At 44.7% G+C, this 129623-nt stretch overlaps 1 protein-coding gene and 1 long non-coding RNA gene across 2 annotated transcripts in view; one reads left to right on the plus strand and one right to left on the minus strand.

Annotated features, from left to right (window-relative positions):
- The window catches only part of LOC147224826 (uncharacterized), a 30138-nt gene extending 25209 nt beyond the window's left edge, over window positions 1–4929 (plus strand). The window contains exon 3 of the long non-coding RNA XR_015107397.1: window positions 4392–4929. This is a non-coding gene — a long non-coding RNA (uncharacterized LOC147224826). The remainder of the gene's footprint in view (window positions 1–4391) is intronic.
- A 10893-nt stretch (window positions 4930–15822) lies between these two features.
- LOC147224827 (neural-cadherin) lies at window positions 15823–120473 on the minus strand. The gene is made up of 33 exons (XM_086163585.1): window positions 119190–120473; window positions 87109–87306; window positions 83169–83394; window positions 81813–82017; window positions 79255–79366; window positions 77108–77357; window positions 73098–73240; window positions 70125–70297; window positions 65537–65705; window positions 64832–65002; window positions 64126–64298; window positions 60846–61013; window positions 58726–58975; window positions 54774–54901; window positions 54229–54415; window positions 52556–52699; window positions 51035–51318; window positions 49165–50773; window positions 48377–48470; window positions 47630–47814; window positions 46483–46712; window positions 45786–46063; window positions 43855–44069; window positions 43184–43311; window positions 42566–42693; window positions 40195–40318; window positions 37938–38121; window positions 37604–37770; window positions 34713–34977; window positions 33419–33602; window positions 28260–28510; window positions 20572–20726; window positions 15823–16912 (listed from the first exon to the last, which is right to left on the minus strand). The coding sequence occupies exons 1-33, from the start codon at window positions 120193–120195 to the stop codon at window positions 16343–16345; spliced, it is 8754 nt and encodes a 2917-aa protein (XP_086019711.1). The 5' UTR covers window positions 120196–120473; the 3' UTR covers window positions 15823–16342.
- Window positions 120474–129623: the final 9150 nt, after the last annotated feature.

The following is a 129623-nucleotide window of genomic DNA, read 5'->3' on the forward strand; positions in this document are numbered from 1 at the left end:
CAAACCCTTTAAAAAAAAAAAGCTGAAAAATACCAATAATAATCAAATGAATCATTCTGTTTTACTATCTATTTACAGGCCCGTTTTCTGGGTATTATATGTTTCCTCTGTCCCAGGGCTATGGTTTGGATCTTCACAGCTGACTTCATAAGCACTCTATTATTATCAAATTCAAATGATGAATAAATGCCAATTTTGATAAAAATCTATCATGGGGTTAAGAGTCCTTTCCTTTTTTCTTTCTTTCATTGGAAGAACATTAGTCCCTCCGGGTTGCTGTCATTTCCAGCAGGCTGTACAGAACGTACCTCCGAGGAGGTTCCAGGGAGTTTGTTCATCCGGTGTCCACGGCAACCATCATGTGGCAGGAGAGCACATGGATGCGATTCAGAGTTAGACGGATGGTGGGAAGCGAAATGAGACATTTTGTTAAATAAGGATTTTGAACGCCTGTCATTTCTATTGGTCTTAAACCCCACCCCCCCGGAAGGCCCTCGATGTCGTGTCATTTTTCAGCTCCGCTTAGCGAGTTGATATATCGTCCGATTTTTTTTTTCACCCTCTTTTTAATTATCCAGCAGTCTTTACACACCGGCCCGTGTCGTACTATTTCTTTTTTTTTTTCCCAATAGGAATCGGAATCGAAATCGGATTCTCTTTAATCGCCAAATGGACAATGTACGCAGGAATTTGCCACGGCATGACAGCAGCCTTTAGAAGAAAATTTAGGATGAGAGAATAAGTTGTCAGAAAAAGAGAGGTTAACTTAGCAATAACTAAAACACACAGGAGTTGTTGGTTATATTCACAATGCTGAGGGATGGGGGGGTGGGAGGATTATGAGGAGGATGATAACCAGAGGGAAAAACTCTTCAAATGTCTGGTTTTGGTCCTGATGGACGTGAACCTGTGGAGGATTTGGAGGATTGTGAACAGTTAATGATCTGGGTGTGACTATCCCTGCTGTCCACTTGTGCAGAACACTCAATGGTGGTCTTGTAGATTTGGGTGCAAACTTTGTGGGACACTTTCATCTTGCTGAGCGGCCTGAGGAAGAAAATCCTCCGGTGTGTGATATGTGAGTCCTCAATGTATATTAGAGTTGGTTAATAACGCTATTATTAACCACAATGACTCTATTCAGCCACTGGGATGACAACGCGTGTTTGAAGGCGGCTTCAGGTTGATGTTTAAGTTAGCAAAAGAACAAATCATTCAAATTTGACATTTATCTTTTAGAGTGTTTTTTTTTTTTTTTTTAAGCGGCAATCATTTCCTCCCATCAATGTAAATGTTATCTCGCGTAAACACGTTCTGCAGCGTGTTTTTAAAAACACCATAGTGCCAAAGCTGATCCCCTCCCGCCCCCATGAGCCCACAGAACACCCTCCACCAGGCAGACACTGTCTGTCTCTCTACTGTGTCATAACCCCTTTTCTTCTCCCTCATTACGTTTCTAAGGGTGGACAAAATACACGGTGCTCACACACCATTGCCTTATCATGTTAGAATTGATGGGGACACCGGGGCCAGCGTCCACTGGCCTCCCCTCAGGCTGACTCTTTACCCCCCGTCGCCGCTGTGCAACCACCGGAACAAGGGGTCAGGAAAAAAAAAAACAACTCAGATCCCGACTCTTGCCAAACTTGAGCGTTTCTTTTTTTTTCTGAGGACTTTGGGCATTTTCAACGCGGGCCGTTTTGCGATCAATGCAGTTGTTTCCTGAAAAGCTTCGAGACAAAAACTAAAATGTCAGCGCCGGGTCTTTTCTTTCTAATTGGACACAGTGAGAAGGGCTTTAAAACAATGCTTTTTTTTTTTTGGTTTCCTTTTTTTTTTTTTTTATTCTCCGGACTCTTGAAAAAAAACCTGCTTGAAAGACCCGTTTGAAGCCTTGAACATTTGTTGTTAATAGGGCAGAACGGCGGGGTGTATTTGATGACCGCAGCAGCTACAGTATGACATCCACAGCCCAACGACGGCTACCAGCTCTGCAAACAACCACCACACCCTCGATCCATTTTTATTGTATTTGAGCAGCAGTGTTATATTTCCTGGCCTCCCCTTAGCACCACACACACAGGGCACTCCAAACAAAAAATCCATACTATCGACCCACCAGTGTCACCACAATTACTCTTCCCAAACAGCCATTGAGGACAAATTACATCTGCACTGCCTTTTCACCCGGTCACTATGGCCGAGGAGTTGCCCCCCCCCCCCCCTCCCATCCTCCCTGCCTCCTCCTCCTCCTCCTCCCGCCTCCCCATCGCCGTCCCCGGGTTCGCCCCCCTGCGCCAGAGTCTGGATGGAGATATGGAGGGAAGGGTCACGACTGGGGGAGGGGGGGGGGGGGGGGCGCTTTGTGAAATATCGCTCGGGCTTATCGCCACTCTGGCAATTTCAAGGCAAGGCGGTTATTCTGCTCGAGCAACCCGGCGCCGAGACGAATCGACCGTCGTTTGCATGTTGGGCGTTAGAATCGGCGATATCCAACTATCGTTCTCCCGCCGGTGGCCGAGCTTGAGCTGACAGAGCTGCTGCTTTCTTGGGGGGGTGGGGTGGGGGTGGGGATTCGGCGCAGGGCCCGGGGCCTCAGGCGGCAAGGGGTAATCTCGCTCTGAGGTGTGAGGAAATCCACTCGCCATGTTTACATGAATACAGAATCCCAACGCCACAACACCCACTCCCCCCTCCCCCACCCCCCCCCACTCCCATATTGATTTTCCTGTCTGTACACACTGCCAAAATCATTTATACGCTATTGGCACTCACGCGAGCAACAACCAGCGTTTAATGCTCTTAGCTATTAAGTTTCTTTGCGAGTAATCTCAGAGAACCCCCCCCCCTCCCCTTCGACGGCAGACAGGCTGATTGAATTTTCCCAATGTACTGACGGCCCGGGAGGACATTTAAATAACTTCCAGTGCAGGTGGCAAATACCTGGGCGTTTGATTCCTTTCCAGGGCGGCTTGCGGGTCCCCCACCCCCCCACCCCATAGGAAACGGCATCATCACTCACCGCCCACACACACACACACACACACACACACATAAAAAACCTTTCATTTTTAACAATGAGAGAATCCAAAGGTTCCTATTCTCACTGTAATGGCATCGATGCCATTTGCCGAGTATCTCCCCTCTCAGGAGACTCTTCCCGGCGAGGCACATCAGCAAGCTTTTGCGCAATTGTTTCCAGAGGCAGTTATCGGGGGTTTTACTTGAAAAATATCGAGCGCGCTCGCACTCGTAAGGTCAGTATTGATATTAAATGTTTATCATAAACATGTTTCGAGATTGGAAATTCAGCTTTAGCTTCATTATTTGTCGCAGAAGTGCAGGGGAGACGCCCAGAGTACGCCGGGATCAGAAATATGGGATAAGAATGATATTAGAAAAATGAAACAATATGTGTATAAATGTGTGGGTGAAACTATATGTGAATTAATGACTGAAAAGGGATTAATTCAAAGGATATATGCACAGAGAAGGCCCTTGTCTAGCAGGACAACACATATGCGATGGCTCATTTTAACAAAAGCGCAATAAAGCTGCAGTGCCTTGTATATCAGATTTTAGAATATAAATGGCATTCATAAATTTATCTTTCAAATTGTCATTAGGAAATAGCAATACGAAAGGCATTAATATAAAGAAAAAATGTCGTAAAGGGGGAATCCATCTTGGTCTCGGTAGGAGAACCGTGCAAAGCCGTACATCTGCAAAAAACTCATATTTCGGGACTCCAGCGGGGAAGATATTGAGCAGGCGTCACTTTCAGAACATCTATGTCTCGTACAATGAAACTCAAACTCGCAATTGCACCTGCTCTTTCTCCCTTTTCCTTCCTTTTTTTTTAATCTCCATTTAACCTTTTTTTTACACGGCAATAAAAAAAATAACACAGTCTCCAAATCCGCTCTTCAGATCCGGCGTTAATGCACAAATCTGCATTAGAACACTAAAGCCCCACCTATCAAGACAGTGCGCGGATGCATATGTGTGTGTGTGCGCGCATGTGTGTGTGAATCATTCATGCATCTGCGAGAGTGTACTTGTGTGATATATGGCGATCAGTCGCAGGAGGGGTTTTTACTGTGTGATTATTTCTGCTGTGACACTAACGAGCTTCGGCTGCAGATCCGCTGCAGACCAATTACACCGGCGAAGGGGCCGCGCGCTTATTACAGTCAAATAACCGGCAGGTTTTACCCTCCGTGTTCCTCCCTGCCACTACACTCATGAACATTTGTGGTTTTCGCTGCTTTTTATTTTTTTTTTCTCCGCGCATTACCAAGATGGACAACGGGGCTATTGTCTAAAGCGCCGGCGTCTGTATCGGGGACTGCCGGCTTTGTTGATTTATCATTCCTGCATTGTCTTGCTAGCGCAGGATCGTGTCACCGGGGTGCAACAATATGCCACGTCTGAGCGTGCCAGATTGCGGCCGAGGGATCTCTGCCGAGGGAGGAACGAGAGGATGAGAGCACGATCGGAGGATCAGAAATTCGCCGTCCGATGGTCGTTCCCGACCGTGCAGTCGGCTCCTCGCACTAAAAGGCGAGGGATGCGGTCGCGGTGATCTTCTGATACCGTACGTGTAGTTGCACGTGACACGCTCTAATCACCTTAATCATTTCCTCTAATTACCTGCAAAGAGCTAATGAATTCCTCAGGAATCCTATCGCGTCGCGAACGTGTTCACATTCCACGTCCGTTTTGCACGGCTGCCATTAATTTGCTCATAAACAAATACAATTAACATAAAATCTTTCATTACGGGCTCGTATATCAGGTTCGGTCCCTGGCGAGGCCGGGAAAACGAGCACGCACACACACATACGCGCACAAAAAAAGGCATTATTTTGTAAGATTTCCTCCCTCGCTTTGGAAACGTAGTGACATTAACCCTGGTTTAGACCTACAAAATCCATTACAGAATCATGGTTTGTGGGCATGCTTGCGTGTGCATGCATATTTGTGCTGTTTTTGTTTGTATGTGTTGCAGAAGTTAATTTTTTATACGTTTTCCAACCAAGGTCGTCTGCAGACGGGGGGGACAATGGACTCCGTCCTGGGTGGACCGATGATGAATGTGTACATTTCATGACAACAAAAGCATAATGACCTTATTCGATAATGAATGGATTCATCATTAAAAATCTCTGGCCTGCGGCAAAGTCTTTTTTGCATATTCTGATGTCACCTCCTCTCTTAGCATCACATGCACACAGAGCCTCTGGTGGGCAATATGTGTGTGTGTGTGTGTGTGTGTGTGTGTGTGTGTGTGTGTGTTTGCCCGCACGTGTGTGTGTGTGTGTGTGTGTGTGTGTGTGTTGTACTTGAAAAAAAAAACAGTTTTCCTTCTTCTCAACCATGTGAAACCAAGGTTTCATATCTGCATGTTCTAAAAAACTTGATAAGTAATGCAATATTGTTGTCACATTAAACACAAGACACAATACTGTTTTAAGTTCAATAGTCACAAAGAGACGCACACACACACACACATACATACACACACACACACACACACACACACACACACACACACACACACACACACACACACGTAAATGCAAGAAACTATGTCATTAACTACTTACAAAATTCAGTTAGTACATTTCATATATTATGGGTTTGTTTTATATGCGTGTGTTTTTGTGTCTGTGCGTGTGTGTTTATGGGCGTCTTCCTGAATGTGTATTTTTGTCGGCCTGTGTGTTCACATGTTCTTACTATGTATCAATAATTGCATAACAAAAAAAAGATTGTGGGAAGTGGCAAGGAGTCATATGTAATGGGATGTAATGTAACATAGATGTAATACAATGTGTAATAAGGCTTTAGACACTACTGTTATAAGTGTTTTTGCCTTTATATTGCTATTTTTGACCAAAGGGCAAAGGTTGCCTGGTACAGGGAAAGTCAAACCCAAAGAACCTGATGTTCTTTAGTAACAATCCCCTCCTTGCTCATTACTTCCACTTCGCACAAAGAGACAATTTAATGGGTGCACAAAAACAGCGCTGATTGATTGACAGTGGTCAATTATCGGTGACTCTCGGCGCCGTATTGATCCCCGCCCAGGACGAGATTAGTATCTTTCTCCAGCTTGCCGTCTTGCAGGTCATGCAACATGCTCTAACCCTGCCACGGATACAAATGGCACATACATCTCCTGAACCGCTCCAAATGTCACCTGTCAGACCGGAACACCGAGAACAGGGGTCAGAGAGTGGTTTTCTGAGTAAACACACACATACACACACACACACTCATGCAACCACCGGGGCCATGGGGGCCGGGAGGAGGAGGGCGGGGGTGATCGTGAGCTGTAGATGTCTCTTGTAATAAAATGTCAATTATGTCATTTTGTGTTTGCGTCTCCTCCTCTTGTCCGGGGGCGGGTTGGAGACGGGGGGTAATAGACTCAGGTCCGGTTGGAAAACTGCTGAATCTTTCCGGTGTAAACACTTTTCCATCTCCGACCGAAGGAGGCTGGCCGTCCTGGACTTAGAAGCTCCGCCGTGAATGTGCCGCAGCAGCAGCAGCAGCAGCAGCAGCAGCAGCAGCAGCAGCAGTAGCAGCAGGGGGAAAGAAGCATCTGGGTGCCAAGTTGAGAATTCAGAGCCTCCCTTCTGCCTGCAGTCAGGTGAGATGACAGGGTGGGGGATGGGGGTGGGGGGGTGGGAGGGGGCAAAGCTGCTTGGTGGCTCTGACAGCCCGTCACGGGAAGATCACTGCCACATGCCTGTCTGTCCACGACGCTGACGGCTGACCCGTCTAACACGGCCCGGCCCGCTGGTCATGCCACCCCCCTGTCTGCCGCCGGACGTCTCTGACAGCTGACAAGGCACTTGGGACGCGGGAGGCCGGGGCCAGACCCCATCCCCCCCACCCCACCCCACCCCACCCCTCCACCGCTACCTGGATAGACATCCGGATTCACCGAGGAGATGCCGCACGCTCCGACTCCCAGCGATAACGTACATAATTTTTAGAAAAACACAAAAGGGATCCCCGCCTCTCAATTAGTGAGTGTTCGCCTTGTTGTCAGAGACACCGCGGAGTTAAAGTTAATATCCCAGCTTTTGACACAACTTTGTCTTACATTTTGTTCGTGCCCCCTTCCGCCTCCCCCCCGCCTATAAATGCGGAGACAAAGGAGGGCCGGTGGCTGCTAAAACATATGGGGCTCGTCATTTATCACGTCTGCTGGTGGAGGAATGAGAGCCCATCAGTGGCCTGGCATTGATCCGTGCACGGAGGCCCAGCCATTGTTCCAAGCAGCACCTGGTGGAGTTCAGTCTGCAGAAATTGGAGGAGGAAGGAGAGACCCCAGCGGGTGAGGGAGGGGATTAGCGTGGAAAAAAAAAAAGGGGGACATCGCTCCTTCCCGATTTGTTTTTTTTTTTTTTTTTCCTTTTCTTTTTTTAGATTTAAAGTGAGGGAACACGCATTATCGAGAATGCACACATGACTTAACGGATGAAAACGCAATTATTCACTTCATGAGCTTCCAGTCAAGTATGAGGACTCGCGGAGCCTCATGCATGAGCAGATGGGGGCAAAACATGAACAAAAGCAACGGCACGCTCCTTTCAATCATCATCGATTATTAATGACAACACAGAAATTACATGGCAAATTCTCCAAATGAGGAAAAAAAAACAACGATTCAACGCTCAAGCATCGCACTGAATTATAAATGTTATAACCCTCATTTGCAAACTATTACTCCCTCATTTCTTTACCGTGCTTCGTGTCTCCTCAAACGGAATGGAGTTTCATCTCGGCTAAATCGTATTTTGTTGACGGCGACGCGCTCATCTGTTTTAACCGCTGGCTGCCATCTTTGCGTGCTAAATACATGTTTAAAATTCAGTCCGGCGTTCTGAGGAAGACTGCCCTCATCACTTGTTTGCTATTTTATTTACAGAATATATAACATTATTTTGGATACCACATCTTTACATATTAACACGCATTTTTTTTTCTAGTTTCATATCACATAGCTGTGATCCCACATTCATGTCATGTGACTATTAATCAAAAGTGCTGTATTTGACACGGCATAATCTCAATGAAGAAGTAGAAAAATACATCACAAAAAAGAAAAAAAAAAAAAAGAACGATTGGGAAATACGCGAAACAGCAGCGCGGCCTCATGTAAGGATGAAGCAGTGACAATTTATCGTCCGGAAAAGAAGCCGTGATATTTCCACCTGGCTCTGTTAAGAACACATTTGCTTACTCAGCATTGTTTGTCTGCAGTAATTCATCACGCAAGCTTTGAGCTATTGATGGATCCGGCATCCGTTAGCAGGCCGCTGTCAATGATTCACTCACTAAGCCCATCTGTCAGGCGCGCCTCTGCCTTTCCCCCTCTTCCTCGCCGCCACCGTTCAGCCCGGCCCTCCTCTTCCCCGGTGATGGATGGATCGAGTCCTTGACGAGGCCCGGGAAAGGCTGCGTTAGACACAGAAAACACCCCGCGGTTTTAGCCACTATTATATAACCCTCACGGGTGACACGGTTGGTTGTTACCTGAAAGTCACCTGTGTGTGGCGGGAAGCACTTTTGGGTGTGAAGGGGAAAGCGGAGGGAAGGTGATTGGTAACTGTTTGAGTATTCGCAGCTCGGGCGAAGACGCTGATCAATGAATCGGCCGCATGCAGGATCCATCAAGAAGGCGCCGCCGGGAGATACCGATGCAGTCGATGATAAAGTGCGGAGGCTCCTGCGGGCCGGCTCGGGAACGGGAGTGTTCGGGGGTCCGGGGAGGAGAGCCGAGGGCCCCGGTCGGACGTCAGCACACGTCAGCGATGACGGGAGCCGCGGCTCAGGCGTGGCGAAGGGTGCCATCTGTGGGTAGAGCGGGAGAAGAGCATGATGGGATGGCTTGACATTAAAAACAACACAACTAAAACACATCAGGGAGGAAGAGAGCTTTCAGACACAGACTCACAGATTTTACATTTTGGGTAAATATCCCCGTCTTTTTATTAATGATATTTAACGGCAGACTTATCTTTTCGCTTTCTTTGCACTTAAATCATATTCATTTCACAATGACATGCGAACGTGTCATTACAGTATATGGGAGACTTGAGAACGGCGAAGAGAGCATTATGTTAAGAGTAATAAAAATAGTAATTCAATAAGATTGATTTCATAACAGCATTCTAAAATACAACCAATTTGATGGCTAATGAAGATGAAATTCATACAATTCTCTCATGAAATCCCCAAATAAAATCCCAAAATGTACATATATATATGTATATATAGTATTTTTTTAGAGAGAGAGAGAGATGACAAAAATGATGAATGCATCATTAAAGGTGCATTCTTGACAAAATCAATGGAGGAAACCCAAAGTGCTGCAGATGCGGATGAGAAAACAAGTGTCGCTCATTTTCAACGCACCACCACATTCATCATCTCAGCCTCGCTGCTGTTCTTTTAAATGTCTATTGAAGTTAGTCCACGGGATTGTCTGATCTCAGCTGTTTTCATCTCGCTTTTACGTCACATTAATTGCAGTTTCCCTCCCTGGCCTCCCCGGGGGGACCTCCTGCTGCAGCGGGCCCCTCCACCGCTTTCTAAAAATACATTTGAAATTTGCTCTGCTAAATACCTCTTAATTGACCATTGGTCAAAACTCTCATTCCAGCTGGGTTGCCGCCCAACTGCAAGTCTCCCTCTTAAGGAATAGGGGCGGCGGGCGTGCTTTCTTCCGAGCACTCCAAGTATTTCAAGCAAAGGCGTGAATAGACGGTTAGCTGAATCGACCTGACACATCGGCTTGAAAAGAATTACAATTCTGTCCGACTCCCAAAACCTCAGCAGTTATCCAAACGTGTTGTTTTTGAGTGGAATGTCCGTTTCTAAGCAGTGGATGACAAAAAGTACAGTCCCCTAAACTGTTTTGGCTCGTCCGGCCGTCTTTGAACCTCGCAGGGCCTGGTACCCGCTGTCCAACTGCAAACTTTCTGAGCGTCTCCCTGGCTCTCGTCTCTGGACAGCTGCACGGCTAATTCCTTCCAGTCTCCCGGCCAGTTCCCTGTGATCCAATCACATCCACAGACAAGGATTCTTTGTCTAAATCAACTCGTGGCTCTGAAGGCTCAGAGTTCTTTGGCTTTTTCCTTTTGATTTATGATCGCCGCTCCTCTAATCTCCGCAAGCATTTCTTTCTTCTTTTTTTTTTTTTTTTTTACAAATTTGTTCCATTTTGCATTCATTTATTTATTTATCTTCCGTCTCCGAGCAGTCAGTGGTTTGGCTGATCCGGTCACCCCTCCGTCCCCCGCGCACAAAGTACAGCCCATAACCCTCTGCACTTTTTGGATTTTTTTTTTAAAAACAAAACAAAACAATTCACATTAATTTAATATCTGTCATCCATGTGAGCATTTCCACTGACCGATGTGCGCAGCGTGTGGAAAAAAAACGATTATGATAACCGATTAGTGATAATTTCTGGCATTCCTTTTGGCTTTTGTCCCTTTTCCCTTGAAATCATGTGTCACGGTATCAGCAGGTACTGTACATCTAAGGGCAGGGTTGACAAAATAAATATAGATTAATTGATAAATAAATAATGACATCATCCATGTATTTATTTTTACAGGGGCCCAATTGAATTCGCATCACTGCAACTGGCCGTCAGTATGTCACTCTCCTATAACCAGACATATAACCGTTCACCCTCTCATTCACACCATATAGAAACATAAAACCGTTCATATGTCGTATCGATACAAACATCCATTCGGCCTCCCATGAACACGTCAGATAGAGATATACGACCATTTTACGCTCTCATTCACACATCCGGGCATTTTTTGGCAGGGTCTCCAGTGACCCTGCGGAGAACATAAGTGAAAATACACAAATACATATACATACACCAAATACTGCCACTAGGTATAACACACAGTGTGTAATTCTCTGAATAAGCATCTTTTTTTTGTACCTGCCTCTCCGTCTCCCTGCGCCATTATTGGCTGCAAGACATCTAAGAGCTGCGGAAATGACATTTAATATTCTCCTCAAAAAATATTCTCCCATAAAACCTCTATAGCAGCTGCACTGCTTGCTTGACCTATTGATTATTTCAACGGCGCCGTCACAGACGCGCAGCAGAGTTGACCGAAAAGGGAAAAATCTACCTTTTGTCGAGGCCTCGCGTCACCTCCGAGAAGGTGAAGCAGCCTCTCATTTTACAGCCGCCTGTGCTGATTATAGGTAATAACCATAAAACGTGAACTTAAAAAAAAATCATAAAACAGGAAGTCGTCCATTGGTCAAGGTATTCACTTTATTACAAAAGATGGCCTGTCATTATAAAACCGTTATGAAACCACAGGAAGCACCTTGTGCTGAGTGTGTGTGAGACACGAATGTGAAAGCGGTTTGATGTCAAATGGATCGGTCTTAATCTAGGTGCAATCAACTTTTTTTTTCTTTTTTTTTTTTTTTTTAATTGCTCAGTCGTGATTCTTCTGCTAAAATGACCGAAGCTGCGACCGCACGTTTTGGATCTTTAGATCTTTCTGGCTGTGAATGGCAGGGGAACGCTCCCTCTGGCATTCCTAAATAATTCTCCTCTGAGAATTAGCTCGGTGAGGCAGGTGAAAAAAATGTACCCACCATGTTAACTCTGGAAGGTCAGAGAGGGCGAGGAGGGGGGGGGGTAGTTACCCGGCGGCTCGGACTGAGTAGAAAGGATGAAAATGAAATGATGAAATGAGTATTTAAATATAATTCAGCACCTGATATAGCAGAGTCTGAGTAAGTCGGAACGATGAGTTTGCACACTAAATACGGGGTGTTATTTCGTGCGACACGGTTTTAAGATTCAAGAAATCAGTAAATCTGTGCAAAACAATGGCAGCGTGTTGTCCTTCGGCACAGTTGTGACAATAAGTGAGCATCCAAGTTTAACACGCTCGGTGAACACAGGTTTCTCTCGTATAAGAATAAAAGACCCTGTGAGACGTGGGGCCGACCACCGCGAGATCACTGCGGCTTTCTGTCACTCTCCGAACGCGGCAGTGACCTGCCCCCCCCCCCACACACACACACACACACATCAAACTCGACTGCTCGCGTCCCGTCCGCACGCCAGCTTGTCGTGTAGGCTGTGTCGCTCTGTCACAAGACATGTCCCACATTTGCAGTTGCTGTCACAGGCCGGCAGGACGGGAGTGTCTGTCAGGAGAGCTGACACGCACGCCACTTTACTGGGCGACTGACAGAGGGCCGCGCCACACTGTCACTTCTCCCAGATCTATTGCCTGAGGATAAACACGGACAAACACACACACACACGCTGGCACATGTTAATAACACAAGAGTAAACAGAGGCGGAATTCTGTGAGTGACTGAATGACAGTCTGGCTGGACGAGCGGCTGCAGCTCTGTGTCAGCCCTCATTCTTACAATCTCCAGCTGTCACATCAAACACTCGGCTCCTGCGTTGCTCCTTCCCATGATGCAGTAACCCCACCCCCACCAAACACACACACACACACACCCCTGCCATCTTCTCTGAGGCCTCATCAGAAATGTATCCTGTGGTGCAAGTCAGTATCATCCTACCATTACTGCCCCGAATGAATGGGATGTTGCCTTTTTCTGTTTGAAGTACTTTCACCCTCCGTTGTACTTCAATTTTTCACAGCACTGATACTTCTAATTTTTGGAATTTTACACACGGCAATGTCCAGTGGGATCCGACATACCTCTGACGCCTTCCGGATTTTTTTTCTTTAGGATTTACGTAATTGAAAATTCTGCATATGAACTGCAAAAGAGAGTATCGGTACTTTATAACTCAACAATCGAATATAATCAAATAAACCCCTGAGAGGAGTCAAGGACAAGGTGACCCCTGCGTTGGGACTGAAGAGCATGGATATCTCTGTGCCGGATTTAATCTCCTGGTGTCTCTCGATGACTGGTGCTTTTTAATTGCCATGGAATTTGATTTATAAAAAAAAGAAATGAGGCAAACTGGTTATTATGAAATTATACTGGCCAAGTCCCTTCTATGTATTGTAGGATTTCCAAAATGAAAGCAGGCATGTTGATATATGGACGATATCAGTTGCATAAATTACAATTGACTATTGAATTATTATTAATTGATTATCCTTAAAATAGACTATCATGGAACTATATTGTATCCTATTGTTTGCTTTGATGCTGAAAACATTTCAGATGATTTCTCAACAAATAATTCACAACGAAAAAGAACAAAGAGCAATTTTTCTCCAACTGGTTTTGATGTTTATTTACCCTTTCCTATCTTGTCAAACATCATACTAGCATTCAATAGAGCACAATTACACTACTATTACTACGGCCAAAACTTCAACTACTACGACTCTGAAACATACTAATCATACTAATGCTATTGATAATATTAAGAATACTAATCATACTAATATAGTAATAATAGGAATAATGACAGCGACAATAGTTCTTCTACTACTAACACTATCCCTACTACTGCTACTACAAATAATAAACATAATTATAATAATAATAATGTCAATAATAATCATTATCATAATAATAATGGCAACAACAACATCAACATCAACATCAACATCAACATCAACATCAACATCAACAACATTAATTATACTGATAATGATAATAATTAATGATAAATAAATTAGCATTATTATTTGTTGTGGTAGTTCTAGTGGTAGTAGTGGTTGAATTACTGTTATAACTATTATAAATGAACTAACAGCTGTAGTCCATCTGTTTCTTGTGTGCAGCCGATATATTGCTGCTGAACGAGTCCTTGCCGTGCACTTTATGTTTCTAAAAGTCATGAAAGTTCTCCGGCGTCGTGTTTCATGTTTGAGCTTCATTGCGCAGAATGATGCCGTCGAAGGTTTCTCTGATATGTTCACCCTGCTTCCGCTGGTCCCGGCCCCTGGCAGGAATATTCCTCAACAGACACATTGATTTTATTATATTGTTTTTCTTGGAAAAAACATTTCAGATACAATTAATGTGACTTTTTTCAGCAGTGTGGAATGTCTTCTGGACTCATTTGCAGCTGTCTCCTCCTCATCCTGTTTTTTTTTTTTTTTTTTTTGCTTCTTTTTTTTTTTTTTTAGACTTCTAGTGTCCTCCAAAGGCTGAATGCTAAACTGCATCCACGGGAGCAGATTACTGATGACAAAATGTTTTCATCTCCTCCCATCCTTTTTTTAGTAGCTCAAGGCTCCCTCATTGGCCGTGATCACACCGGGGGGCTGTCACGTCTGTTTCTGCTGAGTTGCTCCGTGGCAGCAGGTCACAGAAGACTCCTTGCCGGGGTGCACGGCACTGGGGATAACAGGAAGTGAAATGCCCTCACACTTAACCCATCAATGGATGCTAACTGCAGGATCCCTGGAATTCAGTTGAGACAGAAGGCCGCCCCACATTGAGCCAGGATCTGTGCCGCTAAAAGGCGGTGTTTCCTCGCCAAGTGTTTGCTCATTGGGAAATGGTTTCTGTCAATCATTTTATAGAGTGTCTTTCAGACCTGCTCTACTTGGAAAGTGTCATGAGACAAACTATGTTGTGATTTGGCGCCATATTAATAAGATCTGACTTGGCTTCCCTTGAATACTGGGACGTATATGGAGAAAAAAATGGTGCAGATATACGTTCAGTGTCACACTCACCCTCACAAACACACACACACACACACACACACAGGGCTGTCTCAGAAAATTAGAATATTGTGATAAAGTTCTTCTTCTGTAATACAATTAAAAAGATAAAAAATAGTTATTCATGATATCCTAATATTTTGAGATAGGATTTTTGAGTTTTCTTAAGATGTAAGCCATAACCAGCAATATTAAAATAATAAAAGACTTGCAATGTTTTAGTTGATTTGTAATGAATCCAGAATGTATGACATTTTTGTTTATGTAATTGCATCACAGAAGATAAAGAACTTTATCACAATATTCATGTATACAACTTCACTCAATATTAATCCTGACAATTAAAAACAGCATCTTCTTAAATGGTAACAATAGGGAGTGAAGCACGAACATCGAGCTGGAATCGAGCTTAACATCTTTTAAAATCTAAATGAATAGAATCATCTTTGCTCTGCTCTCCCAAGCATTTCCCCGTAGATCAACATCTTCATCATCAGCCGGTGGAAAAAAACAAACAAAACTCAGGCAGTAGTTCTACTAGTCTGCAGATAGATGGCAGCGTTCGCTCGTTTAAACGCACCCGGTGATGAACGCATGGCTGAGACGCATATCACGTCGGGATGCAGGGGCACAGGCGTCAAAACACGTCATCCCGTCCCTTTCGAAAGAAATTATCATTTAAAAAATAGACACGCCTTTTCTGCCTTAGCCCTATTCAGAGCATCGCCAGCCACCGCCACCCTCCCGCCCAGATGCTACAGCTGTTTAACTTGAGTAATGCAGGACAATCATGAGGTGGTGCAGGTCAGCATGTTGGGACGCCCCCAAGACACCCCCTTTTTTTTTTTTAAGATCCTGCAAGGAGCGTCTCCAGACCTGAACAGCAGGCTACAGTCTCTGGACACGAAGGATGGATTTCGAGATCTGACCCCCTCCACCCAAATTGGACCGTCCGGTTACGCAACGTGAACAGGCGTTTACTCTCCTTGGGTGCGTGGAAGGAGGATCTTCATCTCCCTCGTCTTTTTGGTTCCGATGTGGGTTTTGATTGGGAATGAGAAAAAAAAAAAAAAATCCAATCAAAGAAAATAAATAAAGAAAAGGCAGGCGAACAAGATCAAGCTGGTAATATTATCAAAGATATTCATTTATTTAAAAGGAAGGCAGATAATACAAATCAAACCAAATGTTTTTTTTCTTTTTTTCATCACATTAACATTTTCATGAGTCATTAACAGCAGAAACGATTCCCCTCGTAGGGAGAAAAAAAAGAAAATCCATTGGCCGCTGTGTTTGGCCCACGATCCTCTCATGGGTTTAATGACATAAATAGTTTTGACATTGGGAGCTTCCGAGTGTGTGTGTGTGTGTGTGTGTGTTTGTGTGTGCGTGTGTGTGGAGTAAATACTGTACAGTGCAAAGCGAAGTAAACAATATACATCACATCTGATCATTTCATATCAAAGGACTCCGATGTTCAAAGATTGATCGATACATTAACAGTGGACTTCACATAGACCCCCGACCCGGCCCCCTGCCCCCGAGCCTCGGGGTATTTCACATTTAATTGCCTCCCCGCGGATTTCCGACTGCCGCCCTCGGATTAGTTTTTTTGTTTCTTTTTGCCTCCGTCCGTGGACTTCCTCTCAGCTGCTCTTGCCTCCGTGTATCTGCCCCCTGCCCTCCTTCCCTCTGTCCCTCTGAGCCTCAGGGGTCTTGGGGTCCCCCCTCCAATCGCCCACCACGGCCCGGAGGGTTCTGAACCTGTCAGCCTGCGTGCCCTGGTGGCCGCGGGCCCTCGCCTCCGCCCCCGGGGGTGAGCTGAGGGAGCCGAGGGAGCGTACCGCCGCCAGACCCCGCTCCCTCTTGGAGAGGCGGCGCGGCGTGGTGGTCGTGCCGAGCACTTCCGGGTGCTCCGAGTCTCTGATCACCTCGCACAGGTAACGGGCCAAGTCCTGGCTAGAGAAGGAGAGGGTTCTCTGGGAACGGCGGAAGGTCAGCGGCGAAGGGAGGGTCTGCGACTCCGAGGGGGGGATGGCCAGACGTAGGGCTATGACGGCGCTGCCGTTCTCGTGGGACAGCCCCTTGGTGTTGGCGTCCTCCTGTGGGAGCTTGGCGTGCGGGTAGGAGGTGATGCTCTGGGGGTAGCTGTAGCGGAGCGACTGCGCCGGGCTGGGCTGGAGGGAGCGCTGCAGCTCCACCATATTGAAGGCGTTCTACCATGAAAAAAACCCAATCAGGTGGAGAAAAACAAGAAAAAGAGAAATCAGGGAGAGAAATACAGTGGGGGTCGATGCCTCTTCCCCTCCTTCCCTCCCTCCTCCTCCTCCTCCCACGTGTAATCTTTTTAGGAATTTAAAAGCAAATGAAAAACAACGCCCCCTCATGATGCCCATTCGTGCTGGGAGCAGTGGAGAACAGCTAGCGTCTCTGCCAGCGAATGAACGGTTTTCCTCGGGCTGAGAAGAAGATCCAGCTCTTGGAGGAGGGACGCCCCCGTTGTTTCTTAGCTGACGGCGCGGCCCCTGCCTCCATCCACAGCCACCGCTCTGCACTTGCTCCATTTCACTGACTTTACTGACTCAGTTTTTGGGAATCCATGGTTGAAAAAAACACCTGTTGTCTTCTAGTATTTGCCGGTTCACTTTCTGCCCCGCTCCCCAAACCTCCTCTGACCCTCCTCTGAACATATACAGCAGGGGTGTCAATCTCATTTTCAGCGAGTGGCCACATCAGCATCATGGTTGACCTCAAAGGGCCACAAAATTTGTTGCTCTGTTACAAAGCTCGCTTTCATCGCTGCAGTGTTTTTGGATGCCGCTTTTGGTGAGCACATTCTGCTGCCATCGTACTTTGGCTTCCAATTCTTGAACAATTTGTTGTTTGGAAGGCTAACTTTGGCATTCTTAGCTCTGTGTTTGGACGTAGATTGTACTCCTTGAAGACCGACACAAAAGACACACCGTTTTTTTTCCTCCTTGAAGCACAAACATGTATTCGCCTTCCTAGTTTTCTTGAAACAGCCTTCCTATCTGCATCAACTTTTCTCTTCCTGGACATTTTGGATCATTTGTTTTTCTCAGTTCCACTTGTTGAAAATCTGATGCGGTACATAACGATCTAATGGCGGGATGCCGTCACTTCACGGGTAACATGATCGGCATGATTTGTGGGAAATGTAGTTTATGTTCAGGGCACGCATTTGACTTATTTATTTTAAGACAATCAAACCTTTTCAGAGGTTCTCACCGGCCATATAAAATGACGTGGCGGGCCACATCTGGCCCACGGACCTTGAGTTTGACACATGTGATATACAGGAAGTAAGCGGCCCCCACATACAAAGCACCATGCACCATACAAAGTGCTATAAACTGGATAATTCACCCATTCACGCACATTCATAGAAACTGGATGGGCATCAATGCCTTGCCAAAGGACACTTTGGGAGCTCTACCAACCAAGCTGCCCCCACGGTATAAATACAGTAAGTATACACACACACGTTTACACACACACACACACACACAGGGTTTGCATTGGGATTTGTTACGCTGGTGGGCTCTGTGATTTCAGGGGTGTGTTTATGTGCGTAGGATATTCGATGCAATTCCAAAAGTAAATAAAAAGCCAGTTAGTGAGACAAACCGCAAGACTAAATGAATTGAAAAATACAGATTCTGATTACAAATTCTTGCCGTCGTGGCGGGCCGGTGTTAAAAAGGAATGTAGTCGGCTGAGGCGCTGAAAGAAAACAATGTGAGGGAAAGGAAAAAAAAAACTAACAGGAGCAGCCAGCTGTGAATTATTGAATGTAGAGTTTCATCTGTCATCTTGTGAAAACGTAAACGCTGCGTGTGTTTAAAAAGCGTAGAGGACAAGACAATATCTTTGAACATACTATTGAATTACAGACACGTTTGTCTGTTGTTCCAGGTGAGGTATTCATCATTTTAGCAAACGGAAAACGATAAAAAAAGTATGAAACTCATATTCGGGTTGAATTACATTGTATGTCATCGGGAAAATATAAATTCATCCCCGTCCATGATTTATACCAGTACTATGATTAATTCATTGATTTGATCATTCATATTGCTAATCCTTCACTCAGGGTCACAGGGAGCTGCAGCCTATCTCAGCTTATATCTAAATATATACATACAACCATTCATGGGCTGTGCAATGGCCATTGAATTCACCTCACAGCAAGAAGGACCCCGGTCTGATTCCCACAGGGGTTGCTTCTCAAACATGTGTTTGCATGTCCGGGTTCTCTGGTTTCCTCCCGCAATCGAAAAAGAAGGTTAAGTGCAGAATGTAAATCGTAAAACCGCCCAGGCATATGAATGAGAGAGTGAATGGTTGGATGTCTCTAGATATGGCCTTGGATCGACTGGCGGTATTTGTGTGATCGCCCAATGGCGGCTGGGATGGGTTTCATGTTTCTGCGACCCTGAGTGCAGGATAAGTGGTAGAAAGTGGATGGATGGATGGACAACCATTCACTCTCACTCAAGGGTCACAGAGCCATAAAAGCCTTTCTCATCCACACATCATATAGAGATATACAACCATTCACAGTCTGGGCAATTTGGGGTCTCCAATGAACCTACTATTGTATTTGGGCTGTGGAGAAAACTGGAGAAAACCCACGAGACATGGGGAGAACGTGCAAATTCTACACAGAAATGTAACTTCCTGGAATCGAACAAGAAACCGTCTTGCTATGAGGTGGAAGCGCCAACCGCTTCCCCACCGTGCCACCTTGACTGGATCTTAGTGTTATAAAATCAATGTTGGAGCTTTAAATCCAAGTTAGATTCTGGGTTTTTCAGTCCAAGCCCTTTCGGGGACTTTCTAAACCCGGTTCCCCGGGGCAGCAGAGCCGAGTCCCTGCTCAAATGCTCAATATTGCTTGGAGGCAGATAAAAAAACGAACATGTTTCGACTGATGGTATGCACGGGTAAAAGCCTGATAAGTCTTCAACACATTAGCAAGCTGCTACGCTAACAACCTGTTTCTTGAATCGCATCGCACCTGCACCTAGTTCTCACCCAGGCCTTACAGCTGTCTCCATGGCGGCGCAGAAATGAAAGAGGACGAGGTGCAAATAATAATAATGATTATTCATAATTTATCAATTTCTTGTGGGGAAATTTGTTTTCTGCAATTAACCCATCATGGATGAACCACGAGCAGTAGGCTGCCATCAATCAGCACCAGGAAAGCAGTTAGGGGTTCAGTGTCTTGCTCAACAACACCGGGAATCAAGCAAGGAATGTTCAATTCCAAAGACAATTGCTCTACCTCCTGAACCACGTCGCCCCCCGACGTGTCATTGGAGTCATTTTGTCGACTATGACCTGTGACAGCGATAGCAAAAATAAAAGAGACGATGCTGTCGCGGTGCTGGGAGGGAGACAGCAGCACTGACAGAATACAAAGATGGATTGACTTGGTTGTTGTTGCCATGTACACAATTCTTAAATTAACTTGAGGCTGCATCGGTTTTGGGGTCATGGCAAGCAGAAGGCATGCCCCCGGGGGCCGCTCTTGTTGTCTGATATCACAAACAGGGCACGCTGGGAACTGATCAAACCTCTTTTATATATATATAACATATATATGTCAGTCTCACACTGGTGTCTCTGTGAGTTCATCTGTGTGTGTTTGCCAGCTGACTGAATGTTTGTGTAAAGCCAGTCAAGAACTCTTGACTTTTTCTGCCCCTTTCATTAAGCCACAGTGCAAAAAAGGGGAGAGGAACCTGCAAATTCTTCAATTTGGCACATTGAACACCAGTGTGTGTATATGTGTGTGTGTGGGTGGTGTGTGTGTGTTGTGTTGTTTTTCTTTTTGCATCTCACATACCTGATCCTGCTCCCCTCCGCCCTCCTCGTCGTAGTTGAGCACATTTTCTCGGATGTCCTCCCACTCGCCGTGGTGCGCCGACACGTGGTACACGCCTTCTTTTAAGCCCTTGTGCCTCCTCCAGCAGGAGTACAGAAACAAGCCCAGCATCAACACTGGGGGGGGGGGGGGGGGTGCCAAAGAGCAGGTTAACTCAACAGGAGCCCCCTTGCACAGTTAAAATGAGATTATTTACAACACACACACACAGGCTGCTTTCGTCGGCTGTAGATGAAATATACAACAGGAGCCGAAAAACAACTCTCAAAACACAAAGTCTAGTGAAATCCCCTTCTGGAGCTGGATAAATATGTTATCATGCCGTTATACAGCCGTTATAACACCCCGCTTGCTTTTGTATTAACAGGTAATTCATTCAGATAACATCTAGCGGTGCACAGAGAGGCCCGCCGGTTGCGGTGGATGTGTCGTCAGGAGCGGAGCCTCCGCCCTTCCACCTCTCTGCTTTGATGCCGCCCGTCTTATCAAGCGCCGCGGTTCCTTGGAAACCCATTAGCTGAACCTCGTACTCCTCCCAGCTTAAACTCAAAGCCTCGGCGGCCGGGCGGAGCGCGAGGAGCCGGGTGGGAAAAGGTCCTGAAGCGCGCACATCAATCACAGCTATTGTGCGCTAAATTATACAACACGTCGGGACTGACCTTTCAAGTCAATTAATCTCCACCAATATTTTTTTCTCTGCCACCTATTACCCTTTCCCCCCCCCCCGTTCCTCATAATCTGTTTTTTTCACATTTACTACTTTGATGCTCCTTTTTAAACCTCTCTCTTTTTTCCTTTTTCCTCTGCCATTTTATTTGGTTTCCCCTCCAACAATTATTAGGCGTTATTTCAACCGGAGCACCGGCTAAATATGGGTTTCGGTGGAAACTGTCAGGAGGAAAAATGCCAGGTAGTTTTTTAAAGTATTCCGATGGAAGATTAACGTAGAGGGAGTCCCCGCGGGGGTCGCGGAAACCGCCAGGAATTTGTAAACAAAGACGCTGTAAAAAAAACAAGATCAAATGTCTTACAAAAGGAAAATGCCGTCCTCATTAAAATCAGCATTTATTCCCTGCCTGGAACTTCTTCTCAACCTTAGATGCTTTCTATGTTGCTCACATCGATAAAAAAAAAACCTCCCAACCCTGCGTCTAGGCTTGCCCATGTGTTTGGCGCTCCCGGCAGAACCTCGCTGGTAACGCCGGAATCGTAATGATGGCCGGCGCCTGCGAGAACCGAGCCCGGGCCGAGAAATACTCCCTTGACCACGAGCGAAGCCGTCAAAGACGTGCACACAAATACCGTCGGGCACGTGTAGTTGCGTGCAGCCGCATTCCAGTGCAATCAATACCGCACAAGGTGGACAACAAACATGGCAGCTGTTCATCAATCCATAAAGCCGCGGCCTCTGCGGCCCCCCAACCGTTAGCAGCGTATTATGATGTTAGCCCGGACCGCTCCGTGCATTATGGATGAGCGCGGAGAAAAAACAACCGCAACGGCTTCATCAAAACACTTAATCCTTTTTTTCACCGGCGCCCCGACCCGAGGCTAATGAGAAGAAACAAGCGTCAGGACGGGATGAAACATCAGATGGACGATTAGGGAAAAAACGACAGAGGAAGAAGAAGGAAATGAGACAGGTGAGAGATGAGGGAGGCTTCGGAAAATGATTTATTAGCGGGGAAGAGGAGGACCCCACATGAGGTGGCGTGGGTTTTCCACTCCCCCCAAAAATGCAATATCAGTCCCGACGGCGAACTAATGAGGCCTCGTCAGAGATCACGTTGACAGCAGCCGGCGATCTCGTACGCCGGTCCGTCCACTACGACCGGTGTGAAGCTCAATAATGGATGACCGATTTTAACTTTTAATGCGCGTCGAGCCAGAATGGGGGGGTTCCCTTTAATTTAGCACCAAGCTAGCAGCCGGCGTTTTAATGCGCATGTTGATGCAAGTGGTTCCTATGGGTACGAAGGAGGTGGGTGGGGGTCATCATCGAACATTTTATTACCAGCTGTTCACTACACCCTTTTTTTGATCCCAGCAATAAGATTATGACTTATGAGGTAAAAGCTATACACACACACACACACACATATATATATATATATACACACACAAAAAAAAAGAGATTTGAGAATGTGATAAATGTTAGAAAATCTAGCTTTCTGTTCAAAAATATTGCCTAGCAGCCGGCGATCATCGTTTGGGTGAAAAGCTTGTACTTGGCGTGCAAACGCATCTCCGGCCCTCCATCCTCCAGCTCTCCTTTGCGCCCGGTTGTCGTCGTTGAATTCATGATCAAATATTGAAGACCGGCTCCGGAGCCGGGACAATAAGCGATGTCCCCCCACACTGGCCCAACGGCGGGGAGGGGGGTGTCCGATCACACATAGAGGCGGAGGGGTTGCTGTATTGAATTGCTGGAGCGTTTTATAAGCCTCTCTCTGACAGAGAGACTCATAAAGTGTGTTGTGGCCCTTCAGAGGCCACTGAGTGTGAGTTGCTTGCCCGCGTCGGTTCTCCTATCTCTACACGGACCGGCGGAGCTCCGCTTCCCGCAGCCGAGCTCTCTGAAATTAACTTGACTGAGAATGGTAGCGACAGTTTGTCTTGTTTTTTAAGCGTCGTGCATTGGGTTGGGGGGGGGGGAGGGGTCATGCATATTTAAAAAGGTTGGTAGCAGATGTGCTCTGCAGCTAGTTTGCGATTTTGATCGCGCTCGATATGGTGGGGTTTATGACGCCATCAAGCATGCGGTTTCATTAGAGTGTTCACGGGGATGGATCTCCCTCGGCCGGCTCGGCCCCCGGAGCTCGAATAATTAGTCAATAAATCCATTAGCTGCTAAACAGCACTATTAGTTTTACGCTATTTATAGATGATTATCTCAATGAACTTGAGTTGCTGAACGCCACTTTCTTTTATCCTGTCCAGTTTTCTTTTTTTTTTTGGCATTTTTGTCACTTTACATGGCATTACGATGCACAACCTCAGATGCAGAATTTCTAAAAAGTATGTTTGAATTCTCACTGTCTAATTAAGAATTACAACATATATATATATGCATTTAATATTGTTTTTTTGCATCCACTGGGCGACACAGGTGGTGCAATGGTTAATGCTTCTTCCTCCTGGGCAGGACCCTGGTTGGATTCCCACAGGGGGCCTTTCTTTGCAGAGTGTATATCTTCTCCAAGTGTTTGCGTGAGTTTCCTCTGGGTTCTCTGGTTTTCCTTCCACAGTCCAAAAACACGCAGAAGGTTCATTGGAATATTGGAAAATTGCCCGGACAAGTGCAGTAAATGACAGAGTGAATGGTTGTGTGTCTCTATATGTGATTGACTGGCGACCTCTCGACCGATGATGGCTGGGGCGGGTTACAGCACCCTTGCAAATGTGAGTGCAGGATAAGCGGAAAAAAATGGATGGATGGACATTCATTCATTTATTCATGGTATCGATATTCTGTAGTCAAGGTCATGGGGTTGCTGGAGCCAATCCCTGCTGTCATTGGGCGAAAGGTGGGGTTCGCTCTGGACCTGTCAATCACAGGGTCACATATAGAGACACATAACTATTCACCCTCTCCTTCAAAAATTCAAGCAATTCAGGGTCTCCAAAGAACCTACTGCATGTTTTTGAGCTGTGGGAGGAAACCGGAGAACCTGGAGGAAAGTCACGCATGTGGAGAACATGCAAACTCTCAGGATATAACCAGGGACCTTCTTGCTGTGAGGCAGAGGCTAACCATAACACTGCTATTATTGTATAATATCTAGTTAAAAAAAAGTGACTTTAAGTCAGATGCTTTCCTGAGAGGATACAGCTCAGGTTGTTGCCATTTTTATTCTTCAACAGCTCATTCTAACGTGCAGATGCTGAGTTCGTGAGAACCTGTGCGGACGACAGGAACAACCAAACACAACCATCCTGTCTCCAGTCATGGAAAGGTCAAGACTCAAATCTGCCAGATTTCGGTCGCTAAATGATTGATCGCCGCAAGTTACTTCCATAACTTTTCAAATATAAAAATCACTTTAAGTTAAACAGAGCTGAAGTTCTTAAATGTCCTGACGCTGTGAGAGAAATTACATGGCAGTTACTTTGTGCCTCTGATCGCTCAGTGGAGTCCACACCATTTGGAGATTTTAGTGCCACTTATGAATCAATTCAGCGAAAAAAAACTCCAATTCATGAGTTTTCGTCGCATTATTATAAACCCGGAAGAATAACAGAGGAAGCTCCGGAGCGAACAATATAAAAGTAAGATGACTGGTAAAGAGACTTCCTCTATGCCCCGATGCGACACACCATTTAATACCGTCTCCGCCATCATAGGTAAAGTGCCGACACGACTGAGTCATGACTCTGTAAGACGGCCAAGACGACCAGTAACGCAGCGTTCGCGCGCTAGATATGTAATAAGCGGGTAATATTGATTTCTTTTTTTCAGCATTTGCTAGGGATGGCTCGGAGCCAGGGCGGCAAACGTTGCATGATGAGGGGTGAAGAAGAGGCCGCTCCATACCGGGTTCGAGTGATAACACACGAGAGGAAGGAAGACTTTCTTACCTTGATGGATTTTTATTACTACCTCGCCTTTCATAAATGTTAATCAGATTTTTTTTCTCCTCCTCATAGCCTTATGTTAGAGACGGACCCAGCGATTTATTGAAGATGAAGTGAGCAGACAAAATAAAGGATTGCAGATGGAGGCTTGCTCGATCTCCAGAGAGCATAAAGCACGCTTGCCCCGACCCAAACACGCAGCCGCCCCCACTCTCAACTTTTCACTTGTGCTCGGATACTGTTGCTAACATGATTTTCATGGCTGACGTGCCATCCAAAGCCTGCTTTACTCTCGATGCGTTTCAGTCTCAGATTCTGTCTGCGACAAGTGTTGCGCTGATCCATCCATTGTGCAGACAGTGTTTACGGCACGGATAAGTGTCACTGTCACCTTGCTGGCCTTTTCTCTTTTTTCAAAATTCTCATGAAGACTCTATTTTGATTTATCTACTCTCCTCCAAGGGACCTGTCGTGAGGATATTTATTTTTTCACGTAGCATTTTGAAATATATCACATAAGCCATCAGGGTTGTTTTGCAGACAGAAGGGGCTAAAGCGCGGAGTTCGGCGGCTCGAGTGAAGCCTCTACTCTAATCCTACTGTGCATAAAATGACACGATTATTCATTTGCATGTGCTGTAACATCATTATTACATGTGATGCGGTTGGGAATGAGGGACCAGTTTCCATTAGCATCTCCTGAAAGAAAGCACACTTCAACACGCCATCGTCAATGCCGTCTCTGCAGTCTACACTGACTGACACTAAAATGATGTCGAATTGGAAAATTACAGTGTCGCCTTCCCAGGCACAAATAAGCCGGCGCACGCAGATTGATGGGAAAACGCTGTGCAGGAGGTAGGTAACTAATTGTAGCTATTTTGTGACTGGAGAATTTGAATATCCAAAGGTTAGCATGGTAGAAAACTTGGGTCAATCCCTTGTAAGCAGCGGCAGGTGGATGCCACATGGCCTGCTTAAATGTGACGTCAGACCATCGGACCCACGACATGAATGAAATAGTCCGGTCTTCAGGATAAACACTGGGCAGCCACTGGTATCCCAGTGCAGGGATAGCCTTTTTTGATGCAATGATAGGGTTTAAAAAACAAAACGAACAAAAAAATAAAACCAAAATGTGTGGAATGAAGAGTTAAAGCTCTGCAAGTGAAAGAACCTGCTCATGAATAAATTATGATGTGATGAGTAAATTTTCTCTCCCGGACGGTAATACATGCATTATTCACAGGTTAACATGCCTACACGTACTAAAGTGTACTTTATTGACATCACATGAGAAAATGGTTGGACACCAAACCAATGCTTCAATGAGTGGTACATTGCTGAGCTGCTCATCAGCCTTAATCCCTCAATTTTGTTTTCTTTTATTTTCATCCATCCATCCATCCATCCATCCATCCATCCATCCATCCATCCATCCATCCATCCATCCATCCATCCATCGTTTGCTGCTTATCCTGCACTCAGGGTCACGGGGGATGTCATCGGACGGTGAGGTACACCTTGGACTGGTCGCCAGTCTATTGCAGGGCCACATATATCGACAAACAACTATTGGCTCACTCACTCACTCATTTGGACCAATTTTCACAATTTTTTTCCAATTAACCTGCTGCATGTTTTTGGACTGTGGGAGAAAACCAGATGAACCTAGAGGACACACATGCAGACACGGGGAAAACATGCAAACTCCACACAGAAAGGTCCCCTTGTCAGAATCCAACCAGAGTCCTTCCTGCCGTGAGGCCGAAGTGCTAACCACTGCACCACTGCGCTTAATTTAATTTAATTTAATTTAATTTAATTCGATTTAATTTAATTTAATTTATTTTATTTTATTTTATTTTATTTTATTTTATTTCATTTTATTTTATTTTATTTTATTTTATTTTATTTTATTTTATTTTATTTTATTTTTATTTCATTTTATTCTATTTTTAATTTTTTTAATAAATCCCAGCACTTGTATATTTCAAACTCATTCATTCATTCATTCTATGCCGCTTATTCTGCACTCAGGGTTGTGGAAGTGCTGGCTACATTGATAGACACACAACCATTCACCCTCTGGTTCACTTGTTTAAGCAATTTAAGATCTCCAATGAACCTACAGCAGGTTTTTTGGATTGTGGAACCGCAGAACCGAGGATATCCGAGCACACATGGAAAACATGGAAACTTCACGCGGAAAGGCTCCCCTGTTTGAATCGGACCGGGGACCGTCTCGCCATGAGGCAGAAGCGTGATCCACTGTCAATGGTATGAAATTCCATCTCAAATGTAAAGAGCAGTGAATCAGAAAGCACAAGCTGAAGCCCATGAGTCACTCAGTAGTCATCGGTGAATTGACGTTGCCCGAGAACGACCAATAAGGTGGACTCATCCCGCCTCAGCGTGAAAATTACCTCCCTTAAGTGCAAAATGTGGCACAATAATGAAGGAAAGACAAAAAGATAATCATACCAGGGGAAAGAAATTGATGGATGGGAGAAATAAAAGAAGTAGAACAGATAAAAAGTAAGGCTGAGTGTAAAATTGACTTCTGAAGTCAGAGCGTAACATCGGAGGGGGCGTGGGGGTGCGGAGGAGATGAGAAATATAGAAAAACACATAAAGAAACCGTCCAACTCTCGGGGGAGTCTAACTGCTTCCCTGCAAATCACAAATTAAGATGTACAGTGTTTCCTATCCCCGGTTCACATGCCGATGCAGATATTTGGTTCATATCTCCCACACCCTCTAATGGGAAAATCAGGTCTTGGCACGGACGCAGATCAATACCGCGGGCAGATATTGTGTGTGTATGTGTGTGTGTGATCAAGTGTATGTCTGGGAAACAACCAGGAACATGAGATGAATAAAACAGTGCACTTTGCAAATAAATCCAGATATAATACAAAAGTTACATCAGGACGTGATGAGGACAATGAAAAATACAAGACGGATGAAGTACATGAAATATGACGGAGGAAGACGAGGACATGATGAGACTTGACGAAGTGTGACGCCGACGGGTCACCAAAGGTAGAAGAGGACGTAGTCGACATAGCTACCTAAGAAGGCCATGACACAGATGCTGATGGCGAACATGGAGCTGAGGCTGAGGGTGTTGTTGTCCTCGTTGTGGAACATGGCGAGAGTGACCTCGCAGTGCCGGCCCCGGTAGCCCTCGCTGCAGTGGCACGAGTAACGGGACGGGGAGTGAGGCACGCAGGTGCCGTGGCGGCAGGGCCGGCTCGCGCACAGCGTGTAGACGCATGCTTTGCCCGCGGGGCTTTCCTTGCTCATGTGACCTGCGGGGCACCTGTGGAGATGAGGGGAAAGGTGACGGGAGGCAGTAGGCAGCTGTCTGGTAAAAGAAAAACACTCTTTGACTTCTATTTTTATGAAATATGAGCTTATCCTGTAAAAAAAAGAAAGAAATCCCTCCGGAGCCACGCTCAGGTCTGCTTCGAATCTACGCTCATCGAAGGAAGGTGGGCTGCCGGGGGATTTTCGTGGATCAATACCTGAGCTGAATGGACTGTAAATGGCTGAAAAAGGGAAAGAAAAAAAGACCCACAGAGCTGAGACTTCAGTTCCCCCTATATTCATTCATTCATTCATTAATTCGTTCATTGATCTGAATCTGAATCTGAATCTGGAGCCATCCAGCTGTAATGGGGCGAGAGGCCCGGTTCATCCTGGATCAGTCCATTACAGGACAACATGTACAGACATATAACTATTCACAGGCTAATTCACATGTATTATATACATACAACCATTCATTCATTCATTGACACATCATAAGGAGAAATACCACCATTCATTCACTCATTCAAACATCTGGGGAGTTAAACTACTGCCCTTTTTCGTCATTTTGCGACAAACCTGGGGGGTTATGTCACATCGACATCGGCAGAGTTTGAATTTTCCACAAATTTCTCTTGTAGATGACCAGCTGGGCTCCTGTTCTGACGCTGCAACCGAAAATAGACGGTTCTTCACATCAGCCACCCCTTTCTTGGATTTATTTCGGCAAACCTGGAGCGTCATGTCCAAATCAACACCTGTATCTACGCAAATGAGAAATCATGTCCCTCCACTGACACACTTCTGTGTGTGTGTCTAAAAAATAAGCTCCAGGTTTGTCAAAAAATGCCAAAAAAGGGATTCCAATGCGTCAGTTTTTTGACGCTAAGGGAAGGGTCACATTTTATGAGAGTGAGGATGTGTTGTTTCGAGCGGTGGGAGGAAACCGAAGCCCCTTGTGTCAGAATCGAACCAGGGACCTTCTAGCTGTGAGGCGTTAACATCCCTCCCCTCTGTTGATTTGTACAAAACAGCTCCTGCTTGTCATTCACCCGCTCACCTCGCTTCTCTCTTGCCTCCTGCCAGAACATGGAGGAGTCTGCGGAGAGCAGATCAAAAGGTTGATGGTTCAGATCCCTTGTTTCTACAGTCTGCGTGCCGAAGGGCAAGACACTGAAGCCCCGTGGTCTGGCTATTGGCGATAAACTCCCTTTATTTTTCTTAGGCTGACATTCTAGACACAAGCTGCAAAAGAAAAAGCTAAAAAAACCAAACAATGGACGTGCGTTGCAACTGTATTGGTCTTATTGTGTTTAATTTATGTGTGTGTGTGTGTGTGTGTGTGTGTGTGTGTGTGTGTGTGTGCGCGCACACGCATTTAGTTCCCGTTAATCACTGCTTCTCCTTGTATCCCTGCCTCGCTGCAGGGCTTCTAAGTATTACAAAAACGGCGAAATTACACCAGAATTACAAATTACTGCATCGTCCATTTTTAGACGTGATTTATATCTTTTTTTTCCCCACTAAATCTGAATATTCTTTGTGCGCGATTGAACTCTAGAACATTTGACCACCGTTTTCCTTTTTGCTAGTTTTCAGCCGTTCTCTCTATGTCTAATATTCATTCTACTCATTCTTTCCTCACTTTCACATTATGCGGCCCTGATTATTCACCACGTCTACGCATATTTATTTAGTTTAATTTATTTTTGAAGCTGTTTTGTTCCACTCCAAATGTGGTATAATAATAAATCACAGACATAATGAATGCATTCTACAGTAGGGGGTGGAGATGGAGGGCAGGGATTGGTCGGACGCGTTGATTAGTACTTTATGGATCCGGGGAGTCGCCATTGGTGGGATTGACTATTAAAGGATAAACAGCTCATTTGCAAAACAAGCATTGTTTTGACGCTCTCTTAAATATGCAGGGAGTTATCAGAGAAAACTTGCAAAACTCAGATGAAATAAGGACTGTCGCCATTTTGAAGGATTAAATGAACAGATTTCAAATTCACGGTCGTCTAGATAGATTCGTTTTTGGATTTCGTCTCAGGCACAGAGATTTCATTCCATGAACTGTATTTATGCATTACTCTACTGTTATAGCATTAAAACTCATCTACAAACTTGAAATCTACTATTTACATATTCAATCCAAAACCCCGCCCACACTCAACCCAAGTTGGGCTCTGCAAAACACCAAGAGGACTTCCGTGCATTAATGTGAACCGCCGCTGGATCAAAGTCTGATAGGGAGAGCTGTTGTTTATCCTTGCGAGGGTGAATTTGTTTCATGATTTGGGTCCGATAATGAGGAAGCGCGGTTTAATGATAGCGCGATAGAGCTACGTTGGTACTTTGATGTTCACAGTTCACCAGGGAAAGCCGGACTGTGTCTCTCCGTCTCCCTCTCTCCTATACACTGCCAGGCAGCTATTTATTCACCTATATAACCCGGTAATTGCATTCCACGTAGTAACAGAGCTTCACAGAAGCAAACAGTTTGGGTGAGTTCGCTGTCGTCGGTAAGTCTTAACAATCAGCATCTTATCCACTCTGAGCTTACCGCCCGCTGTCACCTGCTGAACATTATCCGAGAGAACGTGTTCGATTGGACGAGCGGCAGGATGCAGAACGTGCTCCGCGTGGAAAATGACAGATCTCTTTATTAATTTTCTTGTTATAGTAATTTTTCAATATCTGTACAATCAGGCCAGTTCCGAGATATAATTTAAATCCGTATTCAATACATAATGGAGATATGGATGACATCAGGCCACAAACTCACACCGTCCAGTCATTACTGACCGCTTTGACTGAATCATAAAACCTGACACATGTAGCCGTGACCAATGTCATCAGTGTCATTAATAAATGTCATCCCGGATGTCATAAAAGAATATAATGGTACTTTCCGGGACAAACCACTCTCCTCTAAAAAGCCATTCTGTGTTAATCAATCTATTTTCCAATTTGCAGCTGCTCTCACGCAGACACGTTTCCCTCCCACAGGGAAAAATAACACACACACATGCACTGCTGGAAGCACGGCAGAATTAATCAGTCGTTTGTTTCACTTGTGTACAAAAAAAAACAACCAATCTCCCACCCCTGTAAACGGCACAGAGCCACAGGTTAAACACAGACACGTGTCTCCCATCAGAGTGGTTTAAAGGACTGGAAATCTATTGCTGCTCTCTATTCATTGGCTACACAGGTGATGATCACCTGCATCACGAGAGCAGATCCAGAATGTAAACGTGACTGAGAAAGGGCAGTCTTGGTGTCCGTCTCTCTCCAACAAACATACACAAAATCATAATCCTCATCGTGATCTTCCTAGGAAAAGAGCTCCATTTTCCAAGCCGAGCCTAAACTCGCAAACCGGCTGATGGATTCCTAAAGAATCAAAACATCTGTGAATTTACTAATAATTTCGGTGTCTGAGTGTGATGCATGGGATCTGTAACCTGGACAACCCCCCACCCCTTGAATCCTGCCATACTTCCCCTCGGGAGAGTGACACAGAACGTCCGTACATGCAGATGCATCTCACTGTCGCTGAATGATGAGTAGATCTGAGGACGGATCTGCAACAATATCCGTCTGGAGAGGCTTGCAGAGCTGAGGCTGCAGAGATGGACCCCCCCCCAACCCCCCACCCTTTGTCATAGATGGACAGCACGATATCGCCATTCATCAACCGTCAGGTTGTCGTCCTTCATCTCGCCTGCCGGAAATACATGAAGATATTCCCTTTTTTCGTTGCGTGTGGTACACCGGGCTCAGGCGCCTTCCCCTTCACCCAGAGCCAACTAGAGCCTTTTACCCAGCGAACAGAATGCTTTACCTTATTCGAATCGCCTTTTTATGCAACCCCTCCTGTATAACGTGTGTCCATTTCCCCTGATTCTACCCCCATTATCACTCAGGGACATACCGAACACGGGCACTTGGACTGCATTGGCTGTGTCGAAGGCTGTTTTTTTTTTAAAAGGTGTCCACTTTGCTCTAAGGTGAATGTTTCATGTAGCAACTCAAGTAAAGGCTTCTATAGAAATGTGAGTTTTGCAGGGGTTTTCAATAAAGTGCTGTTAATGTTTCCCTATTTTATCAAGCCCCTTCTGTGCAGCCCTCAATTACGGTGTCATAATTATGTTGTGCAGACATTGGCCTCTATCTGCTATCAACCAATATTGCAAGGTACCTGCCACTCGGGGTTATTATCCTTAGGCCAACCGCACTTTGTTTTTTTGCCCTGAAAGCGGCTTTTGTGGGGTCTTCTTACGAAGAAGAAAAAAAGGGAAAAAAAGAAACCTTTGATGTGAGATCGCACGCTGGTGAATTGAGCAGACACAAAACTGAAGCAGCGTTCAGTCAACATTTCCAATAAAACACTTTAAAATTTTTTGTTTTTGGCCTGTATCTCATCGCTCCACAGGCGTTACGACCAGGAATCCGTTGGTCGTCACAAGAGGCTCAATTTGGACGTAAACAGAATAAATAAACAAGGATTCTTAACCTTATTAGCATTGTCCATGGGCTACAGTGCAACACTGGAAGAAATTATAGCTTGTCCGGAATTCACACACACACACACACACACACAGATACACACACCTAGTTATGCAAAAAGGCGGGAAATGACCAAATAAGCAGGTCAACTTTTGAATTGCTTTGCCTCTTTGGGCAGGAAATGAACGGGCGAGGGCAGGACTACGCTGGAGGCCAACCGAAGGCCTTCGCCCTCCTTTTCTGCCAATGCTGACTTTAGAAGCAAACCCCAGCTTTTTATTTCAGCTGCTCGCCCGAGACATCGTCTGTTATGAATGTGCATGTCTGTAGCTGGCTTGCATGTAGAACCAGCACTCTAAAATACTGTATTAAAATTCTGATTCTGTCTTTTTAACAGCACCTGCACTCGTGATGTCTCCACAGGTCCACGCAGACGAGGGGCGGCGAGCACTGCTGTTTGCGGCAGGCGTCCGTGGAGCAGCCGACGGAGACGCCTTGCGACGAGACCACCTGGGCCTCCTCCGAAGGCTGCTCTCGACTCAGAGGCACGGGACGGCCGTCCAGCCTCAGATCACGCATGCAACCTGGAGCGAGGGAGCGGTTGGAGATAAGCAAACAAACAACAAGCGCACATTTTAATAGCACGCCGAGACAAACTGTTTTGAATCCACCCCCCCAAGATGCAAACTCACTCCCCCCTAGTACAACTGCTTGCTGACACACCTGCATAGCAAGGCATATTTGCCGTGTGATGTGTATAAAACTGCCTCAGGCTGAGCTGTCACCTCAGCTTATTTACGTGATTTTATTATTTTTTTTCTCTAGCTCTGCGTCCGCTTGCCCTTTCAGAAGTATAAAGTGTAAAGTCAATAAAAGTTAATGAAAGATCAGTGTTTTAGATTTAACACTCCCTCATCTCCTTCAAACTTCAGGATGTAACATCATACCTTTGAGGATTAAAAAAAAAGGACAAAATTCATCCCAGAATATCTGTTAGATAACTTTAATGTCTTCTCACATTTACAATTAACTTGCTTATCTAAATATCAATGGCCAGATCTTTCATGAATTAATTTATTCATTCATTTAATTTATTTAATTTCATTTATTGAATTTAATGTCGGGGGGGGGGGGGGGGTGAGCCTATTCCAGTCACATTGCATACAGGACTTCGAAATCCACCTGTCCGAAAATGCAAAAATATAAATAAATATAAAATATAAAACATAATATAAAATAATATAAAATATAAAAATAAAATATAACAGAACATATAAAAACTAAAATATATTATTATATGTAATTACATACATTTACATTTCACATTCCAAAAGCCCCCAAGCCAAACTTCAGGAAGTCCCAAATTACATGCAGGTATTTAACATTCATCCATTCATTTATTATCTTTATAGCTTATCCTGCAGTTGGGATGGATGAAGGCTGGGAGTTCAGCCTGGACCTGTCGCAGGGCCACATAAGAAGACATACAAACATTCTCTCGTTTACTCATCTTGGCAATTTTAGGGTCTTCAATGGACCTGCAGCCTGTTTTTGGACTGGGCAACTCAGAGGAAGCCCATACAGACACGAGGAGAACACGCAACCTCCCATCGTGGTTGAAATCAAACTACACACCTTCTTGCGCCTTCCGTTTAACGGCAAGCATTTATTCATACAGTCATCTGGACACTTACCTAGGAAGCTGCGGTTGTGTCCTGAGGGGAAAGAGTTTCCGAGCATCACCAGAGTAGGGTCCACGATGATCTCCTGACTCCGCCCGGGAGACGCGGTGACCTCTCGCCGCCCTCCGCCCCCGTCCAGCCGCAACGTAAACTCGTTGGCGTATCGAATCAGCTCCGCCTCGTGCCACTCTCCGTCGTCCAGGCGACAGAACTCCAGCGTGACGCTTCGGTCTCCGTCTCCGAGGTTGAAGAAAACCGCCAGCAAACCTTGGGCGATCTGGGAGACGCAGTCGTGTTAAGGCATCAAAACTCAAACGCGGCAAAATGGAGAAAAGGGAACATAGTTACATGATGGTGTGAATCTCAAAACACGAGAAATGGTCTGCAACCATTCTCCATTCGAGGGAAATGGAATGAATGACAATTCAGGAGGGCGGAATTAATTCAGCAATTTTGCAGCCAGGATGCTTCACAAAAAAAACAAACCAAAAAAAAAAAAAACTGGTGTCCACACATCACTGCATGGCAAGAGGCTGGAAGTCATCCCAGAGGGGGGGTACACAAGAAACAACAATTATCTTCAGCGGTTCAGGATGAGCGGGCGCCGTGTGCTCAGCCAATGAGGAGCTCCAATCGCTGCAGCTTTTACATGTCCAGGGTTTAATTGGAAACAGTGGGGCGAGATCATTCACATTCAGCCAGGCCTGCATTAACTATTGCTCCCTCAGCAGGGCATCCCCAATGTTTCCCCTCCAGTACATGCACACAAACACTCACACGCACACACGCACACACATAGACACACAGATACACACACACACATGCGTGCGTGCAGTAAAAACTGATTGTTCTTTGTGCTCTGCCCACTGCTTCATCCTGCCCTCGAGTCCAAAACAAAAATGAGAAAAGGATAAAGGATTCGATCGATACCCGGGAACAATAAATAAATAAATAAATAAAAATCGGTTAATATAAAGTTTCTGCGGCGTTGGCAGAGATCTGTGCGTTCGCCAATTAAACACAAACGATTCAGGTCTGACTTTCTCGCTGTTTCATTTTTCAAAGTCGAGTGAAAAAAGGGAAAAGGTGTAATCCAAGAGTCTTGAATATTTTAGCCAATCACTCTGAACACCTCCTTCACACACGAGGCTGAATGCGCCTCACCAAGCCACACACACACACGCACACACACACCCACACACACATACACACACACAGTCCTCTGAGAGACTTCTCCAGTCTGTAAAAGCAGAACGGTACCTCTCCATCCCAGGGATGGACGGACACCCTCTTTGTCTAAGCTTAAAACCCTTTTTTTTGGAGAAAGCTTATAGTTAAGGCTAAGCTAGCTCCTAGTTATGCGCTACCCTGGACTTACTCTGCTGATATCCCATAATGCACTTCTCTCATTCGCCCCACTCTTCTTATCCTGTCAACCCTTATATGTCCCTTCACCAATGCATGACGGTAACTTCAAATCTTCTCATTTCGCAGGTTCCCAGGGGGCATGGTTTGATCTACTGCAGCAAGGCGGCCACCATTGTTGTGTTATGAATCATAAAGCTAGTGTCGTTTAATATTATTATTATTACTGCGTAACTGTTAAAAACAAGATCATTCGCGCCTGTCCCTGGAGAATGGCTTCCCAAGAAAATGGGTTCCTTCTTTGCCGAGAACGTTCTGTCAGTCATTTGAAAGTTTGGTCCAGACCTGCTCGGGGTGGAAAGTTCCATGAGACGAACTGCGTTGTGATTTGGCCCCGCTGAAATAAATTCTGTCTGGATACATGGTTCATACTCCGCTATGTTAATAAGTTTGTGCACTGTCTTAGATTTACCCTTAAGGGGAAACATGGCAGAGGGACAGCGCTTTAAATTAGAAGTTGTTGTCAGCGAACACGCCAAGCTCTTGTGGAAGTCTCAGAGGCTGAAAATGCTTCGGCGGTGGCCGACAGCTTTAAACAGCTCGTTGGTTCAGGTTTCAGAGCCCCGCATACGGTCCGTGCCAGAGCCTTTTCCTGTCACAGTGGGACAACTACAAGGAAGAAGGGACATTTCGTTTTTTCCCCTCATGTCGTGTAACGACCCGTAGCAGAACGGAAAAGGCCAAAGCTTTAAACAGCATTTTTTTTTTTTCTGAAAACCGGCCTCTGTTGTGGAACACACGCCCCACGTGAGCCGAGTTCAAACAGCGCCACTCGTTTCCAGGTACCACTCACGCTCAAGCGTATCAATCGATGAGATGAAAGCACTTGGTATGCATCCAGGGACGCGCCATTCAAAAGGATTGGCGGATGAGTGCTTCTTCAGAACGCCGACTCCGACTCACATGATGGCGAAGGATCTGCCGTGACCCGTCGTGTCGACCGATCCGGTACGGAGCGCAGACAACCGAGACGGTCTCCCTCCCGAAAGGAGGCGAAGCGCCGCGCTCACGCTGCCTTTTTTTTTTTTGGCAAAGTTAGCAGCGAAGACTTGACTGTGAGCACAACGCTCCGAGCACGGCGTGTCAAAACCTTCGAGATCCGCTGCGAGGATCCCGAGCTCCTCTCAAGAGCGAACTGTTCTCAGATAACACACAACTGTATCCCCACCATATTGTGTTGAAATATTAACTAGGGATAGGAACAACCTTGAATAAAAGGTTGTTTTTTTTTCTTATAGGACTGCCTCTTCACAGAAGCATTCAGCAAGACCTGGTGTAAAACCTTGTCGAGGGCATACACATGCCAATCACAAGCCTCCCTTGCTGCTCGTACGTCTCCAAGCCCGGAATTACTCACTCCAAGCCCGACAAGCATTTTTGGCAATGAGTTGGCGCCCGGCTAATCATCATCTGAGGGCTCGCAAATAAAACAATCAAAGGTCCGGAAGTGGAGATGGAGTGTCCCGACTGTGGCTCACCTCCAAACGCAGATATTCGTTCTGCTCCGATGAAAGCAGGCTGAGGATCACGCCGGCGCCGGCGCGCGTCCGGATGCCGACCCGGACTTTGGTCTGACGTGTGAGGAGGGACCGAAAGAAGTGGAGCTGAACGTGGCTCCGTCCGTCGAAGGAGAACTCCGTGGCGGCTTGTAAACAAAAAAAAAAAGCACTCGGTCGATTTTAATGTCAACTTGAAAACACACGACGTAACGGTATCATTTCGTGTTTGAGATCGCGGTAAACTTATTATAACACGTTTATTTTGTATAATCAATGCTGTTTTGAAATACAGCAAGTGATCCGCGGCGCTTACCTTGGTCACACTGTGGCCCCGTGAACCCCGGCTCGCACACGCAGCCGGAGGAACCCCACTCGCTGCGACAATGACCTCGCAAACCGCAAGGGGGGGGCTGCACGCCATCGGCGCAGTGGTCGTCAATATGGAAGCAATCCGGGACGGTGTCGGACGACTCAGCCGGAGAACCAAGGTCATACAGCTGAACGGGAAAAAAAACAGCGAGAGGAAGACAAAGTCGGAAAAGGGGAAATATGGAATAGATGCCTGCGTCCTTGTGATAATAGATGAATGAAAGAAATACGGTTACTCAAAGGGAAAGAAAGAGCTCATATGAATCAGACTACTAAGCTTGAAAGGAATATCTTTTATCCATACCTCTTCTAACATGAAATTATGAACACTATGAAATATATATTTTGTAATTAATTTACAGAGTAAAAAACTGACAGATGAAAAAGTTGGAGTTGGTAAATGTACTAAGACTAGGACACTAAGGCCATAATAGAAAGATGTCCTATTTCACATACAGATGTACAGATAACACAATCCTGGAGCTTCACCTGTAATGTTTTAATTCTTCTTACCGCCAAAAACTATCCAAATCAAAAATATGTGTATTTCTCAGCCTCTCATTATTATTATTGCACACTTGCAAGGCAAACCTGCAAACAGTGTTTGCGGGTGATGAAAAAACAAACAGCCCTCTCTGTCACATAACACCACCAACATGTTGTCAATATTAAAATTAATGCTGTGCCCCAAAGAACAATCAACGTCAGAAATTATGTACAGATAATAACACAGCCAAGGGCAGTCGTTGAGGCCTTTTCTGCAGTCTATAAATTAGTGATATAACACCCTACTCCATGAGGGGTAAGGTATTTGAAGAAAACATGACAGTAACTGCATCTTTTATACCGTGGGCACGTTTCAAGGTGTGGTTTTCACTGTTGATTATCGTGCTGATGGTTGTTGGTTGATAATTCATCCATTCATTCATTTATTATGTGTCCCGATTATCCTGCGGTCAGGGATGTGGTGTGACTGGGGGAGAGGAGGGGTTTCACCCGAGACTGATTAAATCTATTTATAATCAATAGGACTGCACATATTTACTGTCATATACCTGATAAAAGTGACTATACATCCATAATTACATACTGAGCTATCGGTGAGCGAAATTTGGGAATTTTTCAGAGCAATAAAGACACCTCAGTTTCTGTCTGGGTTCTCTGAGTGAGTCAGCAGGTGAGAATTTCAATCATCAATCAAATGTTTTTTAGTTCATCGATCATGAGGGTCAACTGATTAGTTGTTTACACGTTTCAGTGAAGAAAACACCTTTGAATTTTAACTGATTAACAGATGGATGAAAAACAAAATGTACCATTATTTTGGGCACTTTTACTGAAACAGTAAGCATCGCAATGAACTTTTATTGGAAAAGCAGTGGAAGACCTGTCAATCAGAATAACATTGTTTTATGTATTTGTGTGTATGTGAGCCACAGGGGTGTGAGGCCATAACTTCAAGCTGTAATTGATATGATGTATTGATTAGTTTCTTGCCTGTCCTTACTTTCTATGCTGTGGATTGGCAAATATTAAAAAAAAAACCCAATAGGTCGAGAACATATTGAATTGTATTGATTACAGAGAGAGAAGCCAGCTTTTTTCGACAGTATACTAGGTACATTTCTAACTTAAAAATACAATTTTTATATTTAAATCCAATGCTATTGTGTAAGGAATGGATCTGTCTGCAAAAAGTGTTGAGTTTCTGTCTCTCCCCTATCTTACACAGTCAAATCATAATTCTCTCCGCAATCATTTATTCATTTATTCCCTGCTAAAGCTCATTCAGAAGTTGCTAGTTCACGGTCTGAATTTTCACCAATTTTTTGCACATTAGCCACTTTCGGTAACAGCGGGTTTCTTGGCTTCACATTCCGATTACTTTAAGTAATTCAGAATCACAGCACTTTTTTGAAACTGGCAGTTTTGTCCTTTTTAAGTTGACAATGTATTTCTAATCTCTGAAGCAAGGCAGGGCCCAAAAGCATCTCCAGTATTTTGATTATTTAATTTAATTTTATTTTATTTTATTTTATTTTATTTTATTTTATTTTATTTTATTTTATTTTATTAGCAGTTTCTCAGCTGACCTTAAATGAGTAGGAACATCCACCTCTTCTTCCGTTGTCACTCAACACAATTGTCCAGAGAATTAGTGGATAGCTGTGTGCATTTAGCAATTTCTGTTTATTCTTTACCTTGCTATCCACAAGCAGGTTCTTGATACATCCAGTGAAGTGTTTGTGCTGTAGCTGTGGGTACTCATAAGAAAAGTTGACGTTCACCCCTCCGAGCTGCAGCACATGGGTCCCATTCAGATACCTGAGAAAAGGAAACGACTCTCACCATGCAGGTAAACAGCGGAGGAATGTTGAGGGGAGGCAAGGAAACACACGCAGTGTAACTTCTCACGGTAAGAATTCAAAAGACAAAGTCTTCATTACATCGGAAGAAAAGGAAAGCGCGAGGTGTCAAGGGTAAGGTTTATGGTTTTTATTCCTCTCCAGATGAGGCTGTCGTCGCTTTCACCACTGCCTGACAACCAACTGTTGCGTGTTAGTTTATTTATTTATCATAAATGGATGCATGATGGGTAAATTGCACTTGGAGATAAATAAAATCGCAACCCACACGGCAACACGAGTGTTGGGTGAAGCGACTTCTGCATAAAAACTGAATTCCATGCTCAACAGCCAGTCATTATTTGCATCGCCTCACACATTGATGCAAAATATTACAATCAAGAAATCATCATATTTGTCAGTAAATAATCGACACTCACGGCTTTCAGAACACGTCGTAAAACTTCCTGAAAGTCAGCGTGGCGGCGTGTGGACTGCGTGGCGCAGGAAGACAAAGCAGCCCGTGTACGAAAAGCGTTATTGCATTTTTGAAGACGATATCAGGTGGATATTATCAAGTTTCTTCCCTGCGGGAAGAGCAGCTGGGTGCACGGGGGAAAATGAACACCGAGGGCTACAACGGGTGCAGTAACTGATTTGAATTTGATAAATGAGACGGTGGATTTCAATCGTAGACGTTCATTCATCCATTATTTACAGGGCTTATCCTGCAGCGAGGGTCGCGGAAACCGGATAGGTGGGGGGCCTATCCCAGCCGTCATTGGGCGAGAGGTGGGGTTCAGCCTGGGCCGGTCACCGGTCGATCACAGAAGCGCATATTCTGTTCGGTTCATTCATTCATGCATGCATTATTACCTTCATTCATTTTCTACACCGCCTATCCTGCACTCAGGGTCCCAGCTGGGTGGGAGGCGGGGATCACTCTGGACCGCCGGTCGATCACAGAGCCACATGTTCTATTTCACTCGTACATTCACGTATGCGTGCATACATCCATTCATTCTTTCTCTATACTGCTTATGCTGCACTCGAGGTCACGCCGCCTATCCCAGCTGTCACATGTGGGGACACGCAACTATTCACTCTCTGGTTCAGACGGAGGAAACGTCACATAAATGGTCCCGTGTTGGAATCAAACCTTCTTGCTGTGAGGCCAAAGCGTGAACTGCTGCGCAAGCATGGTGCCCTCAATCTTAGAGAGATCAGATAACTGCATGTTTTACTGCAATATAATCTAATGCTATATAAGGGACTATACATCCTCCATTACATTCTGAGCTATTGTTGGGTATAAATGGGTATTTTTCAGTTTCTATAATCAATCGAAGTTTAGGTCATTCGACAGCTGACTATCTCTGATTTTACATCTCACTGAAGATAATACCTCTGAGGTGAGTCTGATTGACAGACAGACCAAAACGAAATGAACTGTAATTTAGTGCAATTTGATTGAAACATTAAGCATCAGAATTAACTGTCGTCGCTTAAGCATCAATCAGGGTTGTCAATCAAAATTACTTGCCGTTTAAGAAAAAAAAATCACCTTCCAGCCTGAATGGTAATCCAAAGACGGATAACTGAATTTAATTTAAAAAGTTCTTTCAGTTACTTTTAACATTTTCATCACATATAACCAAAGTGATATTGTGTCTGAAGGAATATTTGTTTTTTGATCTTACTCTTCCACATCTAAGGACACGATTCAGCGTCCTCTTTGTTTTCTTAATGGCTCTCTCCCACGGGGATAAACACGGTGGATATTTAGCCCTGCGGGGGATTGGGATATGCAGACATTATCCTTTTGGGACAATGCAATTTCTTTTAATTTCAACCAAACAAAAAAAAAAAAACTAAATAGATGAATGGCTTGCACCTATTCTCCAGGGCTCCCAGAGGGACCCAGGAAAATCTATAAACCCTAATTATTGTCTGGATCAAACATTAATAAGGGAATTTCTTGAAAGAAAACTGTAGATTTTGTAACTTACAAAGGCGCTCCTTTACCTATATTTACGTGAACGACAGACGGGGTACAACCGTTGAGTTACAGGGCCGTGTAAAGAGATATACAACAATTCTCTCTGTCATTCGCAACTAATGTCACCTCATCGACTGTTTTCGGTCGGAGTAGGACGGGCAGGGGGCCGATACAACTCCTCCGCAGACGTCACGCCACCCACTCATTTCACTTGATCATTGATCTTACTTGTCTCTGTTGGGTGTGGCCCCTCGGATTTCACAGGAGGATCTGTCCTCTGTCATTGTCCATGACTCCACTCCTTCCGTCTCCATGACGATCGCACCGGAGCATCGATCGAGAATGAAGCGAACCTCCTTCGGATCGGGCAGAGCAGATGGAGAGGTCACCGTAGTGGCATGCTTGAATGTGCAAGTGGACGCTCAGAAAAATATTTTATATGGTGAAATATACACTGCTCAAGAAAATAAAGGGAACACTTAAAAAACACATCCTAGATCTAAATGAATGAAATATTCTTGTGAAATACTTTGCTCTTTACACAGTTGAATGTGCTGACAACAAAATCACACAAAAATGATCAATGGAAATCAATTGTATCAACCCATGGAGGTCTGATTAGGAATCACACTCAAAATTAAAGCGTAAAAACAAACTCCAGGCTGATCCAACTTTGATGTAATGTCCTTAAAACAAGTCAAAATGAATCTGTGTTGCTTCCTGAGTGAACACTATGATTTCACAGAAGTGTGATTGACTTGGATTTACATTGTGTTGTTCAAGTGTTCCCTTTATTTTTTTGAGCAGTATATGTGTATTTCAGAGATGTAATGGGTTGAGACTCACTTTGCCGTTACTCAGCACGTCGAGGCGATGCCATCGTTTGTCGGCGACCCCGGCGTTATTCGTGAACTGAAGGACAAGGGTCCCGGAGCCGTGGTTGATTTTCAGAGTGGGCGCCCCGCCAATCAGCTCTGAAAAAAGATGACCATTTGTCAATGAGCCTCAACTGAGGGTTCGAGTCGTGGCGACCAACGGCTGAAAATGAAAAAAAAAAAAAGGAAAGTCTTTGTCTAATTGATGTCGAAACAAACAAAAATGAAGATCAAAAAGTTAATGTTGTGATAATAATGTTGTGAAAGCAATATATTTGCGGCTACACAACAGGGAACCCTTTAAAAAGAGCAGGGTCAAACAAAAGGAGGCTCCAACTCGTTCTTAAATGGGAAATTGATTGTCTGCCAGACTGCTGGGAGGGCTGAGCCTTTGCTTTGAGGCGGATGCCAGCGGCGCAATGAAAACACGACTTCGGGATGACGTGGAAATTCACCATTCAAACTGAAATAATAATAATAATTCACCAGACTGAGCACTCCTGTCCCCCCCCCCTGCCGCGGCAGCGACAAATGAAATTTCCCTGATTGACTAACACGAAAATTATCTTCAGAGCTTGAGTACAATGATGGCCCCGGAGGCCCGTTTGGTGCATCTCTAATCATTCGCCGCGGTTCCTTTACCGATAGCCATGAAGTCCTCAGTGTCTCCGGGAAGCAGGGTGGCCAGCGGGCCTGCGTACAGCAGCAGTGCGTCCTCTCGGTCGGTGATGAACTCCAGCGAGAGACGGCTTTCAAAGCACGGCCTTACTGGGGGAAACCAGGCGTAGCCATTGCCCAGGAAACCCAGCCCGGTCTTCTGACAGTCCGGTCCCTCGAACTGCGGGGGGCAGCGGCACCTGTGGCACCGAGGAAAGGGAAGGGGATGCAAGGCGGGGGAGGAAGAAACAATCACCGTTGTTCACAGTCAACATTTTTACCCGTGCAATCTTTTTATCTGAATGCTGTGACAGACGTGAGCGTGCTGCTGATTCACACTTGCAGGGTGGGATGAGATGTAGCTCCAACATGACACGCCGCCCCCATGCTGAGAACGCACAGTATGTCTGCATCGGCCACAAAGCTTTGAATATTCAGCTCTACGTTAAATCAAATAGCGGCGAACACAACATCCCCCCCTCCTGTTTCTGCTTTATCTATCCAGCTGCTGGTGGTGAACAGTTCGGAAACCCTTCCGCCGCTCAACTCTCCGTCAGACCATAATTAATTCCATATCTCTTACTTTTTCCTGGCATCGTGCCCCCACTCTTTTATGCCGAGCCTCTTAGGATTGTCGTTTTAACAGTTGTCTCGAACTCGAACGTGTTTGTTTCCAAACCCGTGATTGTATATATTAATAATCCGACCAAACGTAAGCGCGAGAGATAGACCCGGCCGATAAAGACCATCTGCGTGATGGAGAGGACCGCTGGATCTCGGCCCCCCGTCCCCTCCGCTGCAGGAATGTGTGACAAGCTGGCTCAGCTGATAATGTCAAAGCCATCTATTTCCACGCGGCGTCGGAGGAAGTCTGTGTGTACCGAGGCTGTTAGGGTCTCATCACTGTTTATTCTGCAGAGGGGCAACACATGTCGGGAATACTGATCTGCGCCGAGGTAAGGGGACGTCTCGGGCGGAGGTCTTACGCATACATATGTGCGCGGCGGGCGCGGCCGATCGCTCACTCGCCGCTTTTTTCAACTCGACTCGGATGAGCCAATCCGAAACAAGAAACGCGGGGATGTTTTTCTCACCGCTGACTGACGATATCTGATTAGCCACTTTCTGCGGGTGCCTGTTAAGGCCCCATCAGAGAAACCAAAGGTGTGGATCTCGCCGCTTCTCTTGCATTCACTGGAGCACATACGGGGAAGGGTAGGGGGTCTCGCCGAGCAGCCGCATGCACAATCAATTTGGAAGATAAAAAAAAAAAATGTTCAGCGTGTCCCCGCTCTCCGGACTGTGCTTTAGATACACTTGCATGTGCATTTAAGTGGCATTAAATGAGATTTTTGGAAAAAAACTTGTGAGCGCGGAGGTGGCCGCTGTTGCTCTAATCCCCCCTGCCCTATATTTATTTAATCCGAGCATTAGTGTTTGCACAAAACCGGCCGGGCACCGTTTTTTCGTCCGACTCTCACAAGATTCCCGCACTTCACCTTCTCCTATTGACAAGCGGGATTTTGTAAGAATTCATATGTGTAAATATTGTATGGGAAGCATGTAGGATGGTAGGACGTATAGACTTGAGTAGAATCACGGGTCCGGATTGAGTCATCAATAACTCAGACGTTACCTTAGCAGCGGTGAGAACCTTGCCTTTTTGAAAAAAAAAACCCAGGCTACTCTATATTCAGCTGACGACACAGGAGGAGCAGCTTGAGCAAGTCAGGTCAAGTTACAGGTGAAGGAGATTTTCTTTTTTTTCTCGCAAGAAGAGCTGTTAGTAATTCTGAGTTCAACTTCCAGAACAATCCTCTCGCACACAAATAGAGAATGACTGCAATGCACCAGGAACAGTTTAAAGGTGGCTGATCCTCCCTTCCGATAAAAAAAAAAAAAAAGGCAGCGCTCACCTGTATCCGCTTTTTGTGTCGACGCAGGTGCCTCCATTTAGGCAGGGGTTGGCGGGGTAGGCGGAGCAGGACTGGTGAGTCGTTTCTCTGGCAGTGCAACCGCACACAGCCACGGTTGTCACCTTCACCGAGACCAGGGATAGAGCACCTGCGTCCAGCAGGGTGGGCTGGTCGCCGATGCTCAGCTGTGTGGTGCAGCCCCCCGACGCCCTGCAGTCGGCGCGCACGCATTCGTCCACCGGCACCTGGCTGACGTTCGCCCGCAGCAACGACTGCATCTGGAGGAGGGAAAAAAAAAAGTTCTTTTTTTATAGCCATCGGTGATTATCACCACGTCTGATATTGGTCATGTAAGGGCAGTTAAAAAAAAAAGAAAAAGAAACTAAACATCTATGAAAGTATTTCCCTGGCAATTCCAAAAAAAAGAATGACCAGTACACGACTTTCATTTCCCCGCCAGTTTGATGCTTTCAATATACTTTATGGGGCTATTCGAGCAAGGTAACCGAATGAAATAGAAATTAAAAGCAGAATGACAAAAATAGCTCCGAAAGAGAGAAACATCAAGGTGATTGGAGAGAAAATGAAAGGGCTAGAATTATACTGACAGAATTTCTTTGGTAATAAGAGGGCAAAGAAAAGCAATTTTCTTGAAGCTCCTCGATGTAAAACATTGCCACGTGAGCTGCTTGAACACCTTCTGTTTATGCGCTGCCAGGATGGCGTGCAGTTTCTCAGGCCGCATGTAGCCGGCGTCTGACAGGACAAAGAAATGGATGTCCATGGAAGTCTCCTCTCTGTCCGCAAGGCTAAAAATGTTGATGTTCCCCGGCCTGACGGACAGGGCCTCCGACAGGAAGTCCCAGAACGTTTCCAACCCACTCTTCGACTTGACGCGGGAGTCGATAAAATCTCTTGTCGTGACACCTGCGGGAGGCAAAGAGCACAGGGGTTTGCGCAATAAGAACTGAGTGACTTAGTGACTTATCAATCACAACTTTGATGTCGGTCGCGCCGGATGCGGTTTTGCTATTCCGGGAAAGCCGGCTCCCTTGCTGACACTTCCAAGATGGCGATCGCGCTATCAATGGGGCTCTTTTCGATGAAATCACCTTTGCCCGGCGACGAAATACGTCTTAGCTCAGGCAATTGTGAGTTGACAGTTCCAAGCGCAGGCGTAAATGCGGCGAAGATGCATCGATACCCCCATCCCCTGCGAAGACATCTGGGGGACGGGAGGGGTCGGGTTACATATGAGGGCTTGTCAAAGTGCCTTGTATAAGAGTTAAATGTCCTGGAAATCAATCACTGCTGAGGTGCTACCTTTCAATAATACCTGGAGGAGGTGAGCAGTCATCTTTAATCTCAAAAATGATAATGACTCGGAGTCAGAGGCATCTATAATAGCCTTCAGCCGCATTCTCCGAATAGCTTTTTAAATGTCAAGGACTTTACCTGACACTTCCGAATTGACCTTTCTGTGCTCTGATTTGCTCTGAGAGACTGGCAGAAAAATGAATACTAACACGGACGAACAAACCAACCCAGCCGCGTCAGCGGCAGCGCGACCATGTGTGTCTGAATGTTAAATACGGACGCACTGAAATTTTCCCGACACCGTGTTATTTTAACGCAAAACCGGATCGACAACCATAATATCGTTAGGTGGAAAAAAAAAAGACCCAGATCTTTTCGGGAATCTGAAAAAAAGGGGGATTTATTCGCTTAATGACCGAGAAAGGGAATTTAACATCGACCCCGGCTGAGCTGCGAGCCGTGAGGAGAATAAAAGAAAGAAACAGTGCGGATGCAAACCGATACGTCTGTGTTCCTGCCAGCATTACCGCTCAAACGCAGCGAGGCGGACGACCGGATGCCCTTTTCCTCCAGATCCCGAACATGAACTCTGACTCCCGATATCACATCGGGCCACACTCCATCGGACACCCCAACCCTCATCCAATAGCTGCCCGCTGGAGTATTCTGTCGGATGGTCAGTGCTCCGGAGCTCTTGTTCAGAGTGAAGTACCTGGAAAAGAAGGTGATCTGTTCAGGAGGAGAGAAAAAGGCTCCCCTTGAACACGAGAGACGGTATAAAAGAGAGGTGGCTGTTTTCGTGTCTGAGCGTTGGCTGGGAGGAGCGCACCTGACAGATGGCAGGGAGATACTCGTCAACCTTACCGGGGATTACTCCCGGAGGAAGCGCATACAAATTGAATTTTACAAAACAATGAGACGGAGGTTGGAGAGAAAAAGCATATTCTTCGGCTTCAAAAGCTCCTCAAAAAAAAAAAAAAAAACCTGATTACTGTCATGGTAACTGTCAGAGTTTGTAATATGAATAAAACAATTGTGTAGCCGTTGTCTCTTATCCGCACAAAGTCCCCAGTGGAGTCAGGCTGTGCTCAGATGGCTGCTTCATATTAGTGTCATAAAGGTAGGCCAGGACCATTCCCACTAAGGGCCATCACTCTTGATCATTAAGAATCATTTCTCCATTTGTATGACATACATGAAGAATGGGGTAAAGGGAATTTGGAAATTAGAAAATTTTCGCAAACATTTGAATGTATTCAATACAAAACTCCTACTTGGCTGCACTCGTCTCCAGCGTGTAGGTCTTGTTATCCCACTCATCAGGATCTGGGGCATACACTCTGCCCAGTGGAGCATTTGCCATCCGCCCTGTTTGAGGTAAACACACACATACACACACACACACGTACACGCACACACACGCCGCACACCACACACACATTGATTCTGTCAGGATGGAATTTGCTGATGCTAACACTTATCTCTTCCTACTTCCCTTATCCTTATCTGGTGTTCGGTTTTGCTTATTATGCTCATAACTATAGAATACCTCTGGTGGAATGAATAGGCTCTCGCTGCTCCACTTCAGAGAGTGTGGAGCTTAAGGAAGCCAGGCTATCTCGGTATGGATTATGTTATTATCGACCTGCAGTGCCGGAGCACTTCGGCTGGGTAAACAATGGCAGCCCGGATGGTTCGCTGCACTGCTTTTTTTTTTTCTACAATTACCCGAAACTCTAATGAGCTTCCCCGAACCAACTTCCCCCGGATGTGAAAGAACAACAACAAAACACGCTACGTGATCCTTAACCTAACGTTGTGTGATGGGCTTGAGAGAACTTTGACAATGATATTAGAATAAACAAACAGCATTAAAGTAAAACAAAAATTGCGAATTCAAGGCCATACCGAGCGGATGGATCTGATCCGGGAAACTTCCCCCCCCCAGCTGCCGCCTCCCGTCTTTACTCAAGCGTTTCCCCCTTCTGGAGCAAAACTCTCCAGCAGCAGCGAGGGACGAGGATGAAAACATGGGGAGGGGGGGGGGAAGCGAGTAACTCACCCTTGAAGCTGTGCACATAGACATCCTTCTCGCCCCCCTGATGGGTGTTATCATTCTGGTCGCCAATGGTGATGGTGAGTGTGCTCGTGGCAGTCAGCGGCGGATTGCCGCTGTCAATCATAATTACTGGTAGAAGGAACACTCTCTGCCTTTCCCTGTCGAATCTCCGTAGGGCAGTGAGCGTGGCAGAGCCGTTCCCGTGGTCCTGCAGGTGAAAGTCACCGGAGTAGAGGGACGGCAGGGAGATGGAGAAAGGAGGCCCGTGCTCTGGGGAGTCTCTGTCCATGACATGGAGCAGAGCCGAGCTCCCGTTGGGCCGGACGACTTGAGGCGCCGGGCTGTTCTCCCACAGCACAGGGGCGTAAGCCGTCTCGAACTCTGGTCTGTTGTCATTCATGTCAAGCAGTGGCAAGTGGACCGTGACGCTGCCAGTCAGCGCCGGTGTACCCTGGTCTGTCGCCATGACAACCAAGTCATAAGCCGCCACTGTCTCCCTATCCACCGGCTTGGCTACGGCGACCACACCGGTGGGGCTGACTGCAAAATGGCCGTACGGGTCACTGGAAGGGAGAATGCTGTATATGACATCGCCGTTCAAACCCGAGTCGGAGTCCGAGGCCGTGACTTGGATGACCGACGTCCCGACGGCCGCGTCCTCGGGCAGGGGCGAGAGGAGGCGGGGAATCGGCGAGAACACCGGCGGGTTGTCGTTATCGTCCTCCACCAGGACGAGGCAGTGGATGACGCTGGAAAATTCGGAGTCTTCCACCCTGACAGTGAGATTAAAACGCTGCTCCCCGGGCTTCTCGAAGTCCAGCTTCTTCTTGAGTTTCAGAGAGCCCTTCTGTTCCAGCCTGTGGCTCACCATGTAGAACCGCTGCTCCGGGTCCCCGGCCACCACAGAGAACGTCACCTGACCGTACGCGCCGGCATCTGGGTCGACGGCGTTCAGCTCCAGCACGACGCCGTCCACGTCGGTGTTCTCGGGCACTTGGGCGCCGCACCGCTCTTCCCGAAACTTCGGTACGTGGTCATTGACGTCTGTGAGGATTACAGTGGCGGTGGCCGTTCCCATCATTCCCCCACCGTCTCGGGCCTCCACCACCAGCCAGTGGGTGTCAGCGAACTCCCTGTCCAGACCCTCTGCCGCCACAGAAATGGTCCCGGTGCTGGAGTCGATCACGAAAAGGTCTTCGTTGTTTGTGTTTTGTGCGTTCTCTGTAATCCGATAGGTGAGGATGGCGTTCTGGCCGACCGCCGCGTCGTCCAGATCAACCGCTGTCATTTCCACCACGAATGTTCCTGGAGGGGAGTTCTCCGCCACGCTGCTGAAGCAGTTATCGGGAGCGCACGGGAATGTGGGCGCATTATCATTGATGTCCCAAACGTTGATAATAACATCGGTGAAGCCCGTGAGTCCCTCGCCCTCCTCATCAGTCGCCATGACGACAAAGCGCCACACAGCACGCTCTTCGCGGTTCAGTGTGCGCTGGGCATACATCTCTCCCGTGATGTCATTGATCACGAAGTGCGATTCTGCCCCTTGGCCGTGGATGGAATATCGTATGGCGCCCTGATCTGCGTCTTTGTCTGGATCTGTCGCTGTCACCTGCCAAGATAAAGCGAAACATCGGCTTCACATTGTAGGTTCCTCCTATCTCTTTCGCGGCCGTTACCCTGGGGCCAAACAGACCTCCTTTGCATTTCGATTTTAGAGTTTTTCGAAAGCCCGTTTTACGGATACTCGAATTAATTTTTTCTCGATCACCTCCGAAAGGGAAGGGTTTCAAAATTCTGGCTCCGGAGAAGATTTGGAGGGCATGCTTCATAATACATAATACTTCATAACGTAACCATTGCGCAGTCTCACCTGTAGCACGAACACAGGAGACCCGTCGAGCTCCTCCGTGACCGACCCGTAGTACTCGTTCATGGAGAAGACGGGCGCCTCATCGTTCTTATTAACCACCGTGACCACCACAGCGGCGTAGTCCTCCCATTTCCCGTCTGAAGCCAAGACCAGGAGCTTGTACCTTTTCTGCTCTTCATAGTCCAGTTGCTGCGCGATAAAGATGGTCCCGACCTCCGGCTCAATGTCAAAAACACCTCCCTTGTTGCCAGATGTGATCTGGTAACGCAGTTTGGCGTTGGCCCCTGACGCAGGAATCACAGAGAGTGTGTTATTGGACACGTGGAATGACACTCCTGGGTCTGATAAGAAAGGGATGAGAATGAAGTGTATCGGCGGCAAATTGCCGTTAGTGTTGAGATCCCCTAAATGTGAGCATTCCCACAAAAAAAAAAAAGAAAAAAAGAAAAAAAGAAAGGCTCTTTTCTCACTTTGAGGAAATCCGCTATCAGTCTAGCAACAACCAAAGTGTGTATCCACAACGTTTTACACGCCTCAATCCCCAAGAGACCTGAACATTAGCGTTTTATCATGTGTTGCCCCCCATTCCCCCACCCTCAAGTTTGATTACTTAATTAAATTGAAATTTCCTCGCTTGTCTTCTCAGCTTTTAATCCTGTACTAATTTGGGTTTGGGGGAAAATGGAAAGCTGGAAGTAAGAAGTGAAAACAATGCACTTGGCGATGACTCCTGGGAGATGGTTTTGAGAGAAGACCTAGTGGTGGCTGGGGAAAAGAAAAGATCTCCAAGGTCTCTGCGGACACCATTCAATCTAGTGGTTTAATACCAGAATAGATTAGATAATCGCATGGACTGCAAAATCTTTGCTTTCAATCACCCCGTTGGGTAAAGTAGTTGCAATCCCATGTAAATACACTAATCTGCACTATTAGCACCACCCTAGCTGTTGAAGTGCTTGCCGTTTCCCTGCAGGGATTTGGCGGGCTTACAGTGGCCAAACCCAGGCTGGAGTTTTAGAACAAGACGGATCGAGTCGGGCTCGTCTGGAACGATGGGGGTTGTTGTAATTCCTCAGCTTTTCATCATTAGTGCTAAAAACCAAGCCTAAGCTGCCCACCGCCGCTATAAATACTTGATTAACGGACCTAAACATGTCTGATAAAAGGATCTTGGGCGACTGCAGCACGGAGGATGAGCAACCGCTTTGCCGCTTAAATCTCGCCCACCTACTGAGTGGGAGCGTGTCACTCTTTTTGGAACATATGTGTTTCAGCGTATTACCGTGCACTCGACTGAACGCTGCTAAATCTAGCTCGCGGCGTGATTTCGGCAGCATGTTTCAGCTCAGTCCAGGCTGCTCCTTGCATATCACTGCGGATGCAGCTATCCGCTGGAAGACAACGTGATGCAAATATGGAAATCTGTTACGTTTCCAAGATGCTTGCTAGTTTCTTTTCTTGGTCCGGCGTTATTTATTTCCTTTGACACCGAGTTCCGGGCCGCTGCAGCATGGGGCGTACCTTCATCTTCATCATTAGCGCTAACGGTGACAACGGTCATGCCCAAATCCACGTCCTCATCCACGCCGACTTCATACAAGCGCTGGGCAAAGACGGGCTTGTTGTCGTTGACGTCGCTGACGAAAACACGCACATACGCCGTGTCTGCAAGAGCGACAGAACGGGCGAAACGTTAAACAACAACAACACACACACACACATACAGTGTGACTGGTACTCCTGCCATCTGTGTATTGATTTTACAATTCGATATTGCTGTTTAGTGGGAGGAACGTGATGACATGGATATAACACTTGCCATACTTTGTGTCATAAATTATTTAATTTGCCCCTTTTTTGTCAAGAGTACTGAGTTGACAACAGGAGTTTGCAACAGGAGCTGAATGTAAATAAACATCCTCTCCACCGAACAGGTTGTAAATTTATAAGATGATAAGTTCTTGTGTCTTATCTGTGCCTTCCTCATTATGTTGTTTATTTCTTCTTGCTCACAACAATACCACGGTGACAATGACATAAAAGGGAGGTGAAAGAATGTGTCTCCTTCCTCGACTCGTTTGTACGTTTTCACTCCTCCTACCCCGTTGCATCCCAGGTGGCGAGGCCAGCGACAGGTAATGTTTGCAGAGAGGGCGAGTCCATCTGGATGCGAGAGATACGCGGCCCAAGACGCGGCGGAGACTGATTCTAAATGCTAAGCAACCAGCGTAAACCCTAAGGGGAGAAGGCCTTCGCCGCACCGCCGCATCACCCTTTACCCCTAATGCCGCTTTCACAAACATTTGCGAAGACCCGCTTCTGCATGCAAACGTCATATTGCGTCAGTCTTAACACGTAACAATGACTGAGGCTGTTGAATATCGAGCGGCGAAAATTAAAAGTCAACCTGTTAATGAAGAGTGAATACAGAGGAGTCCCTCGGCACTTCTCACATGAACGGAGCTGCCTGGAATATGAGAAAATAAAGATTCACGTTCAAAAATCGATCCCGGGGAGTAAATGAAAGTCATCAAATGCCCCCGTAGTTCGGCGCTTCGGTCGTAATGAAATATTCGAGTTACTGTTAACTTTGATCTGAGAGTGGCCCCGACTGACCCCCGGCATCAATAGGGCCCGGGAGAACTTTGATTTTCTTCTCTGCCGGGCTCTCAGCGGATCAGCAGTTATTCTCACGGCAGCCGGCTCGGCAACTGCAACGTCCCCCGCGTTAAAAGTCACAGGAATCACGTCTCCGTCTCCGTCTTGTATCGCGTCGGCACGCCTGCCTTTCGATCGGGGGACCCGACCTTTGCAGATCGGTCGAACGAATGCACCTGAGAGTAGCCTGCTAGTTCCCTTCATGACATTCATGATTCCTTTCATAAGCTTATAACGCATTTATGAAGAAAAATAATTACGTGACATAATGCAATTGCACTGTTGATAATGTCGACGTCAAAATGTCAGGTGCCCTTCTGAGTAGGGCAAATATTCTGAAATACAGTGTCTGTCCAGGTGATTCATCAAAAGGGCAGCTGATTCACTCGGCTGCTAAAAGACATTCCTCTATTCAAGCCGGGATTAATAAACAGCAGCCTCCACTCAGGAGTCCCTCTGAGAAGTAAGCCGAGCACTCACCGTGCTCGTGAATTATAGAAATGATCGCGTTGTGAAAATAATTCAGAATCTGAAACCTGAGTTGGGCTGTTTGTTCTTGCCGGGTCGAGCTGATTCTTGGCCGTCCTCCGACTGAACCTCCAGCAGGTACGAGCTCCTGGCCTCGCGATCGAACACAGCTTCCGTGTAGATGATCCCCGAGCCGGGGTCTATCCGGAACAGGCGGTGGTCTCCGCTGCTGTCACTCAGCAGGGAATAGCTGATCTGTGGGGTTGAGGTGAATTAGAAATAAAACGATGGCTCTCCTTCAAACAAAAACCTGACTGAGCCGCAGGAATCTAAGCTTTTGAAACATCTTTCTTCCCAGTGAGCCGAAGAGGAGCCGACTGTCACCGCCAAGTCAAACTGACGAGCCACGCTGACACGCTTCAATACACCAGCTCCAAAAATACAAAGGCTTTCACGCTGGAGAGACCCCGTTGATGTTGCGAACGCTCCTCCTGCCGTGACATCGATGGTCTGTGGAGGAAAGCTAGCCGGAAGCCACGGGAATAGAGGCTTCGATGAATCTCTTAATTTCAACGGGTTGTCTAAATTCAGCATATCTGTACTCGGCACACACCTCTCCGTTAAGACCCAAGTCTTTGTCGTTGGCGGACACTTGAAGTACCGAAGTCCCGACGAGGGCGCCCTCTGTAACAGAGGCTTCGTAGATGGAAGAGGTGAAAAACGGCACATTGTCGTTGACATCTGAGAAGAGAAGAGAAGAGAAGAGAAGAGACGTGTTGGGGTGAAAGCTCAAATTCGCAGACAAAACATTTGCCTCTGGCGAAATGAAACCACTTTAAAAAAATTATTCAGAGTTCTGATTTATTTATTCGATCGATAAATAAATGAACTGATGATCAAATAAATAAACAAACAAATAAATAGATAGATTTTTTTTATTGTAATCTAAATTGTAATCTAAAGTAATTGAGGTGGGTGAAACTCAATTTAAATGTATAAAGAAAAAAATGTATGGTCCCTGGCTCGATTTATGGCTTAGCTTGCTAGTAAGAAATGCAACAATGCAATCTCAGTCTTTGGCTAATATTGATATTATAAATTAATAACACTAAGAGGGTGGCATGGCAGCGCAGTGGTTAGCTTTTCCACCTAAAAGCATGAAGGCTCCTGGCACGATTCCGAAAAGGGAGTTTACATGTTCTCCCGTGAGTCTGAGTGGGTTTCCTATCATGGTCCAAAAGCATAAAGTAGGGTCACCGGTTCCCAAATTGCCTGGATGTGCGAATAACAGAGTGATTTGTTGTATGTATTTATATGTGGCCCTGCGATTGACTGGTCATGGGTCCAGCGTGAACCCGGCTCCTTGTCCAACCCCCCAGAACCCTGACTGCTGAGTAAGTGGCACATGGGAAGCATGAGTGCATGAATGAATGAAGGCACTTCTACGTATTTTATACCTGGCCTACTGAAAGGAAAAAAAGGCAGTCACTAATTCGTGCTGCATTTCCCAGATTAACCCAAGAGGTTGACTGGAATGGGATATGCCATTAATCATCCCACAGTGGGGAAAAATGAGGAAATTTGTGCATCGTGCGTTATAGCGGATATCTAACTCTTCATTTCCTGAGCTGTTTGCCCGAGGCAAGGTATACTTTATCTTTTCAGCAAATCACCCCATTGCTGATATAGCTCATAAACACTGTTTTTTTCATTAATACCATGTACTTCGAACAATTGTCAAGGGAAGCCTATCGATGAAAGGTCTTTTTCTGACAGCGTGTTTGGGTAATCGCTGTAACTTTTTATATCGCGGCCGTATTGAAGGGGGTGTCGTTATTTTTGGATTTTCAGCATTTTCATTGACTGAGGCTTTAAGAAAGTAATCACAAGATGGATGGGGAGGATGAAGGATGAAATATGATCAGCTGACGTGAGAAACATCGAGTTGGCCAGAAAATCAGTGCATTTATGGTTAATGGCCAAGTCCTCGATGACATGGAGCGCAGGAAAGTTATTACAGATGGCCAGAAACCAATCGAGAGGTTGGCAGCAGCTCAATTGGACTTAATGAGACATTATACCATCACAGCGTATTGTTGAACTAAACCAAAGGCGATGCCATCGGTGTCGCTCCTTGCTTTATGCAGATGTTATATAATCCTGTCACACAAGCAAGGGAGGATTTTAGCCGAGGCCGCTCCAAGCGTCTCATTGAATTAGTCCGTGGCCAATGGCAACACTCGCCGAGATCCCGCATCCATCGTTCTGCTGGAGAGCCCAACCCAATAACACTGCCTGTGTGTGTGTGTGTGTGCACCCACCGGGCATATGCCCCTTGAGAAAAATGACACTCATGATGATGAAGGTGAAAAATGCCACCCCTAAAACACAGTTTTTTAGGCTTGGCAAAACATGATGAATCTTTTTGCCATGTGGTGTTTTTCCCCACTTTTTATTTACAGCCAGAAAACACCTAATGTCCATTAACCTAACTCAAAAGCTCCACATTCCACTCCAGTGTAGGCACATTGTTTGCAGTGAATTTAAAAACTTGGAGGTGCAGGAGCATAAATATTATGGAGACAGCATAATAATTAACAGTAAAAGCTTTATAGGAAAATGCAGTTTTTATGGCGTCTTTGAGCGGCACTGTTCTCATGAGCCAGTGCCAGAATACAAATACACAGCAACACAGCATGTGGCTTCAGATGTCGATTAACAGAAAGTTTTGCAGCACGACTGAAATTTCACTCACACAAACGGATGCGCGCGCACACACACACACACAAAACACACACACACACACACACACACACACACACACACACACACACACACACACACACACACACACATATAAATACACAGAAGCTATTAGACCGTCTGCCTGCTGGCTATTAAATTAAAGAAGAACAGTCTTTAAATTTGTAAAGCACACAAACATGTCCTCGCCGAAAGCATTAAGCCTCTTTGGGAGTTATTATAGGCCAGAATGTGAACAAATCCAAAACATTAGTGTGGCTTAATGCCAATATATATGTACAGTATATGTATATGCATATGCATATGTATATGTATATCTATATGTTTATGTATATGTATATGTATACAAGTGATGTAGAGTCAGGGGAGGAAGGTGAGGCAGCTCATGAAAAATAAAAAGCTAATAATGATAATGTGAAAGAATATTAATATTTTTCCACTGATTTGTGTTATACGTGTCTTTCTGTGTGATTTTGATCATTTTTAACATATTCTGAGGTGAAAATTGCTGAATTCATACATTATCCATTCAAACACAGGGTCGTAATACCATTCCCTCACAAACTGGGCTGGATGGCACATGTTTGTTTCTGCTTCTCAGCATGTTGCCAATATAATGTTTTGCATCGTAGAATATATCTTTTATATGATTATGTCAAATTACCTGTGTTTTTCATGTAAGTGTGTGACAGAATTACCCTCACTGTTCAAACAATAAACCACAAAGAAAAGTCAAACGATGAGGCATACAGTACTGTGCCTCACCTTGCGGGGGTGCATTTGAGGGGACTTGTATCTAAATATTGAGAATATTAAATAATTATAAATAAATAATCAAATCAAACAAATAAGATAAATGAAACAAATAAATGAAAGTAGCCAAGGTTTTAGGTGCAGAAGGATAGGCAAACGGACTATGAATGCAAATAAAGGCAAGACTTGTTCTCCTCTTGATTAGCAACATGTATTAAAATTGATTAAAGCACCAGAATTGAATGTTTTAAAAACAAGTTGAACTGGGGATCAAAATTGAAATTTCCTGGTATAGCACTCGACACTCTTATTTGATTAAAATGTGTATGAATTATTTAGAACGCATTGAGGGTGCAAAGCACATTAGCTATCCGTTATCTCTTGCTGCTATAAAAGAAATAGTCTTTCTGGGCCAAATATGTTCCTGTGAGTGTGTGTGTATGTATGTGTGTGTGTGTGTGTGTGTTAGAGAGAGAGAAAGAGGTACGCTGATGAGATATGAGGCATTACCAGTCGTCAATATGCATGCAGCCATTTGAATAAAGGAACAACATACTCTTCGGAGTTCTTACAATTGTGGATCTGAATCCAACAGAGTAAATGCCTCACCAACCATGAACCACAAGCCACTGATGTTTGCATGTATACATATGAATTGATATGTCTTCAGGAGTGAGGATGATGGATAGGATCAGTAATGAGTCAATCGGATCTATGCATATGCACGTGTATATGTATATGTATATGTATGTGCATGTGTATGTGTATGTGTATGTGTATATGTATATGTGTATGTATATGTATGTGTATGTGTATATGTATATGTATATGTATGTGTATGTGTATATGTATATGTATATGTATGTGTATATGTATATGTCTGTTCACAATTGAAATTCCATATATATGGGTATATACACACATACATACCTTGTGTGTGTGTGTGTGTTAGTGTGTGTGTGTGTGTGTGTGTGTGTGTGTGTGTGTGTGTGTGTGTGTGTGTGTGTGAGCATATATCATCACTGAGACAACAACACTGATAAACATACCTGTAATATTGACATAAACGGTGGTGAAAGCTGCAAGAGGCACGGCAGCCACATTCTGCGCTCGCACACGCAGAGAAAAGAACTGAGTGGTCTCGTAGTCCAGAGGCTCCGACACAAGAATGGACGCCGAGCCGTCTTCACGGTTTGGGGAGAGGTAGAAGCGGACCGGCATATTTGTCTCAGGGACCATCCCGTCCTCCAGGTTGTAAGTCACCCTCGGGTCGCCCAACTGAGAGGTGGCCTTGACTGTCTGAATGAGTGAATGAGCGAGAAGGTGGTGGATCTATGTCTGAGACACACTGAAATGATGACCATTTCATGCATGATAGTAAAAGAAAATGAGCCTGAGCCGAAAGGCAACAGAGAATTAGATTTCCATTGATAAAAGATTCGGTTGGCTGAGTTGCACTGTATAATTATTCTTTTTTTTTTTTTCAAATTGCACCCAATCTGCATTCTTGATTTAAAAGATTTCCTTTGACTTTTTTTGTTATTAGATTAATTTATCGCCTTGCTGATAGCAAGACTTTTTTTTTAACAAAAACCCACATCATCATACTGATTCAGGGGCGCCTTCAGATTTCAGTCGGTCAGAGCATCCGGGCGAGGAATCGCCTCGCCGCGTAAGTCGGTCGAGGCAAGCGAAATGTTCAAGGTCCTTTCCTTTTTCTCAGGTATTCATGGCTTACTAGCACTTCCACTCACTTCACCGCCGAGCCTAAATTCAGTTTTTTAGCAGCTGACTCAGTTAGTAGACCACGCTATGTTTTGACTGCTGTTTGAACGTGTGTGTAAATGTTGAAGCTTGGGTCGTCTGGGATGTGACATCCATTGGCCTCTGCAAAGCAGCCAACGGATCTGCTGCAGAGGAGCCGGAGTTCCCCCTTCTTCTTTACTGCCTCAAGTCATTATGCTAATTAGGATTTTGCCTCTGGGCTACAGCTTCCTCAATGTATCCGTTTATAACACCCATGCGGTTGAGCCTGGTTCCTCTCTTCTTTCAGGGGTTGTTGGTAATTTATGGGTTGATTAAGCGTGTTGTATTCACCAGGTCTTTTGCACTACAATCAGAAGGCCAACGCGTGACCCAATTTTCTTACACTAGCTACAAACTGAACTTCCTAACACACAATCATGTTTTTCCTAAATTTCAAAAACAGCACACGAAGGATACAACAGGCAGATGAGTAAAGCTGTGAGTTTCCAACCTCCTGTAAGACTACCAAAGTGCTGCTAAATTAGGATAAAACATCGAAAAGTGACATAAAATAACATTAGTGTAAAAAGAGCATGAGCTCTTGGAAAAAAACAACTCCAAGGAGGTGTGGCCTGATGTTCTATGACAGTCCTGCCAGACGCCCATCATTATTTCATTATTTCCGTCATGAAATACCAAAGCCTTAATTATCTCATAATTATAACAGCTTGTAGCTGTTAGCGTTATCCTTAACCCTAGCATGAGAGTGTGTGTGCCCCTCCCAACCCTCATTACACCCCTGTCTTAATCAAACTTTTGCTTTCTACATATTTATATCCTCTTTCGCTCTGTCTCTTTCTACCTCAACTGGTCGACGCAGAAAGCCGCCCACGTGGAGCTGTCCAGGGTTTGCTCTTTTGGGTAATGTTGGGTTTTGAATGCATTTGACCTTCTCTACACGGAAAGTGTCATGAGACAACTGTGTTGGGATTTGGCACCATATAAATAAAATTTAACTTTGACTTGATTGACGGCGATGGGCCGTTTGTTGCCATGGATAGTGCCATCTCTCGGTTTTCACAGAAATGGGTGCAACATGAAAACACAGCTGTTTTGTCTCGAGATTGACGTCAGCATTGAAATTTAATTGGTCTGGAGTCGCAATGCGATCTGAAGTCCACACTAACTCGTTGGATGAAATCAAAACAGATCATCAGCAGACTGACGGGCTTTCCAAGGGGCACGTTGAAGGAGATCAGAGAGCCGTGCATGAATAATACTTTGACTAATCAAAGCGAGTGTACAAAGACTGACTCGACTCGAAGTAGCCGAGCGTAGCCAAACCGCCAACTTATGTTCAAATGGGGAAGTAATTATATGCAATCAGCGTGACAAAAAAAAAACAAACACACAAAAGCTGTACCACAATAGACGTGTCCCTGGCAGTGTTCTCCGGGATGACAACGCTGTAGCTTTCCTCTTCCCACTGCGGAGGCTGGTTCTTCACGTTGGTGATGGTGACTGCCAATTCAACAGCGGTGCTCCGGTTTCCCCCGTCTGTTGCTATGATGTCCCTTGTTATATAAGCTGTCTGTGGTAAAGAGCGATACACCAGTTATCTTTTCTTTATATACTGAATGGAACTAAATTAGTCATCCACGTTGTAAAATCGTATCTTTCTCCTAAGTGTCATCAAAGCTGATACTGGCACCATCATCAGTGATAAGACTCACCAGATATACACTAAGATACATTGAAATCCTCACATGAATGCCAGAAAAATAAGAAATGACAACTCTCCCACGGTTCCATACGCATGTGGGAGGGTTTTGTTCATTCAGATGCCAAGTGCAGCATTTTTTTTACCATCTAGTGCGTGTCAAACTCATGCATGTGGCCTTGAATCACCAGTGTGATTAAAAAAAAAATAGAAGTACAAAACAATCGTTATTCCACTGGCAGAAGCTTGTTACTGATTTTTTTCACTTTTCGGTTGATCAGTCAGACACTTAGAATCACCGCAGTTTTTCACAACACTTCGTGGCGTAATAGCTCAAACAGGCGAGCGGAGGTGAAAAAAAATCACACCTCTTCTATTATTAGAATTACAAAACAGTATTTTAAAACAAAGTTTGAAATGGCCAGCGCTGCGAGATTCATATCTCTGAGAATTTATATGACAATAATTTGCATATTTGGTAATTGCATGAATATTAACCCATGATGCATAAATCACAGTTATCGTTTGTTATAAACGGCAGCGCATTTAGCTCGCACAATAGCAGCGGGCCGTTACAAATGGGAGCTGACGTCGCGGTGAAGGATGAATGTGTCACGGGAGGTTTGAAATAGAATAACTTTGTATATCGGCTGGTCTGGCCGTAGTTTTACCCCGTGTTTCCGAACAGACCTGAAAATACGAGGCCCTGGGAGGAAAGCGCTGCAAGAATGACAGAATCTCGTGCGCCAGTTTAAAAAACATGTACATACGAGTGAGCTGTAAGCGGGGTTGGACAAAAGCCCGCTCCTATTATTCTGTAATTGTAATTATAAAGGTTAAGCCACTGGATTTGACTGAGGAACTGCCTTTCATCAGAATGAAGAATAAAAGCTGAGACTCGGCTTAAGAGGTCACAAGACTTTTTGATGCTGTTTATCTAAATTAGATCACCATTACAGTCACAATGGGAAATTAAAAAATAAAAACACACCGCAAAAAAAACGAAAAGCCCCTTTCTTTGCCCCAAAGCAAATTTAATATTTTCTCAACAGACAATGCCAGTCACAGTTATACCAATTTGTTAATAATAAATGGAAAAAAAGGCAGGAATACAATTTGTAAGGGAGCTCGTGGTGTTCGCGCGGCGCCTGGGTTCCTCGATCAATTCGAATCACGGGCCCCGCAATTCTATTATTCCTGCAGACGGATAAAAAGAGATCTCACTTAACTTCAGAATTACATTTTCTGTTCCTCCGACAAACCAATTAGTATTTGTGAGCTCTTCGAAGCCGGAGACCATGGAATAAAGATTGTAATCTGGGAGGTCCAGCGTGTGCAAAGCACCTGAAGCTTTTAAAAGGAATTAATGACTGACTTTTGGCTCCTTTGTTGAATCTGACCGCAGCTTGAAATGAATTTTGCTACTAATGGTATCAGTTTGGGACCAGAAAATATATGAAATATATATTCTCCTTACGGGTGACACTGTAACTGTCACCTTCCATTCAGTTTTTCTAATTTTGTTTTTTGTTTTTTGTTTTTTTCAACCTGTAGCTGAGAGGTGGGATTGAATATTATTTCAAGAATAAACACTGTGGGGGCCAGCAGGGTCTGTCTGATTTCACTCCCAGGATGCACCAGGGACGGCGCAGCAGTGACAATATGTCCTCTGTGCCGGATCCTGTCAATTAAAAGCAGTGCGGGGAAAAAAAAAAGACCGAACCTTAGACATTCAACATTTAATGAGATGCTTTTATGATATGAATTATGGCACAGAGATGTGGGATGATTCGTATTTCTTTTGATACCCTTCTGAAATATGCAGCAGCTTTGTTCAGTGAGGTTTTAGGCTCACGACTTTAAATTTTGCACGAAGACAGCGGAAAAATTACCACAGACTTTTAACACCCGTGTGCTAAATAATACACATCCTCATAGTGCAAGAGCACGTTTCCGGCCAAAGAACACATGTACATCTGAATAAGAGAAGAGAAAAAGAAAAACATGGGGGGGTGAAAATTTAAAAAACAAACTTTTTTTTTTTCATGTGAAATTAAAAAAAAAATCTCTAAGCGGGATCATATGGATTAGTTTGAGATATTTTGCATTGAAACTTAAATAATGTCCAATAATCCATCCATCCATCCATCTTCTTCCGCTCATCCTGCACTCAGGGTCGCGGGGGATGCCGGAGCCTATCCCAGCTGTCAATGGACGAGAGGTGGGGTACACCCTGGACCGGTCGCCAGTGAATCGCAGGGCAACATATATAGACAGACAATCCTTCACTCACTCATTCGGGACGATTTTCCCAACGTTTTCCAATTAACCTGCCTCATGTTTCTGGGAGGAAACCCACATAGACACAGGGAGAACTCCACACACAACAGTCCCCTTGTTGGAATCAAACAAAGGTCCTTCATGCTGTGAGGCGCTAAACAGTGTGCCAACATGCCGCCCCATATATTATATTATATTATTACGGCCCTGCGATTGCCTGGTGACCAGTCCGGGGTGTACCCTGCCTCTCGCCCGATGGTGGGATCCCCCTACAGCATCCTCCACGAACGGAAGTGAGATGAGCGGTAGAAGATGGATGGATGGAAATTACATGCCGCCCTCTAATTTGGATCTGATGAGATAATATCTGTGCTTTTTCAGAGAAAATCTTCAAAGTACTTCAGAAAAGATGCCAAATATTCATTTAAAAAGTTACTTCTCCGTCACTGCAGCCATATTGTTGATAAAAATGAAGAGCTGTGGCTCTGAAAACTCACTCTTGGGAACCTGAGCTGTTAAAACCTATTATGATCTATTATACATACAGCCCACTGTGAACACAAGTGACAGGCGGTTGATTTGTTAAGTTTGTTTTGACAGAACCACAGGCTGCTGCGTGATAAAGACCACGGGTATTTGTGTGTGTGTGCGTGCGTGTGTGTGTACAGGCTAATGAAAAGGCCGATAACGTCCAGTGGCAGACCTGTGATATGGGTTGGTTGACAAAGACCCATCCGGTGACAGCGTTGACCCGCAAGTACTCGGGCTGCTCCAGGGACATCGAGTAGGCGATCGCCGCATTGGTACCAAAGTCATCATCGTGAGCCGCCACGCGCAGGAAGCTGGTGCCCACCAAAGTGTCCTCTCTCAAAAAATCTGCAGGGGACACAAATAATGTATGTGCACTGGCTCGGGTCAGACAAGAGATGAGCACAAAGCTGCAGGCAAACTGTGCAAAGCTACTCTGTACATGCTTTAAATGCGGACTCCATGTAATAATAATTACATTTTTCCAGAAGAACTGCAATTTATTTAGTAGGAAAGGGGGTTTCGCGTCGTGTTCACGTGACATCCGAGCCAAATAAGTGGGAAGGGGTTATAGAGTGGACGATAGCTGTTCCTTTTCTAAGCATTACAATCAGCCTTGTGCAGAAGAAAATGATGAAAGCTTTAAAAATAGGAAAAGGAAATGGTCATTTTAGAAGAGAGGAGAGCTGGAACAGGATTAGGATTTGTCATATAATAGTGATGATAGTATTGACTGGATAGTAAGTTATCAGCTGCAGTCACTGGGGTTCCAAATTAACATGAAATTAATTTTTTCTTCTTTTTCCCGACCAGCTTTCCTCCGCTGTTTGCTCTTTTGTGTTTCTGAGCCCTTCAAATTAACCGCTTTAATTAAGACTCACATTCATAGCGCAGATTTTCAAACTTGGGGCTGTTGTCGTTTTGGTCCAGGATTTGAACGGTGAGTTGACAGATGCCGATGAGCGGCTCCTCGGCCCAGTCGGTGGCCGTTACCGTGAGCGAATATTCCCTCTGGCGCTCCCGGTCGAAGCGCCTGGCCGTCACAATCACCCCTGGAAATACACATCGTCACACTGACGCTCGAGCTCGCTGACCAAAAATTCATTAATATAGACGTATCGGGCCGTCAGCGCAGAAACACCTTCAACTACCAACCTTTGTTTCTGCTATTAGTCGATTCGTCATCCATTGCAAAAATAAGTAAACAAGTATGAATCTAATCTGAGTCAATCAAGCTCTTTTAGGCATTCGGCAGGCAGGAGAGGACGAAAATGAACATGTTCATGCATAAAAAAATAGTTCGGCGTGTGGGGAATTTAGTGAAGCTTGTGCTTTCCTGTATCATATGAAGTTTCTGCTTAAAAAATGAAAACACGGCTGCCCTTGGCCTGAGCGGATCACATTTAATCACGGGTTTTGGAAAAGAACCCTTTTGGAGAGAAGGATTTCCTTGGGCAAGAACATCGCGTCCACAGGCTCCTGCGGTGAACCCTCCAGTTTTCGATAACTAACGAATAATAAACTCCCGTCTCACACTAAACTCTCACCGAAACCCCCGGCTTCGGTTAAGGCGAGATGGCCTCTACCTGATTCCGGGTGAATTTTGAAGGCAGGCATGGCGCTGTCTCTGTGCATTAAGCCATATTTGACTTTTCCATTGGCTCCTTCATCTGCATCCACAGCGTGCACTTGCAAAACAAATGTCCCCGCTGGCTGGTTCTCTGACACCGAAGCCTGCTCGCTGTATCGCTGGCACTGATACAGAGAGGAGCAGGGGGGGTAGGGGAGGGAATAGTGTTGCAGTAGAGAAACAAAGAGGAGATTCAGGCATCTATGGCAATACATGGAAAAACAAATGCTGTCGGAATCGGATACCATCATTAGCATAGAAGAATCAAAGAACTTTAAGTCATTAGCTTGAAGGTCATTGCATTTGCACACACAGGAGACAGGTACCATTCCAAATAAAGCACATATTGTTAGCGTTGGGATGTTGTAGACGCGGCGGACCAGAGCAGCGCGCATGGAAAACACTCGAGCCGCCTCCTTTTGAAGATCCGGCAAAGAGATTCTTTGTCTTGGCCATGAATTCAATCTGGTCCCTCTGATGAATAACCGCCCCAGATAAAGATCTCTTCTCTGGCATCCTACTTTCTTTTTTGTTGTCGTCGTTGTTGTTGTTGTTGTTGTAACCAGATATTTAATGCCAGACACTCTTTCTTTCAACAAACTGGCCATGAAAGGGGAAAAAACATAAGGCAAGGAAATGTACACAAGTGCTAAACACAAAGACAGGGATTCAGATGAAAGGAGGCCAGGGTAATGCTAGAGTTCATGGTACGGGCGGTGCGAGTCGTAGGCAATAGTTTATAACAGTCCTGTAAGATGAAACACAGCTGAAACTAGCCGTAGCGAAGGATGAAATTCACATTTAAACACATCTTGACTCCCAGCCCCTTTCCCCAAGACATCAGACACAAATTTCAGTCTTCCGCACGAGTGCAAGTAATCCTAATTAAGAGGGAATTTAATTAAACAGGTATTGCATATTGTGATGACCGCGTGCTTTTTTTTTTTTTTTCTTCTTTTTTTTTTTTAATTAATTGAATTCCCAATGCAGCGCCTAAAGATAGAGCGGGTGCACAGGCTAATCAGAGCTCATGGGAAAACAGAGCGGAGGGGGACAAGTGGGGGGGTTGAGAGAAAAACCAGGGTGAAAAAAAAAGTACCGGCGATGTTGAATGACAGATAGAGAGAGAGAGGAGAATGCAAAAGAAAACCCTGTACGAGAGCGCTTACTCATTCGTGATGAAAATGAATACCCTGGCATCCAACGGTTAGGGATGAGGAAACACCACGTGTTTGGTCAAGTGTTTTCATTTAGACCACATGGGCCTTGTTCTTGTCTCTCACTATTTTCTCTTCATTCAATCACAGGAGAGCCGAACGACGCCGACTGACGGACGCTGAAAGAGCATCTAGACGCTTCTTATGCGCACGGATCCTCTTTTCGAAGGTCAGCTTGCCAGCTGTTTGCACACTTGCAAGTCCGTCAACACACAAACACATTTACCCACGACTGTCCGCTGAGACAGTAAAATTACACAGGAAAAGTCAGTGACGAGTGCAGGTGAAAAAGGGTTTCGCGAATGAAAAAAGGAGCCCTGGGCTGTTTTATAGAAGTCGCTTATGCACTTCTACCGACGTGAGATAGAAACCAAAACAGCGGCGCTGGGAAAAAAACAGACGAGGTTGAAATCTTCTGGTGTCTGAGCAACACGGGGACAAAAAAAAAAAAATCACTCCACGTACATCGGGATGTAGCCCAAAGCTAACATCTGTGCAGATGGTGCGTCGGCAGATTCCGGAGAAACATGAACGGCGCAGTTCAGAGATATTATATGCGTCGGCGACAACAGAGATTCTATTTACGCTGCTCTCGCACGCCGAGGCCGTGGGTTGCCGTTGGTATTTTCAACAGGTAGCCTGTCAAATAAACAAGATCTGCTGCCTGTTTTATTTGCAAGGAAGGTTTTTCTTCCAGCGTTACATTTTCCCACGATCGAAAAGGTGTGCTTTTGCGGAGCAGCAGGCCGTGTCTGCTGATACAAAGAGAACTCCCCAAGTATTAGAAAGCTTATAGTTAGGACCAGGCTAACACCTAATTCTGCTGCCATAAGCTTACTTTGCACATGCCCACACTTTTTAAAGAGGGGGGCTCATCACCCCGGTTTGCTGATCCCCAGGCACTTTCCCCGATGTCCGTGCGGTGTTGCGGAGGCGTTTCGGACAGGACAGCCGCACAGCATCCGGAGCCTTTAGGAACTCGGCGGGTCTCGCCCCCGTGCCACAGAAGCCAAATTCCGAAACCCCCCAGGTCCCCACAATCCACTGCCTCATTGGAAGATGGCAGGATTTGGGAGATTTTGGGAGTATTCCTCACACCGATCGATAAAGTCTAAGGACTTTGGCCTTCCTGGGCCACCAGTTGGTGGACCGGTATCTCCTTGCCGCCATCCGGAAGTCATTTTCAACGTAGCCTCACCAAACCCCTGAAATGCCCGAGTGATTTCCTTGGCCGCTGTAGACATATTCCCATTGGCCTGCTCGTACCTGTCAAATAGGACTCCTTCTCAAGCTTGGCGGCTCACTGCGGCATCCCTCACCAACGGGTTCAGGGAGTATTTCTTCAACCGGCACCGACCACCTTATTGCCACAGTTCCGGTTTGCCGCCTTCACAATGGAGCCACAGAACATGGCCCGATTGGTTTCAATGTCCCCCATCTCTCCGGGGACGTGGTCAAAATACTGCAGAAGGCAGAAATTAAAGGTCTTTCTGACACAGGACTCGAACAGACCCTTCTTTTATGAATACAAAAGCAATAATTGGCTCATTTTAGCTATTACCATATTACTGTCAATGCTACTGGTATTAAGTAGTAATAGATCATATGAGGTTGTCACTGCCAACCCTCAAACTCCCCTCCGTCTCTATCTCTATCACACTCTGGCTTTCCATCTCTTGTTCCCTCTCTCTCTTACTACCCTGACTGGTCGAGACAGAAAGCTGCCCAGATTGAAATCGGATCTACCTGAGGTTTTTGTATCGGCAAAAGGCAGAGTTTCCTCACCAATGTCGCCAAGTGCTTGCTCATGGGGGAATGCTGGGTTTCTGCTTATCATTTTAAAGAAATGGGTTCAAACCTGCTCTACATGGGAGGTATCATGAGACAACAGTTGTGATTTGGTGCCATACAAAGAAAATCTGACATGACTTGGTCTCCTCAGGACAGGACGGCAATGTCCACCCGGTGCATAAGGACTAGGCACACTCATTTGAGGACTGCAATGTCCGTATTCTGGCCGTAGAAGACATATTTGAGACAGGAGTCGAGGACACCATCTTGATCACACATTGGCCCACCCCTTCATAAAAAGGGGTCCTAGATACAACCTTTCGCCTTCGTACAACACCTTGCCAAGATCCGTCCCAAGACGAATGAGCGCACCCATACCCGCAGATCCATCTTTACCAACTCACGCAGAGAGGTCAACAATCCAAACCAATTCTCGCCAAAGTCTCAGACAAAAAGAATGGACTTCTTTTGTCTTATACATAGTATACATTAGCTCTGCAATTACCTATTCAGATTGGAACTCAGATAAGGGACTCACATTCTAACCCATGTTCCCCAATGACACACATATAACAACGCAGCAACTCCATTCACCCCAATTGCCGCACAAGAACTCGCTCATTTACATAACGAACCCTGTCAGCAGTTATAAACCAGAAATGTGAGGTCGAGAAGCATCTTGGATCAGAAGTGGAATATCTTCAAGGAGAGAGACCAAGTCCGGTAGCCACGATATGATACTCGGCGACTGAAACCAAATGGCAGTTTTCCATGTGTTAAAATGCAGTTGCTACAGCAACAGGTTGTGTTACGATGAATGAGCAATAGATGTTTTGTTTTTTCTCCCTGCCTTTTCCCATTTACCGCCATCATAAATTTCCAAGCCGGCATCTGGTAGAGTTTTAAAAATCAATGCGTGTCCAGCGGATGTTAAATCACCCTAATGTGGTGATGTGATACATCCGGATGAACACATGGGAAATTTGTATTTTCATAGCAGTTCCAGCATCATCCACATCCACTGTAGCGTGCATGCTTAGCCAGTGATTGGTGGTGGAGGCTAAATGCTGGTCACTAATCACAAGTTGCTACTTGTCACATTATTTCAAATATTTGACGCAACCATTTCCACCATTTTCTCCATGCACATTCACACACTATGCACTGAGAAGCCATTTAAAAATATGCTTTTCACACTCAACAATGAACTGTTGACACTTTTCCATTATGAATGTTTTTTGATAGATTTGATGGTGTGGCATGATTTGAAATGATTTTTGTACAAATTTCTGAAAAATTGACAGCGTAAGACTACGGGAAGCAGAAAGCTAAAAGAACAGAATAAAAGATGCCAATTTTTTTTTTTTATCTCAAGTCTACGAGACCATCAATTATATTATCGTAGCTGTCAATTTAAGCCAGAAAACAATGCATAATGATGAAAATGGATCTGCCAGGTGCAACGTTTGAGTCGTGTCTCATCGCATGAGAAAATCACAAGAAGTTTAATTTGAAAAAACAAACAAACACTCTTACCTGCTCAAATACCGGCTTGTTGTTGTTCACATCATCAACGCCGACGATGACTTGTGCGGTGGAGGAGAGGGGGTGTGGCCCGCCGGATGCATTGTCATCTGTAGCTGTTACATTGAGCACGTACTCAAGGCCTTGGAGCTTGGGCAGGGGGTTGGAGCGGAGACGTATCAGCCCTGCAAAGATCAACAGTCTATCAAAGCAGCCGTTGTAAGACCAGGATTCCTCGAACCCGGTTTGTACACACATTCTAGTAGTCATTAAGCGGGTCATTATTGCCATGGTGGCCTTGCTCGGTGAAGGCTTTCCTATCGATTAAACACAGCAAAAAAAAATACTGCATTCCGCATATTGTGAGATAGCAAATGGACAGAAATTAATCTCTGAGCCCTCCCCCCCCCCCCAAAAAAAATGTAAAAATCTGACATTCAGTCTAAATCCAAAAACCAATTTCACAGTGGTGACTCTGGCACCGCTCATATCTAGCCATCGCGCTCCCTTCCCCTAAAAAGATGCCCGTCGCACTCGTTCACTTTAGCAGAAACAAAAAGGTATCTAGCAACTCGAACTGGAAGTTAACCAGGATCGGCGGATGCCTATTAGCTGTTCCTCTCGACCCCCCGCCCCATCACCCTCCCGTCCGCTTTCGTGTAGCAGTCGAGATAAAAGCATGGATAACAGGATGCGGCATCTGAGTCAACATCTTTCTTGTTAACAGTAATACAAAGCATCAGAGGTTGCAGGATGAGCGTGCAGCCTGTGAAGTGTGTTGTGTGGAGGAGGGGGGACCCATTGAAGTGAGAGTGGGGGCGGGGGGTTTGCTCACTTCTTGGTTTTCTATTCATCTCAAGCAATGATCTTGATTGAAGACACCGCGGCGTGCTGATACACACAGATGTGAGCAACCCGACGTTCCTTGCTCCCAATTTGCTCGCAATTCCGGATTCTGGGGGTTTGCCGTGAGAGCGGGAGGGAGGGGGAGGGGGGTTCACTCCTAATGGCAATGCATGTTGCTGTCAGCGCGGCGGCAAAACATTAAAATAAGTGAACTGTAGGGTGCGCGCCTTGATTCCCCCGACTTAAATGTCACCCTTGCTTACAAATGCGACTTGAGCTATTCAATGAACCAGCACTTCCCTTACGTAGAGTAAGTGGAAAACCATATACAGAGCGGCCCTTGAGTTACGTCGGAGACTGTTGCTAAGGACAGCCGCAAGGCGATTTTCAACTGAAATCAGAACTGCAATAGCCTGAGTCACTTACCTAAACCTCAAACACCTTAAAGTCATATGTACCATAATTTCCGGACTATATGTCGCTATTTTTTTCACACGCTTTGACCACTTAAGCAAGGATGCGGCTAATTTATAGATTTTTTTGGTCTAACGAGCTTCATGCCGCCAAAACACTTAGCCTTGTCACAATGGACCAATAAGATTACTGTGAGATGCTGAGGCTGTTCAATTCCGACACTGAAGAAAACGACTTAAATGGTTTTAGTGCGCAGGAGGAAGACGAAGATAGCGATCAGCTGGAGTAGGACAAACAGGGGATAGAAAATAGATGGATAGATTGGCGTTTTTCCCTGTGTTATTTATTATTTATGTTTTTCATCAGTCATGTTACAGGCACTGTTTGGGGAAAAAAAAAACATTTCCAGTATGTATTTGGGGATGTTACCGGTATGTATTTAATTAAAAGTTTAAAAAACATTTCCGCGTAATATTTTTCTGTGTAAATATCTCACATTACAACGTGGACACCTGCGGCTAATAGACAAATGCCGCCTATATATGTACACGTATATTTATTTATTTTAGCCAATGCAGAAACAAGAAATTATGGTATATTGTTATGTTTTAGTCAGGGAAAACACGTCCGTTAAATAAGTAATGGCTGTTGTAGGTCATGCGCACGCCATGCAAGACTCAATACAACTAACTGTTCCCGCTCAATTCCAGGTAACAAAAAAACAGAATTCCTTACACCCTAAACCAAACCCACAAAATTCCCAGCAACCCCCAAATCACACGTAAAATAAGCATCAGCATACACCCTAACATTTGTGACTCCCTACAATATATCAAAAAACAGATATATAGGCCAAAGGAAAATGAAAAGGAGAACAAAATTATAGCGCAATCGCATTTAATGGTCATAAAAAATCATCCCAAAAAAAAAAAAAGACATGCGGTACTCAAAGAGCATATGTTGGGACCCGAGTGACGCCAACTCTCCTAAAACGAACGCCTCCCATATTTGAATTTTATGTTGCGATGCTTCCAGTTGATGTTTCTTTTTGAATTATTTATGGCATTGCTGCCGTAAAGCCGAAACACCTCAGGTCGAGGACGACGTAGGTCGTGGACCCCCTGTGGTAGCATATCTGCGGCAGAAGGCCTTAGTGTAGTCTTGTTCCAAGGATACAGCGAAAAGAGGTGACAGGAATACAGTACATATATATATATATATATATATATATATATATTTATATATATATATATATTTTTTTTTCTTTTAAAAAGGACACAAAAGAAAGAGAAGCTTGCAGAGCGCAACCTGGAGATTGTCAGCTGTGATAGAGCAGTAGTTGTGAAATTGAATCGAAAGGGTTGGGCAACAAATGTCACAGCGATTGCTGCTGGTTTCGGATCAAGGGGTAAATAAAAAAAGATAAAGTGTTCCATCGCTAAGAATGGAAAGCTCAGATTCGTGCGGGAAAGTTCCAATGGAATACCACTCAGAAGAGCGAAAGATCCCGGAGAAATTTCCAAAATGACGTAATCGTTTCTATATATGACCACAAAAGGGTCGAATGAGTGGCACTTGATTTGAAATTATGACTATTGATTATGTCGCTCCACATTGACTTTGAGAGTAGGGGGGCCTTAAAATCCTATGCGGCAAAATGGAACCGGTAATTTGATGAAAAGCCCGTCAAATTGGGCGAAGGCTGTAAACCTGTGGAAGAATTACCTTTCTGGCTGTCGATGATGAAGTTTTCTTCCTCGTTGCCGGCTGTTATGGAGTACGTTATACCGTCGCCATCTGGATCCTTGGCCAGGACCGTAGCCACGAGCGTGTTGGGGCCGGCATCCTCGGAAACGAACGTTCGGTATCTGGCCGAGGGAGGAAAGGACAGCGTGAGCCGTAATGGAGGGACACGGAGAAATAAAATGCCAATTATTTACACAGTCCACGGCATGAGGAAGCTGATTGGATGTATGGTTGCGGCTTTTCCCTGTCAGTGTGATTTAACCTGTCCTCTTAGCCGGCCCCGGACCGAAGATAAATGATACCGTCTGCTGGGATGTAGAAGTCATCGAGCAAACGACGACTCCGCCCACCCGGCCCTCTGCGGGGCCATTGGATCCAGCACCTTTTTAAAATGTCAACAGTGATTTGCTCACTCTTTGTTGCGGTGCCGGGTGGCGAGATGCCCGGCGAGACATGGGAAACCGATATACCTTTGTGGTGCAAAGCACAACGGGGGGGCGGTGATGAAGTGCGCCACTCGGAGGACGCGGGGATGAAGAGGGAATGAAAAACGGAGCAGGGGCGAGATGGAGCGGGAGACAAAGAGAAGGAGGGCTCCTTCTGACAAGGAGAGGTACGAGTGATATGTGGGAGGGATGGGGTGCACAAGAAAATGGGATGCACAAAGACAGAGGAGATGACGCTTCAGAGGATGTTAATCCTTGTGAGATTTTGCATTTTGTCCGCTCTAATACGACTGACCCGCAATCTGTCACTCCACGCCTCTGCGGCTTGTATTCTCAAAGCAGAGAGAGGGTAGCGTACCAGATTATACGTGAAGATCTCCCGACCCGCATTCCGGACCTATTTGTTTCTGCATTTTTGTTTTCTGGTCGTTCTTTTTCTCCCCGAGGGTCGATTTCCGCACCTTCATCGCTTTCACCCGTGGCTGCGGCTCGTTGAGCCTGAACTGAAAACCGCCGCCAAGGAAACCAACACAAATAAGTCAAATAAAGAGCGCCTGTGCGAACAAAGTTGCGTTAGAACCCAAATCTAGCTTTTACAAAAAGTCCTCTATGAAAGATCACGTCGTTTCAACGGAGCACGATGCACTTCTCTCTTTCCTCCCACTCTTCCTGTCCTGTCTGCACTCACATCCCTCGATCAATGCACGATAGTAACCTCACGTCCTCTCCTGAGTACCAGACGCCCACCATCGGTATTTCTTTCATGAATATTAAAGCTATAACAAGGGTGGAACTGTTGGCACTACTCCTACTATTAAATCAAACCCTCTCTTTCTATCTCACTGTCTTTCTCTCTCGCTCCTCGGTTTTTACCGGTCGAGGCAGAAGGCCGCCCCGTGAGGAGCTGAGGTTTCTGCATCGGTAAGAGTGTCGGTTTTCTGTCAATCCTTTTAAAGAGCGCAATCCAGACCTGCTCTACATGGAAAGTGTCACGAGACAACTGTGTTGGGATTTGGCGCTAGATGAATAAAACTGAACTCGTGGCGGTTACCCCCATTTTAGCGAGCTAGGATATCAGATACAACCTGAATCAGCGCAGCCAAAAACACCTCATCTGGCTAAATGCCTGCGTTTTTTTTCCGCCTGCTGGCAGCAGGTCTTGCCTGGTGCCGACAGGCTCCCGTGTTTTTCTGCACCGTCTGATTCCCCCCGTCACTCCCGGGGTGTTTTTTTTTCTTAATTTTATTTTATTCTCAACTTGCATACCTTACAAACCATGTCTCAGTGTGTCTCCTATCCTCGCTCATACGCTTTTTCCCGCCAACGTCTCTGCACTCCCGTGCGTCGGATTTCCACCAACCCCCATAAAGAAACACGCGGTTGCAGTTGTGTTGCCCAACTATCTCTGCCATAGTGCCAAATTTAACTAAACCAAATATTTACTCTTACATTCTTCACAAGGATATTCGACGGGAGGCACCGAACCTTTAGATACACATTATGAAAAGTCACAGGGGGGGTGGTTTCTGCCTCATACCGAATCAGCACACAGATTAAACACTGCCTCGTTGATGTTGTCAGACTTCAGTAAAGTGATGCAACACTTTTCGTGTCAGGTGTCCCGGCATCAGTTGCTATTGCTGCCTTGTGATGTAGCCTATGTATCTCTGACGCAACTGCACCTTCTGCTCAGGGAGCCGGGCCTAATGGTTCATAAAATGAACCGCACCAGTGGATCAGAGCTGCACCCGTGCCGGCGGTGGAGTGTTTGATCTTGTCGCCGCGGCGTCAAACTTTTATTACTCATGGCTGAACTTTGGCTGCGGGAAAGGCTTTTTAGATGTGAAAGGGTAAGCACATTAAAATGTTATAGCAAACAAACTTCACACACACACACAGTGAAGCCTTTTTTTTTCTAACAGCTTATTGATTTGTTCATAGCACTTGTGCATCTTAGGATTGCAATGTAGTTTTTCCAGCAGCTAGGAGTCTTTGGATAGCAGATATGATTATCGAGCGCATCAAATATCAACTTTCTCTGAAAGGTCACAACTTGAATGTATTTCTGCACAAACAATTAGTTTGGTATTTTTCAAACTTCTTTTTTCCAAAACTCTTTTGGGTGTGAAGTATCTTAGAAGTCATTTGGATGTATCCGATATCGAATGGGAAAGTTCAGCTCCGGCCAAAATGTCCCAAACGGTTAAGTTTGTCAGCGATATGATGGAAATAGTTTTTTTTTTTATTTTGTTTTTTTTTTTACCACATACAGAACAGGATCATCCTCTGACCTTTATGAAAATGTTGTATTTAAATACATTCAAATAGAAAACAAATGGGCACACCATGTGCAATTCTCAGCAAAATCAGATGCTGAAGTAATTTTAACTGTTGTGCCAAATTAGATGAAAACAATCTATAAGTTGTGATTACACATGGTGAGTGCTGGCCACGCGAAAAGACTTTTGACATTGTTATCTAAACCTCTGGTGTTGCCCTGGTTCTGTTGCTCCAGTCTGTAGAGGCTTCGCAGGCATTGGTGACATAATGTCCTCAGATGCCGATAATAAGCTTCCTTGTCGCAGATTATTGAGTTCTGCGCTCAGTTTTGACTTGATTCAAATAATTGTCGCTCCTCATAGTTATAAATGTACCGATAACAATTTTCTAGGTCAGCTGGTGCATCAATTCCAGTTTCTTGTTCACGTAAATGACCTTCCTAACAAGAGCTTGTTCTCAGAGCTTGCGAAAATTTCTTAGCCTAATTGGGAGCATGAGCTTTTTTTCAATTTTTTTTTTCGTTTTTTTCTTGAACCATCTCTAAAATAAGGCCAATTAGTTTCTCAGCATAAAATAAGATCACATTGAGAACAGGTTGTTTTTACATCCTCCGCAATGTAACCCCCCCCCCCCCCCCCCCCCCCCCATGTAGTCAGGCTAATGCGTTGCTTTAAATATGACTTGAGGTTTGCATCCATTTTGGGGTTTAGCTCGTTAGCACGTGTAGCTCTCAACCGGTCTTTGGCTGGTGTGAATATTATAAATAAATAACACAAAAAGGGCGCAGTGTCCTTTCGCTAACCAGGTCCCCAGTTTGATTCCAACAGGAGAGCCTTTCTGTGTAGAGTTCATTCTACATTCATTCTACTAAATGCAACTCCAAGGGGGTTGTTAAAAATTATATGTTGCTTTACGGCAACTGTCTTGATAGTGTTAGCCTGAAGGGAAACGTTTTGTGACCTGTGTGCGTCACGTGACGATGTAATTACACAGTTTGGCCGCTATCTCTAATTGGATTCACAACCTGGGGCTGTTTCATGTCCGGGGGGGCGGAAATCTTACTTGCATGGCCATTAGATTTGGATACCAGCTACAAGGGGAAGAGATGGAAAAAATGAGTTTCAGGAGGGATCAGGGAGCGGAGCCAGATTTTGTTGATGTTGAAAATACAGTGTTGATCTGCGTGACCTACAAACTCTCCTTTTGTATAACAACAAAATGTTCCCAGTTCATAGATTTAAAAAATAACAAACAACTGCTCACACAGTCTGGGAGAATTCGGGGGCTTCGTCGTTGACGTTCGCAATCCTCACACGGACAGTGGCGGTGCCAGAGTGAGGATCCTCCCCGCCGTCCACCGCCATCACCACGAACTCGTAGAGGTGGTTGGGCCTTTCGTAGTCCAATCGCCTCGCGGGGAAAACCGTTCCGTGGGGCGAAATGCTGAAGTCCGGACTCAGGGTATAGTAGGTTAGCTCTGCGTTTGGCCCCGAGTCGCAGTCCGTGGCTAAAACTTGTGGGGGGAAATGGGGGCAGAACAGCACACAGGGAGCATCAAGGAGCAGTTATGTGCGTTCATCATTTCTTCTTTTATGGCCTTGATAAACATGTAATAGATCTTCTGCACTGACATCGACAATTACCGGAGCGCAGCGCATTCTTCCCTGCAGAAATACCACAATCATTAGTGGAGATGAGCATACAGACAGCAAAAAAAAAGCAAAAAACAAATAGTCAAAATAATCAGTTGCATTTTCTGCAGGGACAATTTTTTTTTTGTTCTTTTTTTTCCCACAAACCATTTATGCCATAGTAATTAGAAAACAATACATTAGTCTGTGATGAGATTCCATTGCGCGATGAAGGCCACGAGTATTGACACCCTTGGCTGCCGTGCTATTTTGAGTCTCTGTTTGTGGTTTGTTGAATTCCACTCTGTTCTGTGCGCAGGCAGTCGAGCTCATAAGAATTGCATATTGCATATCCTTTTTTGATGTGTTTATTTCCTCTGTGTGGAGCAGCTCGTACATTCCAATGTGTCTCTCTACTTTTCACTTCAATGTCTTGTCATATTTATAGACTAAAACACCCATATTTGTATCATCCTCAGAACATGCCCGGATATCGTGCCTTATATGAGCCAATTCCACTTAAACACACTTTGTCACACTGTATACATTAAATGAATAAACATATATTGCAATGAAGCACCGCATCAACTTAAAAATTTAGGTCAATGAGAATGTGTGTGTGCATAAATATATATACACAAGGACATATTTACCTTTATTTTTTGTTTTAGGATGATATTTCACCTCCTTAATTGTGTGGTTAATAACCTCTCTCTCTCTATATATATACATATATATCTATGTAGAAATATATATACATATATATTACTTATTTATTTATTTTTACTCTTTTATCAGGTACCGTCAAGATTTTGTCCGAAATAAACCCTTTACTAGTTTTAGTGTCAGCTTCAGTTGTCAAGATTCACTGGCTTTCTGCTCAAAAACAAAGACCCTCAAATTCTACATCTGATCGCTCCGCTGTAAGTTCTTCCGAAACACACCGATTGTGTTGTTTTTGTTGATGGCTCCCTTTGTGTTGTTCTCTATTTCCCCTCGGTTCTGGTTCTGCGCCGCCAGCAGTTTCTCCCGCTATAAGCCCGTAATGCACAGTTTTAGAAAAACGCCCCTTCTTTTCTCTCACTCTGAATACTCCAAAATATTTCCACAGCCAGACATTCCCATGTGGGGGAAGAGATCAGTCAATACTACTTTTGCCCCCTATTCTTCTCTCAGCAAAAAGAGACTTGTAAAAAAAAATCTTCACATTTGCCAACACCATAGCAAAATGTGACAAAATGATATTCATTTTATAATATCCTGACAAAGAATGACAAAGCAGCCTGGCTAAGCTAAACCGCGTGAGAGTCTGGCAACAAAACAATTAGGGGGAAATTAGGTTCTCACACCATGACAAGCGACTATCTACTTATAGGATGTTTTTCTAAAACTCTAGCTAGTGCACGTGCTCTCGGCATTATGATTGCATTGCAGCTTCTTATAGTTGGAGCTAAATTGACATGTCATTATTCATATAACCCACAATAAATCAAACAAATGTATGGAGCTTTGGGTGCTGCCAGATTAGCTTAGTAACTAAGATTACAATCACAGAAAATCAACTGTGACACGCCGGGCGTCTCTCGTAAACGTAAGTATTATTTTCGCTGATGCAAAACCACGAGTCGGGTTTTGAATTACAACTTTGGGTTTTATCATAAAATACATCGCCGTTTTTTTCTTTTTTACGTCAAAACAAAAAAGTATTTTCGAATAATTTCAACCTGCACTTTAAAACGAGAAACAGATGGATGTTGAACACGGGTTGAGGAACCTCACCTTGCAGCAGGGATGTTGCCGTGGTAACAGTCTCAGGGACTCCATCTACGCTGTAGATGGACTGAAGGAACTCTGGGACGCAATCGTTTTCATCTGTTATCAACACCTGAACCTGGTGGCACCGGCATAATGGGAGACGGGGGAGGTGGGGAGTGGGGGGACGGGGGGGTCAAAGAGGTGAGGATGGGAAGGAAGAGATGGAGACAGAACATCAGCTGAGAAGAATACAAAACCTCCCTTTTTAATAACCCCTCGATCCGGGATGGGGAAATTAAGATATTCTCTGCACAAGAACATGACTCCCCCTGGCAAAAAACGGATCTGTTCCCCGTTTCATAGTTCTTCGGGTCGAACACTACTTTTCACTTCCGTGTCCAGATGTCCATACGTCAAACAGAAAATCCCTTAGCCCCCTCCCACTCAGCCGACCCAATGAGCCCCCTGTCACTGCCAATGTGTAAAGTGTGAAGTGACAGCTGAGTAATAGTCCTGGAATAGGTTCTCCGGGCGTCCGGGCGTCCAGCCGCCAAGCGTGGCGCCGACTTTTCCTGCTAAATCTGTGTTACAAAGTAGCCTTTTCCTCGGCCGCATTTCTTCCTTTTTTTCTTTCTTAAGAGATTGGCGATGCGTCACCTCATACATCCGGTGAGTCTCCGAGCCAGGGATATTCCATCTCAAAAAAAAAAATTGAAAACACATTTGTCCCATTTCCTTTTCTTGGCCGTCCCTCCAGGAGCTGGCAAACCCCTTTTTTAAAAAACCCTACATTTCCGTTACGACGGCTAGATTGTTCAACATGACGGATGATTAATGTCACATCGTACAATGGATCGCAGCAAACCTACAACTCTATCATCGGCTCCCGCCTACTGTCAGCTTTGCTTCTGATAGATGGATGCTAAATGGTTGGTGATTCCCCTTATAAAAGCTACCATGATGCTTCTCCTGAAATGGACAGTGAGATAAACAATTAGAAACATAAATAAATGTACATATCCAGAAAAGCTGTGTACAGTTTACATTGAGGTAAACTATGTGGTAGCTCAAATGTGCTTTGCGTATTTGAGAGATAAGTGATTTCACTACGAATCCAGACACACTGTGTGATTCTCAATACAAGGAGATTAGGTGTCAGATTGCATTTAACAACAATGAATCCTCATTGTGTTGTGCCATCGCCGGCTGAGGGTGTACATCTAAGTTTTTTTTTTTCTTTGCTTCTAAATAATCAAGGCTGGAAGAAGAAGGGGACTGATCACGATGCGCACCTTGTCTGACCCTCAAAGGCTTTCCCCGAAGTCGTTCGATTATCGGTACTACATCTTACATGGCAAATTCGCCGATATATCACGAACGCCTTGACTTTTGTCCTCCACAAGGATAAACTGTCCTTTTACTAAAACCAGGCCATATCAATCAACCCTAGAACTTAATTTAATAAAAATGTATCCCTACAATTAATAACTGCTTTCAGGGCAGAGCAGTTTTAGGCAAACTGCTCCAAAAACTGTCCGTTTTGATCTAGGAGCTAACCTCCTCCTGGGCGACCTCTTAGTTAGGAAAAGAGAAAACGCAGAAGGAACCTTTCCTGGCTAATCCGCAGCTATTACTCCTTCCAGGATAGGGACAGGTGGGACACAAGCATCTGCCACGTGTACCTTAAGCGCATCACTCAAAAAAAAAAAACACCACCAAGAAGAAGGAATAATAACCATGGAGTATCGAAATGGGTTGAAGTATTACTTTTTGCCTTCATGTGCTGCTTCGAAGTGTGAAAACTCCCGGGGTTTGCTAACTCTGTAATTATTTCGGTTTCGTAGGCCAGAAGAGCTTGGACGTCTTTGTCATTCCATTTCACGCCGCTTCTTTCCATTTTGCTGCAAGAAAACAGCTGACCTCAAGGTTTTTTTTTTAAAATGGTGCATCACAGGAGGTCGAGGCTTATGAGTTTGACCGATCAAGCAGCTACGCCGCATGTCCTACTATGGAAACTGTGAAAAGACCGTGCCTCCCATGAGTGGCAGCTAAAGTATTTCTAGTACCTGAGGTCCATCGCTCCTGTTTCTTAGGCTGTCTGAATGCTAGCTCCTGAAAAGGTTCTAGGAACTGCAAAAAAAAAAATCCCTACGGGGGGGGGGGGGGCTACTGTGAGGCGTTAATCTAAGATTGAACCACGGGTCGCTCGAGACTTGCCGGCCAGGATTTGGGATTTCAGTTGTCAATTTTTTTTTAAACCACCGAGACGGCAAAAAGCGCTCTTGACTTCCCTTTTGAGGGAATCGACTTGTGATGTGAAGTCAGTAGGTCGAGGCCAGGATCAAATTGTTGCTGTTAAAGCAGCCTTGTCTGCCAATGTGAGACCTTTAGTGCTCTGTCTGAGAGCTTTGTGAGACCCTCCCCCATCAACACTTGCGGCTTTCATTTCAGCTCAGTACAAATAAATGCCGGTGTGACAGATGTGATAATAAACATCACAGTGAAGCTCAGGTTGTGGTCTGGATTGACCAGAGTGTGTGAACTTTAAAATGACTTTATGTGAGCTGCCTGTTAAAACCAACCTCTGTAACGGTGCTCAGGCTGCCGGGCTCCTCGCTGGCTCGCACCATCAGCAAGTACCGCCGCTGGTCGCTCTCGTAGTCCAGAGTCCGGGTCAGACTAATCTCTCCGGTCTCCTGCTGGATGCTGAAAAGGCTGCTGGGATTGATCAGCAGGCTGTAGCTAACCGGCTGCTTCTGGAAGGAAATGGCAAACGCCACCAAAAAGCTGGGAGAGGGATGACAGACAAGAAATGGAGAGAGAGATGTTTTATACCCGACTTCAGCCGCACACATGTTGAATTAAAATTGAAATCCTTTTCTCCGACATCAGCATCAGGCTATAATGAAATCAATTACTATATGGCCCATTGGCTGAGTGCATTAAATGCAGTCAATCAGTACTTGTCAGTTCTGTGGAATCATGTTATTCTATTATGCAGATATCAATGTTTGTTTCTATGGTTAAGTGCGTATGCATTCGGCTAATGGTGTGACATGATGATAAGTCAACTCATGCTTGGCTTCAGTGGTGTGACCATATAAATATGCATTAACGCAAGTCTAAAAAAAAAAAAATTTTAAAAAAGCAGCGTTTGAAATTCAGCCGTAGGGAAAAACTTGCTGTATGTGGGTCAGCGTTCATTTTGGCAGGACATATGCGTTCATAAATGTTAAAAAGTTGGTTTTATTTGTCTCATAGTTTGACGCTTCTGCAATGAACAGTTTCGCAACACGACTGGGATATTTACGGATGTGCAAATCTGATCTCTAGGACTGTTATGCGTCCGGCAAATGTCATAATGCGTTGTACCTGTAACTTTATTTCATTCTCCACAGGAATCAGTTGCATTAAATTGCATTCAACTCACGCGTGTCCACTCTTAAGAATAGCTCCCGATAAGCTAAAATTGGAGGATTTCACCCAAACCTACCCTGGTATTTCTGCCATATTTGTCATTTTACGTGGTTCAAGGAACACCTGAACCACTGGCTGATCTGGATGCCGATAATAAATGGATTTCAGTATTGTGACATCATATTGCGTACATCCATGTCTCTTAAAGCCATCTTTTTGACTCCTCGTCATCAACTGTGATCCTGGAAACCATTTGAAGGGAATTTTCCACATTCGATGCAAGCATCCGTTTATGTTAAAGGTTGAATGATTTAGAATGTGTGGATTGCAGTGTTGTGAGGCCTCCCAAAGGACATATTTTCACCATACTAACAAAGTATAAATGACAAATGTATCTATATATATGTCATGGATGATAACAAGACTGAAATAACTTAATTTAAGGTGCCCGATTCTCAGCATCGGGCAGAAGCACCAGCTGTTTATGCAAGTTTTGGCAGGCATTAGCTGGCGTTACTCACGGCTGCCCCTCGGGTGTGTTCTCTGGTATGGAGATGATGTAGCTGGTGTTGGCGAACTGCGGCGCTCGGACTCCAGCCACTACAGAGAGCATGGCGGGAACGCTGCGGCTGCCCATTCCATCGAGAGCGACCACGCTTAACAAGTACTCCCTGTCGTTCTGGAGCAGCAGCCCCGTGGTCGACACCTGGCCCGTCGTTTTGTCCACCGAGAAGCAGCCATCGCCGCCTGCAGGGGGGCACAAAGACATCTGAGACTTTTCTTTACCATTGGCAAGTAACAACTGAGAAATAGAGCAGCAGAATGTATTCTTTGTAGCCAGCTTTATCTTCTTCAAATGAATATTTCAGCACGTTGTGACATCCCTTCATGTGTCAAGTCGTTGTCATTGTCTTTATAAGTCAAGTCAGATTTTATGTATACGGCGTCAAATCCCAATGCAGTTGTCTAATGACACTTTGCATTGGGAGCAGGTCTGGGCCCCACGTTTTATTACCATTGACAGAAACCAAACATTCCTCCGTGAGCACTCTGAGACAGTGGCGACCTCGGACAGATCTGCGCTCGATGGCCTTCTGTCTCAACTGGCTGGGATCAAAAAAAGGTTAGTGGGAGAGGAGGATAAAGAGATTGAAAACTAGGGCATGATCAAGGAGGGTTGATATGGGCAGACACAATTGACCTCTTCTTATTAATAACTGTATCACCGATAGTTACATGGTAACAGCTGAATGATATGATAATAACTTCAATGTTCATTAAAAGATAACTGTGGCGGTCTCCTGGCAGGATCAAAACACCCCTTTCGGAAACCTCCGAAATAAGAGAGCCAAGGACTCGGCAGAATGCATGAGGTTACCAGCATATATGCATTGATGAAGGGACGTGAGAGCAGACAGGATAAGAAGAGTGGGAGGAAAGACAGATGTCAATCATGGGATATCCTTCTGCAGAGTCACCCATGGCAACATCATGAGATACTACCCTCGCCCTAACGATGAGCTTTCTCAAAAAGAAAAGCAGCAGAGCTATAATATACCAGAGCTTGGTATATTATAGTTGAACTAACAGGCCAAGTATGGAGTGGCTCCACAGCTTTGACTTAACAACATTGTGACATTTAAATCTATGATTTAAACTCTTTGGTATTTTTGGTCAATCAAACTATGCTCCCACGGCTCCCTTTGCAAAAAAAAAAAAAAAAAAAAATCGTTGATGTAAAATCTATTCAAGAATAGTGATTAATTATTGATTCATTTAAAAAAAAAAATTTTTCAAGTTACATCTCTGCCCTTTTCTTTCAACAGTGAATTCAGAAATGACTGTATCGTGTTTGAATTGAATTGGATTCTTCAAATATTTCATTTATCTGACAATGAATGTGGTTTTGTGATTAATCCTGCATTTGTAAGCTGGAACAAATCACTTTCTCATAAATGTAAGTTACATTAAAAAGAATATGAAAAAATAAAATGCTAGAGATAATTCTTCCGTTAGAGACGCCCCTCTTAATGCCTGTTTTTTTTTTTTTTTCAAATCACAAATAAAAATGTTATTGAGGTATAAAGATTGTAAACACGAGGTGCTATCTGTCAGCAATACATTCGACCTTCGAACCAGAAAATAGCCGTAGCCAGCTGCATCTCGGAGATTTTCCGATATCTGTTACAAACTGCATGAAGGGCCAAAATCCCACCGGACACCATCCTGTGTGTTTCCAGCGCCGCATTCCTCATTAACATCTTGTTAAGGAAGCACCCAAGGCGTATTTGCGATGGGGTAATCGAAAGGAAATCTGGTTAAACACGATCATTTGCTTAACAAATGTGTTATGACATGTTAATGAAGATTAGTCTTTATCATGACACTGTTGTGATAATTAATTTGGCGGCTGGTAAACAGTAGCCGGGCCACTAATGAAAACGATTGTTGGGTTTTGCCTGCAGCTTTGTGATCAAGAAATCGCTCTTTTGAGAAGCTGCACAACAAGCTCGTTGCTCATGTCGCAGTCCTTTTCTGGAATCGTAAGGTTTATGAAAGACAAATTACAATTTTGCCTGGAACCACATGTCAAATCCTCGGGTATGAATTTCCTTATTGGATTTTTTTTTTCACTTTTGCTAACTTGGTTTGCTTGGAGTGTGGCTCAGTCGGTCGTACTTTCAGGTCTTTTTTTAATGTCTGGTAGACCGGGCACAAAAAATAATGGCACACAGAACACGGAGGCTCAGATGTGGAAATGCGAACGTGGTGATGCATTCTAATCCGACTGGTAAACGTGAGTTTTGCAGGACATAAAATAAGTATAATGACAGCCTCGAAATCGAATCATCGTGCTCTTTCACTCGGCTTTTGGCCCTTTTCTGACACTGCTTTCGCCAAGACTTTGCTTTTGAACAACAAATATAGTGACTGGCTGTCTGCGGATGTTTCACTTTGTTTTATTTATTCCCTGCGAGTCGCATTATTATTATTATTATTATTGTTGTTGTTGTTGTTGTTGTTGTTGTTGTTTTTATTATTGTCACTATTATTATTAATATTATTATTATTATTATTATCATTATTATTATTATTGATGATGATTTTATATAAAGTGTTCTTTACAAACAGAATGCTTTTTTAGCTTTTTTTGGACTTTGGTCCATTGGTCTATAGACATACAGTTTGGACCCAACGATTCGAAGATGCACTGCAACATAAGGTGTCGATACATTCTCTATACTTGCGATCCATCAACTTATTTTTCAATAATACAAATAGGAGGGACAATTATCTTCAGGCACATTATTATGTAGGACCTTAATTTGCACTTAACCCCGTATGAAGAGGAGAAAACTGTTCTACATTTTATTTTATTTTGTTTTATTTAGATTTTGATCTTATCACAGGATCCCGCTCATTGCGATCATTCTACCAGCCGTGTTTACATGGCGGCAAAGCGGCCTTAATCTACGAATAAAGATGTAGCGATATGATGGAAAACTCCTGCTACAAATACCCAAAGGCCATTTTGACCAGATTATTATCTGAGCCTTCAAGACAGGACGGTGCACATTTCAAACTGCTGTATCGCCACTTACAAATCTAGAAAGCAATCACAATGGCTGTCAGTGTAAAGCTGAAATCGTGGCCAGATGGACAGACCTCGCTTATGAAAAGGCCAGCTATTCTCTCATCCTCTTGAGGTTGGAAAGTTAAGTACATGATAAGAGGGTTAAATAAACGATGGGCAGCCTCGACATTGGGTTTGATAACTCCTGAGCAAATTCATTTAGTCGGCGCGAGCTGTGGGAGGCGGGCCTGGCTTCATAGAGGAGTTCTTGGCACAGTGAACGAGACCATGGGCACCTCTGGATGATCGTGATTTAACTTGCATCAGCAACGGACTAATGAGTCAGAAGGAAGTCAGTGGTGTTTTGCAAAGCCCCATTGGGGAAGATTAGCACATCCCCCATCTCTGACATGCCAGCAAACCTCTATCCCTGCAACCACCAGGGGGTCTATGGTTCTGGCAGACTTCCAACAGCTCATGAGTGTATGTGAAATAGGGTAGTGTGTGTGTGTGTGTGTGTGTGTGTGTGTGTGTATGAAAGAGACAGTGGCAGACAGATAGACCAGAGAGCAGGGTAAGTGAATAAACGAACGTGAAGGCGTCTGGCTATAAATGGAATTGCACGTTTGCCGTGCTGTGTGTGTGTGTGTGTGTGTGTGTGTGTGTGTTGGAATGAGTTAGATACAAACATTGAGGCAGAGGCAGTGACCAAGGGAGAAACTAATGGACACCTAAAGAGTCCATGAATGCATGAGTGACTGTGTGAATGTCTGTTTGTAGCGACCGCGCTGCTGATCTGACCGCTCACATTTACTCCCTGTGCACAATAGCAAGTCGGACGATTTCAACAACCTCGTCCTCCCAACCGTATGTGTGTGTGAGCTCACCGTCTGACAAAAAGTACTCCACTTCTCCACTTTTCCCTTCATCACCATCGTGTGCTTGAAGCTGGTAAACAAATGTTCCCGCGGGGGCCTGAGGGGAAACTCCAGCCAGGTAAGGGTAGGGCTTCATATTCCACTCGGGGACGTTGTCATTGACATCAGTGATCTTCAGCTTCACCTTGTTCAGGTACCAGTCCGGGCCTGGGGAACAGAGACAGACAATGACGGAGCACTGGTTACCCAAAGTGACAGCTGTCATGTAACTGTGTGCGTGTGTGGGGAGATGAGCAGCCGGGCGAATCTGCCCACGGACACGCAGCCGCTCGGCAGAGGGGCGGGCTAGCTCAGGTAGCGCTTTTATGGAAGTCTTCTGCTCGACCTAATGCTTAACAAACTATAGTTTAATAGTCTTTTCACACTTACATGCACAGAAACACACAATTTCATTTATAGATTTGCATATAGATATTTCTTTTCCATGGACAATTACAATAAATGCATTCATTCATTTCCTGCATTATTCATTATGCACGCTGGATTGTATTTGCACTTGAGCCAATCACAGCTGATATTGGCAAGAGACCCACTGCAATCTGTTATAGTGTGTCACATAATAGTTTAATGTATATGTATATGTATATGTATATGAATATTTATATGTATATGTATATATATACCAGTGTGAGGCAGGTGAGGCAAATCGGGAAAAATAAAAAGGTAATAATGACAATGTGAATTATACATTCACATTATATAATTAAATATTAATACTTTTACACTGATCTGTGTTATGCGTGTGTTTTCTGTGTGATTTCAATTATTGTGATATTCAATTATTAATTTTTAACATATTCTTAAATGAAAATTGCTGAATTCATACATTACCCTGCAAACACAGGGCCACAAGACTGTGGTTCTGCAGAGTGCTGTGTTGCACATGTTTGTTTTTGTAATATAATGTTTTGAATAGTACACTATATCTTTTATATAATTATGTAAAATTACCTTCTACAGCTTGTGGAATATTTTTCATGTAAATGTGTGACAGAATTACTCTCACTGTTCAAACAATAAACCACAAAGAAAGTCACATGGTGAGGCATACAGTACTGTGCCGCACCTTGAGGGGGTGCATGTGAGGTGGTTTGTATCTGAATATTTAGAATATTAAATAGTTATAAATAAATAATCATAACTAAATAATCGAATCAAATGAATAAATGAAACTATAAATGAAATAAATAAATGAAACAAAAAAATAAAGTTGTACAACAATCTTTTTGTGCAGAAGGATAGGCACATGGACCATGAATACAAATAAAGGTAAGACCACAAATAGATTTCTGAAAAAAAATTAGATGAGACTAAGTAAAAAAAAAAGTGTTCGTTGAAAAAAAAATGAATCCCAAGCAAATTATTCTCTTGTATTTCTTGTTCTCCACTTGATTAGCAACATGCATTAAAACTGATTAAAGCGCCGGATTTGAATGTTTTAAAAACAACTAAAAGTTGAACTGGGTGTCAAAATTGAAATTTTTTGGTTTAGCCCTTGATACTCATATTTGTTTAAAATGAGTATGAATTATTTAGAACACACTGAGGGTGCGAAGCACATTAGCTCCAGCCGTTATCTCTTGCTGCAATAAAAGAAATAGTCTTTCTGGGCCAAATATGTTCCTATGCATGTGTGTGTTTGTGTGTGTGTGTGTTAGAGAAAGAGAAAGAGGTACGCTGATGAGATATGAAGCATTGCCAGTTGTCAATATGCATGCAGTCATTTGAATAAAGGAACAACATACTCTTTGGAGTTCTTACAATTGTGAATCTCAATCCAAAGGAGTCAATGCCTTAACAACCACGAACCACACCTCGAGCTACTGATGTTTGCATATGTACATATGAATTGATATGTCTTCAGGAGTGAGGAGGATGAATAGGATCAGTAATGAGTCCATCGGGGGGGACAGCACATGTTAGATGTTTTGTTAGAGCAGGGTTGGGCAGAGATACTGAATTTACAGAAGTTGGAACTGAAAGTTAGTTGCGTGTGAGAGGAGAAGGGCATGTGAAGAATGGGGCTAGATGAAGGTGGATGAATTGCTGAGGTGAATCCCTGAAGCGAACAGCCAAAAGTAAGAGAAGATGCATGATGATGATACATATATATATATATATATATATATATATATATATTGTGTGTGTGTATTTGAATATGTTTGCAAACATACATAAATACATACTTACATAGTGTATATGTAGTGTAATACATATTTACTGTATATACCATATATGCATGCACACATATGTGTACTGTATGTATGTATAGATGGATGCATGCTTGTATACACTATATACATGTATGTGTATAGATATCTACTATATGTATTATGTACACGCATACAAACATGCGGTAAATTTTATGTATGTATGTATCAATATTTGTGTGTGTGTGTGTGTGTGTGTACAAGCAACAGATAATTGCATGAATGTGTTGACTAAAGTATTTCATCCAAATATCCGTCGTCTACCGTCGTCCAACAGACAACCATTCACTCACTCATTCAGGGCAATTTTGGCTAAGGATTTTTTTTTTGCCAAAAACTAAAATGACATGAAATTAAATAAATTGAAGTGAGGTGAAGAGAAATGGTCAGCCCTCAGCAAGAACAAGCTTGAGTGGGTTTTTCTTTTTTAGTTTTTCCCGTATTTTCCCATGAAAAAAACAAAAAGAAAAAAGTATTTCAGCCTCATCCCGTGTGAATGGTCAAGAGAAAAAAAAAAAGAAGAAAAAGCAAGGAATTCCTCCTCGCCCAGCAGGAAGCAAGTTTACAAGACTCTAAACACGGGAGCTTGACTTGAAAAGACATCATTTGCACTCCTCTTTTTCAAAAAACATGCACTGTGCCTTTGTAGCCGAAGCTACATTCATGTCTGCAGATATTGCAAGTTCTGGTTAATTTCACCGCCCGCCACCCGATGAAAATTCACCGTGCACCCGGATGTGCGCGGTACTCGAGCAAGGAAGCAAAACCCGCATTTTGCCGAGCCGACAACTATTCAAGCCATCTTCGCGTGGCAAGGCTTTTGGAGAATTGGATTACACCACTGGGGCAGGGGATGAAGGCAGTTTGTTGTTTTTTTTTTTTTTTCTTTGTCCAGTTTGTTTAGACACGTGAATTTTCCAGCCGCCATTCAGTTCAATCGTTTGAAAGAGAGGCTCACCTCACCTTCTCTCGGTGTCGGGCCTCAGCAGATAAATAACCGAATTTTCACTTTTTGGGCCAACGACTCTTTCAAGTGCCTCCGCCTCACCGTGACCTGCTTTGCAGATAGTTGACGGTCTTTCTCCAGCCGACTGGGCTCGCCACATCTCGCAAGATGCAAGGCACAATACACATCCATACGGCTGCAGATGCACTTAAATCCAAATGTGTTATTCAGGAAAGCTGGAATAATCTGTAGGAGAGAGATTGTTTTTGTACATATAGTAGTCAATTATTATTCATGAAAAATGGAGCTCCATGACTGACATGCTTGCCCATCAGTTCATATCATCACAGGTGGCCACAAGACAGAAATGTTAGGGCTGACAGTAAAATAGGACTTTTTCTTCAATTCTCTCGCTGTAATGAGAAGTAATGAATGTGCCTCACGCCTGTTCAGGAGAGTAAAGAGGAGAGCGGCAAAAGGGGGGCACACATGTGAATATAAAATCGGTTAAGAATGAAGACGGAGCAAGAAATGAGCGATGACCTCGATCTGCGCGGCCCAGCAGGACACCAACACGGACACATATGCGGGTTGTCTGTGAAGCCGTAATGACTTCCACGCTGGCAGCACAATGTTGAACCCAATGATGTGGCGGCGCTCAGGTCGGTTGCGGACAATCGAACCTGCAACACCTGCAGACGTTTTCCCATCTGGGATCGATTACCTGAACAGCATTCTAAAATCTATATGGTGGACATGAGGGCAGATGAAGTTAAGTTAAACGGATATAAAACCTACAAGGCTCACACAAAGTCAAATCTTAGAGTAAACGATCTAAATTGACCCACTAAGTTGTTCTATGTCTGACTGTGTTTCCGCCCTGGGCGCAGATTTCCTCTAACGCCTGGCCAGCAAGTGCAGGAAATGTAATATAGAAAATTAATAGATGGGCGGTCTATGCCAGAAAGCTATTAGTGATAGCAATTAGCGATTAGTGATAGATCACCAGAGCAAAATATTTGAAATCAGAAGATGAGCTTGTATTTATTTTTAGTTGAGCTGGTCGAGGAGTCAGTGCCAGTGCCGCTGGACACAATACATCTACCACATTTATAAAGATGAATATTTATGCCTCAATTTCTATTTGTTGTCTGGCTAATTTTCAATGTTGCCAGGCAAAAGCAGTGATGTAAGGTCAGGATGAGCAGAGCAAAGGACTCAGACTTGAAAATCCTCGGGGGGGGGGGGTCTCATATGTTGATGTATGATGTAGACTTGCGTCCTTCGAAGAAGCTGGGAGCAAAGTGGGGCACGGCTGAATGGATGTTAACTGACTAGAATTCTCATTTGTCAAAAACGCTGTGCATTTAAATTTTCAGTGTTAAATATTGTCTTTTAATTTAACTTTTCTTGGCGTGTTAAAAGTAAAATAAAATAAAATAAAATAAAATAAAATAAAATAAAATAAAATAAAATAAAATACTTTGAGTTTCATTTTAATCATGAATAAACAGTATGATTTAATATAGTCTTAAAAATATATCATCTTATTGTTCTGTGTAAAGTTCTTCATCCATCCATACAGCATATTCAGAATAAAATTGTTTGACTTTTCAGTCCAAACAGTATCCTTAGTAACTTTTTTTTTACTTCAATTGAAAAAGCTGCAGTGTTAAAACAAAGCATTCACAAATTGTTTTTTAGGACTTATTTTGGCAAAGTCGACACACAGTTTAATTTGCCATTTTATGCACTGCCGTTCTTCAACACTGCACGAGACTGCTGTTATTGGACGTGGCATGGAGACTCTCATCGAGGCATCCGGGTTCCCATGGAAACCCCAACAACCGTTTCGCTTTTTTCCCAAAGTAAAGTAACAGTGACTAGTGCTGAAGTTGCTCTGCGCAGCAGGTACTTTGTCTCATGGTCACCACTTCTTTGGAGTGAATAAGAAGATTCCAGAAATCCAATTACGAACCCGTTCACCGTAAGCCAGGGCAGAGGGCAAGAACGCGCCACAGCACCCAAGGCAAAAACCAGCGTGCGACTGTAAGGCAATGACGACCGCAGGGGAAATGTAACATGTAACTGTCTAGAAATCACAGCTGGACATTATTATACGCGTGAAAGGAAATGCAGCAATCAGAAAAGCGAGGGCCTTCAGCTTTACAGAAGATAGATTCAAAGTTGATTTATTTGGACGGTAGCTGTTTTGTGGGTCAGATTAAATTGACCCAGTACATGTGAAAGCCTTAATGCTCTTAAAATGATGCTGTTGAAGATCCCGGGGACATGTGACAGAGTTTTCTTACCATACAAGATTTATATACTCACACATATACATATACATATATATATATAAATATAACACAACACCACCCTGGTTAAGTAACTCTAGGAAGCTACTGTCTATATTTACACTGCTCAAAACAAATAAAGGGAGCACTAAAATAACACATCCTAGATCTGAATGAATGAAATATTCCTACTAAAAACTTTGTTCTTTACATAATTGGATGTGCTGGCAGCAAAATCTCACAAAAATTATCAATGGGAATCAAATGTATTAACCCATGGAGGTCTGGATTTGGAGTCACACTCGGAATGAAGTGGAAAAACACACTTCAGGCCGATCCAACATTGATCTAATGTCCTTAAAACAAGTCAAAAATGAATCACTGTTGCTTCCCAAGTGGAGAGGTGTGACTGACTTGGAATTACATTGTGTTGTTTAAGTTTTCCCTTTAATTTGTGAGCAGTAGATTTATTTATGCACTATTTCATATTCATTTGAAATGTAAATTTTGTATAGCATAACTTTTCATCTCTTCATTTCCTCCTGTAAATGATGTCCAAAGTTCCCACATATAGTTTACCACATTTAATGCAAGTATGCATCTGTATATGCACATAGTATCCATTCTGTAAATCATCTGTATATCACTGATATCATACATGTCAGACGATTGCTTAATTTATCATACTGTTAATTTATTCATCATTTATTCATCACCTGCTGCTTTTTTGCACATCTGGTTAGATGGTAAACTGCATTTCGTTTCCCTGTACTTATACATGTGTCACTACAATAAAGCAGAATCTAATCTAATCTAATCCAACCACAAAACAATACCAATTTCTCTCTTTTTTTATTGTATATTCCTACTGTTTATGTTAACGCTGCCAGTCAAATCGCAATGTTTCGTTTTGGGGCTCCCTCTGACTTGCGGAAGTGCGTTTGGAGCAAAAGTAAAGTAAGCCGCAGTATTTACAGCTCTGACACCGATACCATAAATACCAGCTATGATCTCGTGTCAAAGTGGCACAGAAAGGGCTTGGGGAGAGATGCCGGGTAGCCCAGTGGGTCGAGGTCGAACACTAACTTCATCTCAGCAAAGATGTCACTCCCTCAAATGTGCGGCACGCATACACACACACACACACACACACACACAAACACGCGCACGAAACACGAGCCTGAGGATTTTAGATGGGATACTGATTGATCCTGCTCCGTCATGCCTTGACACATGTTGGCAAAGTTGACATAGCTTATGGTAGCTCTCTCTCCCTCACGCACACACACACAGGGGTTAGTTAAAGACTTAAAAACAACGATGTCTTTCCAATCCCTTTATGCAAAGGCTATCCTGTGAGTGACCTCAAGCTATATCTGATCTTAATCCCAGAGGGAGGCAGCGGGAGTCAGCAAGGTGCCTTTTTATTACCCGTCGATGATCCAACAGATGATGGAACTATAAGATCTCCTGAAGTTAATTACAGGGAAATAGGAATCTTACATTACTGAATGCGACGCACACATGCACACCACAGGAAGCGCTACGGTGAATCTTCGGGTGTTCCTTCGCATGAGTTGAAAAGCAGAAAATATGCTGAGATCAAACAAAGTCCTATTCCTTAACTGGCTTAGAGTTAAGATGAATTTTGATGGATAATACAGCGCTCGCGCTCAGGACTAGCTCGAGAGCGTTCACAAGTGAAACATAATAGCTATAAAGTGTGTGACAGCTCCTAAAAGGATTTTTAGAGGGATAATAAGGGAGTGCGGAAGAGGGAAGAGAAGAGAATTAAGTTTTTTTTTTATTTTACCATGGCTTGTAAGTTGCTCTGTGGATAGAGAAAGTTCAGATTTAGATCTGATGAAAGTTTTTATTTTTTTGGTTTTGATAAATAGGCGCTGTATCACGGGGGCGATGAAACTAATCAGCGGTCAGATGCTATCTTCTAAAATGTCAACAGTGGCAGTTTGTGCTGTTTAAGCCTGATCAACCCGCTTTGGAAAAAAAAAAAAAAAAAAAAAAAAAAGCTGTGATGAATAATGAGGGCAGATAAATATCCGGCTGCCGGGAGCAGAGTCTTAAAAGGCATTTAATCAGACCGAAATCAACCCCAGCTCATAACATCCAGTTGACTATCCTTTTTTTTGTTGTTGTTGTTTTTCGTTTTTTTTTTTTTTTCATAACCCTTCCCTTACGCGTATTGGTGTCGATCCAACCCATGTCTCCCTTGTAATAGTGGGGATGATTTTACAAGGCTCCATCTAATTAGCTTGTTACGGGGACTAATCAGAGCCAAAGTAGATAATTAGAGCCCATCAGCTCTGGAATGATAATGAAGAATATACGTGTGTGTGTGTGTGTGTGTGTGTGTGTGTGTATGTGTGTGTGTGTGTGTGTGTGTGTGTTATGAGGTGTAAAAGTGAAAAAAAAACAAAACATGTGGCACGCACTCTGGTTGCAGAGATGTGTGATATCGCAAAGATCTGGCGTTTTCATTGGCTGTGAGAAACAGGGCCCGTGAGGAAGAAAGTAACCTGACACAGTCTGCTTCCCCTAACCCGAAAAAAAACAAAAAAGATGCTATCAAAGAAGTGGAGAGATCCCAAAGCGGAAATGTGCTTTTGGGAGGTTTTGCGTAAGTGTGCCGTGAGGCCCGCCTTGGTAGCATGCTATAATCCCCCCAGAGCATCTGCTAGATGATAAACTGAAAAAATTATATACCATAAAAGGTGGTTGATAATGGGTTAGTCCGAGATCTGTGGGTATAATAATGTGGCCGCATGCAGGCGAGTCGTGCATCGGTGTGTGTTCCGTATCAGTGGAAGCCTTTTCTGTTGATGTTTCCCGCTGCTAATCCTCTCCTTGGGTAGTTGCTATATAAAGCCGCTAAGTGGCTTGTCGGTACGAAAAAAAAAAAAATGGAGAGAGAAAGTTGTCTCAAGTGCTTGTGTGCACATGCAAAGCGTGCACATTAAAAAGACACCCCATGTGCATGTGTGTGTGGGAAGAAGATGAGAGTAGAGAAGGGATAGAAGGACAGAAAAGAGGATGAGTAGAGCTGTGTGAAGGAAGGAATGAGTATTGTGTGATGCTTAGCACAGAGCAGAACAGAGGGGAGATGCAACAGAATAATATCTGAGCGTTTTTCCATTCCTCCCTTGGTTCCTCCAATGTCCACTCCGGGAGGAAGAGAGAGAGGCATTAAGATTTTATATATTTATTTATTTATTTATTTGTTTATTCAAAATTAAGGAAATTGCATTTGTGAGTACTTCTGCCCATGCGAGACGTTGCATCTCGGAGGTGCTGACGCAGGAGGCGGGAGAAAAGGAAAGCCCAATATCAGCTCCGAGGTGGAGCGATACGTAATGTTGGCCACCACCTCGGGGACGAATACGAGGCCCAATACGTGAGGCGTGCCGGAAATCTATTAACCGAGGAATTCGAGCAAACACTCCGGAACGGCCCACACAATACAAACACAAATACAACATAATTTTCCATCAGGAGCGACTCGTCTTCAAGGTCTGAAGCCTTTTTTTTGTTTTATCTGTTGTGCGTATTTTTTTTCCAAACACACCTTGCAGTAAACTTGTATTCCCATCACCAATGCCGATTACAGAAGAGATTAAGACTAGGAGTGTGTTCCTATCCCTTTTGATGCGCCATTTTTTTATTGAAGTGTGACAGCAGAAGCGGCAGAATGCTAATACATTTAACTGAACAAAGGTACTGGCCGTGATGTGAAAGCGCTTAAAGCCCATGAATATATAAGCACATTTCAGTCACACATCGCTAACTTTGGTAAACCTCTTTCATTTAAGCCTTTTACAAATAAACAATGAAATGATTGCTGCGGAAGCCCGGTGGCGCAGTGGTTAGTGGTTAGAACGCTTCTGCTTCACAGCAGGAAGGTCCCCGGTTGGATTCCGACACATGCCCTTTCTGCGTGAAGTATCACTGAGAGTTTCTTTCCACAGTCCAAAACCTTGCAGCAGGTTTATTGGAAAGCCTGTGTTGGCCAAACGTGTTGACTTCTATGTCTGGACTACACACTCTCACTCCCAAGCCTGTGTCGGATGCTGATGCGCCGAGCAACCCTTTCTCATTTTTCAACGAACCAGGAGAAGCGTCTGTTTTCCTATGCAGCGTCATTGGAAAATACAGACTCCGTTTTTATTTCGGTTAGGTTTAAGGATTCAAAGTGTTTATTGTCATATGTACAGTGTGGACACACGTTTCCCTGCACAATTAAATTCTTACTTTGCTGTCCGCAGCGTATTTGGATTTGTACTGATAATAATTAGGTCATGTAAATCTTCTTCTCCTTTCGGCTTTTCCCTTCAGGAGTCGCCACAGCGAATCAACCCTCTCCATCTAGCCCTATTCTCTGTATCCTCCTCTCTCACACCAACTACCTTCATATCCTAATTAGGTAGTGTAAATTAGGTAATGTAAATGTTGTTATGAATATGAACAGTGCTGGCAGTGCAAGTAAAACATTAAGTGCAGTTTGGTGCAACTCGCAGAGTGCAGGTGCAAGGACGAGTACAGTTTGAATGGCAGTAGTTGCAGATGTCTAGTCTATAAGTGTTTAGCAATGGATACAGGATGCTGATGTATCCATGATGCGCCAGGTATGTCGCAAAATGACTAGAAAGGGGTTATAACACGTCGGTACGTGACAAGAAATGAACTTTTGCCATTTGTCAGGCTGTTGATGCCTTGGGAGTGAGAACGTGTTCATCTGTGTGACGTGTGAATGAGCGAGTGAATGGTTGGAGTTGATAGTGTGACCCTCCGTTCAACCAAAGACATTTAAGCCCCACACTTGTGCCCACGCCCACGCCCACACACACCTAGCGCTGTGCAAGCCTGACCGCAGGATAAGCAGTATAGATAATGAATGAATGAATGAAAAAGTTTATGTTTTGCAGCGGTTTTGCAGCTATATGCTTGGGCCAAAACTCAATTTTTCAACCTTGCAAAAATCATACGGCTGAAATGTTCCAGTTGCCAAAATCTGAAAATACGCTTGATTGAAGTTGTTCAACAGTCGCTTTTGTCATTGTGTCAACAAAGCCGTTCAAATTGCCCATTGCAAAACTTCTCAATGCAGAAAACTCAAAAAAAAAAAAACAGGAGAAGCAGAAGGTTTTGTTTGCCATAACAGGTGCCATCCGGGAGCAGCGATGAGTCACGGATGCTGAAATGGGAGGGCAGAGTCCAGTTGAGACTCCTTCTTCCCGTTTCAAGTGCCTCGTGTTTTTCACAGTACATATGTGCCAAATAAGAAGCCCGCGCTTGTTTTCCATGTTCAAGGTGTGCAGCTGACTCATCGGCTGCAACGCTTCTGCAAGAGGTGGTGAATCTTTTACCTGATGTGTTCAGTTTGATTCGTGGGTGTATGTTACAAAATAAATCCACGTTTTTTTTTTTTTTTTTTTGGGTTTTCATTGATTCAAGCACACAATTTTGCCCCATTCACTTCTTTCTCCAGCAGTAGAAGAATGTTTTCACAGAAAAAAAAAAGGCGTAGAGGAGAGGCAATCAGTGCTTTATGGACATCAAGCAAAGGGGAGACCTTCAAATGTTTCAAAAATCTTTTTTTTTTTAAATCTTGTTTGTGATTTTTTCTTTGGCTCGACCACAAACCAACCAGTGCATTGAAAATCTCAAATTGTGCCTTGATGATGATGAAGATAATAATAATAATAATCAGAGCGCTGTTGGTTCCGGTAGGTAACTGATGATTTGTATATTGTTTGTTTGCTTATGGTTATATTGCTTGTTGTTTGCTGAATTGCTTCTTAGCATCTTTAGAATCTGAATTGGGCCTCTACATGTGTTTACCTTTGATTTTGGCAAAAAAGGTTAGTAAAATCTTGTCCTATTAATGAATTAAGGTCATAATAATGATAATAATAATAATAGAATAAAAACCCATTTTAAAATATAATAGATAAATAAATGAATTCAAGCATCAAAGTTAAAGATGAAATCAGACTGGCTTCATACTTGTGGTCACAAACTCAAACGGTCAGTAAACTGGCTTTTAAATTGACAGCATTCTTTCAGAATCTATGTCTATTGCCTTTCTTTAAGCTCAATTACTTCAAATGGAGTTACCGTGGCGACACAGGTTGCAGAATTAGGATTATTTCCGTGTCACGTTTTACATTCTTCCCAAATCCAATATGTCACATTTGGGCGATTAAACAAAGGCGCCTGCAGCAGCATCACAAACAAACTTGCCCGGACTGCAGGACTAATCCTCCATCATCCGTTACAGGAGTCTACAAACGAACCCACATCCGTGTGATTGAATTTCCTAAAACATTAGACTTTTCTACTTCCAATGCAGCCCCCTGCTCAAAAACAGCATCAGCATAAATAAGACTACCGATTTACGGTGAGACGAACCTTATCCAGGCCATGGCTGTTTTGTCCTGCATTGACAAAACTAGTCATGCGCTTCAGACCTGACTCCGGGATTTGCCGAGACATCTCCCGGGATTGCTCAGGTGGACCCACCGCTGAGATTTGCACTTGCCACACCACCCAGACAATCTGCGCACAACTGTGGCTAAAGTTAAGCTGAAAGCTTACAGAGTGGCGGCGATGACTAACCAATCATCAGAAAGGCACAGTCTGACCGTCCTGCTGGGAAATGGAGATTCCATGCATGAACTCTCACATTTCCCATTAACATACATCATTTCTCACATGCTGCGTGATCAGTTATCTGAATCTGGAAAAAAAAACAGAACGGTGGAATTACTCCAGGCCTGAGTTGAGACTCGTGTAATTTCCGGTAATCAAAAATTAAATTTTGAGGCGTGCAATGCATTTGAAGCTCTCTTTCTTGAAGCATTTTAAGTTTGACATAGATTAAGAGATTAAGAGTTTAGCTGACACCTTTCAGCAAGATGCTCCATGGTGAGATCCCTGCAGTGGGCCTGTCTGTGTAGTTTCCATAGTCTCCTCCCAGAGTCACAACACATGCAGTATGTCAATGTCTCTATATAATATGTGAATGAGAGAATGAATGGTTGTATATATCTATATGTGGCCCTGTGATTGACAGGTAACTGGGCAAAAGAGAAGAGAAGTTCTCACCCAATGACAGCCGGGATAGGTTGGGGTTGATCCTTGGAATGAATGAATGAATGAATGAATGAATGAATGAATGAATGAATAACATGGGCCCCAATTTGGGATGTGGAGCCTTCAGAGTGTGGCCATATGGAGCTGCGGTTCCGTGTTCACCCAGATCTGCCGTCAGATACGGTTGAGAGGCAACTAATGAAGCAATTGCAACCTCAGCCACCCTCCCCCCCCTGCCCCACTGTTTCGTGACGTATGTCCCTGCCTGTCCGTCTCCCAATTTCACCCTGTTAGCTATTACATCACACACACCCACACACACACATATCACAATGTCCTTTTGTTTTGTACTTTGACTAACTTCTCCGCCAAAGTCACATTTAACTGGGAGAACTTTTGATGCGGAATCGCGTAGCCGTCACTTGAAACCATTTCCTAGAGAGGGAAAAAAAGACAAGGATTTTGCTGTAAGAAAATAGTTTTTCGTCATATGTTTTGACGGGAGATAAATGATCGTTTCACACAAGGACGCGGAATTATTCCAGCCTGAAGTAAGGGCTCTCGGTCACCGGTCAAGGTGACATTACAATTATTTTGATCATATTATTTAGCAGCAAAAATGTTTGGGTTCTCTTTGGGAGTGACAAGGATGGATAAGATCAGGAATGAATCCATCTGAGGCCAAAGTGAGATGGTTTAGTCATATTTGGGGGATGGATCGTAAATATATTGGTAAAAGGATGCAGGAGGTCTAGAGGAAGACCAAAGAGGAGATTTATGGATGGAGTGAAAGAGGACATGACGTTAGTTGGTGTGAGAGAAGACGATACAGAGAATAAGGTTAGATGGAGGAGATTGATTCGCTGTGGCACCCCCGAAGGGAAAGGCAAAAGGAAAAGAAGAAGATTTGGGAGAAAATGAAAATCAGCGTTACTGACCGCTTGACAAGAACATTGTGAAAAATTCGAAATAGGTCTGTAAGTAATGTGGTCAGTGAGGTACCGCAAACAATGAGACAAGTAAAAATAATAAATAAAGAGATGATCAGGTACAGATGCAGGGGCATGGCACAGTTTTTAAGGTGCTGCTGGGATGGCTTGAGGGTAAAACCTGTTCCTATTTCTTCCTACAGCGATCTGTACATCCTTCCAGAGGGGAGAAGGGAGTGATGGGCGTGCGGTGATGTCTACAGCCTGATTCTGGAAGAGTATAAGTCCTGGATAGATGTCAGTTTCACACCTATGAGTCTTACCGCAGTTAGTCCTGATTCAGTCTGTTTCTGTCCTACTTGCTGGCTGAAACACAATTGTAAAAGGGGAACAGAACAGACTTAATGACTGCTGTGTAAAACTGACTCAGCAGCTCCTGAGGCAGGTTCAACTTCCTGAGCTGGTGCAGAAAGCACATCCTCTGTTGGGCCTTTTTGATCACACCATCCGAGTTAGAACCTGGGAGGTGATGGATCCCAGAAACCTGCTGCGGTAACCAAAGTGCTGTTTGGCATTGGGTTGGGCGGCGCTATAGAGGGGCTCCTCCTGAAGTCATCTCCACATACTTGAGCAGGTTCAGCTGTGAATACACCACAGTACTATCTAGACTCAGATGGGTCACCTGAACAGCAGCGATTAGTGTGAAGAGGGAAGAGCAGTGTGGAGAAAACACACCCCTGGGGGGCGCCAATGCTGACTGCCCAGTTGCTGGATGTGATCTTTCCTGGCTCACCTGCTCCCCAGGTGCAGGCCAGGACAGATGGTGCAAAGGGGTGATGTGAAGTCCATGAACATTGCAAAAGTTTTGGTGCTGGAGGATGCAGACCGACAAAAATGCCTCCTCGACGGGAGACTTTCAGAACGCCTCGTCAAACCCTCCCCGGGCGTACAAAATGGGGGTACAAGTTCTGCCCCTAGTGACAATTGAGATGACATCTCTGCCCTGGAGAAGGGTTTCCCCTCCTCTACTCTGGGGGATGTCTCAGGGATCAGTCAAGTCAGTTAGAAATGTGAAATAAAGTGAATAAATAAAAGTGAAATAAAGAAGGCTTTGGAGAAAGTTATGTGTACTGAGCTGTTTCATCCCGGCAATTGATACTGTTATCTGAAAAATGCTGGATTACATAGTTAGCAGCACTGTCTGATTTTTTGGGTACCTAATGACAATAACAATAAAAATCCTTTTTAGCTTGACGCGTCATAATATTTTACTCTAACATTTACCGGTGCCCTGAGTCAGGGCTCGGCTGCGGGGGAAGCTGTGTCTTGCTTTGTTGGGAAGTGATTTAAAAAAGGAAAAAAAAAAAACGTTTACGTGCTCGTGTTTTCATGGCCTCGGAAATACTGAGAAAACTGGATGAATTTTTAATCTTAAACACTCAAACGTCTGTATACGCTGTTCTCAGCCGAAGCCCGGAGGATTTTGTTTACTCACCTCGAGGCCATCAGACAAAGGTCTGTCATATACTTCAGAGTTCAAGCCAGGAATAAAAGGGACAAAGCCTTTGCAATTAGAGCCCCGAGGCCCTGGAACATTCTGCCAGAGGAAAGAGGGCTCTCTCAATCGATGCCTTTTTTTGTGATCTTCTAACTGTCGGGTCTTCTTTGCTCTTCGCCTTAAGCAAAAAAAAAAAAAAAAAAAAAACAATCCTGGCACCTTTAAAATAATCTATGCAGATGCAGAAGGTAAGTCAGATCTTTATCATTATAATTATTGGAGTGGTCCTGTGATTGACAGGTTACCGATCCAGGTTAAACCCCGCCTTTCACCCATTGGCGGTTGGGATTGGCTCTATTTCCAACCCCAACCCCATCTGTGGGATAACGGTTACAGACAATGAATGAGCAAATGAATGTTGAATGCGAACAGGAGGGAGAACTGCATGGAAAACTATTGATTCCACTGTCAACACCTCGTGAACGCAAATAGAAACCGATGCAGATGCTGAGTGTCAGGTTCTCCACACAGAACATTTACTTTATAAAACTAACACCCTCCAACTTGTAAGATGCTGCTCAGCATGCCGACACCAACCAGCTGGCATGGATTTATATTCCGTAATCATATCTCGGTTATGAGAAACAAGTCCTTGAGCAACACGTGGGCAGCGGCTGCATTCCAGCTCAGGCAGAAGGTGAAAACAGACAGGTGGAAATTTTGCTGAAATATTAATTTGCCGGGGCAGATCGGAAAGCCGCCGGTCCACTTCGGATCGTTTATGGGGTCCGGAGCTTTGAGGCGGCAGAAAACTGCAAATGCGCACCTCCAGGATGCCAGTGTTTTAGATGTGCAACCTTCACATACATTATTCACACTCGACTTGAAGGAAGATTTTCGAGTCAACAACTTCCACCGGAGCCCCTGCCTATTTCTATCACACACAAGTCACCAGTTTCATCTCATAAAGATTGCAATTGTCACCGCACAGGATTTTTTAAGGCATTCAAAATATAAGAAAAGAACTCTGACCGCTTCTATGAAAATATTTTTGAAGCAGAGCTAATTGAAGGTTGAGGTTTACTTAATGAATACTACCGGTATACGTAAACATATATATGCAGACAATATAGTATCAAGAAATTATCTTGATTATGGTATTGTTGCATTGTGGACATGTCTTGCTGGAATAAAAATGCATGAAAACATAGCGTCGTGTTGTGAAATTAATCTGACACTAATAGGTATTGCAGAATTATACACCACACAAGAGAAGACACTGAACAGTTTATAAAAAAAAGTAAAACAACCTTGGAACCTTCACAATAATCTATACAGATGTATAATACGAGTCAAATCTATATTATTATTATTATTATTATTATTATTATTATTATACTTTATTATACATTATTATAAAGTGCCTTAGTTCTTTGCAGGCTTTCAGGCTTTCCCTGCCTGTATTTCTCTACGTGCGGGTTCTCGATGTTGTTTCTCATTTGCGAATCGATCACCAATCTTAAATATGGCCGTTACTTTAATTTCAAAGCAGCTACTTCCTATCCTTCCATGGTCAAAGGACACCGTATTGATCTTCGATGTTGCTCATAGGTAATCGATATTTTGCTTGTGCTTGCAACGGCAATATGTAACCACAACCCATCCTGGAGTGAAAACTTTTTGAAACTCATATTCAAACCCCATTTCAAACGCACGGCTACTGATAGATTGAAGATATTGGAAGTTTAATCGGTCTGAAGCACCCATTTTAACCAATCACACCAATATATCAGTGGCGACAAGAAGCGTGCGGTTATCATGACACATGCATCACGAAACACTCAAACGTGCAATCTCTACCTTGCACCTAGCAGTACAAGTGCTCAGCAGCGTCCATAGTGCAAGCGCCTACTTCTCTTTTTCACATATCCAAATATCATTTTGCATCACACATAGCTTGGATAGGGAGAAATACCAAATGGAAAAAATAACTTTTTTCACTTATGACAAGAAAATATGTTTTGGACTGTTAGTGTGTGTTGAAATCACACAGTAGAAAATCCTTTCCCAATACAGGCACCATTTTTATTCATCTCCAGTAGTATTGTGGATGTGTCTTGTGTAGATCAAAATGTATAAAAACACTGTCATGTTGTATGTGCAGGTTAATGATATTTAGATTTAGCTGACAGTGATAGGGATTGGAGAATCATACATCATGTGAGAGGAGGCACTGTAAGATACATTTAACTAATACAACTATCGATGGGGTTATATTGCAAATAAATGTATGTATGTGGTGTCATTCCAGGGCCTCTGCCACTTCTGCCACCCTTCGACCTCGTCCACTATGCGTCTGTTCAAGGCCATTATTGCTTTTCTTTGCAACTGTTTTATGTTATCATTATTTATTCACGACTGTAGGAGTCAAGTAAAAGACTGAGGAGCACAGAAGACTCAGTCTTACTGAGAAGAAAAACAGTGGAACCTTCTGAACTACACATCTGGTCTGATTTCTGAAGTTGAAAGCAGCCGTCTTTGCAGCCAAAGCTGTATTTACTTTGGGGATTTTCTGCATTTTATATCAATGCTTTTCTCTGACAAAAAGTACATCGTGATGGACTCTGTTGCTTTCGAGAATAAACATTTTTTTAAATTTCGGTGTTTCCATGCTAAATTAACAAATAGAGATAAAGAGACAAAATATAATAAACAACAGGGAATTCATTAAAATCCCCACCTTTCAATCAAATTGAAACAATCCTGTGAATGAACTCACCATTTCACAAATCACTAAAAGCACCATTATAGCCAAAAGGACACAGTGTTGTGAACACATTATTACTTTTCACACATCATAATCTGGCTTTCAGACGTGCGTACCCCTGCGTTAGTAAAACATTATAAATCTGTAATAGCGACAGGCGCACCTTCGACACAAATTAAATGTCGTTGGAGGGTTTGTTCATTGCGGCATTTGAAAAATTGTTGCGAGAGCACCTTCATTCCAAACCCGGTGCAAATTGCTATTGACAAGTAAATGTTCAATCGGTTGTCCAAACAGTGCCGTTGAATTAGAGGGAAGGAACAGTTAACGTCCCTGAAAACTGTCTGTGAGTGGAGCCATGAAATTATGGCAAAAGTAGTAATTAGTTGTGCAGAGTTAATTGTGAGGCTACCAGACAACTTCAGTCGAATTAATTTGATAAATTGGCAAATGTGTGTTCGTTTTTTTTCCTTTGCCTGCCAAGATATAATGAAGACTAGAAGCGGAACGTTTTTCCAAAACAAACAAAAAAAGACAAGCTGGCAAAGACGGTTTAGGAAGGCAAAGCTACGCCCCCTGAATCAGAGGTGATGTGAGGACTTCATCGAATCTCCTTCTTCCTTGTTCAGTCACGTCGGTCGTTGTGCGTCAGAGATGCCGCCGATAAAACCGAACACCTCAAGTTGGCACGGCAACAATCTATGAAGGTGGGATCTGCTTTTTCAAGGCATCAGTATAGAAATGCATTATACCCTGAATACTGCTTTAAATGAAATATTCAGAATTTCTTCATTGCTTTCTCTCACTTAAGGACAAGCTTCTCTTTTGAACAGAAACAGCAAAGTTTTGCCAATAAAAAAAATGTCACAAACAGAGACGTTCATCACATTAATAACATTCTGATCTGACAAAGATCTGTATTTTGTGTATATGTATGTGTCTTTATGGTGCCCGTGAATGTCTAACAAGGTGCCTTAAGTAAAATATATCCCTATGAAAATGCACAACTTTTGTGAAAAGTGTGGTCTGGTCCTGTTCAGAGGTGACGTGCTCATGGAATCGAAAAGAAAATCAGATATACAAAATTCTGCCGGGCATCGAGTGACAGTGATGAGTCAAAACAAACCACAAACAAACAACAGTCTCCCATCTGCCGTGAAAAAAAAAAAATCTATTTCTCCAGACGGAAAAGGTTAGTCAGTGGTCAAACCTGAAAACACTTGAATGTGGCCTCAACGTACACCATTCACCCTTTCATTCGCATGTCATATTCAATGACATGTAAATTCAACATTCAGTCGTTCACCGCCTCATTTACAAGTCACGTAGCGACATCCAGCCAAAAAACTCGCTCTTATTCACACTACATATCGAGACAAACCAGCATTCACTCTCTCATTCACACGCCTCATATAGAGACATTAAACATTAACCCTTTCATTCACATATCATATACAGACAAACAACCATACATTAATTCATCATAACATCGATCTAAAGTGGCAATTTCTTGCCGAAAGACAAAAGCGCATATGAATGCAATCAGCATTGAGAGAGTAGATATAAAGGTACCAGGTTCCAAAAACATGCAGGAGGTTCTTTGGAGCCCAAGATGCGTGAATGAATGAGTGAATGGTTGTTTGTGTTGACATGACGTGTGAATGAGAGATTGATTTGCTGAACATATTCTATATTTTATATATACTACATTCAAGACTGAGATTCAAAGTGTTTCTTGTCACATGTTAGTCGGGAAACATGTTTCCCTGTAAAAGGAAATTCTTTTTGTGCTGAAGCCAGACAGGTAACAAAAGAAAAGGAAAACAGTGATTAATGGCCATTCTATTGCAATTATATTTATAGAAAACAAAGAAATAGTAAATAGTATTAACAGGATGAGCAAGTTGAAGGAAAAGAGCAAAGTGAATGCAAACACTTGTGATCCCGGTATGTGCAAGTTGAGACAGTGCAGACTGACAAAGTTTGTGTGCTGTTTTCCGGTTGCAAACTCTCAAAGTGCAGTTTGGATGCAGACAGTAAAATAAACAGTCATGTTAAATGTCAAGTTGAGTACAGCGTAGAGTGGCTGTGCTGAGTGTGAAGTGCAGAGAAGTGAACAATCAAGTGTGTGTGATGGTCCCGAAGGTAGCGCATGATTACTGACATCTGTCAGTGGTTCAGACGTCAGATGGCAGTTGGGGAGAACAAGTTATTTTTGGTCGTGCCATCCAACATATATCACCCTGGAGTGAGAGAGTGAGTGGTTTCATGACTCTATATGTGGTCCTGTGGTCGACTGGCGACCGGAAAGACTCCGGTATCCCTGCGATCTTTAATGCAGGATAAGCTGAATATATAATGAATAGATAACGAATGAATGAATTTCCACAACATTCTCGAACCAAATTCTGTGCTGTTTACTTATCTGAACTGTAAAACACTATAAACAAACCACCTTTCTCTGGAGTTCTTAAATCTCGCCACCAACCGCGGTTGCGGTCAACCTACGTGCTGTGCGACAGTGCGTTTAAATATTTATTGAACAACGCACGAAAGACATTAAATAGGCAAATGCAGGTCGTGCTCTTGGTTTCCCTTAGTGTCTTTATGCGCCGGCGGAGGCTCGGAGGTGCGGGAGGACCTGAGGGTGAAATCGGAGCGAGTACAAGCGATGACAGTGCGTGGGAATGCTAGCCGAAGCTGCGGATATTAATTATACGGCCAGGTATTCGGGAGCTTTTACAGAAGCACTCCATCAGCAGTCAAGTGCTGTTTCTTCACAACTATTTCTCATATCGCACATAATTGGATCTGATTGTGGAGTACGCACTCCAATCTGTACTCTGGTTTTGTTGTCGTTGTCGCGGTGACGCTGCTAACCAAACAGACGGCGTGTGGAGAAATAATGAGCGCTCAGGCGCGAACATCGCTCGGCTCACTCGGCCGCCCTCCTCGTCACGACGGCTTCGTCGTACCAGAGGACGTGGATGCGCGTGCCACGTGCCGGTTCGCAGCTGTCGCTAAGGAAAGTCACACATTTGTATCTCGACTCTTGCGTCTGTCTGTAATGATGCCTTTTTTGTTTGTTTATTTGTTTGTTTGGGGGGTTTTTAAACCGCTTCCTTAAATTAGACCAAACACTCTTGGTGGCTTCCTACCCGACCTGAAATAACAAACGCCAGGGGGAAGTAGATGCATCAGTTTGAAACAACCTTTATCCAAACACACGATTCAATATTCCACTGGGATTTCTCTGAAAGAGGATTTAATATGTAGAGGCTGCAACTTGTTGCTATGTATCACCTTGCAATGTTTGGCACCTCAATCTGGGCTTTCATTTCCTCGCCCGGAGGAAGGAGCGTGTGGTGTTTGCTTTCTGCCGCTCGCACGCACGAACGCATGCGCGTGTTTGTGTGTCCGACTCAATAGCACACCTGGAATAAACTGCCTCCACTTTTTCTGCAGAACAGTCAGTAAAAGCGACTCAGCAGTATTTCCTCTCGGACAAAGCGACACCGCCAGGCTTGTGAAATGTACTGTAAGTTACCGGCGCCTTGCCTCACACCTATAAGGTCACTGGATCGAGTCCAACAGGGGGGCATTTTGTTGCTAAGTTTGCGTGTACGTGTGAATTTCCTCCAGATTCTCCGGTTTCCTCCCACAGTCCAAAAATGGACCCCAATAGGAGAAATCTAGACGTGTGAATGAAGAGTGAATGCTTGTATCTCTTTATATCAGTGGTTTTTAACCTTGTCGGAGGAACTGAACCCCAACAGTTTCATATGTGCATTCGCCGAACCCCTCTTTATAGGAAAAATAAAAACGTGATTTTTTTTTTTTTTTTTCGAATTCGAGACATTGGCATATGTTTTACTGGTGCATAAAATGAACCCTGCATCAACATCACTATGTTCGTAGAACAAAACTAGCAAAAAGGGATTTTCACACAAACATCACAAAAACAAGCGTGCCCTCAGTTTTGCAAGTAATTGACAAGAATTGCTCTGCTCGGCATTGCAAATCATGCAGACATTACGCTGACTCCCATCACATTCTGCTACACATGTGAATCCATATTGCACATACTCGTCCGACCACTTTCTCTTTTTGCTCGACATGATTAGTATGAAGGGATTAAAATATTAAGAAAGAAATCACATGACGTATCATCACGACAGTCACAAGTTGACGACAGAGCGCACCAAAATCCCTGCAGCACAGACAGGCCAAGCTACGTAGCATGATCACCTGAAGCCAGTGATGGCCAAACGGGGCGTGTCATCACAAATTATATAAGTTGGGTGTGTGTTTTGACCACCGCCGAACCCCTGGGGTTCAATCGAATCCAGCTTAAGAACAACTGCTCTATATAGCGTTTTAATGATGAATGAATAAATGAATGAATGCATGTTTCCAGCCATTTGGGGGGAGGGGTACTTAATTACTGCATTGCTTAAACTTTTCACTGAAAGCTGTTAGGTATCAGGTATTTACATGTATGCGTGGGATGTCGGCACAATTCCTCCCTTTTTCGAATGTGTCGTTTGTGCAGTGGTGTGTATCAGTGACTGTGTGTCTGTGTGCCTTTGAGCGTATCTTTCTGGAAGAAAGCGGTCGAGGGGGATACTCCAGTGCAACACTCGAGAGGCATGTCTGGCTTGAGAGAAAAAAAAAAAAAAAAAAAAAAAAAAAGGATGCCGCTGGGAGGCCAAAATAGAGAACAGGGAATGGGTTTGCAATTTGATGGGAGAGAAGAGAAGTGAGAAGAAGAGAAGAAGAGAGAGAAAAGAAGACAAGTCATTTTCTTCCATCCCGGTTCATACTGAGCCGTTCATTCGCTCATCCGTCTCCATCAGAGCCTGTCTGCTGGTGTTAGTGTATGTCAGAGAGCTCCCTGGCATCGACGCGCTTCCTCGGCGGAGAGGTCATTTTCGTTTTATGACAGTGACAGTCTGCCTATGAGGCCCGTACTGTTCATACTAAACAGCTGAAAAAAAAAAAAAAAAAAACGTGAGTGCAAGGGCACTAAAAACCGTCCAGCTCCAGCTGCCGTTAACCGAGAGCGATGAGGGAGTGTCGTCGTTTGCAGATATGAGAATCGCCCCCCCACCCCTGCACAATAACACGAGACTAAGCCGCGTTCGTGTTGTGAGGGAATCCCAATGGATATTCGCAAACTTTGTAACCCCGGGAGCAAGAATTAGTATCATCTCCACGTATCATCACCGTTGAATGACCGAAGCGTGGCCGGTGCCAGTGAGGCAGGATCCTCAGCAGCAGAGTGTGAAATGATTTGAGTTCCTTTACAGGATTTTGAAATGTGTTATAGTCAGGGCTCTTCTACGGCGCCACAGCATTAATTCAATTTGCCATTCAAGCGGTCTTATTATCAGTCTCTGCTTGAGCTACGGAGGTGGGGGGACTGCCGCCGAAGCGCGTTATCTCTGAAGGTTATAAACTACACCACCCGGCTCAATCAGAGCCAGCCAGCACCTCTCCGCCCATTCATCCACCGAGGCCAGAAGCCGTATCCCGTGGCGACCCCCATCTCTCGTTCAATCCGCCGGCCCTCTCTTGCCGTATCCTGCCATGATGGTGATTGATGGGGGTTGTCCCTCGGAGCCCTTTCGATATCTTTCCATACAAACACACATATTGGTAAACAAAATAAACACACATACACATGCTAGCAGCAATTTCAAGGCAAGGCGGAGGCAAACCGAGGCAGCCACACAGGTTTAATGGAAAAAACACACCGCGGAGTGCAAGTGAGACAGCAATAATCTATCACTGTACTCAGAGCCTCCGCACGTCGTTGTCGAGCTCGCCAAAGGCGGAGGCGCCTGGAGTAGCCCCGTCCCTGACTGATGCACAAATAATGCACTGAAAGTTCGAGAAGGTGCCAACCCAGACGCTTTCATGAGCGGAAATCGCGCCCGTTCCATGTCGCCGGACACACACACCCCATCGGTCACGTGCATTGTACCGCACACGTGACTTTAGTTTGGCTTATTTGCAATGGGGGAATGAGGAAGAGGATAAAGTCCTCATTTAGACAACTAATCCACCGAGCGGAGTCCCCTTGTGGACCATCATCTCCCGTCATTAGCAGCGGGGCCGACAAGATTAAACAAGATCAATGTTTATCACCCGCTGCGCGCGAGGGAGACCGATCCGCCACCCCATCACAATCCATCACAATATGTGGTATCGGAACAACGGATACATGTGATTATATTTAACATATGTAGATAGGAGCGATTTTAATCAACTTTAATGGCCCAAATCTGTGATAATGGATTCCCATTCCCAGTGGATGAGCATGATTTCATATAGTGATTTTTTTTTTTCAAGTAATTCTCCATCAGGAGGATTTTGTAAATACATCCAGATCTCGCACTCAATCCGCACGTAAGACGAGCTGAGCGCACAATTATTCACAGGCTGGCCGGACATTTAGATATGGATCCTGAGCTAGGTGTCAGAAATGGGCTGCCAATAAAACTTTGAACTCCTGCTTTTCCTCCCATCCCTTTCCTTTCTCTCATTTCGAGTAAAAGAGCTTAGAGAGTTCCTTGATTGTTAATGTGGGACAGCGGCGGTTCATGTTTCTGTGGCAAATCTGGCGCCGCTAAAGACAAATCGCTGTCCCCTATCACATCTCCACATCGTAAGATTGTGGCGACCATATGGTCTGATTAGTACACAGACTTAAGCTCTTCTCTATCAACGCACGATAGATAGATAGATAGATAGATAGATAGATAGATAGATAGATAGATAGATAGATAGATAGATAGATAGATAGATAGATAGATAGATAGATAGATAGATAGATAGATAGATAGATAGATAGATAGATAGATAGATAGATAGATAGATAGATAGATAGATAGATAGATAGATAGATAGATAGATAGATAGATAGATAGATAGATAGATAGATAGATAGATAGATAGATAGATAGATAGATAGATAGATAGATAGATAGATAGATAGATAGATAGATAGATAGATAGATAGATAGATAGATAGATAGATAGATAGATAGATAGATAGATAGATAGATAGATAGATAGATAGATAGATAGATAGATAGATAGATAGATAGATAGATAGATAGATAGATAGATAGATAGATAGATAGATAGATAGATAGATAGATAGATAGATAGATAGATAGATAGATAGATAGATAGATAGATAGATAGATAGATAGATAGATAGATAGATAGATAGATAGATAGATAGATAGATAGATAGATAGATAGATAGATAGATAGATAGATAGATAGATAGATAGATAGATAGATAGATAGATAGATAGATAGATAGATAGATAGATAGATAGATAGATAGATAGATAGATAGATAGATAGATAGATAGATAGATAGATAGATAGATAGATAGATAGATAGATAGATAGATAGATAGATAGATAGATAGATAGATAGATAGATAGATAGATAGAAACAAATCGTGAGCTTTGATTCCACAGAGATGCAGGCTGTAAAACCCTGGCAGGCCAGGTTTCCAACTGACCTCACATCCATGTCAGTAACAGATGGCAAATATACAACAAAAATCCAGAATGGAAGGCCGGAGCAGGCTCAGATCACCGCCGGGGAGACGGATGGTGCTTCAAATGTCTGCCTCCCCGGCTTCAGGATCTTCTATTTGCATAACTGTCTGTGCGTTGGCCACGTTCTTATTCAGAGATGCCCATGGAGCAGCCGGCGTTGTCTCCCCACGCTGCTCATCAGCCCTGAGAGGCACCGCGCCGCCTCCGCCTCGGAGACGCCCGTAATCAGCCGTCAGCCGTCCACGATGGAGTCGTCAACTCCGTTTCTGTTTCCCGGAATCTGTTAAATAGCCGCACCAGGAGATCGACATCATCATCCTCCTCAAACGCATTTCATAATATCTGGGCTGCGATCGACCCTCCCGATGTGCCTTCCATATTGTGTTTTTATTCCTTTCTAAATCACGAGGCAAAATAAAGATTTTTTTTTTTCTTTCAAAAATTCATTCTCTTTACCGTGCCACCTATTTATGCGGGGCGGCCATTTTCATCTTTCGGATAAAGGCTTCGACCTTGCTGTGCAAATTGGCGTTGCGCAATTACCCGCAATTTCTCCAATTCATTCGTTGTTTTCCTCCGACGCAAAGTTCGAGGCGTGTCAAAACATCTCTTGACCAGCCTATGTGACCCCTCCTGCCCAACAAACACACACATTTAGAATCTCACACATCACATTTCGAAGCCGTCTTTCGTTTCTCGGAGCCTCCTTGGGACACGGAGACCAGAACTGTGACCATTGTTCTAGTCGGTTAATTAGACCTTTGGGTGGGAAAAAAAAAAAAGGGATTTGGAATTCACACTGAATGGAAAAATCAGCACACATGCCTGACTGGCATGGCGTATCCCAGCGGGGGCTCCGTTTTTTTTTTTCTCCTTCTTTTCTGCAGCTTAAGGGTGGACTGATTCATTAGAGTGCCCCCAGGATTGTTTCATCCGCCCCCAACTGGATCAGATACTTACCTGGCTCTGGGTCTGCAAGCTGTCGGGAGAATTCCATCAGCTCTTTCTCTGCCGCGTGTAAACTGTTGTTTGAAATTATGTTTGGTGGCTAGGGGCAACAACTCCCCCACCGATGGTTGATCAATAGCGCGAGATCAATTCAGCTCTTGGTGGGGTTGGGGCGGTTGGATGTACAATCAGACGGACGGTAGACAAACGGCCGGGTTTTTGCCAGACGGCCACTGGAAATGTAAGTATTCATGTAGCGAGATATTTCAATAACAAAGCGCTATATCTCCTGCTGAGAGCGAGAGTCTGAGCATCATGGATTAGATTAAGTAAAAGAAAAACCTCGGCTGTTGATAGGTTTTTCCACGAGTTGCACTTGTTTATTACACGGTTAGGAAGCAAATTGGAATCTGGTGAATCTGTGTCTTCGGAGATGGGGAAAGCATTTAACAGATAGCGCCAGCCTGCCTGCCACATCTGGGGCTGACAGTGTCTTTGGTAATGGGTATCAGTAATGCAGACCACTAACCAGCCTGTTACCATGACTGTGCCCACGACAGACATGTGCAATACACACACACACACACACACACACACATCCCTCCCTGTAGCAGTACTTCTAGGATGTAAGCAACACGCAAATACTTTTTCCGGTGTTGACATCCCCAATTAGTACACGGACGTTGCTTGCACACAAGAACGCGAGCAGAGCCGAGTGAGGGCACATTATGCAAAACATTAGAATATATCACCTAATATAAATGTCCATTAATAACGCTGACAGCTAGTTTGCAGCATTGCATGCCCAAAAGGCTGTTCTGTGACTATAACCCCCCTCCCCCCCTCGGCCGCCCCAAATGTTTGACAAAGAGATCCTACATGTCTTTCACACGGACAGATAACATAATACTTTTTCTTTATCTTTTTATTTTCTGTGTCTCTCCAAAGGGCAGGTCATACTTTTCCCCTCCCCACCAGCAAGACTCAGACAAATACTAGAACACGTTGCCCTTTTGCCGCTGTGCAGCACTCTATTTTCCCGGCCTTTACATTCCCACAGCCTGTACTCCGGACAACATGACATGGTACTGCGATGCTTGATCCCCCTCCACCTCCCCCCGTCGCCCGCGTCTCCCTGGCAGTCTCTCACTTCTGCCCTCGGCGGATGTTTCTTACCACAACTGACCTCTCATCAACACCGCGTGACCGCCCGCCTCCGATCCGACCGCCCTTTACTTATCTTCAACGTGGCTCGCAGGCAACGAACAAAAAAAAATAAATTAAAAACACAAGGAATGCATTTCAGTGCTTTTTTTTTCCTCTCTCTCTCTCTCTCCATCCCGGCACCTTTGTCATTCCGCCGCAGGCGTCTCACCTTTGACCCACTCAGCTTTCACGGTGTCTTATTCCCCACCCATTCCCGAGCAGGTAATCCACTTGCTATTTGTCCCGACGCTTCTCTGCGTAATGGTAAAAACAATATCCTTCACGCCAACACGGCATAAAACCCGACAGTTCCAACCTTTATATTAACGTCTGGCTGATTCAATGAATCAGAACTCAGGAGAAAGAAAAAAAAAACTAATCCCATCGCATTTCAAAGTGAATATTCCCCCCATACCTTTCTGAAGGTGCTTTCAAATTCATAGAAGTGAACCCAGATGGGTTTGATCAGAAATTAAAACGCTCTTTAGCGACCCGCACCCGAGTGCGCAGCAAAAGCAAAAACACCTGCTGCCGAAGAACGACCATTGGTCGCGCAAAAATTCACGCGAGTTCAACAGAGGCGGGGAAACTATCTAATACTAACACACCGGAAAGTCTTCGGAAGTTTCCTTGGCGGTGCTTAGTTCCGAACTGTCAAACACATTTTGAAAACGACAGGAGACTTTGACTGTTACTCCTCTGTTCTAAATATAAAACTGATATTTGACAACTTTTACAGCCGTTTATAGAGAGAAGTATTTGGAATGAAAAGGAGAAACGGTGAATTAATCAGAAATGACACATTTCATTAGTTTCAACCTCAAAGTCCCTTTTCATCACATCACGTTGAGAGAAGAATGTGTGAATGCATGTGAAATGTTCATAAAACGAAATCATTCATTTCACTTATCCTGCACGAAGGGTAGCATCGCATCCATCTAACATTCAAATGTCATGTAGAGACAAACAATCATTCACTCTCTCATTCACACATCATATTGAGATAACAAGAATTCATAATTTTCTCTGATTCAAATGTCATATAGAAACAAACAAGCAAACACAACCATTAACTCACGCATTAACAGGTCATGCAAAGACGTAGAACCATTCACTCTCTGAGTCGTGCAAGTCAGAGTTTCATGTATTTGGAAGGTGGAGGTTAAGAAAGTAAAACCCCTCCCAGATGTGGAGAGAACATGTTTACGCCACACAGAAAGGCCTCCAGAACGTGTCCCAAATTGACCGTGCACACCAACAACTGCGCCATTGTGCTGCCCGATACAAAATCAGAAGCAGCAAATATATGAACATCTGATGCACAGATGTGTATCCACAGACAAATGCACAGAAGCTACAGGTGTGGCTAAAGAGAATTAAATAAAACATAGTCACACAGAAAATAAAGCATATCACCATGGGAACCTTTTTTTTTTTTTTTTTAAGAAGAAAGGAAGAAATTCAAACTGAATTGAATAAATTCAGAAAGCTTAGTGAGAATCTTTTTCTTCCTCCACTTACGCAAAAAGGCCCCACGGTCACAAATTACAAATAAAAAAAAAAAAAACATTTAAAATTCAAGATCAGGTCTCTTCACAATTCATTTCACACCACAAGGGGGAATATGCAAATAGAGCGGGGGGGACCGGGCGAGAAGGAGAGGTGAAATTGGATTAAAAGACGACACGAGGCAAGATGCTGACGAGGAGACGGGAGGAGAAGGGGGGAGCAGAGCGGAGGTGGATACCATGAGCTGAATGCCATCATGATGCCTGAAAGAAAGTGAGAGAGAGATAGAGAGATAGAAAGAGAGCGAAGGGGAAACAAAGTCCCGCCATTTCCCTGATCCCAACTTGAATTTGTTCGACACTTTTCTACCCGAACACGATCCCGCTCAGGTGCAGAGGCGAGCGGCGAGTTCCCCCACTGATACAAATCTGAACTGACTTCCTCAGTTGGCCGGCGTAATCCTTCACAAGGCGAACTGTAGATGTTACTCAACCCCCCTCCTCTAAAACCACACCATGTAACCCTGTTTTGGTGAGTCATGACTCGTGGCCTACTTCCATTGCTTTTACCTTGATTCTTTTTATTTTTTTCTCCCGATACTGCCAGGTTGATACGCGGAAAATATCACTCACAGGATTACAGGCGGCTCGAGTAAATATTTCCCGAGGTGATCTCCAGGGACGAGGATGAGGAGAGACGGAGGATTCTATGGCGGCGGCCAAGAACATTGGTCCGATAATGTGTTTGATCTGACTGGCCTGTCAGACGATCGAGGAATCCGCGATCCGGGTTCAAAAACTGCTGAGCGGTTGCTAGCAACGGTTTCGTTTTTGTTTTTTTATTTGTTTTCTGCTGAGTAAAAGTTTTGCGAGCAGGAATAATTCTCCTCTTAGGCACCATGCAGGACTTTTTGATTCTACTTTTGAGCACGTAGGGCTCATGATTCCCATCCCAAACTTATTAGCATTAGATGCCCTCTCACCCCCAGGATTGGTGTTTCCACTATTAACCAACTAATCAACACACACATGCACCGCCTGCTCATTAAAGTTATTAATTCCATGTCTTGTTTCATGTGCATAAACCTTAATGATCAAGTGAGCATTATTTGGATTACCGCAGGTGAGTCAACGCTATGATGTCTCTAAACATCAACAGAACACACACACAAACGCGCATGTCTTCATGCAACCCAGGGAGGGATAGCATTATGGTAATAAGGCTAATAGTCATGGCAGTAATTATAACGTCGCACCAGCCGCGGAAAGGAGGGGAGAGGATGAGACACTGGAATTCAATCAGAAATGGTTTGGCGAGTGGTTTAATGAGAACGACTGATTTAGCGCAAGGAAGCGTTTGAGCGGATGAAAGGATGAAAGTCGGGGTGAAGTCGACACGTGCGGTCACATGGACGTAATAAGAAGGAGGCTTTGCAACAGTGTCAGATCTCATGCTGGTTAAATTCATGTTGTTTCATTGTGCTTCGGTTGTGCTGTTGTGTTATAATTGTGCCTGGTGTGAATCTATAGTGTGAAATATATATTTATATAAAACTATATATATATTTCAAGGCTGAGTGCTTTGTGTTTGACATTCAATGGCTGCTACTACGTACATCTACAAGGAAGTTGTGCGAAGGCAATAAAACACAAGGGTCCTTATTAAAACTGGGATCAATTTGACTTTGACCGCACAATCTGGTGAAGCATACACACACTTCCACACCCCTACTCTCCTCTGCGGCGTATTTATGAGCTTTATCTGCGAGGCGGGCGGCAAGCATAAGCAAACACACGCGCGACGGTAGTCGAATACACATGGGAGATGAGGGTTAAATCTCTAATAAATAGGAAAAAAAGAAAAAAAAAATGAAAAATGGAACTCCTTCATCCAGACAGCTTTGTCTACGGGGGCTGCGGTAGAGATGGACAGAAGGGAAGGCCTCTCCTCCCAGCCAGGATTCTGTCCAGAGCCACGAAGCTAAATGGCATGCCACCCCCTTAGATCAGGAGAGGGGAGGGGTTCCTAGTTGGGATAGAAAGATCCCAATATCAGACAGACTGGATTTTGCATTGCATCCGCGAGAAAATAAAGTTAATACCTACCCCCACCCAATTTTTTCCTCTCTCTTATGAAACCACCCGGACAGACCCTTGCACAGACGGGCCTCAATCAGCCATGCAAGTACAATCGAGAACACGCAGTGCGGTGAAACACAGGCGGTTGGTTCCCAGCAAACAACCCCATTGCTTCCCGCACACCTTGCAGGAAATCACCAGGCCTTCACACTCCTTCTTTTGTTGTCATTTTTCCCGCCACCATCTAAAAGGTGGCGGGAAGCAACTTGGGTGACGCGGCTTTACACCTTCTCTCGTCTAGCATTTGAGACTGTTGGCCTCTCTGTGGTGGTGCAACTTCGAAAAAATCCCTGGGACTGGGGAGTGAATGAGAGGGGGGATTAGAGGGGGTAATGCCGGCAGATGAGAGAGAGAGAGAGAGAGAGAGAGAGAGAGAGAGAGGGCCGCAGTGGTTTGCCACTCTGCAAGGATTAGCTCTGAAAAACAACTCTACGGGTACAAACTCCATCAGCCGTGCATGTAATTCCACCATTTCACGAAGATGCTTCTCCAGCATCAACTGACAAGCGGCTGAGGGTGAACGCCTTCATGGCAGACTGGTGATGGAGAATAAGCAGGGGTGTGTGTGTATGTGTGTGTGTGTGTGTGTGTGTGTTCACTCAGGCACACCTGTAGGAATGAGTGCAGCAGCTGCACCCTCACACTGCAGATGTGGTGGACATGTTGGTGTAATGGGGGTTGGAGGGATGTTGGTGGGTTTCTCTGATGTGCGTGGGTGAGTGGGGTGGGGGCTCCAGATGGTTTGTGTGCACGCAGCGTGTAATTCCACTAAAAACAGGGGCATCCTCATCACCACAATGCTTATGAGTGGGGGGAGGGGTCAGTGGTGTAACTTAAGTGGGGATTAATAACGTAGGAAGGGGGCGTGGGAGGGGCGTGGGTACACACCTCGTTTATCCTGAATCTTTACACTGAGCTCCACGAACGGCTCCGTCTCCCGATCCAGCTTCCGGGTTATCGTGATATCTCCACTGTCTCGGCCCACGCTGACGGGCGAGTCCTCCGGCTCCGGGTGGATCAGCTCGTAGGTGGCTGCGTGGAACCTGCCGGGGCTCAGGCTGGTGATGACAGAGCCCACGCCGGCATCCTCGGACACGTTGAGCGCCAGCGCGGCACCGGGGTCGAGCAGCGCCCTGGCCGTCCGGCCCGCCCTCCGTAACCCGCCGGGCTCTCCAGTGCGCGTCGGCCACCTACGTGGGTCCACGCTGACCGTGACGGACTTGCTGGTCCGTGGGGGCCACCCGTGGTCCCTGGCGAAGACCCTGAAGGTGATGCCGGACGGGAGCCCCAGGATGGAGTCCACCAGCAGGACCGCGCCGGTCTTCGGCACCACGTAGAAGCTGCCGTTACCGGGGACGGTCACGTACGTGAGCTCCGCGTTCTTGCCGCTGTCCGCGTCCACGGCGTGCAGCCGGTACACCACGCTGCGGAGGGCGGACGTGTCGTCTAAACTTATGCGCACCGTGTCCGCGGTGGCGCGGAAGGCGGGTTCGTGATCGTTGGTGTCCAGGACGTCCACTCGCACCGAGGCCACCGTGGACTCGGACGCGCACGTCCCGCAGCACACGCACACGCTCAGCAGGTACTCCGCGCGCTGCTCCCGGTCCAGGACGCGGGTAGTTTTCAGCAGGATGTCCCCGCGCCGGTGGTGGGCGAAGGCGCGGAAGTCAGCGCTGCCGTTCCCGCGCAGCGTAAGACGCGTCGCCGCCGCGTCCAGGCACCGCTTTTGCGCGTCGACGCGCCGCACCGGGATGCTCAGCCCGTTCACCCTGGAAGCCGCCGGCGAGTTCTCGAAGACGTGGCCGTGGAAGAAAAGCGGCCTCCCGGGGGGCGTCTCGCATCCGGCGCCGGGGGTCAGCAGGCAGCAGATGCCCAGCGGAAAAACCCAAATCATGTCGGCGAGTTAAACTCCGAGCAACTCCGCGAGTTTCACGGCAAAAGTGTTGAAAAAAAAACAAAAACAAATAAAAAAACAACCTGTCTTCGTAGTTCTCATCCTTCCGCGGTGACGCCTCTGGAATATTTAGGCTTCTTCATCTTCATCGTCCTCCAGCGCGGCGCGACAGGACGTGCGCAGCGCTGCGGGGTTTGGTACCCGGCGTTCAGCACCGGAGCACCGGACAGCGCCGGGCGAGGGTGGGAGGCAGGGACCGGAAACGGAGGGAGATTCTGGGTGAGCCCCGCCCCCCCCCCCTCTCCCTCCCACCTCCCCTTTCTGCGTGACGGTTCGGACGGCTGCAGACGCCGCCCGCCCGCCCCTGGCGCGTCGCACCGTGGGGCCGCAAATCCGCGCTCGGATTAAAGTCTTGGGAGAGAAAAGTCGCTCAGCCTCTCCGCTCGAGAAATTGGTGTAAACACACGCTCCGCGGGCAAAGCAATAAGTCTCCCACTCTCCCTCTCCCCTCACCCAACCACCACCACCACCAATCCGTCCTAAAAACTTCGCGCCGCCGCATTCCATCCATTTATCTGCGACGATTGAAGAGATGAGAATCAGCAGTGTGACCCCCTATCTTTAAAAAAAAAAAAAAATCCGGGTTTGCAGTGAGTAACTGTCCTTGTGTTACATGCAGAGCTGAGTCCAACCACCTAAACCACCACTAGTGATGAGAAGCTCAATTTTTTTTTACCGGCCTGAGTTAATTCGAGTCACTCACCAAAAAGAATCGTGTCATTTGATTCATTTGAGTCAGTCAGTCAGTCAGTCACCCGTAACCCTGAGTAGGGCGACCACTCTGAGCTTACCGGGTCCATTGGGTTACAGAGTGAGTCATTCGTTTTGTGACTTGGGGGAGTGCTGTTGTGAGCGACTGACTGATTCGTTCATTGAGCTACTGACTGATTCGTCCATTGTGTGACCGAGTGAGTCATTTGTTTTGTTTTGGGCTACTGTGGGAACTACTGAGGGTTTTTTTTCATTACCGCTCATAGCAGGGAGGGAAAGGGGACCATGATTAGCTCACGGGGCCAATAGAGCGATTAACTTGATATATTAATATAAATGCAGTTAGAGTAGCAGTCATACAATACTGACGTGTTGTCTAGTCTCTAATTTGCACTTTGCTAGCTAACATAAGAAGGATGGGTTAGTGATCAAGTAAATAGTTAAGAAGAATCATAAATCGTGAGGCTGTAAAATGACTCAAGTTTTGAAAGATATGTTCATGAGTCGTACATCATTAACCACCATCCACAATTGCAATGCCATCCATCCATCCATCCATCCATCCATCCATCCATCCATCCATCCATCAATCCATCAATCCATCAATCCATCTTCTGCTGCTTATCCAAAGTCAGGCGCTCCAAGGCCAGTCTAAAGACACCTAGATCGACAGGTAAATTGAGGGCTTTTCCTTCTGGCTCAGCCCCTTCTTTATCACAACAGACCGGTAAAGAGTCCGCATTGCTGAAGACACTTCACCGATCCGCCTGTCGATCTCCCGCTTCCCTCACTCGTGAACAAGATCCTGAGATACTGGAACTCCTCCACTTGGGGCAGGACCTCTTCCCCGATCCAGAGTGGCCATTCCACCTGTTTCTGGTTGAGCACCACGGTCTGGGATTTGGAGGTGCAAGATCCTCATCCCGGCCGCTTCACATATGGCTGCAAACTACTCAAGTGAGAGCTGGAGATCATGGACTGATGAAGCCAACGGAACCACATCATATGCAAAAACCAGAGACTTGATCCTGCACCTACAAATTATGTCTGTAAAAGTTATGTACAGAATCAGTGACAAAGAGCAGCCCTGGCGGAGTCCAACTCTCACCAGACACCAATCCGACTTACAACCCGTATTGCGGACCAAGCTCAGACACCAGTCATACAGGGACCAAACAGCCCAAAAATGGGGTTCGATAACCATATTCCCGGAGCAACCTCCACAGGATTGCCCACTAGGCACGGTCGAATGTCTTCTTCACATCCACAAAACACATGTAAACTGGTTGGGCGAACTCCCATGGCCCCTCGAGGACCCTGTCGAGGGCATAGAGCTGGTCCACTGATCCACGACCAGGATGAAAACCACACTGCTCTTCCTGGATCTGAGGTTCAATGACCCAGCGGACCCTCGTCTCCAGCACCACTGAATAGACCTGACCAGGGAGGCTGGGGAGTGTGATCTCCCCGAAGTTGGAACCGGGTCTGCCAGTCCTGCAGAGGCTTGTCAGCCAGGACAGTCCTACAGCATCCAGAGCCTTGAGGTACGCAGAGTGGACCTCATCCAACCCCTGAGTCTCTGCCACTGAAGAGCTTCTTGAATGCCTCAGGAACTTCAGCCTTGGAAACAGGTGGATCCATTCCAGACTCCCCCGGCTCTGCTTCCTCATTGAAAGGCATTTCAACAGGATTGAGGTCTCGGACGTATTCCCTCTTCCAATGTACAACGTCTCAAGTTGAGGTTAGCAGTGCCCTGCTCCCGCTGTACACAATGTTGATGGAGCACTGCTTCCCCTTCCGAAGTCGCCGGATAGTGGACCAGAATGTCCTCGATGCCCGCCGGTAGTCGTTCTCCATGGTCTCCCAGAAGTCCTCCCCACACCGGAGTTCTTGCATCGGCGACCATTCAGGCCGCATGCCGCTTGGCCTGCCAGTACCTGTCAGCTGCTTCTGGAGCCCCACAGGTCAGAAAGGCCTGATTGGACTCCTTCAGATTGAGGGCTACCCTCGAACCTGCTGGTGGACCCCAGGCGCTGACTGCCTTATGGCTGCAGCTCCAGTCTGCTACCTTGACAATGGAAGCAAGGCACATTGCCAATTTAGACTCAATGTCCTCCACCTCCCTCAGGAGGTGGATCCGCCTGTTTCCAAGGACATTCTACCAGAGGTGGGAGTTGAAATTCCCTCTGACAAGGGACTCTGCCAGACGTTCCCAGCAGACCCCCATCTTACGTTTGCGTCTGCCAGGTCTGACCAGCATCCTCACCCACCATTGGAGCCAGCTAAACACATGCGGCTGCAAGTCTGATGACACAACCATGAGTTTCAATCAAAGAACTCCAGCCTAAGGTGCATTGGTGCCAAGTGCACATATGGACACCTTTATGCCTAATCATGGTGTTTGTCATGGACAATCCATAATGAACACAGAACTCCAGTAACAAAAAAACACTCAGGTTCAGATCAAGGGGGCCGTTCCTCCCAATCACGCCCTTCCAAGCCTACATGAGCGTTGAAGTCTCCCAGTAGAACAAGGGAGACCCCAGTAGGAGCGCTCTCTAGCAGCCCCTCAAGGGACCCCAAGAAGAGTGGGCAAGCTGAACTGCTGTTGGGTGCATAGCCATCCCCATACCTGAAGGTGGAGGGAGGCTACCCTCTCGTCCACCCGGTTGAACCCCAACGTACAGGTACTGGGTTGGGGGGTCAATCAATATGCCCACACCTCCCCGGCGCCTCTCATCGGCGGTCTTCCACCCTTCCTATGGGTGGTGAACCCAGGGGCAGATGCACCCACATCATCCTTTGAGGCTGTGCCTTGCCGAGCCCCATGGGTGCAGGCCTAGCCACCAGAAGCTCGCCATTGAGCCCTGCCCCGCCCCTGGGCCTGGCTCCAGGGGGAGGCTCCGGTGAACCACGTCCGGGCAGGGGAAAAGTGGGTCCAATAGCAGTCCTCTTCATAGGGCATCTTCTTCAATGCCAAACAACCAGAGATATTCTACCTCCGCTCTACGCTATACTGTATGCTCCTGATAGTCCCATCACACCTCTGAAATCCCCTGCATGTTGCAAGTCATCCAGTAACTTCAAATAAGAGATGAAGTTGAGACTGCTGGTTTGTTGATGATCAGGAAAGGACAGACTGGAGAGCAGGGCTGCACACTCACTTGTCATGACAATCTTTGCCGAAGATATCTGGAGATTGATATTCATTGGGAGCGGGTTGGATATATAATACAAACCACCACATTGGCTTGAACATGTATCAGAGATACTCTCCCCACACCCCACTTCCCCAGCAGAAAGTTCCCCGTTGATTTGAAACCGCCACTGCATTTTTAGCAAAGTCCACTTTAGCAGCAAATTGTTATTTTCATGCAATAACTCTGGGAACTGGCAGCGAGCCCCGAGACAATTCTGAATGGTGGCCTGCAGCTGGAGCTCAGAGCTCATATTAGCTGATTACTGTATTCTCCTACATGGCAGGCGTGGGGCGTTTTGTCGTCAGGAAACAAGAGCAGTCCCTTAACTCACTGCTGTGTTTACCGCGACACTGACCGGAGGAGAGAAACATATGATTACCTCTGACCCCCAAAGGGACGTGACTGATGACAAGTGACCTTGTGTGACATCGGTAAAAGTGGGTGGTCTTCGAGCTCCCCAAGTGTCTCATGAATGCAAATCGAAGCCTGTCTTTTATCTCACGCCACAAGGCGAGATCCGCCGTGACAGCCAGTGTGGGAGATAGCCGTAGCGGAGGCTAATTCAATCATAGGGCCAGGGCCAGAGTGTGAGGGATGGTTTTCTTGAGGGATACACCAGTTATCTACCGAGAGGAGACAAAAACACGTAAACACACACACATACACACAAAGAACAACATAGCTTTCATGAAATTTTTTTTTTGGGGGGGGGGCGCTGCTGAGAGGAGAGAAATCATCCTGAAACGGTCTCATCATCCCTCTTCTCCGGCAGATAACTCAAAGCCGGAGGGCGTTAAGAGGAAGAGGAAAATCAAACTGAAAAAAGGAGCTGGCCAACACTAGAAAGCCTCATGCTTATTTTTAATGAATAATTGACCAAATCTCCTCCCGTCGCTCAAACAGAAGCAGACGCAGATTTTGGAGCCAAAGGTTCTGGCTTTGAACGCGTTCTGCGTTTGCCTCGGCGCTCGTAGACCAAACAGATGACGGGAGGAAGGGGGCCGGAACTTCTGATGCATGAAAGCATGATAAAATATATCATGGGTGGGCCGATTAAAAATTAATCAAATTAATTAGGGGCTTTGTGGTTAATTAATCACATTTAATCGCATTCGATATTTGACGAAAAAAGAGATTTAGGTTAGTTTGATGAATGAATCAATATATATGAGCTTAAACTTCAGAATGTGGTTTATTTTCCCAGCAGTCTACGACAAAGACTGATAGTCGAGTGCCGAAATCAATCTGCAACCTCTCTTGTAAGCTCTTATCCCCTACCACTGAGAAGACAGTGGTCTTCTCAGCGGTAAGGTCCACAGCAATCCGTTTCGCCGGTGACTTGGTAAATTTATCCAACGTGGATTTGGATATTCTGCTGCTGAATTTGAACCCCGGCGTGAAGTCCCGTGTTGACTGGCGACAATCCGCTTACTCATGTTGGCAATGCTGTGATCTTCTGCAGCAAAGTTAACATTAGCGACCTGCTTGCTTGTACAAAGCTAACAGTACCGATGAGCGTACTTGAAGAAAGCAGATATTACTGACCCACTTACTTGTACCATGCTAACATTACCTACCTGCGCACTGTATGAAGCTATCATTACTGACGGGCATCAATGTACAAAGCTAATTTTACTAACCTGCGTGCTCATACAAAGCTAACATTACTCACCTTTGCTCATACAACGCTAACTTTACCAACCTGAGTGCTCGTACAAAGCTAAATTTTATGATCCTGCATGCTCAAACAAAGCTAACATTACTGATCTGTGTGCTGGTACAAAAGTAACATAACTGACCCGGATGCTCGTACAAAGCTAAATTTAATGACCTGCGCACTCATACAAAGCCAAAATTAGCCACTTGTGAGCTGTACAAAGTTAACACCACAGACCTTTGTGTTTGGACAAAGCCAACATTATCAGCCTGCGTGTTAGCTTGCTATGTTCGGTGGGTCAAGGTGCTCCACTGATACACGCTTCTTACACAAAGTCCAAAGAGCAGCATTATTGTTTAAACATCTTTTTGGACGTTTCTTATGTTTAAAATTCCATTCAGCCAATGTAGGCCATCATGCTATCACCCTGTTGGTGCCTGGTGTCTGTTTCGGCGGGTGTTAGGCTACGGGTAGCTTGCTTGTCGCTTACTGTGGATAGCTTCTCTACAGCCTGAAATGGGCTTCTCGATGTGTTTCACCAAGGGTCTTGACACAAGGAACAGTAACACTTTGTCCGGTGTATTAACCAATGTTCGTTGGTGTAATCCGTCCCCTTGGAACTGGAGCACCGAGTACCATTTCGCGGTGCAAATTGAAGTGTGATCAAAGTCTGTGTCATTTTTCTGAACACATTATTTTTTTCTTGTAATTAATTAATGGAAATCAACTAATTAAAAGAAGGTCCCAACCCTTAAATATATACATAAATTGTATTTCAATGATTGTTCACTAAAATGTGGTCAAAGGCAATGTGAGGCTTCAGAATGTCTCAGTAATTAGACCATACAGCAGGGATGACAAATTTGTTCGAAAAGGTGCAAAAGAATGAATAATGAAAGAAGAGATAAAAAGATCACTTGTAGTCCAGGTCTGCACCCGCTATTCATTCGTGTGCGTTTTTGATGAAAATGAAGGGGAAAACCACACCTCCCATGTTCCCCTGGAGGAGCTGTAAAGAGACATTTGTGAGAACATCACAGCACAGACAGAAGCGGGGCTTCTGCAGTTCATTGTGTTTGTCTGAATATCAGCCCCCCAGGAAATTTCCCCTCATGTGAAGCTCGGGCAACAAAAGCAGTCAGAGGAGCTGGGTAAACACAGTATAAAGATATTTCTTGAATGTATTAGCCACAGGTAATTAGATTTGATCTGTGATCCCCTTAAGGCTTCAACCGCCCGCTGCTGTATTTAAGCTAGACTGCAGACTCCAAAAAGAGCAGAGACATGAATTATGGAGGGAGGTGCGCAGCCAGGTTCACAATTTACCTTCTCAAATAATCATGCAGCGGAGCAAAAAAGGTTTTTCCAAATGTCAGGCGTTGCTCAAAAAAACACAAACCAACCGCCTCATTACTGAGTGCCTGTTTAGCAATTTTTACCTGGAACGACACTTCTCCCGAAAACAGGAGTGTGTTCATCAAGAGACTGACGCCCTGTGAGAGCTGCCGATGTCAGAAAACAGAACAGCAGGATCTAGTTGAAGGAAATTCTCCAAAATACTGTCATGATTAATGCATCCAGTGCCGGTTGTTGTTTTGAAGAGCGCCGTCTGACCGACCAACGGGGCCCCCCATCATTTCTAAGTCAGGATTATTTTCTATCCAGGTTCTACTTAGAGGAGGCTGGGGTTGCCGTAGTGATAAGCACACATTAGAAATAATCATTTACTTGAACAGTTTATTTTTTTTTTTGATCCTCACTTTCAAGCCTGCTAAAGGATTTCCCGCCAAATCAAGAGGCACGGGGGAGTCACTGATGGAGCGCGAGAAAATGAGAAGCAGCAGAGCTCAATATTTTTTTCTCTGTGCCCTTAAAAGAAGTTGCGGGAGGGGGAATGAAACAGGCAAGGACGAGTCTTATTGAAACATTGTTTGGAGAGCCAGAGTGTCGTCTGAGACACTTGATGAAAACTCAGCTAATGCAACACACAGTTCATTATCTTAGCAAGTACCGATCACTAGGGTGTATTTCCATTACAAAACGACTTCAAGGGCGTAAACTAACAGTGTAAACAGAAAAAAAAAGTTATTTACGAGGCTATTAGGGTTTTTTTTCTTCTCCGCACTCCGGGGAGCATATAAATTATACAGGAGTTTTTAAGTGGAACAAAATCATTTTCTTCTCTTGGTCCAATAGCAACTTCCAACCCTCATACCGCCCTCGTCTCTATCACACACTTTCTCTTTCTATTCTGACCTGTCGAGACAGAAGACCGCCTCACTTTGAGCTGGGATCTGTCCAAAATTTCTGCACGAGAACAAGGCAGCGTTCCTTGCCGCTGTCGGCAACTGCTTGCTCATAGGGGAATGTCGGGTTTCTGTCAATCACTGCCAAATGAAATCACACCGTAAATTACATGAGACATCCATGTTGTGATTTGGCGCTATGTAAATAAAATCAGACTTGACTTGACTTAGCCGTGGCAAAACCGCACATCTGCTTGTCGGATCTTCCCCACCCAGGCCTCGTGAGCCCACATCCACATCTTCTCCATCGTCGGATGAGTCAGTGCCAAAGATTAAAATAAATCCCTTTGGTTTTGAAAAACATCCTTGACCCGCCTCATTCGTCCACTTCCATTTGTAAACTCCCGTCCATTTCATGGTGGTACACTGTTAAGTAGCCTCTTAATAGGAAATTGTAAATGGATTGGATTTGGTGTTCGTCTATCATGTAATGCATTCCAGCAGAGGTCCCTACAAAGGGGAAAAAAAAGCTTTGCAGTTAATAACTGCTGACTGGGAGGAGAGAGCTTTCTGCTCCGTTTCCGTGTTGTTTTTTTTCTCCAAGCAAGGCCGTTATTATGAGCACAATGAAGAGGATTTTTATCGACGCCACCCACGATCACAAATTTCACAGCTGTGAAAACACTGTTGGGGGGGTTTACATAACATAGGCAGGCAAACAGAAACCAGACTGATCTCTTCCTGTTTTACGAAACTAACTTGATTTTATTGATCTTCAACTGAAAAAGACGCCACTCAAACATACATTTGAGCTAATATCCTTCATATGACAAGCATGAATGAATGAATTTTGCATTGACACGTGCATTCTCTAATTAATTTTGCCCAAATAAGGTCATAGCTGGTTAGTAATATTGACATCAATGTCCCTTGTTAATGCATTTATTTACACTGTAAGCACAGTGCAAATAAGAGCTGCTTTTTGTTTTTTTTTTTAATAAAAGAAAAAAAACAGCTGTCAGTATCACTCAGGACCAAGTCTGGTATGCTAACTCACTGACCATGTCAATAAACATCAACCATAATCAATGTGCTCAATTAAAGCCGCCTTTATGTGAGAAAATGCCTGCGATAAAAACAGTATCATGCGCAAACCTGATAATCATTTAGATTACCCTGCACCATAAACAAAGAAACACAGGCTGACGTATTTAGTTTCTTGATAATAATCATTTGAATTATTTATTAGCCAGCCAGCAATGGGTACCTTTTAATTCTGTTTGACTGGGAAGCGGTGGTCGATCAGTGAAGCTGCACTCATCCTTACCTGGTGCATCCCAGTTTCCTCCTACATATCACCTTCTTTCACCCACCTGACAAATGCGTTTCCCGAGGCAGTGAAGCGGTCACGGTGCGTTTGGCGCCTCTGCAGCAACTGTCATGGCGCAGCCGTGGTGAAGGAGCTCCTCCGCTCTCTGCTGTCCGACAGGGGGAATTACAGGGTGGTAAAGTCAACTGCAACAAAGAGACAGATAAACTGCAGGCGAAGGGGAA

Source organism: Fistularia commersonii, chromosome 17 (assembly GCF_037954325.1).
Source record: "Fistularia commersonii isolate RoL2024-O1a breed Wild chromosome 17, RoL_Fcom_v1.0, whole genome shotgun sequence".
Taxonomy (NCBI): Eukaryota; Metazoa; Chordata; class Actinopteri; order Syngnathiformes; family Fistulariidae; genus Fistularia; species Fistularia commersonii.

Coding starts and splice junctions, on each gene's coding strand:
- LOC147224827 (XM_086163585.1), bottom strand. CDS start 120,195: ATGATTTGGGTTTTTCCGCTGGGCATCTGCTGCCTGCTGACCCCCGGC. Junction 61,014..64,125: donor TCAACCAACCCATATCACAG/GTCTGCCACTGG, acceptor TCTTTACCACAG/ACAGCTTATATAACAAGGGA. Junction 20,727..28,259: donor CTGTGTCATGGCCTTCTTAG/GTAGCTATGTCG, acceptor CCCCCCCCCCAG/TGTTGATGCTGGGCTTGTTT.